The 121896-nt window shown below is 44.6% G+C and overlaps 1 protein-coding gene and 3 long non-coding RNA genes across 5 annotated transcripts in view; 1 reads left to right on the top strand and 3 right to left on the bottom strand.

The window, feature by feature from the left end:
* LOC142600676 (uncharacterized) overlaps positions 1-543 on the bottom strand; it is a 9013-nt gene extending 8470 nt beyond the window's left edge. The window contains exon 1 of the long non-coding RNA XR_012834259.1: positions 1-543. This exon is cut by the window's left edge and continues 11 nt beyond it. This is a non-coding gene — a long non-coding RNA (uncharacterized LOC142600676).
* An 18191-nt stretch (positions 544-18734) lies between these two features.
* On the bottom strand, positions 18735-94161 carry LOC142600777 (uncharacterized). 2 transcript variants are annotated; one of them, XR_012834345.1, is made up of 3 exons: positions 93606-94161; positions 19694-19841; positions 18735-19400 (listed from the first exon to the last, which is right to left on the bottom strand). It is a non-coding gene; the product is annotated as an uncharacterized LOC142600777 (long non-coding RNA). The 2 variants fall into 2 exon arrangements; XR_012834341.1 differs by lacking the exon at positions 93606-94161 and adding an exon at positions 45960-46388.
* Positions 74638-101464, top strand: LOC142600774 (uncharacterized). The gene is made up of 3 exons (XR_012834335.1): positions 74638-74818; positions 74888-79985; positions 98941-101464. It is a non-coding gene; the product is annotated as an uncharacterized LOC142600774 (long non-coding RNA).
* Positions 101465-114880: 13416 nt separating this feature from the next.
* PHLDA1 (pleckstrin homology like domain family A member 1) lies at positions 114881-119598 on the bottom strand. The gene is made up of 2 exons (XM_075747131.1): positions 118738-119598; positions 114881-118549 (listed from the first exon to the last, which is right to left on the bottom strand). Exon 1 carries the CDS (start codon positions 119202-119204, stop codon positions 118743-118745), a length of 462 nt encoding a protein of 153 aa, XP_075603246.1. The 5' UTR covers positions 119205-119598; the 3' UTR covers positions 114881-118549; positions 118738-118742.
* Between the last annotated feature and the right edge of the window lie 2298 nt (positions 119599-121896).

A 121896-nucleotide genomic window follows, 5' to 3' on the forward strand; every position in this document is an offset into this window, starting at 1 on the left:
GATGAGATCACGACATCCTCGACGCTTCTGGAAGCCAGACGTTTCATTACGAGATGACTAATGGAACAAAAGGCTTTTCTTCTTTGCGCATGCAGACAAAATCCACATCCCTGGAGACTACTCTTCCTGCCCTGCCCCTACCCGTCATTTTATACTGGGTTTTGAACTACTGACTCTTAGGGAAAAAAACAGGTCTGGTTTCAAGCAGTGGAAACCAGCCCAGTGCAGCCCCTGGAGGCGATGCTGATAGGAAGCACTGATCTGCTGGGCCACCGATGCTGAGCATGATACAGGAGCAGTCTCCAGAGGTGGACCCAAAGCTCTGCAGCCATGGCGGTGAAGCAGCTGTGCCCTGCACAGCCTAGGGAAGCAGAGCAGGAGGCAGTTGGTGGGCTATTGATCCAACCTGGCAAGAGAAGAAGAAACAGAAGTCCATCTCAAGCCAGGCAGCAGATTTAGGCAGCCTGCATGGCTCTGCACAGCCTGCCCATGGTCTCGCCCCCACCCAGCGCCGAGGGCTGCTCCGTGCAGAGCTGCATGGCACAGCACCTCCATAGCGGTGGCCGACTGTGGGCGGTCTGACAGTCTGTGCCACTGGCAACACTGAGATTAAGGCCATCTCCAGCTGATCCCAAGATGAAGAGGAGACTGAAGTGGCATAAATGCAATTTTCAGTCTTCTCCATGCACACCTGAACCCAAGCAGGGCTTGGCTGGGCTTGACTGTAGCTTCAGCACCCTACAGCTGATGGTGCTGAGGGTCATCTGCAGGGGCTTCCAGAGGACAAGACATCTGCACCTTCCTCACATTTCTGGTTCTGCTTTGTCAGTGTTGTGTCCATGCAGTGACACACAATGGCAGCAACGTTTAAGCCAGGATTCACTGCCGCATGTGTCAGATCCGACAAAAACAGAAGGAAAAAAAAAAAGGAAAAGATGAACTGAACAGGGTGCAGTAGGCCTGGAGTCCTTTATGTAAACCAGGGCTGAACAAAGTGTTTGAGCACACACTACCAGGAAGAGCCCTGGTGAGGATGGAAGAGACCAGTGTGTTGACTGACCTCGTCTGTAACTTTCAAGCACCACTTCTTATGTTTCATATTCTGCACAGAGCTCAGCTAATAAATACACCAGCTCTCCTGATCTTTTTGCCAACCCTATTTAATGCACATGCAGTTCCATCTCTCATCATTTTTGCTGCCGTCCCTATGAATCCAACAATCAAATTATTAATATTTAAAGCAACCCCTATTCTTAAACAGCTGCAAAACTGCATTCTAAAACAGATTCATTCTTATTCAAGCGATACTGATGCAATACTACAAGCCTCTTTCGCCATAAGCTCTGAGATCAATGCCCAGAGAGTTGGGGACAAGAAGGGCTGCTCTGGTTAATGACAGCGTGAAGGATGCCAGGGAGCCACTACTTATTTTTTGCCCTCACAAGGTGAATGCATTGCTCTACCTGTACAGTAGTTTTTAGGTGCTGGCCTGCACATGCCAGGGTCACGGACACTCCTGATAAGTCTCTGTTCAAAACCTGAAAAGGCCAGGAAGAGTTTTAATGTAATTGTTCTCTACCTTTTTAAAAAAAAAAACAAACCCACACAGAAGAAAGCAGGCTGCTTTCTTCCACTCGCTCCTTCCATCTCTACTCAGCTCCTTTCCTTGGCAGAAAAGAGGTTTAACACCCCCCTATCTTAATTAGGGCAGGTTGAACAGCAGGTTGAAACAGATGAAAGCAACTGAAATGTTACCAGAGCTACAGCAATTCTTCATTCTTATATTTTTTTACGTTCTTTTTCCTTTGCCACTGTCCTTTATTAAAAGCCTCTATTGATTTTTGTTATCTGTCCCTCTGCCTGCTCTCCCCTCAGTCGCTCAGATGCTTATGGGAATTTAAACAGACTTTCAGAAATGGTGCTCCCAGTTTTGAAGGTTGTTTAAAAGGACACTGTCAAGACATTTCCTCAGTTTTTATTTTAAAAGCTTGCTATCTTAAAATTTGAAGATATTTTATTTTGACGGGATTGATGTTTAGCCAAGCATAGGTCAGATTCAGATTTCACTTATTACCTGAGCTATAACTGAACTAATATTTTTTCCTTCATCGGAGAACTGCTACCAATATAAACATTCCTCACACTGTAACATAATAAACTCAGGTCTTATGCAGAGAAAACTAAAACAAAAAAAAAAAAAAAAAGGATTGTGGCATTAAATTGCTGTTTTATGTAGTTACAGGAATTGGTGCAGCAGTCTCTTTTTTTTTGATCATTCCTTTGATAGCAAGATGCATGGGGAGAAAGGAAAAATTATCAGCAAAGTCAAGCTTTTGTTTCCTAAACTTACTTAAGCAAATCCACCATTTTTTGTGAATATTTGTTTGGAAATTTTACCATGTAAGTGCCAGCTACCTTCTTCTTTACTGTAGAGTATGAAAATTGTTCTTGGGGAAAAAAGAATTTAAAAATCAAGTTTTATCTTTGGAATAGCCAGTTGAATGATACATCTTTCTCCTTTCTCATTTGTTTTTGTTTTGTTACCAGGGTAATCTTGCCCACAAAGAATGGTTCCTGACCAAGAGAAGCATATGGTAATGAGATAAGAGCCATCAATGGCTGCAGCAGAGTAGAAGGAAATTTAGGAGATAACTAGATGAATAGGTTTTACACAACTGAAAGATGTGTGAAGGAAATGAAATTGGACTACAAAGCTTGCAGTATGTGACCCCATTATTCAAGTTTATCTACAACACACAAGACCAATTCCCCTCTTCTCTATACTCATCATATATTTCCACAGCATCATATTTATTTCCTTGGCAATCCAGTTGCTACTTCACATCTCAGCTCTTCTGCTGGGTCTTAAAAAACCCCAACAAAATAACTGTAGCATAATTTCTTCTCTGTCCTCCTCCTCCTTTTTCTTTCTGAAACTTCTCTCCCCACCATTTCCACAGTGCATTCACCAACCCGGTCTATCAGCATGTAACAGAGATTTTAATACACTGGTCACGGATGTTTTCTGCCTTGTCCCGTGCTCTGCCAGGCGCTGCTAGCGTGATTTGGGAGTATTTAATCCCTTTACTGTTGCCATTCGTACAATGATGGAGTCCCAAGAGCTTGTGCACGCTGCAGAGCTGACCTGCGTCTGCACAGCGACGCTGGCCACTCTCCGCGGGCTCTGGCTCAGCTGTGCAAGGGATTGTGAGGGGCACGAGAGCACTGCCACCACGACCCCCAGGGTGCTGGTGAGGACGGAGGTCCCCAGCACTTCTCCTCCATTCTTGTTTCCACGTAGGAACCGCCAGGCTTCCTCCCGAAGAGCATAAAGCAGCCGACTTGCAGGGGTCTTCCGTGCCTCCTGACTCTCCTGCTCCCCGAGATGGGAGAAAAGAGAGGAAATAATTTTCTCCAAGAGTCCTCTGCCAGCCTTATGCTGGGGCAGCCCTTCCACCATCCAGCTGAGAGGTTTCTTCCTCTTGAGGTGCGGGGTATCAATCACACACATTGTGCTTGATCCCATTCAAAGTAATTTAAATATCTCATTAAGGTAGCAATGGATTTGCACACCAGTCCTACCCTCCTTTCAGCAGAGAGAAGAAAGCACAAGTATCATAAGCATAGGCTTAAGCGAAGCATAAGACAATGGGCTTTGGAGCTAAGCTGTACTTTTCTTTGTGACCTAAAAGACCTAAACAGCAAAAAAAATGTAAAGTCCTCAAGCCTGCTGATGGCAGGCCGTCAATCAGGGTCAGGAAAATTAAGAGTTCTCCTTGTAGACTGCTGACTTGGAATTGCTATGAGAGAAAAAAAATGGTAAAAAATAGGGTTTGAGGTGTCTAGTCATCAGGCTTGTTGATTAAGAAGCTGTTATTAGTTGCACACAGTCACCCCTCCAAAAACACAAAATCCTTCAAAAGGATCTGCTCTGCTGAAGCAGTGAAATGCCGTGCGCATGTATGTCAAAGAGTAGCTTCTCCAGCAGAAACATGCCCTGGGCGGAGAAACCCCACTTTTGCTGTAAACGTGCAACTACAGCAAGTGTCTATGCCTTGGAACCAGCAATTACCCTCTCCACCCCCAAAAGAAATTAACTTAAAGTGCTCACTGCTCAAAATCATTCAGGCATTGTCCCAAAGAACTGGTGTTGATTTGTAATCTTCAGACATGAAATGCTTTCCTCAGACAGAAACAAAAAGTAGAATATATCAAGGGAAAAAAAAAAAAAAAAAAAGCTAATCTAACCTAATAGGGCTGTAAAGAAACCCAGGGGTATTTTGGATGAAGCCACAATTTTGGTCTTGGCCAAGGATCACAAACATGAATTCTGTGGCAAGCAGTTGTAGATGCTCTCAGTTGTCTGTCCTAGAAAAAGAAATCATACTCAAATCAGTAGAAGCAAGTGGGCATGAGAAAAGAAGGAGAGCCACAGCAATTTTAACTTTCACCAGTCGGCAGGTTAGTTTGCTCGTGCAATGCTTCAAAGAGCTACCAAGTGTCCATCTCTGCATTTCTCCCTCCCACTGATGAGTTTATTTAAGGTTTTGTTGCTTTTATGCCTGCTACTAAGTCTTAAGGCACAAAAAGCACCATCAGGATGCTAACATTCAAGCACCATGTTCAAATAACGTGGTGGTTTGGTTTTAAGGACTTCACTTAGACATTGAGTGGGAGATGCTTTCATATAAATACCGGTTCTGCATATAGAAAACTTGTTGATATCTCCTTGCTGCTGCAGTTTGGCACTGAAGCACTGTCATCGCAGAGAACATCTCTGAAGTTATCCTTTTAAAGGGAACTGACTAGGAAGACTAGATGAAACCTGTTCTGCAGAGAAATCAACATGATTGTTACAGCTCTTGCTTTTATAGAGCACAATTATTTCCTTTTTGACTCTAGTCCTTTCGAACTTTACTCCTGAAACAGGCCTTTCTTTCCTCACAGCTTGAAGTAACCACAAAGATAATTTTTAAAATCACTTCTCTGCAGCTGAGAGACACTAAATTTCCTTCTACTGGCTAGAACAACCTTATTCTAAATGCCATGAAATTAAAGCTGATCCAATGTCTCAACAGTGGTATTTTACAACCAACATCTTCTTTTCTCAAGCACTCAGAAATAACAACAAAAAACATATCATGACAAAAGCATTGTTAAGGCAAAATAAAAATTTTATAGACATTTACATTTATGTTAATTTCCATATGTTAGCAAGGTAACGTCTACAGACCTGTGGAGATGAGAGATGTTTAGGACAGTAAGATTCAAGAGAACTGGGTTGCTTCCAGGTCTGACACAGACTTTCTGTTTAAAATGATCTCGTACCATTAAGTCTCATTTTCCCATCTATGAAAAGGAGACTATACTAATTCCTTTGCTGGTCCCAGTCCCAAAGAGTTTATAGCCTTTATTGGGAAAACAATCTCTTATACTATAATCAATGCCAAGTACCAGGGGGTCTTCCAAGACTGGGAACCCGCAAACACTAAGCTAATATAAATAAGAGATTATCATGGCAATGAGTAACTTGCTATTAATTCACTTGAAAGATTACTCAGTCTAGTATAAAGCAGCTATTCTGTTGTCTGTTCCAAAGTATTATGTGGGTTTTAGATGTTAACGGTAACAATTGTCCTAATCTACAGTATGCTTGAGTGACACACGTCTTATTCAGTTCAATTCTTATTAAGCAGTTGAAAGTCAGTTGAGCAAACCTTTTCATTTTCTCATTTACTTTTGAGAGATGTTTTCCTGGAGTTAACTCCAAATTAAGCCAACCAGGGGTTTACAAATGAAAAGATACCACCAAGTGCTGATAGCTTCTAATATACTATGTCTTCCAGAAATACCTTGGAGCTTCATTTCCACCTTAGAGCTGAACAGGCAGCCAGGATTTTAGCCAAAACCAGAGAGGGTCAGAGGCAGATGGAAAATTACAGATTACTTAAAAGGAAACAAAGGCAACATGCAAAATCTTGACATGCCTTAGAAACATAAATGCTCACATAGCTACTGCAGAGCTAGCACTGAAAAGCAGTTCCATTGAGCAGCAGCAAAACCACCCATTCTTCACACCTGTGAAGTAATGTAAAGTAATCCAACAGACATTTTCCTCACTTCTGGAGACGTTATCTCTTATAAGCTTTTGAATTGCAGCAATGTATAAAGTAAAAAATGAGAAAATAGTATGTATTTTTTCACAGTATTGAAACTAAAAACATTCAGAGCTCTTTGAAGAGGGATGACTTCCTTGGGGTTTCAGTCAGTTCCAATGAAGACTCAGGAGGAGGAATTTTCTGTGCCCCTTCTTTGTTCTCCAATGCGAAGCAATACAGGCAGATGATACACCCAGAGATGTGTGCATTTATAATTTTGGAACCACTTGTCATCTTCCTGCTAGGCCATTTACTCCATGTCTGCACCTGCTTCAGTAACTGGAGGTGTGTGCAGCAGCTGACTGCTATAGGCAGAGCAGAGTGGGTCTGAGGGCCAGGATGGGACTTGAGGGACATTCATAGTGAGTGACTTCTAAGAGGATTCTGCCTACTTTTTTTCTACTAAAGGAAATGATGTTTTCTGGAAGACATTTTTATTTCCACAAACTGGCATGCTGTGATCTTAAAAAAAAAAAAAAAAAAGGTAAGCTTTCTCAGAGCTTTTTGTGTAGTTCTAACATCTCTGAATGAATCTGAAATGCAGAGCTTTTAGTTCTAGTACGCAGATATTGTTTTGGCTAGCTCAGGAGACTGTTCTGTAACTTCATCTTTGCTACTGAACTAGATGTTCCCTGAGTGGGAGGAACTGATATCTGAATTTCAAAGCAGTTAATAGTCTTACTTGCACTTTTGCAATATTTGGAAAATTGTAATTAACCAGCTTAGCTAATTTACGTTTTTAATATTTAAATGTTGCTTGTTACACAGAAGCTGATTGCTGTAGCAGCTCCATTCTGAAAGCTCATTAGAACTGCTAAAAGGTTTAAATACACACAGCTGAAGAAATACATGCATTTTTATAAGGCAGGTATTATGGCAATACTTTGAATTTCATTGGCCTGAACAAATACACCAGCCTTCTGCAGGATTTTTTAATCAAGCTCATTTGCATTTGCTTGGAAAGGTACATCGCTATTTTTTCTGAGCTAAATACTTAAATGACATTAGCTAGCAGGATTTTTAGGTTTATGTTTTTCACTGTCATTAACCTTCTATTATGACAGAGACGAGGAAAATCAGACAGGGGCCCTTTTGTACTGTGTATGATTCAGGCAGGATGTAGATAATACATGGACAGAAGGAGCAAGACTGGCATCTGGAATTTTCTTTTAAAACATACCAATATTATTTAAGTATATCATCTCATTACTTAAGGATGTATGCTTCTTTTCCCTAAGCTGGGATGAAAGGAATTCCTGTGGGATAAGAAGACCAAGTATCATGTGCTCATTGGAGAAGGTAATGCAGATGAGAGGATAAGAAGGGCTGACCAGAGAGGATGGATGTGGCAGGGACGTGCTGCTTGGGCTGGGTGGCGTGGCGTGACCTGACACAGGGCATGAGGACAAGACAGAGGTCTGGGACAAAACAGCCTCTCGCTATTTTCAGTCTTGTATTCCAGCCCTGTCCCAGCCAAACCAGGGGGTCAGATCACCTGCTTTGCTTTTTAAACTCTTTTTACCAGCATGTATGATAAATCTGTTATCTACCGTGCATTTTCCTTCTCTTTCTTTCCCTCCTCTGTCATCTTTTCCCCTTTATGTGGTTATTCTTCCTGCTGTAGTAGGTCCCTTTTCCCAAAATGCAACTGATTCCTGTCCATAAATATCACACAAATGTGCAGAGTGTCAGATTATGATTAGGAAACCATCAGAGGGCACATCTGAATGTGTAAATACCCCTTTGTTGTTAGGGCTTTTCTGTCTGCTCAGCTATTTGGGAAGAACACCCCAGAAGCCAAAAGCTATATATATATATATATATATGTACATGCAGAATCCTCCAGTCAGCAGATCTTGTAAATGAACTGGCATTACCCCACCAGCACAAACCGTGGCATGCTTAGTTCAGCACGCTGGAGCACAGGGAAGCCTTGCTCTCCTGGGCTCCTCAGCCTCTCCTCCTTTCCTTGGCACTGCCAAACTCCCCGTGGTGCCCCCTCATCCCTTCCCCACCTCTCCCCAAACCTGACTTCACCTCCTGCCTCTTGCCCTCTTCCCCTCACACCTGAAATTTCTCTGGAGGCCCCGGTGCAGAGCCCGAGCTAATGAAGTGCTTACGAGAGCGGGTTGCACTCTGCTGATAACTGCACACATCAGGTCCCACAGCTGCTCATCTTAGGGTCCTTCAAATGATACAACATGGGACTGAAAGACAGAGCTCTGCTCTTTACTGCATCCCTCAGTCCCATGTCAAGCTCAAAGGGACAGGAGATGCCCTGCCAGTGCTACATCCTTCTGCCCCTCTCCTGCCTTTTTGTCTCATACTAAAGCTTTGGTACTTCTTAATCTGAGCTTTTTTGAGACTAGTAAACTTAATCACCTGAAACCATCAGCTTCACTTTCAGAAGAAAATCCTGGAGCAATAGAACAGGTTACTGCAAGCTCTAAGCACAACAGAGATCCCAAAATGATGGTTCCTCTTTCCAGTTCTCTAGAGAGGCAGCCAGCTGTATCACAGTCCTGTCAAAGAGCATCTTTAAGTGAATGCAAAGGCATATATTTTTTCCTTGCTCCTAATTTACTGTGAGAACCAAGTACCTGATGAAAGCAGGAAGAACCTGGGAGGAATCATCCAGCGCAGAAGCTCTGGTCAGGGGAGAACAGCGATGCTGCATGAGGCGGTGCCGTAGACCCCTGAGACTTCTCACGTGCTGGCCCACAAACCAGAGGTGGGAAATCCCAAACAGGCTGGGAACAGTCAGGGCCCAGGCTAGCAGACTGTCCATCTCAGCAGAGCTGTACTCAAAAGAAAATTGGTTTGCAGAAAGTCTTCAAGGACTGCCGTACTGCCCTCAACCTTGAGAGGATCTAGACGATCCCACTGTTGGGCTGAGAAATGTCCTCCCTAGGTGTGCCCACTGCTGATGTGCCTTACTGGAAAGGGGCTTGAAAACACAGTGCTGGAAGGCAGGAGATGAGGGGGAAAGGACGCTGAAGAAACCTGAGCTACACCATTTTGCAGGCAGGTGCTCTGTTATGGCAGATTTGGTTGGGAGCCTGGCTTTCCTCAGCTTGATGTGGAGGAAAGAGCCCACCATCAGACTCTCGCCTAGAGCCAGAAAGCAGTTGGTGTCTCTTACCTTCCAGTTCCCTGACAAGAAGGACAGACTCCCCAGGGGTCAAGCAGCTTTACCATCCCATTGCTCTTGGCTTCCCTACTTGGGATTCTCCTGTTTCACTGCCCCTTTGGATTAGGAGGAAACAAAAGCTTTCAATCCCTACAGTGAAGCTAAAGGCCCCATTTCTCAGGCTCCTCATGCTTCCTGATTTCCCCTCCCTAGCTGGGAAGGGATGAAAAAGACAACTCTCCGTTTTGTGCAAAGCACAGGGAGGCTCGACACTGCCCTGCTGCTTGTACCCCGGTTAGCCGGGTGACGCCAGGTCAGCCGTAGGTACAAACATCCTAGCTCCGGATGGCAGCCTGCTTGTGGCAGGTGGGTGGGCTGTGATCCCCAGGTCCCCCCAGGTCCCCGGCTCTGTGAGACCATTGCGGAGGGCTTGTTTCAGACCAGGATCCATCTGACAAGGCATCCAAAGGGAAAGAGAGTTACCATTCGTTTTTCTAAATTGCTCGTCACAGCCACTGCAACACTGCTGTTGGGCTTCAGAAAGCCATCCGTCACCCACAGGGGTTGTAAAGCTGAGAGTACTTTCAGGAGAAAGTAGCTCGGGTGAGTTTTCTCTTTCCCAGCCAGCTCCCAAGGGTGCCGTTCAGCACAGGAGTGAAATACCCAGCCCCTGCTCGCTGACCGCGGCACTGTGCAAGCAAAGTCACGGCCGCGTGGGGACCCTCGCAAGCAATTCTGCATGTGTGCATGGAAAGCAGATGCAGTTTCCTTCTCACAGTGCTCAAGTAGCGTGTAATAACTGCTTAAACCAATGGCACTGACTCTCAGTCCCAATGATTCCCTTCCTTCTCTCCTGCTCTGGTCCGAAGAAGATCGAGTTACTCATCAGGGGCTCCCACTACTTCCCATACCGAAACCTTCTTTCCCACGGAACAGCTCTCACATCTAGCCAGAAGCATGCCAATACCTCCCTCCCTTTAAATTTGGGGGGTGGGGGGGTGGGGGTGGGTACCACGCAGGGGGTGAAGCCTGTTGATGGGCTGCTTGGGTGAGAGTCATTTTAATGCAATGGAAATGGGTACCACGGGAGCAGAGAGGCACAAACCTTCACAAAATAAGAAAAACGCAAGAAGTACTGTTGAAAAGCCCAGAGCTGCCAACAGCCAACCTCATACTCTCCAATAGGCAAAAAGATCTAAGGACAAAGCCTTGTCCCTGCTGAAAGAGGGGATTTCCATTGATCTCAAAGGCACCAAGGCTTCAGTTGAAGTTGGGGTTTTTTTGATGCTTACTTACCTAAATTCAGTTTCTAAATATTCTGGAGGCACTCACAGAAGTACAAGACAAACATGAGGAAATCTGTCTCTGCCCCCACTTTGCGACAAAGCATTACAGGAAACGGGGCCTTCATATTAAGTAATGGAAAAAGTCTAACAAAAAGGGGGATTTTTCACCAAAATCCGCACGGTAGCGTGACTACAGCCTAAAGCATGCGAAAATACCAGAATGCAGTAATCAAACCCATGGAGGTCTGGGGGGAAATCTCTTTCAGAGTCTCAGTCTCAGTAACTGAATAAAGAAGAGAATTTAAAAACAGTATTCACTGCATCTGTTCGCAGTCACATGCCCTCCACAAACAGCCTTTTACTAAATTACAGGCATAGTTAATCTATTAAGCATAACAAGAAAGAAACAGTAATAGCATCATATTTTCCTTTCTAGGATACTAATTGCCTGTCATTTTTTTCTCATTATAAAGGTCATTTTATTGTTTGTCTTGATGTTATTGGGAGGGGTGGGGAGGGGGTGGAGGGGAATCCCAAGCCAGAGGCAAGCAAAATGCTCTGCTTTGAGTTTTGCAGAGAGGTACTGACATGTTTTACAGGAGCGGGGGGGTGTGTGTGTGCGCGCGCACACGTCTCTGGGGAACATCACCACTCACATGCAATCTGGTGCAGCTTGGCAAACTGCGAACGCGGTGCCCACACTTCTTCTGTGCAAATGGTGTTAATTCCTGTGGACATCCCTCACCATTAAAAGTGTGGCAGCTGATAAGCAGCAACGTTTATATGAGATAACTCCCAGTAATGCTTTCAAAATAAACTCTAGAAAGCTGGATCCGTACCAAGAGCAGAGTGATTCTGTGCTGGAGGTAGAAAGGAAAAGGTCTAACCCTACAGAAGTAATTATTCGCATGGCTGTTGAATTGCGGCATTCACTGATTTTATTGCTTTTGTGTTTCTTTTCACAAATAGCCTATGGGTTATACATCTGAAAATACAGTCCTGCCAAATGAAGCAGGGGGAACAATAGGAGCAGCTAATGTCTGGCTCAGCTACCTGCCGACACCTGCCAATCCAACCTTAGGCAGGGGTGGTGGTATTTGTTTCTGCTGCTTTCAGCTTTATCTTCACCATTGCCGAGTTAAGTTTGGTTAGGAGAGTGGTATGGCAGGGAAAAAAAAGAGAGAAGGTGAAAGGCAGGGGAAAAGAGGGCAGGAAGGGGCAGGCTGGAGTGATGCTGAGGGGAAAGGAAAGGAGGGAGAGGCTGGGAGCCAAAAGCCATGCAACCCTGAGGATGCTTCCCACCTCCGCGATGAAAGCAGGGCCAGCTTGATTGCGAGGATGTCACTGAGAGGAGGGGGTTTGGGAACATAATTTATGAGTCCTGCTGCTAGAAAGTCCTTTTTGTCATTTGCTTCTCAGTGCAATGTGCGTATCAAATGCTTCCCCCACAAAAGCGGATAAAGTGCTTTAATGCTACGGAGATCGAGATACTGCATCTCCTGTTTCACCCCTGCTGCTTCAAAAAGTAACCTGGAAAGTGCTTGTGTAGCATTTTAATGTCATCCATATTTTAAAATACCATCTAAACAAATCATGTTTATAGGGTAGGAGGGCTTAAAAATCAAAGGGCTTAAAAAAAGTGTATGATTGCTTCTTCTCAATGTACCATATAAAATTATAGTTTCATCAGCTGTAACTACACAAGTCTAAGATATAATTTCACATCTCTAAACAATTTTTCATGTAACATGGTAGTTATAGTCAATTAATAAGTTATTCAATAAATATTTTAATTGATGTTTAATTAACCCACTGTGGAATGCAAGTATATTTATAGCTGCTGCTAAGGGCACATTTCTAAACAGTAAAATAATGGTATTTTACAGAAATCGGGTACATAATAGTAGTGCAATTATACTCCTAGCTGCAATGTGCATAATTTGTGATCTTGTAGGTTAATTCTGCTGGGCTGTACTCCAGTATTCAGCAGTAGCAGGCAATGAGCAGCAGCATCTCCCTGAGACAGTGGCTTCCTCTTGTCTCTATGCCGATTCCTTCAGCCAAGGACACGTACAACAAAACACAGGTATGCCTGAAAGGACGATCTCGAGTTGTTCAGAGGGTGCAACCGTGTGAAAGCAAATGAAAACCCCAGTCATGGCATTCGACTGAAGGCTGCAAGGGAGTTGCAGGCACAGAAGTCCAAGAATGCGATGCCAGATCGCAGCTGCTGCCTAGCGCTGGCGGTGCCAGCATCCCCGAGCACTTGGCTGTTTGTCTTTAAAAAGGAAAGTCCCAGGAACTGCTCCTGTGCTGGGAAACACCAGGGTTGGATGGTGCAAGGCAGCCTGCCTCTCTCCCGACGTGCATGGGTTGAGCTCCCTCCTCTCCCTCGGGAGCAGCAAAACCCCCGTCATGCTTCCCATGTGACTGCCTGGACCTCCATCTTGCCCTGACAGGAGGCATGGAGCACTCTTCTCCTCCCAGTGAAAGCAGGTCACTGGTGTAGGAAGGAGTGATTTGGGGTGCAGGATACAGCAGAGTTTGAGCACAGCCTGTGCTGGGGGCTCAGCAGCAGGTGGGTTGTGGGCTCCCAGGGCCAGCTCAGCCGAATAAAGAGAAGGGTCAGAAAACAACAGTGTTGTAAGGAACTGGATGGAAGGTCTTCCTTTTCTGATATGCTGACACATTGCTTATTTGCAATACTGACATCTTCTGCACTCAACTTTGTGCAGAATTAGTGGTCAATGATATGAAACGCTGATGAAGGTGTGAGAGGGGAAGAAGGGGAGGAGGAGAAGTTGCTCCCTTTGAAGAGGAGGAGAAGGAGAGCGGAGCATGTTCCACCAAGAAGAGTTGGTCCTCAGACAAAAGGAAAGCTCTCAGAACGCTTGGCAATCATTCTCCAGCATTGATATTTATTATGGAGGAGCATGCCTTGCCCTAACTCATATCATCTGGGGATGGCCAATTAAATACTGTAATAAAGACAATTCCCATTTGTTCTATATAATGAGACTGCCCATCTGTGTTGTGAACTCAGTAATAACCTGACCAAAGCTGCATGCCTGAGCAGTGAAGATCATTTCGCATTGCTTGGCTTGGGGAAAATCATGTAGGACTCTGATTTTCAAAGGCAAAATTTTTACAATATTTTATCACGCTTCAGGTAAATGTAAACTGGGAACAAAGCAGGGGCACAACTGTGCTCACAACATCACTGTTTAATTTTTCCCCTGTATTCTCTCTGGAGAATATTCATATTTGCTGTTGGACATTAAAAGCTGTGTTTCTACCTCATTAAAATAATTCTATCTCAGTAGTGACTTGTAATGTAGCTGTCTGCAGTTCCCCACTCTCCCAAGCTGCTGCCAGCTATGAATTCTGAGGTCCACTGTCCATGAACCTGAAAACCCAGAGTTATGGCCTTTTATGATTCCACAGCCGTGAAAGTGGATATTGCATGTCCTGACATCTATTGTGTTCTGCTGCAGGGAAATAAATGAAGGGGGGAAAAAAAAAGAGAAACCTTATTGGCTCCATTAATGTTGAGATTGGTGTTTCAAACAGGAAACAACAAAATCTGATTGAAAGCATTGGCTTGTTTCTTCTGATGGCTCCTGGACACCTGAGTGTCCAGCATTCAAGTACGCGGGTAGGTAACAAAGGAGGCAGAGTGTCTGTGTGATGCAAAATAATGTCAGGCTAAATCGCACATGGTGACAGTGAGCACCATTACAATGACAATATCCGTGTGTTGCAAACTGGGTATCAGGTGGTACCACACCCCTTCAGAAGGATGCAGTACCTCCACTGGAGGTACTGATGGAGCATAGGGACAGGGCTCCAACAGTAGGCCCACAAGGACTTTAGACGTTATTTGGATATGTGCCCATCTGTGTATTCATGTGAACCAAGGCAAGAATCCCACCCCTGGCTGCAGGGTGATTTGTAGCTCTGACAGAGCTCATCTCCTGTGATGAAGCAACCAGAGGACAGGGGGATTCAGCACAGAAAGTGGCACAGATGCTGGTTCAGTCCAAATAAGGGATTTTTTACCCCTCTGTCCCTGTGGGGCACGAACACAGCCTGGCTCTACCCAAATAAGCCCCACAAGGGTGCTGGGTGGTTGCAGAAAATGGTAGGACTTCCCTTCCATGTGCATGAACCTCCAGGAGACATTCAGCACCTCCCAGGTCAAATTGTCCTCAGAGGCAGGTGAGCCCTTGTGGTGCGGGGTACCATGTGGAAAGACGCCATTGGGGGTTCCCAGGAGTGTCCTTCCGCACTGCAGTGGGTGCTGCCTCCTGTGCCACGTCGGGCACAGCTGCTGAGCCGACAGCACGCCCACCGCGGGCTGCTCCACAGGAGTAATCTGGAGGTAAAGACAACTGGCCTTAAATAATAGGCCAAAGAAGAAGAAACTCCATTGACTCCAATGTGTTTAACGCAGGGCTGAATTTCACCCATTGTCCACCATGCTCGAGATACAAACAAGCTTTTCTTGAACATCCATGATTTCTTACACCACTGAATTACAAATATGTTGATTGTGGGCAATAGTAAGAAAACAAGTCTCCATTTATAATCAAATTTCCTGCTATGCCCTCTACTTTAACAACCTAAGGTATTCATGGGCTGGGGCATGTACAGTGCGTGCTTACATCTTTGTTCTCGCCAGGCAGCAGGGCCACGCCACAGCTGGTAGGACTCGTGCTATGTCGTGCCAGTAATTGTGCCTCCCAGGAAAAGCCTCTACCACTGTCCACCAGCAACTGAAAGGACTGAGTACAGCGATTACTTGTCATTTACTTCTCTGTTATAAAGCATTTTAAACAAGAAACTCCTCTCCTGTATTAGAAGGGGGTGGAGAGGCATGATACGCATTCTTTAACAGAGGGGCTACACGTACATGTGGTGAAGATAGAGATATTGAAAGACTGGGAAAGTATAAATGCACTCAGGACTAAAATAAAAAGAAAATATAAATGGGGAACAGGTAGAAGTCTGAATAGAGAGATGAAAACCAGAAGTTACCTTAATTGATGGGAGGACATGGAGATCATCAAGAGAAAAGAAAAATCAAATTTAGTCATATAAGTGCTTTGTCCTTGAGGATAAGAAAAGGGTGCCTACTTTGCACACAGCTTTTTAGCTTTGGATTTATTAGTTTATTTTGCAATTGTATTTTTAACCTACCTAGAGAATATCAAATATAAAATTTAAAGAAAATCACCCAATTCTTTCTGAAAGGCAGCAGACAATACTTTAACCTTGTCTTTGTCAATTTGCTGCTGTGTGTATCTCTAATTAGATTCATAGCTCACATTAATATTGTGGTACCAACTGCTCAGGATCTACATCAATATTCTCAAACTTTCCAGCTGAAAACTATTCATAATTCAGTGTTACATATTGATTTTTTAAGACTGATGACATTTGAGCTGCCAAGAAAATGAATGGGGTTCCTTTGGGGTCACATCCTTAACCCCTGCGTGCAATTGATATCTGGCTTCTGTAGCTCCTTCCCCCCGTCTGAGAGATAAGCAATGTAACTTAGTATTGCATAATTGCTACTGCAGCACAGGGAGCCAGAGAAATAGCACGTATAACTCCATAAAGAAGCTCTTACACATGCATGTTCTCCAAAACCTCAACTTGCATATGTTGCACTGGGAAAAGATAGTGAGTAGGTGGGGAAAGTTCCTGGCGGCGTTACATTTGCTGGATGGATGGAGAAAGCTTGATTGCCGTGCCCCTTGCTCCACACTGGCTACGGTCAAGAAACATAGAGTCACAGCTATGGATTAGTCTGAGCTCCTCTTGCTTCCCAGGGCACTCTGTTCCCGTCAGTGAAGAGACGGCAGGAGAAGGGGGAGCTCCCTGCTCTCAGACACTGTGTGCTCCACGCAGAGGGAAACCAGCTAGGTTTGGACCTGTTACACAGTCATACTGCTTTGCAGATTTTACAGTTACTGGCTAGTGATGGTGGCTTTCAATTTGATGCTGTGGATGGATGCAAGGAAAAAAAGGTTAAAAATAAACCAACCACAAAACAAAAGCACTTGCAAACAAAAAATAGATTTTGGTGGGTTCCTGGGAACAGCTCCAAAACCCACCTTTAGGGAAGAGTGGACATTTCTAAGTCATGGATTCTCCTTTCAGTTCTCTAAACTGTATCTATGATCCCAAATTTGATTTTCAGACATGGGGAGGCCTGCCCAATGCTGTATAAATTTAATCGGAGTAGCAGATAACCTGTAACCATGAAGATCACACACTTATTTTGGTTCCTAATGTAGTTTTCCAAAAACATTATTCTCCTTGAGCGATATGAAAGAGCTCCACTGAACTTCATCTTAACAAATTGCAATTGTGCTCAGCGATTCAAGGCTGGTTGTCCTGAGCTGCTTGTTCCCAGGAACCAGCTACTTCTCCAAGGCCACTTGAAAGACCTTCCTCAGCAGAAGAGTGCCAGGCAAAGCAGACTAGATATACTCTCCCCATGAAAGGCTCTTTTCTTTAAGATCAGACCAGCTAGGGAAAGCCAAATCCTTCTGCTTCTTGCTGTAGTTATTTGGGGGGGGGGGGGGGGGGAGAATAATTTCCTAGCACTCTTAGTCTCTTACTAGGGCTTATTCTCTAAATGTTTGTGCTACCGTAGTCCTAAAGACCCAAATTATGCCAGGAGTACTGTGCCAGAGGCAGTAGGTGTTAAAGGTAGTCACCTGCCTACAAGATTGCAATTTTAGATTAAGCTGAGAAGTCAGAGGTGGGAAAACACGACTGACACAAAGGAAGAAGCAGAGCGAGGCTGGCGTGGTTTCCATGGGCTGGCTGTGTACATGCTTTTAAGTACCTTTAAGAGTACCTAAACAAATACTTAATTGCACATTTCCTCAGTTCAACAAGAAGGGTGAGAAATCTGATTTAACTGTGTAAATACTCAGTCAGATTCTGTGTCTAGAGAAGCAAGTGACTTCTGATGAAAGCATTCGTACACAGTTTTCGGTAATGACAGATTTTCCTGTTATGTAAATCTCATCCTCTAGGTAGTACTCTCTGGTAGTGTGATTAAATTTAATGTCAAAACTTAAATGTATTCTCAAAGCTTCTGGTTAGATAGCTACTTACACGGTGATTTATTATGCTTATGAAGGCATGACTACTAGCGTTCTGCTGGTTGCTTTCAATGTTCTGGCTATGGAGAAAATTAATATTTCTGCATTGCTAAAATGCTTTATAAATCATACTTCCAGGGAGTAGCAAGCAGATAAAATCAAAAAGAATAGATGTGGTAGACTCATGCTAATAAAGAACAATACAGTTTTCATCTTTTGAATTTTGTCCCATGGTATTTACAAACTGTTCAAAATGAGACAACATGAGCTCCCCGTGCTGGTCTTCTGCACCCTGCTGAGAAGACCTTGGTGGTCAGGACGAATAAACCCATGTAGTATTAGGAAGTCTGCATTCAGCGCCCTGACACCTACACAGAAACAGTAAGCTCATTTTGCTAAACTATGTCCCAGGTCTTGCAAATTTTACACATATGAAAGAGGTGAGCAAACGCATGACTTCTAGCAAAACTGGTGACTCAGCAAAATCAAAAGGGTTAAAAGGGCAGAGCTGAGAGACCTACTTTTTTGCAATAGTAAATGAGTTTTCAAAGCATTTGTTATTGGTGAAAAGTATAAAAAGGTTTCAAAAATAGCACAAAAAGAAAAACTATGATGACAAATGGCAAGTGTATTAGGAAGTAATCTGAAGTATTTGTACTCAATGAAAAAGCTCCCTCTGCACTACGGGTTATGTCCTTGTTTTCCTTCTAGTCATGACAGTCATGACCATCGTCAACATACCTGGTGCGGCTACCTGGGAACAGGAAGAGCAAGTGGGTACGTTTCAGTCTCGTAGCTTAGCATAAAGAGCTAGGATGACCTCTAGCTTTGAAAGCAAACATCAATTAGAATGTGTCTCTGGAAATATTCATCAGGAAAGGTGCAATTTTAACCCCGTTGGACACAGCACATGTTTACGTGGTCAAAATATTCTTCAAAGAGAAATTTTCTGAACAACCACCAACTTCTGTAAAGGACAAGAGCTGTGACTGTATCCACCCGTTACTCCCGACACCGTCTGAGTTGCACAAATCCCTCTCAGCAGTGCGATGGTGCGGCATAAGCTCTGTGCTCCTGGGGAGGCTTATGCTCAAAGTCCTGTGTGCAGGGAGGTGCTTTGGGTTCTGCGAGTTTTGAATTTCCTAAGTATTTGAACAAATAAAATGTTCCCTTAATATCAAATCAAAGTCAAATCAGGAGATGCTTTTCTTTTCTAATACCAAAAACGAAGTTCAGGGTTCTTCAGGGCTCTAGGCTTATGCATGTTATTAAGGTGTATTCCCTCCAGCCTCATTGTAGGATTGAATTATTCATGAAAATATACCTTCTACATCTGCAGATATGGAAGATGACACATTTTCAAATGAAAAGTCTGCTTTGTAATGCAAACACAGTTTGTGGCAGAGAGAATGAATAAGCAGTCAGGGTGCTGGTTGGCACAGGTAACAAAATCTGTTCCAGAGACCGCGACTAGCCTGATAGAGAGATTTTGCATGTCAGGCTAGAAGACCATTGGAAGAGCAGTAAAAAATGAGAAAGGTTTATTAGAGTTGCCCTAAACTGTTGCTGGCTCACCACTCAAGGTAAGTCATTTAATTATTACACATGAGCAGTAAAACATGAAGCAGTAGCACAGGTATTGATCTGTGCTAGTAGAGCTTCTGTTTAGCTTCTCAAGTGGGCTGTATTTGAGATCAAGAATGTACTGTAAAACACAGATAATATAAAGCAAATTGTAAACAAAGATCAATGGGGTCTTGACCCTGCAGTGTCCTTCCCGTCTCCACTGCCCAGTTCTTAACATCCCACCCAGGAGCCAGCAAGGCCACAGCTGTCCAGATGTTGAGCTGTGGAAATTCTCATTTCAAGTCCCCCTGGGCTGAAGGTCACCTAGACACCAGGTCTCTGCCCTCAGAGGTGTTTGGCCACCAGCCTGCTTTGCAATGCATCAACACCACAGTTATGCCCAATTAAACATATGGTTAGGGTCAGACCTACCATTTCGGGCTTCTCCAGGAACTCTGTGGACAGCAGGCAGGGTTGTCCGTCCCCGCGGGTGCTGGGAGTGTGAGCTCCATCCCCATCTCCCTGCAGCCCTCAGGGTGCACCTGGCAGTTTGTAATGTGTGTGGTCTAGGTGGAGCCTGCTGATTTGGGGAGAGAGAATGAAAAGCAGAGATGGGACCACTCAGCCAGAGCCTCCCAGGGAAAGAAGGCTGCATGCCTGCTGGAATTAGCCCCTGCAATTAGAAGGGGGTATTTAATCACAGACACTGACTGCCAGACATGCCCGGCTGATGTGAATTCATCTGAAAACTGTGACTTTTTGTATTTCAGTTTTACACACATACACAAACACATATAGATAAAATTAAAAGCTGTACTAAGAATAAATTTGTACCAGGGCAAAGGTAGCTTTGGGCTACGTTTGGGAGTCTTCAAATGACTCCAGCCTGCAAAGCAATAGGAAGCCCTGTGCTGTGCATGCAGAAGTGAGCATATGAAGGATGAAGAAGTCACAAAGCCACATAGAAGTTATAGTAGTTGTAATTGCAGGAGTCTGATGGGATGCTGTGGGCATCGTTCAGCTCTGCCGTAGCTGAACATGAGCCTGAGGACATTAACCTGGCATGAAGGTCCTGGCGGAGAGAGGGGCATAGTACAACCCCATGGATGCAGCACTTCATCTCCCTTAATTGCATTCCCTCCACACTTTGACCTCCTACCTCTGCTCTTCCTTTAGTACATTTTAAGCAATTTGAGGCAGAAGATGCATAAATTACCATCAACTGGATGCATCTTTCAGGCATTATCAGTTTGAAAACATTCTTAATTCTCTCTCAAACGCCTCCCTATATCTTATTACATATAGTGAGGGGGGTTGCTCTCTCACCCAGGAGCCTGCCGGTGCATGGAGAGCAAACTGTACCTTAATATGTTATGAAATACCTATCTCTGCAGTAGAAGGACCACTGCCTTCATGAAATATTCATTTACCTGGCTCTGAAATCATGCTTTCCCCCAGGCTTCCCCGAGCTGCCCCGCAGAGCCCCTCCGTGTTCGGTCTGTCCTTAGCTCAGGCACCCACCCTTTGTGAATCCTTTAGTCTCCCTGTCTCTCCTCCTTTCTCACACACATGCACACTGGGGGGAAAAAAAAAAAAAAAAGCTGAAAGAAGCAATGCAAAGGCACTACAAATGATTTATGCCAGTCTGGGTGCATCAGAAGAACTCACTGAAGCAAAAAGGCTCTGGATCGGGAAGAGGTCAGCCCACAATTTCAAGCGCTGTCATTGCTCCCAGGGACACATTATGGCTGGTGACACCAACGAAGCGCGCTCATGCGTGTACTGTTTTATGCAACAGAACCGGAGGCAGCAAGGCCCCTAATTCCACCTAAGCCGTGATGGGATTTGGGCACCTAACCCTCTTAAATCCTTTTGTAAACCCCAGTGTAAATGTCTTTGATGCAAAGTAAGAAAAATCTCTCCTGTCAATAGAGCACATCTGTACTGGTTCTTAGACTGTGCCAATACTGTGAAATATAACAAATCTAATTAACACCGAATGCCTCCTCCCTCAGACCCCAGAGTGCGGTATGTCTGTCTCTGTGTATGTGAGAGAAAGGAAGGCTGAGTGAAAGCATGTCTTGAATTCTGTCCTAGTCGTGCAAAAATGTGAGGAGAGAATTTTTTTCATCACTAGCATTTAGAAACCCACTATAAAAAATAAGAATACAGAACTGAGGGTATACTAAGTCCAACAGAGTAAGATATTTTGCTACTGGATGCATCATCCATCTTCTCCTTTCGTTATGGTTTTCTGTACGTATGACACAGAGACAATATTACTTTATACTTCTGGAATAAATTTAAGGACCCAAAGCAATTTTACAAGTATTAGTCTGATAGTGGCTCTGAATATAGGGCAATGATCAAGCAGGGAACTGGTGACAAGGCTAAGAAAAGACTCCTCTTTCCCCTGGAAGTGAGACTGCCCTGGAACACTACGCCTTTTCCCATGTCCCAAAAATCAGGTTTTTGCATGTTATTTTGAGCTGCTACCCCTTATTAAATCACCCTGGAAGAATACAGACAGCTCCATGGTCGTATGAAGTCACAGGTTTATTTTGTTCTGCTCCATCATAAGACACAGTCATCACCTGGAAAAGCCAGAAAATAATCTTGATAGAACAAAGGACGAAAAGCAAATATTTCTCTCGGTGACCTGAAAGCCAGCAGCTAGTGAACTGTGAGCCCCGCAGCAGATGAACGAGTACAGCAGCGATAGCACTCTTGTAGGTGCCTTGATCTGCCGGAGCTACAGCAGTCACCATTAGCAACCGCTGCAGTGAAGGCTGTATATCACCAGTGACAGAGGAAAATAAGGGAGGAAATGCATGCTGATTTAAAGTAGCTAAAGCCAGTGGAATACAGAACCCAATAGAGATCATATTGTTGCTGTCCTTCAAGTTCTTTTAATATAGGTACTCTATTGCTAGAAAATAGGAGCTAATGCTTTGTGTGCGCTGAGAAAGAGGGATTTCAGATCTTCCCTGGTAGCGTAAGGGCTGTGTGTTCCTAACCCTCATGGCTCGCAGCACAGCAGACCTCCGACCCATCACCAGACTGTCCTACTCTTCTGCTATTCAGGTAAAATCCTATATTTTGCAGAGCCAACATGGCAAGGGGTTTGACCCAACCGTCAGGGGCTCCCAGTCACCAAGGTAAATCAGACTCCTGAAGGAGAGAAGCTGCTGAATGAGCTCAACCCCTCTCCTCTGGCTTTACCTTACTTTATAAACGGTGCATTTATACCTCTGACAACAAGCCCTGGTACCAGGGAAGCGATGGACTTCCTTACATACAGCAGCGAGTAACAGCCACGGCTCTAGCCAAGAAAGTTGATTTAATGATGGAGCCTGGAAAATATTTCTCCTGGAGATTCTCATTCCTTTTCTCAGATCTAGGAAAGTCTGATAAATATTCAGACTTCTGGATGTTTATATTGACTAACAAAAGCTATTGGCTAACTTAATGTACACACACCCATTTTTATTTTTTTCTTTTATTCTAAAAGACATAATGAGAATGCCAAAGGATAGAATATTCCCCTGAAAGGAATATTCCTTTAAAAGAATAAATTATATTAATGTAGAATATAAAAATATTTCTCCTTAATGACTATCATAGAAAATTTTACATTTTTGCCCAGCCTCAGACACATCAGACACATATCTTTTAACGTATACACTTCTTTTTCTTTCTCAGTGGAGAATGCTGTTTAGCTTTGAGAAGAAACTGAGATATTGATTGTTTTTTACTTCAAAAGCTTTACTAAATATATAAGCTGGTCACTTTGACACATTTGGAAATAAACTGACAAAAAGACCCAGCAGGGGTCCTAGATTTTTTCTAGTTACTCACACTTTTTTCGTCGTAGTACCAGGTTAATTTCCACTGTGAATCTGCCTTAGCTTATTCTACTAGTCATTTAAGATTCTTTTCTATCTTCCTATTCTTCTGAGGTTCAAGAGATTCTTCTTTTCCAGAGGTCCTCACTTTTAGTTTATGCGAATACCAGCAGCACTAGTGGCAGTAGCAGATTCTGTGCTCTGTCCCATCACCCGGAGGAGGAGACGTTCAGCTGTTTAGATGGCGTGCACGTACTGCTCTGCATTGCCTTGGAGATCGCTAGTGCTATGTGACCACATCTTCAAAATCCTGTTCTGTTTAGTGGAAATGACATTACCTGCATAAAATGGATTATTAGATTTGAGTGTTAAAGCCCTTATTTTGTTGCTTTAAAAATACCAGAATAGATGTGCCTTGCCTTGCCTTGCCTTGCCTTGCCTTGCCTTGCCTTCCCTTCCCTTCCCTTCCTGTCTTTTCTCTTTTTCCCTTTTCCTCCCTCCCTTCCCTCCTTTCTTTCTAAAACTGAGCTGTACCTGTTGTTGGAAACTTGATTTCCCCACTTATTTAAGGGCAATTTCTTCTGCAAATCAAACAACCGAGTAGTGGTAGGGGACAAAGGGAACCACAGCACACACAAGTGCAAAGCTAAACAAGGCAGTCACTGCTGCTGCTTGGTGTGTTCCAGTTGGATAAGGAGAAATAAGATTGTCAGCATAGATCCTGCTACTGCCCATTCTCTAACAGGCACCAAAAGTGGAGTGAACACCAGTGCCTATGTTCTTCCAGGCTGAAAAAGAAGTCAAAGCCCCTGAAGCAGGCATTTTTTGTTTGTAAGCCATTGAAGTCAATGGGATTTGATTACGTGAAAGCCACTTCTTTGGTTCAAAATATCTAGTGACATGGCAGCCCAGACTGGCTTCATGAACAAGGTTTAATGTCAGACTACACTGAAAAATAACTGCAAGGACCTGCTGCTTGTTACAGAAAAATTCCACCGATTTGGACGTGGCTCTTGCCTGAATAAGCTCTGCAAAGTAGATGTGCTGGCTGTCAGTGAGGTGTGTTTGGTCTGTGCAATTTTTGCAATAGTGCTTTCTGCCCTCACATTTTCTAAATGTGCCCTCCCTCAGAGCCTGGCGTTTTTTGTTATCTTGTGAGAGAAACAAGACATGCAGAGATGTGTACTTTTTTCCCCTTTATCAGCGGAGACCTTATTTAAAGCACCTTGCTACCAGCTAAGCTGATTGCAAAGTTAGAGGAACATAAGGAAAGGAGTCATTTGTCTAAAAAAGTGAAACTTCCCTCTAGGGCGAGTGTCAGGTAACCAGGTAAAATCACAGCATCACAGGCCACTGGAGGCCATCTGGTCCTCAAGCCCCCTGCTCAAGCAGGAACAGCCAGAGCAGTTTGCTCAGGGATATGTCCAGTTGGGTTTTGAATTTCTCCAAGGATGGAGACTCCACAAGCTCTATGGGCAACCTGTGCCAGTGTTTGACCACCCTCACAGTAAGAAAGTGTTTTCTTGTGTTCACATGGAATTTCATGTGTAATTTGTGCCCATGGCCTCTTGTCCTGTCACTGGGCACTGCTGAGAGGAGTCTGGCTCCCTCTTCTTCGTTCTCTCCCTTCAGGTATTTATACAGATTGATGAGATCCCCCTGAGCCTTCCTTCTCCAGGCTGAACAGTCCCAGCTCTCACAGCCTCTCCTTATAGGAGAGATGTTCCAGTCTGTTAATCACCTTAGTGGTACTGTTCTGGACTCAATCCAGTAGCTCCATGTCTCTCTTGTACTGGGGAGTCCAGAACTGGACCCAGCACTCCAGGTGTGGCCTTACCAGCACTGAGCAGAGGGGAAGGATCACCTCCCTCAACCTGCTGGTAATGCTTTTCCTAATGCAGCCCAGGGTACCATTGGCCTTTTTTTTGCCATGAGGGCATGTTGATGGTTCATGTTGTCCACCAGGACCTCAAGGTCCTTCTCAGCAAAGCTGCTTTCCAGCTGATCGGCTCCCAGCACATATCAGTGCATGGAGTTGTTCCTCCCCAGGTGCAGGACTTGGCATTTTCCCTTGAAGAAGTAACTTTTGCATACAGTCCCCCAGTTGTTTACCAATATGCACAAGGGATCTACTTTAATTATGTTTCTAGAGTATTTTTCACGTGTCATTGTCATCAGCAAAGTGTCATTTTCCACGGCAATAACCTGAATCATATGTTGGGCTGGAATTATTTTTGCCTCTCCCAAGCCTGCATTTGGCTCTTCATAGCTCCTCCTCATGATGAATGCAAACAACACATACCTCTGCATTGGCAATAGCTGCCTTCTTGAGAGGGTGGTAAATAGTATCACTGTACCTCCAAAAGGAGATTAAAAACAAAACAGGGAGATTAGAAAACAGCTGTTGGGGGAGTGGTGATGATGGGGCGGAAGGAGGACACTCCCAAGGCAAATATCCTTCTGCATCATGGTTTGAACCAAAATAAACCAAACTAAAAATAGAAAGAACTAAAGCGATAGTCACTGGATATAAAAAGTGAGTCAGAACTGAAGAACAGGACAGGTGGTGCAGCACATTGGACAAGAGGCTGTTTACCTTGTGCAGAGAGGAGCTGTGAGGGCTCTGATGGACCCCAGAAGAGCTTCCCCCCACGTTCTTGAAAAGCACCTCCACCTGTCACCTCAGGGTGCGGCAGGGTCTCGGAGGCATGGTGTCCAGCCCTGCTCACTTTTTTTTCTGCACCCTGGAAGTTGCTCTCTCCAGATCACAAAGAGACTCCAGAAACACCTGCAATATGAACCTCCTCCATGCTCTCCTTTTGATCTGCTGCCCAGCCATGCCGACACAGCCCCTTCCTCCCCACCACTGCCCAGCAGGGCCTCAGCCCCTCGCCTGCCCGCTGCTGGCTTTTCTGTTTTCTGGGGGCTCCCAGCCACAGGGCAGCGGGCAGAGATGAGTTAACTGGAAGGGTCATCACCGACACCGGGGAGTCACGCTCAGCCCGGTCCAGTCACTGCAGTGCCCATCACGGCAAGAAATCTGTGCTTTTGGCTACAGGTGAGGTGAGGAGAGAGATGAACCACTGGGATGAGTGACACCTAAGAAGAACCTGTCACAAGGCATGACTTGCTCATAGAGGAGAGCACTGAAAATAGGAAGCATCTGTAAAAATGGGCTCACTGTAACTAGAATCAATCCCTATAAAAGCAATGGTGAAGCAGAAGAGAAACAGTTGTCTCAATTGCTTATACCATCAATGAACAACACCTACAGCTGAGCACCCCCCCCCTTCCCTAGGCAGAAGAAATGAATGACCTTGTCCTCTGGAGGTAATTCTGGAGGAATTACCCTCAGCAGTCTGTCTCCCAGTTCCAGAGATCAACCACTGACTGCCATGGGAGAGCTCACGGGTCCCGAGTCTCTGAGCAGGAGGAATACAGACCCATCGCTTTGCCTTTGTCTAATGAAGGGACACCTTTGTTAAGTGCGCATGTGGATATGTATTACATGCAGATAGGTTCCCAGAAATAAACACCAAGTCATTAGTTTCTGGATTAAAAAGTAACATTATTCAAAAGTTACTAAAAACGTTGATTCTCTGCTGAGGAAAGCTTGTATTTTTACATAGAAAGGGAGAAATCGGAACAAAAATATACAACAGACTGTCAAAGTGGAATTTCTGAATGTTGAAAGCAACATGGGATGGTCATAAACTGGGCACCATCCCTCCACCTGGGTCTAAGGAAACTGGTGCAAATGCTGCATTGCTCAGGGCATTTCGTGCCAATGGTTCTTCTCTGTGAGTGGGCTCAGGACACCCACCCTATGGGCTGTCGCTGCCGGTGGGCTTGCACTGAAAGGAAGCTGGCTCCACCTTAAACCCTCTGAAGACAAATTAATACAACCCCATTGCTTCTAGTGTTAACTTCATGATTTGGTTTCATTACATGCTTGATGAATTTACTGGCTGGATAATTTGATGTATAGATTCTGGCTTAATTATAACCTTAACGTTATCATTGCATTGTTCCATTTTTAATTAGCTCACTAAAACTGCAGAAAGTGAGTCCAACAGTCAAGTTTATCTGTTTATTTGTCTGTTTGTACTTAGTAAAAAAATGCAGAAAAAATGTGTGCTAATAGCTATTTAGAATCCCAAACACTGGGAAGGAAAACCATAACAGATGCTAGATGTGTTTGGCTTTTTTCCCCATAGTAATTCACACGAGGCAGAAGATATCACCTCTCCCGCACAGATACTGAGCCACACTGACCAAAGGATCAAGTGACAAATTATTGAGAAACCATGACAACTTCATACTGTATCAAAGGGGCACTGATTTTCCCAGCTTAAGAAACAAAAAACGAGGAAGGTGAAGAAGAAGAATCATCAGAAGAAAATATTCTGAGGCAAAAAGCGCACAAATCAGTGCACTTTCAAAGAAGTACTATTTAAAGAAAAAAAGAAAGGACAGCAGTTATTGAGACTTTTCAGGGATTTTTCTTTGCTTCAAGTCTTGACAAAGGAGGATCTGGACAAAGAAAGGGAGAGGAGCACAAGGCAAGTGACTATAGCAAAACTATTTTAGATGCGCGGCTGGGTTGTAAGAGGCCCCTGCACAGCGATCGGCGCTCTCCCACATCAGGGAGAGTGTTCCCATTTTGCTGACAATGCACAGGAGGCCATATCCTCTGACCTTATTCCTCTGTGTCATTTATTGCTGGCTGCTTTTGTTTACTACAGCACCAGCGACAGCCGCTTGAGCTTACTCTGCTGCTGTTTGTGCAGGTCTCTGTGCAGAGAGGAGGCTGGTGCCCTCCTCCAGCTGTTGTCACAGGGATGAAATATCGAAAAGTGAATGCCTTATATACTGCACAAACCAGGGAAGTTCATGGCACTGCTTTGATCTTTTCATTATTCCACAGAGTCATTGCCTGACTATTCAACCCCTGCTTGACAGCTTGGAACGTTAGAAAGAGGGACATTAATGCATTTAATGTATATACACGATCAGAATGCTGACTGTTGACAAGGTCAAAGAAAAATAATGAAATGCCGTAATTAACAAAATATATTGGCTATTAAAATATGATGCCTCATTCTCTTGACAGAGACACTAACAAGAAAAAATGACCTTATTAAAAGTCTTCATGTTCCTGTAAATCAGAGGCATGGTTTTTGTGGTGCTGCTGGCCACAGGTTCCAACCAGCAAAGCCTCCAGGAGATGCTCCCTGCAGAGCTCCGCAGCCCCACAAAGCGCCAGGCAGGAGTGTCACACTGAATTAGAGCTGGGGAACATCGCTGAGAAGTATGTTCCAGCAGTCATCCTTGCTTTAAACCCACACCAATTTGCAACCCTCTGAATTAAAGTACCGCAGCATGGTTAAAATGAGCCCTGCATGTGTGTTGCAGCAATGAACAATGGCAGGAACTGAATGTAGCTGAAGCAAAAGATGCATCAGCTAAAAGTAGCCAATAGTAAGCAGCATCACCCAGTAGATCCCAGGGCAAAAGGTTTGGGTTTCTCTATCTTAATTTACAGCAGTCTGTTTCCAGTCTTAATCCTTCCATTATTCATTCTTCCTAAGTGTAGAAGAGGGAATTCACTGCTCATTTCTAGCACCATTTGAATTCTGGAGAGGGGCGATGCTATGCAATCTGTTATTCTTATTGGCAGTTGGTGGCTTCTGGTATTTTGGCCTAAAAATGGAAAGTCCATTAGATGATGTATCAACACCGCAGCTACAAATAAATCTTTAAGGTTTGAAAAATATTTCTTCAGTTGCAGCAAAAAACAAGCTGCTGTAACATTAGGAGGAGGTTTAACTAATTGGAACTGCTTAATGCATGCTCAGCAACAGCTGGAATAACAGAAAGCTGTGTCTGACTAGGAATAGCAGATGTTATGAATTTCATCTGGTCAGATCTGATGGCTGATGGGGAGGTCCTGCTCCACATCTGTGAAATAGTCACCAGATTCCACATACCAACTTTCTGAAGCAGATAGGTTTAGAAATAGAGCAGCACATTTTCTCCAGAACTGTTGACAATGAAACACGCCACTCTCAGGCAGCCTTCGGAGTAGGACGAAAACAACGAGTGTGTAGAAACACTTTATAAATGCCAATGCGGAACACAAATATGTCTAAAAATCATGATTTGTGCACCAAATGTCATAATAAGCAATTTTAAAGTCAGAGATTAGGCAATATTAAAATTAGAAACTAGTATTGAATTTTTATTACAGTAATTGTGCCACTGCAGTTGCTTGCGTGGATGACATTAATTATACTCTGTAAAAATGTCTTCTACATCTTACGCATTCATAAAAGACAAAGCTAGGTGAGCATAAGCCCACCAACGTGATCAAAGCCATGCGGATCATAAGGACTGGATCCAAAGAGCACGGGCATGTAGGTTAGGTGGGTTACAGGTATCTAAATATTAGAGCAGCCTGTGTAACCTCCCAACAAGCGTCTGTGCCCAAGATGCTAGAAGTGTTTCTGGTTTTTCTCCAATCGAGCGATGGGCAGAAGGGCTCCTGGTCAAGTTTTGCACAGCTTCCTGCTGGCAGGGGATTTGGGCAGGATGCAGAAAGCCTGAATTTAGGTTCTCCCACGTGCTGATGTGCACCTCCCCAGTGCCAAAGCCGGATGCATGCCGCCTCCGGACCCCAGCAGCGCTGGGCTGCCGAGCAGAGGAAATACAGACGGACAGGAGTGACTGCGAGGGTGGAAGGGGGAGAAGGGGACTCTTGCCCCTGCAGCCACATGCTGCAGAGGGGAATGGGGAAGGCCTGGCTCCAAAGGCTTTTTATGCATATCGTGTAGGAGGGAAAGCTTTGTTCTTTATTTCTGTCCATGCACTGATTAAATTACCTTCCACGCATTCTCATTGACTGTGACCAACCATATCCAGCTGACATTCATGCACAACAGCTTGGGTGGGGTTTCTGATAGATCTTCCCCCAATCTGCTGTTCTTGCAGCTTCAGAGATGGTTTTGTTGCTGCAGGAGGAGGGGGAGGAGGTGAGAGAGATGCAGCCGGGAGCAGAGAGCTGACGTAAGCCAGGCTTCTGTGATCTGGTCTAAGCAACAATAAGAACTCCGCTCTTCCATTGTTCGCCAGTTTGTTGCAATCATGTTCATTCATTCCTGCCTTCAGCTTTATTTCTGTGAGGACCATTGGCTCCAGTTTCAGATCTAATGGCACAAGACTGCATATCAGCCCTGTGCTCTCTTCACACAGGGAAACTGCAAGGAAAGCTTCTTTCAAACAATTTTATAATGAAAAAGTAAATAAAATTTGGCAAGCCAGACCTTTTGCTCCATTTTTATTTGGTGACACACATGTAGAAGCAACAATTTTCTCATTCCCAAGTTGTTCAGAATCAGATCTTGATTTTGAACAGACTACCTTTCATGTTTTCCAGATATTCCTCTTCTGTTCCCACTTTTCCATTCTTACTGGCTGCACATGGGGAAAGAAACTGCACCTGCCAAGAAGCATAAAAGCAGCTTCTTTCAGCAAGAATGTCATCTTATACCAGGTTAAAGTGCTCAGTGAATTTCAGCTTTAGTAACCCTAAGCAAAAACTACTGGGAAGCACCTCATGGACATTTAAGATGAGCTGGAGTTGGTGTTGGTTCCAATCATCTTCTGCTTTTATGACTTTTCATGCCTCTTCCTTTGCTTTGGCTCCAGGACTGGCTTGCTGCAATTAACTTGCTGGGTCTCCTGCCCTTTTTCTCCTTCATAACAGCAGCAAACCTGGTATATAAGTGCCAAAACATCCTTTAGGCTTGCAAGAAGACAAGAAAGTTACTGGTGTTAACACCAAAGAAAACCCCTGAACAAACAGCAAACCTTTTACATGTATCTCATAATATGTGTGTGAAGCCTTCAGAGCCTTGAGTATACTCAAAGCTGGTGTTCTGCAGGCTCCACACCCCTCTTCTTATCCCAGCTATCTTGTGCTTTAATACTCCCCTGTTCTTCTCCTTCCAAGCTGAAAAACCAGTGAAACACAACTGACTTGCTTAAATAAAGATGCTGACATATAAAGAATAGTTAAGCAAGCCTCACATGCATGGCTTTGTGTTTCTTGTTAAATAGTCTTAATTTCCTTTTTCTTTTTTTTTTTTTGCTGGCCATTTAATCAACCTTCCCCCTCACAATCAAGAGTGACTTTTTCACACATTAGAAGACGCATTGCTGCAATCACTTATCCTTCGTGTATTTCTTATCCTGACTCTTCATTGCCTTTTTTCCCCCTGACCCGTCTCCATCATGTCTGGCTGGCAGGCCTGTTTGTTCACTCATTTATACTCAGCCTTTTAGCATAAACTCAATCCTTTTTATGTCAAATGTTCAGTTGTCTGAAGTTTGAGTGGATTCCAATCACTTGGAAAAAGAAAAAAGTACAAACATTGCAGTTGGGGCACGAGTGAAAAACGGAAGAGGGAATGGGTTTGTGAGGTGCCTGGCTGTCAAACACAGCTCTGCATAGCATCAGTCAAAATACCATGGTAAATAAATAGAAACACATGAGAATTGTCCACAGATATTAAAACAGCACATAAAGCCATCTACTTGCTAAAGAAACATACTGCATACCACAAGTGGCTGGCATGCTTGCACCTGCTAAATATTTTTTGGCACTGATGCTGCCTGCCAGCTTGAGGTTAGTTTGACAAATGTATTTATGGAGCCACATCTCTGCCTTTGTGGATCATTTCTCATGCCCACGCTGTAATTACAGTGAAGCAGCGGAATTTGACAGGTTCATGGTTTGTTGACATAATGTGAAAAGAGAAAAAACCCCTTTCTTAGGAGAATGGAAATTGGGCACCGATCCTCTGAACTGATTAAATGAGTCCAACCCCAACACTCAAGTGATTCTCTGAAACTGTTGCTGTAGATGAAAATGTCTACAACACCAAGCGAAGGCTTAGCAGATAGCTGTGTCCACTACATTGCCAAGAAATCATTCTGGATCAATCAGAAGGAAATGTTTTATCTGTCTGAATTCAGGTCTTCTATGAACTTGGAAGGAGGTGACAGCATCTCTTAGAGCTGGAGAGACCCAGGACATTGAGGATGCAGCGGGGATTGGACCTGACACAGTCTGTAAGCTTCTTGTATGGATTAGCCCCAATTTCTGCTCCACTTAGTTACTTCAGCTGGAGTTCTGGGTGCTAAACACCTCCTAAAATTGTCGCTAGGTCCCAAATTGGCAAAGTTTGTGGAAACGCCAGCCTAAATGGCAAATATAAGCAAGGACCTAGAGTAAAGGGAAAATGCAGGCTGAGACAGTTTGGCATTAAGAGACCTAAGAAAAATCAAAAGCAACCCACCCATGCTTGGCAAAATGAGAATCCAAAACAAAATGTCTTGTCTTCTGAAACAGAATTCCTACATCAACATAGGAGTGCACAGAGTGAGCTGCGTTAGTGCATGTGAATAGCAGGATGGTTGTCCGGAGGCTCCCATGGACCGACCAGGTGCGTATGTACTGAAGGGGGAGGGAGTGAAGGTGGTTGGATTCTCCCCTTCTCGCATTAGCATCACTACTGCAGCCTGCACAGCCCCCCTCGGCTGCACCGTTCAGTCACACAGCTCACCCCTGTTCCTCCATTCCACCGGCACGGCTGGATCTGTCCCTGATGAGGAGAATCACATTCCTTCCGTCTGATACGGATGTTTAATGTTGAATAACAAAATTATTTTGTTAGGCGAATAAAATACAGACAGATTCACTGATAACCAAAATCTCCCTGTTGCTGTCAGTGCACTTGAAAATGTCTGCACTGCAATGGGAAGATGCACTTTACTTAGACTGAATCCACGGCCTAAAAGGAAACAGTAAGCTTTCAAATTAGTGCTGTTCTTTAAAAGCTTCTTTTCGGTAGTGTTAGAAAAAAACTTCTTCCATAAAAGGAAATTTTCTAAATTAATTCTCCAGCTGGTAGTACTTCGCTGTCCTCATAAAGATGCTGCTTACATTGAGGAAAGAGAGATTAGCACAACCTCCCCTCAGCCCCACCCCCTGAACTGCTTTTATTCCGCTTGAAGAGATGATGAAATGATCCTGGAGCAGTTGAGCCCCGTGATGGAGATGGTCTGCACTGCCCAACGAGCGCTCTGCCAAAAAGTCTCCGAGTCCCGCGTGTGCGCGCGGACCGCACGAGCAGCTGTTTAACCGCTTTAAGCTAAAATACAGGCTGCGAGCTGGGGCGAATTCACTTTTTCTGGCAACCAGGGAAGAATGTGGGAGTGGGGCGGATAGGGATATAAGTTCTGGCAAAGATTGGAGCAACCAGCAAGAAGAGCTGCCATTGCTGAAAAATTGCTGTTTTCTGACAATTATTCCAGGCACTTGGTCATGTGCGCTGGTTCACCATAAAGTGGCTGAGATCACAGATTCCTAGAATATACAGTTGAAAAGGCCTTATTATTAAAAATTGCCAGTGATTAAAGCTCCTCAGTCTCTTGAAGTATTCTACTGCTCTGCTGCCCTTGCAGCCCAAGCTTCCATGCTGTATTATTTCCTCTACTGTAATCTCATCTTCTTGCTCCTTGTTCACCTAAGGCAGAATATGGGGGGGGGGAGAAAATCAACTGCTACCCTCTTTATGATGATCTTTTTTGTATTTGAAGACTGCAGCCTACATTTCCTTCAGATTTTCCTTCTCTGGACTATGCAGTCCCAGTTCTTTCAAAAAATTTATGAGTTATATTTTCTAGGGTATCTTTGTTGCTTTTCTTTAGCTTCCTCCATCTCTCTTCAAGGGTGGTGTATGGCACAGTACTCCAGTGAAGTGGAACAACTGTATTAGCTGTTTTACATTAAAAAATCTCCCATTTAAGCATCTTCACTTGATGATTGCTTTTTTCTCATCAGTATAGCACTTATTTCAGTTTGTGATGCATTATCAACCCCTCTCACATGTTTTTCAGTAGAGTTGATACTTACATATTCATTTCCTATCCTGCAACAGTTTGTTCCTAAGCCTATGTCCTCGCTGAACTCCATATGGGCCATTTAAGACTATTCCTCCAATTTTTCACAATCCCTTGAAATTGCACTCATCTCACCAGTGTGGTTACAGTCCCTTCCAGGCTCTCATCACCTGAAGACTGAATAAATATACAGTCTATTCCATCATCCAGATCACTAGGGTGGACTTTTGCCAAATCTCACACAGACAGTAAACTATTGGTGACTACCATCTGAATTCCCCTTTCCAAGTTATTCTGGTTCCCATCTTACCATAGCTTCATCTGAACAATATTTCAGGGGTCTGTGATGTCAGATCATGTCAAAAGCCTTACTAACACCAAGACCATGATTAAAATTTTGTGGCGTTGCTTTTGATGTGCGGGATAAAAATGTTTTCTTGGAAGTACCTCAACACTATGCAAAGGCTACTAAAGGAACCAAGTGCTAACAAATGACATAACAAGGGTACATTATGTCCTTTGAGAGTGCTCCAGCTACAGCTCTTAACCCTACTACAGTGAAAATGGAAGCAAGACTGGGACTCACTCTCACTTAAATTTATCCACCTAAAAATTAGGCACCTGTTCTATGCCAGCCAAGCAGGGTTTCTTCCCCTGTCAATGGAGAGGCACAAACGCTGGTCTTCAACTTTGGTCTAAAATTCAGATATATCACCATCAAAAAATGTTCTTTGATTGGCCAAACTAGGTAGCTCATATGAGGTAATCCCCTTGTCTGTATGCTTCAGTTTCTTACCTCTGCAGAATTTCATTAATACAAAATATTAATGCTGTCAACTTGAAGCTCTTCACAAGAGAGATGGGTTTCCACTATGTACTTGTGTGGTGGCTTTTGTCAGCTGAGGTCTTTGAATACCATTGTAATATCAAGAATAAAGAGAAAATGTTGGGTTTGGTTCTCCCCACTACACCACAGTGATTTGAATTTATTGTGTTTGAAGATATTCAGGCCATTTCTCTTCTCTAGGCCCATCCCTCAAGGCCCAGAGAAAGGCCCAACAAAAGCAAGTCTCGGATTGCAATTTCAAAGAATGGACTGGACATCTGTTATGTTTCTATTTAATAGAAAAACTCTTTCTAAAACACACAGAATTTCTCCAAAGCTCATCCATCAGGCCCAGATTTTAGCTCATAACCCAGCAATTAGACCAAGGAAAAGAAATACCATTGCTCAGGTGGGTGAACCGGAGCACCCTCTTCTGCTTCTGCAGGAGAACTTCATTCCTGGTTTCAGGTTGACCCACAAGCAATGGCAGATGAAGCAAGGACACCAAGAGTATCCCTGAAGATTTCAGCAGAAAGAGATGAAAGGGATGTGAATCAGCTCCTAAGCAGCTGCAGTTTACAGCATGGCTTAACAGCGTGACCCCAGGTCGATGGCAGTTTCCCATAACATGCTGGGCTGTGGGCTCTGGTGGTTTAGGAACTGACTCACGAGCCTTCCCGTCACCCCTGCTTTGGGGACATGACTCCCTGAAGAAAGGCAAGGCAAACAGCTACGGCAATCAATCTTAACCTGCCGCCATGGTGTGTCAACACCTCTGAATCATCCAGCGAGCTGCACTTGTACTCCCCGAACACTTCTGCACCAGGAGGATGACTTTATCCACACATTTTCCAGGGACAGGGCATTCTGCACCCTTCAGGAGTCGTCCAGCCAACGCCCTGGTGTGCATTTCTGGTGGGAGGACCGGTGGGGACCATGGGGCACCGGCTTGACCGAGGCAGCTGAGGTTGGCCGTTCTGCAGCCCTGGTGAAAAGCTGCCTGGGCTCTGTCTTGAATTAGACAAAATTCTCCAGGAGTTTATATAACCATGCTCACACTGCCCAGTGATGTGCGTAATGGCATGCAGTACAAATATCCATGTTCAAGACTTTATTAAACAGGCAATGCTTTCCTCTCCTGGGTCACGGCCGCAGAACTTACACCTGCCAAATCTCCAGGCAGTGGGATGCCACAAGTGTAAAAGCGCAGTCTAGCATTCAATTTTAAAAAAGCAACATGCTTAGCCCCACTAACTGTGAGTCGGAAGCCAAAACCTCTTTCTATAAATTGCTACAAAAGCACAGATAAGCCAGGGGGATCGTCCAACGTCCTGGCGCCTGCAGTCTTCTTTTTTGATCTCCATCCCTTTCCTTGTTTGCTGCTGCAGTCACTTTTGCAGGGTGGAAAGGGAAGACTGAAACGATTATCCTGAGGTATAGAGTTCAGTCTGTCCCAGCCACCATTCAAAAAAGGTTCACAATACAGGTATGGCTTCAAAAACACATGGCAGTGTACAAAAAAAAAATTAATTCAAAAGGTCCAAACACCAGGGTTTCCCAGAAAGAGCAGGAGTGAGTAATGCTCCAGCTCCTGTGGGACTCATCCAATAATCTCCCTGTATAGCCAGCCGAATGAGGAGCGCTAACCAAAAACTGTCTAGGAAACTAGTGCCTTTAAAGGCAGCCACTTGATATCTGAGCTCCTGCAGCACACGATTACTCCAGCCAGAGGGATGAGTGCCCAGCTATTTGCCGCTTCCCAGTCTCAGACCTTTTATGTGAAGAACAGTTTTCATCAAGTCAATACCATTAAGGCTTCCTCACACTGGGAGGATGGAGCAGGGGGATAAAGGGAGGAAAGAGGGAAAGGAGAGCAAAGATTTACTGAGTCATCTTAGTTCCAGATTGTGGCAAAAGGCTGCCCTGAATCTAAGAGGGGGCTAAGGTGAGGAAGGCAATTCTCATTTTAACCATATTATATTTGGATCCTTATCTGGTCCTCTTTTTTTTTTTTTTTTTTTTTTCTTAATATCTCCCATAGAAGCAGGAATTTGTCTACTATTACTACTGTCATTATTATTGTGTGGGATAATGGATTTTCAGACAGTGCCAGGAGGATTTGGTCATCTTTTCCAGTGTTTAAGACAGTGATTTGGGTGCAAGTCTACAGAATAACGATGCTACAGAATAAAGACTGAGACTAATTTTCCATTTCCTTGCTTCTCACTCAGGATTGTATTAATCAGAATAATTACATGTGTTAAGAAGTATAGCTTTGTTACGGAAGAAAGGGATGCTGTAAACCTCTGGAATAGGTTTTGTGCGACTTCCATGCATGGGGAGGTAATGCGTGCCATATCCAGCTCAACCCAGCACTTAGCACAGGTCCAATTACAGACCTCTATGTTATCATCTTACATTTGTAGGCTTTTGTGACATGAAATAATGAAGGAAAATCAGTCAAAAACTGAATAGCTACCATCTTCTTTGCATAAAACCAGGTGGGAAAATGTAAATCTATTCTCTCACATAGTATAACTTAGCTAAGATTACAAAGAAATGAAAAGCAATGTATCCAGTGTCCAGAGTGAGCCTTTTCAGGAGGACGCCTTTCATTAGTAATCCCTCTCCCCATACAAACTGCCCTTCTTCTCCTTTACGTGCTCTCTGTCTCCTCACACCTGTTATTTTCAAGGTTAGGATAATGGAGTGCACATCCCCAAGGAACCAGCAAAATGGGTACCGAGTATTTTTCTTGCCAGGAAGAATGAGCTCAGCTCAGACGGATTGTTTACACGGACAGACCTCCCAAAACACTCGTAGTCTGCAATAGGTTTACTCGTAGTCTACAGGTTTATCTGATCATACAAGTGATTTCATGTTACTGTAATACATCAGCTTAATGGGACACATCCTTTGCAGATCCTTTCTAAGAGTGTGCACCAGTGCTCCACAAAAAACACCAGTAACAATGTTGGTGATGGTCAGCAAGGCAGGCATTTGCATTCTGCCCAAGTTTTAAGTAACAGAGGCCTATTTTCAAGATGAGTCAACTCATTTTATGCCAAGAACAGTTGGCAGCAGTGCTAGTAAAGCATGTATGTTGCCACATTGTGTTCAGTCATTTTAGTTTTGCAATCAGAGAGCTGAACAACAGGATGTGAGTTCATGCACCTTTGATTAAAGCTCAGGCTAGTGTTCGCTATTAATGAGCATCAGAGTGACTTGGAAAGAGAGTTCAGATAATTTTGGCAAAAATATCCGACAAAGACAATCAGTCCTTCTAGAAACTTTCTGCAGAATTCAATAGCGATGGTGTGGCTAAAGGGGTGGAAATAGTAGCTTATTCCCTTCCCTGAAACAACCTCATACTTGCGTTATACCTGAGCACAGATTAAGTATCTAAGCTAAGGACAATAACAAAACAGTATAGGTTTATTATAACAGTATAAAACAGTGGTAGGACCTGGCACTCTTCATCTCAAAAGGTGTCTGTGTACATTGAGCCCTGAACTGCCTCCTCACTGAAGCTGGGAGATTTGCTGGAAAAAGCAGTGAGGGAGGGATCATGAGCTAAATTATTTTAACAACAAAGTTGCAACAGGAGCAAATGTGGCTGTTAAGAAATGATGGTTCAAATGGTTTGTAATGCCCTTTTTTTTGGCGGGGGGGGGGGGGGGTGGTAATGGACAGGGAAAAAATCATTTATCCAGTTGCTTATGCATCTTCCTAGGCGTCTGGACCTGGCTATTGTTGGAGGCAGAATGGGGCTAGATGGACCCTTGGTAGGGAATTGTTGTGCCTTCTTATGGTAGGACTGGTCCACAGTGGCTTCCCTCGTGTCCCTCACTGCTAAATCATAGTGCCAATCAGAATAGTTGGCCATTATTGACTGAGAAAAAGGTTGCTCTCAATAACAACAGGGCTTTTTCTGGGCAGGCATGATACTATTGCACACATAGACATAAACCTGTAGTTCTCCTCTCAAGGGGCTGTTCACTTTCTGCACGCAGAAATGCACACAGGGTCATTTCACCTGGCTGAAACCTTGCTGGAACTGAGGCTGATTATCTTCAGCAGATAAAAAATTCACTTCTGTAAAGAAGCTGCAGCCAGTGCTTTGACGTAGTCTGTACCACTTTAATTTAATGAGCTAAATAAAAGTTTCCTAAATTTGACCTTGTTTTGCTTTTATGAGTCTAGGAGACTCATAAAAGTCTAGGAGAAACAGTTTTGCTTCCCTATCTAAAAATGGCTTGAGTCACAGCCTTAACTTTGCCTTGACACAACTTCTATCTATGTACTTGTCTAAGTATAGGCAGAGTGGTCAGAAGTTGCTGTGATTCAGCTTTGGTTAGTCCCTGCTATAAATTGGATGCTCAAGGACATACTTAACATGTAGGGGAGGAGAGGGCCTTCTGGCAGCTCTTTGATTTTGAGGGCAGTTGGATTTTTGTTTGATTTTTTTTTGGGGGGGGGTGTGGGAGGGTGGTTTTTGGTGGTGGTTTTTGTGGTGTTTTTTTAACTCCTGTTTACATTTATTTCTCCTCCATTTTCCCCAGGACGGTACTGCAGGGAAAGGTGAAAACTAGGCACCTGTTTGCCATTGAGTCAGCCAAACAAAAACTGGGGAATTATCTCTGGTAAAGGTGCTCTTTACTCTAGGGGAACTCAAATGCTGCCTCTGCAGCAGTCCCAGCTAATGCCAACCTGACAGCAATAGGTGAAATATAGAGCACCCTCAGCGCCACACATCATGTTGGTGCAGGAATGCCATTAAGCAGCCTGGTGTGAGTTACATTTCATCGATAATGAAATCAGCCTGATAAATTTCCTCTGAGAATGAAGCAGCAATAAGCAGAAGAAGCCCTTCTTCTGCCCAAAATTCACTGAAATTATGCAAAGAAGTCATTGCTTTGAAATATGAAAGAAACTCCATGTCCTTTTCACAGGACAAACTCAATTAGACAGAAAAAATGGAACAGCTGCTTTTTCAAAGAGACAGATGACCTTATGGTGTAATTTTCACACTCAGCTGATCAAAGCTTGTGGTGTGATTCATTGACCATGAGAATGAAACTAAACAAGAGACATTGTTAAAAGGTCATTCCCTCCTATGGATACAAGAGGCTCAAGTGAAATATTACAAGAACACATGCCCCTCCTTCAAGAGATGTTGACCACACCTTCACCTGCGGTCAAACAAGAGAAGCAAACATTGTGAAATAATGCCTAATACCGTGACAAACACTAATGTTTTGCCCATGCCCCTGTGGTCAGTGATGGAGCTTTCCTACCGCCGAGATTTTGCTAGGGACATTGGACCTGGCCAATGAAGCCAATGAGAATTTTTGTGTTGATTACAATGGACAGGCCCATTGCAAAGGAATATGGAGAACAGCTGAACAGAGATGACAGCTACAGCTTACAAGAGCAGGTGTTGGGATTTAGCTTCAACTGTTACCATTTGCCTCATTTAAGCCAATATTCCCAAGCTTAGGGGCCTATAAATACAATAAAGTAATTAAAATCCCTATGGATGAACGCACAAATACAAGCCAGAAAGATTTTAACTGTATATCAATGCTTTTTTGCTTCTGCGTTGCACACAGCATGGGTAGGACCAGAGCAGCCCATTCTCCTACAGCTTTGGCTTTGGGTCCAGGAGGGGAATTTCATCTCTCCTGAGCAGAAAGCACAAGGAGGCAGTGTTTTTAGAGACCATCTCCAAAGGGGAAAATGATCCCAGTCATACCTTCTCACCAGTTAAGACAATGCTGTGACCAGCAGGCCACCATTTGCCACTAGAAGAAATGACTTGAGAAAGGGGACCTCCTTAGAAACGATGCTGGGAAGAGAGGATTGATCTGAGACAATGACCTGAAGAGCAGAAGGAACCGTCCACCATGCACTGTGCACATACATGGAGGGACCCATGGCCTGGAGCTGAGAGACTACAAGGAGGGATGGAGGAACATTTCACACAGGAATGTGGGGCACCGCTGATGGCAGTGACCCTTTTTTGAGAGGAGTCCAACGCTGCACCCTGGCAGCATGATGTTAGCATGCAGTTAGATGTTGGCCACATTTCTGGTTATCTAATCAATGCTGAAAAGCTGGCTGCCCTCTGCAGTGCTGAGTAAATAGGTGGCTAGCTCTAAACAGAGCTGCTTAGCTCTTTCATTCACCTACAGGAAACGGATGGGCCAAAAGATCCTAATCCTCAGCTCTATTGTTGCCGCTTGTTTGCATCTTTCTCCAGCCCATGTTGGGTCACTGCTCTCAATGGGCTGTTGAGAAACCTCCCACCACAGTCTCGGCCCTGTGCCCTATAAGTCCCTTTCAAAACTTCCAGCCAGGCATGCAACACCCCTTCTATTGATAAACCATCTGCTGGGCTGGAGAGAGATTTTGACTGAAACATTTTCTATGTACAAAACCCACTAGTCTGGCTACACACATACACTTAATGATTTTTATTTCATCAAATATTATTTCAGTTTAGAAAAGTAAAATCATGATACAGTTGCCCCTCTAAATGCTCCTCAACTCCTACTATTTTTACATATTAAAAAAAGTTAGAATCATAGAAATCATAGAATCATTAAGTTTGGAAAAGACCTTTAAGATTATCAAGTCCATCTGTCAACCCAACACCACCATGCCTACTAAATTATGTCCCGAAGTGCCACATCTACACGTTTTTTGAACACCTCCAGGGACGGTGACTCCACCACTTCCCTGGGCAGCCTCTTCCAATGCCTGACCACTCTTTCAGTGAAGAAATTTCTCCTAATATCCAATCTAAACGTCTCCTGATGCAACTTGAGGCCATTTCCTCTTGTCCTATCACTTGTTACTTGGGAGAAGAGACCAACATCCACTTGGCTACAACCTCCTTTCAGGTAGTTGTAGAGAGCAATAAGGTCTCCCCTCAGCCTCCTTTTCTCCAGGCTAAACAACCCCAGTTCCCTCAGCTGCTCCTCATCAGACTTGTGCTCTCTAGACCCTTCACCAGCTTCGTTGCCCTTCTTTGGACACGCTCCAGCACCTCAATGTCCTTCTTGTAGTGAGGGGCCCAAAACTGAGCACAGCACTCGAGGTGCAGCCTCACCAGAGCCAAGTACAGGGGCACAATCACATCCCTACTGCTGGCCACTCTGTTTCTAATAGAAGCCAGGATGCTGCTGGTCTTCTTGGCCACCTGGGCACACTGCTGGCTCATATTGAGTTGGCTGTCAACCAGCACTCCCAGGTCCTTTTCCATCGGGCAGCTTTCCAGGCACTCTTCCCCAAGCCTGTAGTGTTGCCTGGGGTTGTTGTGACCCAAGAGCAGGACGCGGCACTTGGCCTTGTTGAACCTCGTACAGTTGGCCTTGGCCCATGGATCCAGCCTGTCCAGATCCCTCTGTGCAGCCTTTCTGCTCTCAAGCAGATCGACACTTCCACCCAATTTGGTGTCATCTGCAAACTTACTGAGGGCGCACTTGATCCCCTCTCCCAGATCATTGATAAAGATATTAAACAAGACTGGCCCCAAGACTAAGCCCTGGGGAACACTGCTTGTGACCAGCTGCCAACTGGATTTAACTCCATTCACCACAACTCTCTGGGCTCAGCCATCCAGCCAGTTTTTTTACCCAGCAAAGAGTGCACCTGTCTAAGCCATGAGCCACCAGCTTCTCGAGGAGAATGCTGTGGGAGACAGTGTCAAAGGCTTTACTGAACTCCAGGTGGATAACATCCACAGCCTTTCCCTCATCCACTAAGTGGGTCACCTGGTCCTGATTGTTTTACTGTTTGGATTAAAATGGAATTTCATTAACAAATGTATAGTTAAAAATACAAAAAATATACTTCAAAACAAAAAATAACCAGGGTTCCTTTCCAGCTTGCTGGAACTGTTTCCCAGCCGTACTGGTTATCTGTGCAGCTCTTCCTCCCCTTGCTCTGAACTGCCTCTGCAAGTCCAGTGCACAATGCATGCAACCAGGAAGGCAGACAGACCGTTTCCCCAGCCACAATACTCATATATTACCCTTGTTTGATTCATCTGGAATTACCCTTGTTTGACTCTCCTACAAGTCTGTTGACTTTGACTGAATAGAGATTTACATAATTTCCTCATGGGAATTTTGAAAGCTGATAACACATTGCTCTGAGAGTGTTATTTCCCTATTTTACTTCCACAGCAGAATAAATCTGGATATGCTACTGTATATTGCAGTACCTGATGTGTTTTTTCCTATTCGTTTTTGAATCAGGCAAAAATCACATAATAAAAGATGTATCTACAATTGTTACTTGGCCATGGTAAAAAAAGAGAGAACACCTGGATCCTCATCTCTTTTTCTAATCTCCCTCAAAGATGAAAGAAATATTAATCAAGCTATTTGACAAGATCTTCCCACTCTATACAGTGCCAGGAAAACGCAAGTGAGCGTGTATGTGGCTAGACACAGAGGCACAGCTATGACAGGCTGCAGTCTTAGTACATGACTCATAACATTAATGCTCGTCTCTGCTCCCGATTGACCTAATGCTCTGCATTATACATGGTGCTTGTTATAGCCCATACGAATGCCAGAAGTTGGGATCAGCAGCCTCATGAGAGGACAAAGATGCAAAAAGATTAAATCATAGAATCATAGAATTGTAGAATCATAGAATTATTTGGGTTGGAAAAGACCTTTAAGATCAGCAAGTCCAACTGTTAACCTAACACTGCCAAGTCCACCACTAAACCATGTCCCAAAGTACCACATCTACACATCTTTTAAATACCTCCAGGGATGGTGACTCAACCACTTCCCTGGGCAGCCTGTTCCAGTGCTTGACAGCCCTTTCAGGGAAGGATTTTTTCCTAATATCCAATCTAAACCTCTCCTGATGCAACTTGAGGCCATTCCCCCTTGTCCTATTCCTTGTTCCTTGGGAGAAGAGACCAACCCCCACCTGGCTACAACCTCCTTTCAGGTAGTTGTAGAGAGCGATAAGGTCTCCCCTCAGCCTCCTGATTTCTTGTTTGGTAAAGCCAGATAACAGAGTAGCTATGGACCTGATGAATCTGGTGAATGATCTCCAGTCATGACTTATGTGGCCTTAGGCAAAGAAAGTGAGGTTTCTGTTTTTGAAAATCTTGTTTAAAGTCCTTTTGAAGTGTCTCCATTTAAGTAAATAACAACATAGAGCAGGAAGCACTTCTGTAAGTGTACAAACATGAGGGAAGGAGCTTTACCATTAGGCATCTGTGTTTTTCAGCTCTTGTTTTTCTCATCTGTACACCAGGAACAGAAGACTTTAACTCACAGCCAGGGTGCAAAGACGCCTTGTGCAAGAATAAGGAAGATCCAGTGCTGCACTAGGTGTTGTGGGGGCTTACAGACCTGAAGGTGGTCATAGAATTTGGGCCAATAAGTGACAAGGTAAATTTCTTTTCTATGTCTCTCTCTGTTGTCTTTAAAGCCTGTGTCATTGCCAGCTTGTAAACATGGCAGTTTTCCTCCTGTGACAAATCTTGTCCTATATTTGACATTTCACACCATGGGTTCTGGCTTTTTGCTCATGCCTTAAGGAAATTAACTGGTAGGAGTTTGGCATATATTTTCATGGGAGAAAAGGTTACCACATTCATGAAGCACTGTTTTACACTGCTACTGTGGGAGGCAAGCCCTAGCAACCAAAGCCCAGCATTTTTATAGCACAGTGGTCATCATTAAGATCCACAGAACATGCACAATTGTACCTTTTCCTACCCTTTTCCACAAAAAGCTCAGTGGATTGTCATAGTGCCAGTATCACGGTTCATTTATTTTCCAATGCACCCTGCTTTTGGTGGAACCTAAGATATGTAAAATGCTGTACTAGCAATTTCAATATTTTCTTAATTGATACATTCCCTTAGAGTCATTCTGCACCACTGGAGCAGATCAAAGAAGATTGGCTTTCACTCTCAATGCTGCGGCAGAAGCAGAGGCATCCTAATTCCAAGCAACACAGAAAGATTTCTTAAACACCATCATTTGCATTTTCCTGAGTGCTCAGCTATCAGTACACACTGTTCCCTTCACTCTCTCTTTTCCCCATTCCCTCATGAACAGTTCCATTGTCCTTTTGCTTCATCTGTTCTATTCCACCTGTTAATAGTTGTCTTTGTATTTTTTAAAAAAATTATTTTTCACATTGTGCTGTTGCTTCATTTTCTCTTCTTCCTGCACGCAAATCCCTTTTTTTTCTGTTTGCTGTTCTTACTCCAGGATGTTCTTTCATAACCTCTACCTCCTTTCAGCGTACCTCTCCCTTTTATACCCTCCTGCTCTTCCCATTTTCATTGTCAATCCCTGTTATTCTTTCCAATTGAGCATGGAAAAGGAGGATTATTATGAAAACTCTGTAGCCTTGCACCAACACCTAAAAGCCCAGTGAAAACTGGAGCCCCTTTGTGCCGCAGCCTTGCAAACATATTGGTACCCAGTCCCTGCCCAGGGCATTTGCAGTCCTTTCCCCAGGGAAGGGTTCCAAAGACCGAAAGGGGACTTAAACACTTGCCTTGCACCAACTGTTCTCTTGAAAATCGCAGGCTAAACACACAAAGGGCTGGACGGGTGATCTCACTTGCTCAGAGACACAGGCTACAGTTGTGGAACAAGGGACAGGAATTAATTGCTCATCTCCCAGTCTGGTACATTAATGGTATGACAGGAAAGAGAGAGCAACTGCATAATTTTTTTCCCCCCTTATGAAAAATGAACCAAGAAAATGAAGCAGCAATTGCAATTAGCTTCACAATATGTGCCAAAGTGTGGATATTTAAATAACAAAACAGCCAACATTTCCCCACTCTTTTCATCTGGTGGTTTAACTTCAGGCAATCCTAAAATGAAATACCTCTGAGGCTGATGAGAGACTTTGAAATGGCCTGCAGTATCCTATCTTCCCCTTATGAGAGAATGCTTTGGTCTGACTGCCTATTGCCCTAGAGATTTTAGTCTTTATAATTAATTTTGCCCCGAAGCAACCATATCTCTAAGACCCCAGCCACAGCATATCAGCTCCTAAATACCTGTGTCCCAGAGGCAGGCAGCACCAGGGGGTTTTCTGTGCCATTTTCCAGACACTTGGGTTTTTAGTTGTGGCTTTTTCGTGCAGGTGCTGGATGTGGCCAAAAGATGCCATGGACAATTAAGAGCCATTCCTGCAAACTCTGCAGAAGCTTGCAGAAAATGGTGTCATGTCACACAGGGGCCAAAGCTGCCCAGGGAGCAGCCCCTGAGTACCTGTCCTCATGCTCTTTGTGGCATGAAGATCTGAGCAGCAATTAATACTTGTCCTCTAGCATATTTTTATTGTTAATGAGCCATTTTGGTTTCTGGTGCAGCTCCCTAAAAAAATAAAATATTTGGACTGACTGTGTCCAGCTACAAGGTTGTGACTCTTGATCTCTCAAAGCATGTTTTCAGCACAGCGGGGTTGCCTTTGAATTCCCTTCTGGTTCTCCCTTCTGCTAACACAAATGGTGAGGAAGCAGACCTGCGTGGCTGAATCATATTTTGTGTATTTTCCCAGGCAGCTCCTGAATCCTGGAGCCTGCTCAGACCAGAAATGTCAGGCGCAGCGGGACTTAGTCTGGCATGTGGGTGGGTTTACTCAGGCATGGAAATCAAATCTGAGCCCAGGAAACAACGCTTGATGGTAACGGGACGGGACTCAGCCTGCAGCTGGAGCTGCAGTCCAACCTGCTGGGGTGGCACAGCACTGATGGTAAGGCATGGTACTCCCTTTCCTGATTTTTTTTTTTTTTTAACTATGCTGCACTGGGTATCCTGATGAGTTCACTTTAAAGCTTCACAAAAATTAAAGAGGGAGAAAATAACAACTGAATTCACATCAAAATACTTTGAAAAGATGCAAAATGAGTGAATTTCTCGTAATTTCTTTTTACTCCCTTCAAAGTGGGAAGAAATCACATTTGTATATTTGAATTTTGAAATGTAAACAGGCAGTCTGGCCCTTGGTGTTTCGCTGCTATTTATTTTTAATAATGAAAGTAAATGAGAAAAGGAAAGCATCTGTCAAGCATGCAAGCACCTTTTGAACATGCTCCATACACCTGCAAGAAGACCAGCAGCTTCTCCCAGTCCGCAAGCCCAGAAGGGAAATACACTCTGGAGAAGGTTAAATCTGAACAGCCCACACTGTGTTCCTATCCTCACACTTCTCTCTCTGCCCAGAGAGAGGAAAAGGCACATACGTGGGCTTTAGAATTTAGCAAGAAGTTGTTATTACACAAACACTATTTCCCCAAATAGATAAATAAAAGGAAAGAAGCAAAAGGGTACGTTGCCGAGGAGAGAGAAAACTCAGGACCGTCAGTACCAGCCCCTTCCCACCGGGTCTCCAGCTAGAGCAGTTCTGCCAAAACTTGCAAAAGTTTCTTCAGGGACTTCACAAGCAAATGTGATGTGCACTTTCTAAAAATAAGCCAGCAAAAAACTTACTGGTTTGTATAAAGATCTACCTCTGCTTCTTCCTTGTTTGTCGGCACATCTCTGTGCATCATTTCATGTCAAATCTAATCTGACAAAACTCTTCTGGACTGATGCTGTGCCTTTGTGCTCCTCTTAATGGACCATGACTAGCTATGGCTCTTACTTGCAAGAGTTTCAATAACAAAGATTGCTGTGGACATCATAGATTATGTAAGGATATAAAACTTCCTGATTAGGGTTTCATATGGCTTCACACATTAAGATGAGTCCACCTTTAGGCAAGTGTTGTATAGGCAAACGTTGGCAAAACACTAAAAGGCAAACAACAGCACTATGAATCAGCAGCAGCCATTTTATAGACTATAGCATGGATAGATAAAATTGTTCCTAGACATTACCTACTCCCACCTGAATGAATTACTGTGTACACCATTGATAATATCTTGGAACACAGCAAAGGCAACGCTGACTTTATACCATTAGCTGGTAAACACAGCAACAGGGGAAAAAGTCTCATAAGTCAAAAACTAAAGGTCATTTGGTAGCCTGCTTCCCTTCCCTCTGATGTCAGCAGTGGCCCCACAAAAAGACTTCATGGAAAGCTACCATTTGATTTGGATGTGTTCCCTTCTTCCCAGGTCTCTCAGAGCATCCTTACAAGCAAGTGAACCATTGCCAGCTTCCTGCAGCTTTCCTGAGCTGTGTTACCAGGTCCATGCCCTCAGTGCCCGACCCTGCTGTCCACAAGAGCCTTGGCGTACAAGAGTGAGCAACGCTGTGTCAGCTCTTTGGATTTCAGCAGTGTCCGTTCTGCATGTGATTCAGAACCACAGTCTACCCACATACATCATCTATATAACCAAGCAATCCTGTTTTTGTTATCCCTGCCATTCCTCCCACCTTCCTTCCTATTGCTTGTGTCATTAGCTTATTGTACCTCAGCCACAAGTAGACTATAAATTCTTCAGGACTTCTTATGCTTCAGTATCTTCTTGCCTAATGGGAACTACTAGAACACAAATAGTCATTACAAAACAAACATAGACCTCAACAGCTGGGACAAATAAGATGCATACATGTAATTTCAGCCCCTAAGGTCTGTTTGACCTAGAAACCCATATTCACTTCAAGCAATTCCTCTTGTGCTTTCTGCTTTAGGTCAGAGATGAAGCTGAATCAAACTGTAAGGAAATGCAATAAATAAACATGATCATTTAATGATCTGAAAGTCTGGTATGTTTACATTCAGTTTCCTCATCACTTGACAGTTGGATAAAATCCAAGAATTGGAGAAAAAAAAAAGAAAGAAGAAAAATTAAAGAAAAAAATCTCTACCAGTAGAGCTCCCTGAAAGAAAAGTAATTCATATATCAGTGCTTCTTGTAACACAGTCTTCCACAGACTGAGAAAACTACTAGCTGCAGCTTATTTCATATTTTCAGGTTTACATAAGATATGTACAAAAAAGAATAGGAGGTGAGATGCCAAGAACCAAGAACACATGCGGTGTCCTCCAGCATTGGCATTGCAACACAAAAGATTGAGTGCTTAGTCAGAGGAGAATGATCCAAGAAAATGGAGGTAGGTGTGTCTACATGGTAGGTGAGACTGGAGTCTGTGACCAGAGCTCCAAGCACGCACCTAATAGGTTGGGTTAAGGACATGTGTATGGAGCTGTGCACACCCACACCAACACAAGCCATCCTATCTATTCCAGCCTCTTACCAAACACAGCACACCACCACACAACACAACGCTGCTCCTCTGCATGAGCTGCAGCCTGTTTCCCTGGTGTGGCCCTACACTAGTGTAGAGGGCACTATGAGACCAATGGCAGAGGACTTAGATCAGACATGTGCCAAAATCCGTAACCCTACCACCTATGCGGTACAGAGGAAGTTGTTTGCCCCACATTAAATAGTACAACACTAAGGTAAAAAAGAACATTAAATAGTAGAAAACAAGTTTGCTGGAATGCCACCCTGACCTGGCCCTGGGTTCCCCACTCACTGCATGGAAGTTTCCGTGCCTAAAAAGTCCCCTGCAAAGATCTCCCTGAAGCCAGGGTTATTGAAGATGGTGCTCCGCCTGAACACCTAGCACTGTCTGTACAACTCAAGGCAGCTGAGGTCCAACTCGTGGCTCAGCCTCCTGATGGGATGTGCATTTCCAAATGGGATGACAGTTGTGTTGGCAGCAACATCACAGTCAGAGAGGCTTGGGAGCTGGGGTCACCTTAGCTGATGGGTGCGCAATCTCACACCTCTTCCTTCCCAAAAGGGTACCCTAGTCATCAGGCCACAGGTGGATTTTGGAGAAATCTCACACATATGTCAGAAAAAAAAACCCAACACCGGTGCTCAAGGATCAACAGGATGAGGAACTTATTATCAAGTATATTGGAGCTTGCAATCTGCAGATCTAATTGAACATGGTCTGAAATTGAGTCTGGACATTAAGAAAGCACAACACCATAACAGGCCTTTGTCTAAATTTCAGCATGGGAATGAGGTATCAAAGCCAGTATGTCTTTGGCATGGATTTCTTTTCTTCTTTGTTCAACATTTTTTCGTCTGCTCAACATACTTACCCAACCAGCTGCAAACCTCCCCAGAGTCATAAACGTAGTGATGAGTCAGTCTAACGCAGTCTCCAGCTCTTTGCCTGGAAATCTGGCAGGCTTGCTGATGTTACAGCATCAAATCAGTTTCTGCTATCCTTCTTTGGCTTCCTTTTGCCCACGTTGCCAGGGCTTGATTTTGCTCTGATTTACACTCAGAAATTATTGCTCGTAAATGATTTGCAATAGTGGAAATGACAGAAAAGGATTGTAGTAGGAGGTCAAGGAAGCAAAATAAATGGAAAAGTCCAAACCCACCCTGTGCTGACTGGTCAGCTTTAATACACAGAGGAGGTTTGCAAGCGCTGCAACCCATGGGCAGCTACAGCTGCCTGGCTGCCGGTGCCGGCTGTCTGCTCCAGCCCTGCCACGGCCGCCTGAGCTGCTCACCCGGCAGCTGCCCGACTGCCACAGCTTAGAGAGCGGCACTTCGCAGTCAGTAATACCTCAGCATCGCGTCCAGCTGTCCGTACACCAGGAGCAGGGCGGACAGCTGGGGCAGCAGCGCTGCCAGCCCCCTGTGCTCCCGCATCATGGGCCATGGCCCTGCAGTGGGTTACCCAGAGCAGCCTCTGGCTCAGTTCCTCCTGCCAGCTGAACAGGGTAACCAACCAAAGCTCCCAGTTTGCCGTGGAAATCAGTAGCACAGGGAGGGCAGGATCTGCACCAGGAGCTGTTCTGCACATAGGTGTCTACTACAGGCAGAAATAAAACCTGCTGTAAATTGATCTCCAGCAAGGTTATCTTGAGCAGCACCAGCCACACTCTGAACTGAATGAGGAGACCCAGTTGCATATGTCATGCATATGTCAAAATAAACCTGTGCTAAAGAGTCAATAGGATGAGGAAACTCATTATCGAGAGAGATGACACCAGCATTTATAATATTATTTGCTACATGGCTTGCATTAACATATGTTCAAGAAGAGCATCAGTGATCTGCTTTACCATCGTCATATTTTAAAGAGCAGACATTTTTTCCCCCAGTGTGCTTGTGTAATGCACAACCATATTGGAGCTTGCAGCAATCTACAGATTTAACTGAACGTGGTCTGGACGCGACAGATCCTGTGAGCACCCCGGTCCATGGGCAAGGCAGGTGCAACAGTGGGGAAAACGAGGGGGACAGCACCCACCAGTCTCACCAGCTGTGCTGAGTTGGACATGTCGCAGCTTTTTGTCCTTCCACTCTCATGGGATGAGAAGAGCTCTGAAGGGGAGATTTCAGCTGCAGACCCAAAGACAAGAAGTCTGCAGCTTTCACTCTGAAGGCATCTATGGTCCACAAATACCTTGTGCTGGCTTTCAGCACAGGGTGAACTTCAACCCTTTAGGAAAGAAAAACTTTCAATGGAGGTAAACAAGCTCTTACTGGTGTTAAGCTTCCAAGAGTTACACTCACAAATATGCCTCATTTTTTCATTTTTTTTCTGACTCAGCCCACAAAGTCCAACACTTACTGTGGAGGAAGGAGAGCTGTGCATTGCTCTTTCACCGCCCACTCCAGCACTGACGATGCCACGCTGCCTGTAATGTTGCAGTACTGCACATGCCCACCCAAGCAGGGCTACTGCTGCCATATTATATATTAAAGCATGTGTTTAACATTTATAGGTCATTTTGTCCTCACCTGCATTATAATTTTGTTGCATGTCATAAATGCAAAATGAGTTTCGCTTCTTCTCCCTATGCCTTTGGTTTACTGCATTTACATAAAGCTGTCAAACATTTATGAGGATTTTTATAACTTTATTAAATGAATTCCTTCAACCACCAAGGAGAAGACATTTCAGCAGTAATACCGTTATTTCCCAAACCCTATTTTCTGCTATCTTTGGCCTCACTGAAGTGGCACATTTTTCATTAAACTTAGCAGTACATAAAGTCATTAAGGTGACAGTAGTGTGCCATTACAGCTGTTGTAGCAATGCTGGTAGTGACTTCACCCTTGGGTCATCTGAAGCAATTATTAAGTAAAGTGTGAAGAGAGATTGAATGACTTACTTAGAAAACTTAGAATTGCCTTGCCGTAAGTACCTCTTCTACGCAGACAACCCCACAACCTGACCTTCGTAGCTCAACTCATCTGGAAAAAGAGAAGGAGCTATCGAACACTGCAACAAACACAGCCAAAAATATTAAGACATCCTTTCCTTCCTCTCTAGTATTCTTTGTAAGCCAAATCTTTTTTTACTCCCGGCAACATGTTTTCATTCTGATTTTCATCTGCTTTGGTGATTAAACTTGGCTGCTAACCCTGAGGGCTCTGCTGATCTTCCTGCATGTCACAACCTGTCATCAGAGTCACAGTTGCTCTTGTCCAGTGGGGGAAAACTGGATGCAGAAGCAACAAATAAACTTACGGACTGGGAAGCAGTGCTAACGATATAAAGCCTGCCTATTTCCTTCCCTGTACAGCATTTAAAACTTATTGGATGATTCAAAACCTTCTAAAGAGATATGACTTTTATCCCTGAACCAGTGAGCTCTGGATCTGGGTATTTTTCAGACAAAGGTCCAAAACCACTTTGAAAGTGAGGGAGAAATAATTTTAAATTTGCTGCCCAAAGTCCCTGAACAAGCCTGGAGCAATACACAGCTACTCTCTTAATACTGTCTGAATTGGCCACATAAATTACATTAATGGAGAGCAGGCCAAGCCTTCTAGCAATGCATCTCAAGGAGGACATTTCACCTTGGCTTAAAAGGATGCTAATTTATATCATGTTGGGAAAATAACATTCTACCGCCACTTTGCACAAGTGGTACAAGCACAACAAATACCTGGCATGTAAAATGTACATGAAGTAAGCCTGTAGTTTTGGTTACGATGAACTTTTAAAAACTGTTACAGTCAAAATAACTTAAGATTTTCAGGGCCCGGTCTTAAAATTTACAAGGGTTCATTACGAGTATATTTTTAATAGTGACATTCCTGAATCATTTATTATTTCTTGCATTTTGGAGTTGCTGATGAACTCCATTTTTGGGCATCACTTACATGCTAAGAAGTCCCAAGCACTTCATTGTGACAAGTACAAAACGCAGCTGAGACTGTAAACTCTGCAGGGCAGGAATTGTACACGCTGTACAATAAGTAAATGAGTTTAGGCAGGATCCTGTAATTCATCATTTTAGGTAGGGCTGATGGAAGGCTTCTGTATTCTATTATACAACTTAACATAAAACCCCCCAAATCCTCTATAACAGTAGAGGTAGAAATCTTATATTCTGGAAGAGAAGGGGAAGTACTACCTCCAGCTGAAATTCAGTGGAATATTGCAGCCAAATGGTTCGGCCATTTCCAAAGAGCAGCATTAGGATCGGCACGCTCTCCTCTTGCCTGCTTGTGTTAGCATTTCCAGAAATGGTTTGTTTGAACAGCTGCAGCATCTCCCTGCTGTGCCGCAGGGACTTGAAATGTGACTGGTGATAGAGGGGGGAGGCGATAGCCTTGGTTTTTTGGGGCTAAAGCTGTGAAAGCACATTCAAGTTCGGCCACATTATGAATCTTGCAGGTGATTTTAAGTGTGTGCGAATGGAGAAATAGGAAAAATTTGCTATGCTGATGTTCAGCACCATTACACCTGTGCCAGCTCAATCACCCAATCCCTCCCTCCACCCACTCTGAACTCAATGGGGCAATTGCCCGTATTCCATCTGCGGGCCACTGCTGACCTTGCTGCGGCCAGGCTAGAATAGCTGCATGTAGGCATGCACTCAGATTTGGGAGAAGAGGGGCTGCTGAGGGAAACAGCCATCTGAGTGCAAAGCATCTGGAGAAAGAAAGAAAGAAAGAAAGAAAGAAAGAAAGAAAGAAAGAAAGAAAGAAAGAAAGAAAGAAAGAAAGAAAGAAAGAAAGAAAGAAAGAAAGAAAGAAAGAAAGAAAGAAAGAAAGAAAGAAAGAAAGAAAGAAAGAAAGAAAGAAAGAAAGAAAGAAAGAAAGAAAGAAAGAAAGAAAGAAAGAAAGAAAGAAAGAAAGAAAGAAAGAAAGAAAGATCATATTCTGCCTATTGGCTCGCTTCTGCTTGGCCAGAGAGAAGGAAGGAGGCACCTTGCCAGCTGATCCAGTGTTGGCAGCAGTAAAACATCCACAGTTACCTGCCGTGACTGGCAGCACAATGAAACAATATGTCCCATGAAGATGTGCACCCAGGCAAGGAGGTGCATCCAGCCACGGAAACATGCTCCAGAGCTCCTGCGAAGGTGGAGCACATTGAGTCATGCAAGAAGAGTCAAATACAACCTGCCCGTGTCCATTCCCTGAGGGAGGGTGTGCTGGGAGCTTTATGGACAGCTGGTGTCACGTCCTGTGCCATGCAGGTGTCACCTCCCCTGTAAGTCAACAGCACTGATTGCACCTTTGCCTCTTTTCCCCATCACTCGGCACTGCCTTTGGGGTGCAGGAAGCCACGTGCTGTTACCACGGGGAGCTGCAGTGCCACGGTTTGGGGACCATGGTGAGTCATGGATCTGCACTGCCGCTTTGCATAATCAAAATCTTGGGTTTCATGTTTATGACTTTTAACAGAGACCAGACACAGCCGCCATGGCTCAGGAAAGGCTGTCCTCCAATGGTCCAGTGGCATACCTGCTATGATTAATGTAAGAGCTGACTCTTTCTGGAAGAAAAAAGAGGAGACTGGAAGGGGCTGTGTGTCTCACAGGGCAAAACAGATTTCCCCAAGTGTCTCTTCTGCTCTCCTCCAATCTGAGACGTGTCGAAGTGCCAGGGGATGCTGCTTCATGTACAAGAGTAGGCTACAGTGGTGTGGATGTCTAGGGAGGCAGGCTTCTCCAGGGGTGCTGCCAGGCCATGGGGAAAAAATGTGGTGCCTGATGGTGATATAAGTAACGTGTGGAAGACCTGGCCTGTTCCCGAGACCATCCAAAGAAGCAGACACACAACTGTGCTTAGCATAAGAGTGAGTCACTTAAACTGGTTTTGGTTTTGCTGGCTGTAAAATGATGGTTAAAAATTTCACTCGAAGAAACATTCAAAATTTGTGAAGGTGGGGGTTGTTAACATATTTGTCACTACAAATGTAAAATAGATTTTTCAGCTCCATGCTTAAAAAAATGGTCGTTCCCTTTCTCTCCTGTGAGCCATTTTGTCAGTTGTTTCTTCCCCTTCCACTGAAGCTCTTGCTGCCTCACAGCGTGACTGTGCTGTTCATCAGGCTATTTTATCCCATGCATGCACAGCTATATGTGTGCACATCTATACATGCTATTTATACATCTATATATAGCACACAGCTATATGTGTGCATATCTATAGATAGAGGAGGCAAGGACACAGACTTTTGCCTCCTACATGCTGGCAATGTTTCTGGTGGTTCCTGTGCTGTTATCTGTTTGGACATCTTACACGTCCTTCATGTAAGCTGGGTTGCCATCATAACTGCTCCCTTCAGATGGCTTAAGCACCAGACATGTTGCTAGCGCTTGTAGTTTTTAATCAGAAGCTTCACATTTTTTTGATGACTTTTCTGAAGCCTCAGCTCTGGAGACCAGGGTTTACAGGAGAAACTTTGCTTTATCCTTTTTTTTGCTCCTTTCCCTCCTTTCCCCCCCTCTCCTCCCTTTTCCCCCTTTTCCTTTCCTTCCCTTCTGTAAAGTAAGCTTCAAGCCTTTTGGCTACAAAAACATGGGCTATACAAAAGACCTCAGATACCAGAAAGCAATTGAAGTTCTTATTATATTTGTAAGATCTCATGGGCTTCGATCACCCAATTCACCATTTTTCAATGCTTCAGAATAAAAGTGTGTTATTTTATTGGCAGTTCTCTGTTTAGAGAACTTTGTTTACTATCTACCAATTACTTGGTAATTTCTTCTGCATTCTTCATTAGCGATAATAAAGGCCCATTATGCTGCCTGTTTGGCTAGGCTGGTTTAACTCATTTCTTTGGGCCATTACTTTTACTGGTAACAACTTGTCTGCCCTTGTATATTTTTTAATTCAAGCTTTTTATTTGGTATATCATTATTGATGTGGTCGGAAATGAGTAGTTTTTAAAGGTGTTAATTAATCTAAGAGCCTCTCTGTCACCACTTCACCTCAGATCTTTTGTCTTGAATATTTCCTACCTTTACCAATTTTCTGTACGTATTTTAAGTGGAACATAGCCTCTTCCATCGGCATCAAGCCTTTTATTTTTTTAAACGTGCCCATTCTTTCAAAGAGCAGTCACCTAAAAGAGAAGACTTACTCTGATTGATAGAGTGCAATCTAACTCCTATTGCTGAGATTAGTCCCTCTAATTTATTGCTTCTTGTTTACAGTCTGAAAAAGAAAAAGATCTTTTCCCATCAATCTTCTCAGGAGTCTCTAAAATGCACTATTTATTGCTTTTAAATTTCTGGTTAAATAATATTCAGTCATCTCGGAAGCAATTTCAAATGGAGAATGTTACTGAGGACAGCTAAGAGTCAGCAATGCCTTTTCATTGTATGGGATGACATAAATGACAAATGACAAGTGAAGACACCATTAAGCTTTATAATTTCTTTAGATGAGTTTGCCTGACACCTGTTTAAATTGAAGACCAGAACATTTGCAGAGTGAATACTAATTCTCCCTACAAGCCCTCATAAGGATTTTACAGGCAGAAGAGTACTTTGATTGCACAATTAAAAAATTCCAGAAGAAAAAGGCAAGTTAGTACTATGCATAAACTGTGAGCAGTCGTTGCATGAAACCAGCCTTAAATGCTCTGAAAATATGCGATCAGGATAACCAAGGCAGAGTACAAGCAGCTACGGGGGATTTCAGTGTACCCCGGACACAACCTGCAGATGTTGGTACACCACATGGTGAACAGGGAGATATTTCAGGTCAAAGCCACACTGACCTCATCTGTTCGCAAACAGGCTGGCTCCCCTCTCAGATTAAGAGGTCTTTAATTACCTTTAGCTCGTTAGCGTGCAGCAGAAGTGCTAATTCAGTTACTGGACAGATGTCCTTTCCCAGGTCCAGCTGTGCTGGCGGAAGAGGTTGCCTTTCCCAGCCTGGCCCAGGTGGTCACTGTTGCCCTCTTGCCCCAGGTCACCAGTCCCTCAGTGTCACCAGTGCAAGGGCTCCTAACCCAATTCAGTCAAAACAAGCCAAGTTCACAGAAACCAGCAGTTTAAACTGTGCACTTGAAGAATATTTGCAATTAGCAAGAGAAGCAAGAAAATATAATTTCAAATATACTTTACAGCCGTAAACTTGCCCACGTTTTTCAGCATTCCACACTTCATACAAGGCTCCAAAGAGCCACGCGGCCAAATCAGACCCCCACCCAAAGGTCAAGGTCATCTAACAGATTGCTATCACAATTTAATTGGGTCTGATGTCTCAAATATTTATGCTAATTTTAGACACCCCTCACATTGCTCACATGGACACGTCCATTTAGAGAACTCCCTGATTCAACAGCCCATCTCACTTAGGTTTCAGGGTCCTCAATGGCAATACAGTCACAGGGATGTACATGTGAGCATAATTTGGCCTTCGAAATCCTTATTTTGTGAGAAAAGGAGAAAAAAAGCAAAACTAGAGGCTGAATTTTCAGAGTGGACTCCAAAAGAAAACTTGACTCTTCTAACTCCATCATGAGTTAGCAGGACATTATAGATAACAAAATCCACACACGCTGCCCCATGCTGTCCCTTGCGATCAGTGCAATTAATTAAAGCATTTTCTAAAGATGTGCAGCTGGGTAAGCACATACTGGTTGCCTCTGCAGTGTGTATAACAACACCAAGCCAAATCTCACGCGCCTTCCATGTGCCGAACTCCTACCCTGGGTAGAGGCTCCTTGCCCAAAGAACAGTGGGCTTAAAAATGTGAGATAAAACCCTCAAATTCAGTGATGGTGGTCACACCTGTGACCAGTGCCATCCTTAGACGTCCTGTTGGATATCAGTCTTAATGCTTAAAATATGGAAGTGACTCACTTTTGTAACAAAACCCACTTGAAGGGGTCCCATTTGTTTAAAGTATTTTCTATCTTCAAATGTCCTAGAAGGTGAAATGTGCGTCACTGCTAGGACAGCCCTTCCTCTACTTTTTTACCCATATGTGGCTTTGTTCAAACTGCATTTACATGCAAAGGGGTCTCCTTGAAGAAGTTTCTGATCTCTGTTGCTTCAGCAAAGTCAGAAAATTTCTCCCTGCTGGATTTCCCCACTGCAAATGTGTTCCAGATCTATCTCTCAGGAGCCAAGATTCAACAAAAATGAGTTGCCAGCTACATGAAAGTTTTACATGTTTAGCAAGAAAAGCAATGGAATGAGGGTAACAGTTTATTTGTAGAAGTTGAAGCAAGCAGTCTAAATAAATGAAGCAACTGATAATTGCTTAGACATTCAGAGATTTTGTAAACATTTCATTAAATTGATGGGATCTAATGCATCCTTCCAACTTTGTACAACATAAAAATTTATGTATGTAGGCCCTTTAGCACATCGCTCTTCAGCATTTTGTTTCCATGCTGGCTGTGGCACTGAGACATCTAGTTCTCAATTAGCCAACAGGTCCATGATCTCTGTGAACATCAGTTTTTGAAATTCCTAACCAGGGAATCCAAAGCACCTCACAGCTATGCCTAGACAATTTATGTGCTTGTAAAACTTATGCTGCATAGAACTGTAATCACTTATTGTTTGTCAGTGGAGAGCCTAACCTAGAGGAAACCATAAGGATCACAAGTCATTGTCAAGTATTTTTTATTTTTCTAAGGAAAAAAATGAACCTCAACATTGTAAGCTGGTACCTACTTAGAAATAGGAAGAGTGGCTAGATCCAAAGCAAACCAAAGTTAAGGGTTGGAGACCTACTGTCTTCAACTGTTTTTGCATTTAAGTGCCTGGTGATCCCAAATGCAACATTTATCACCATCATGCAGGGGAAGATCAGATCAAATGAAGTCAAGACCATCTACAGCAATGCAAAGCCCACATAATCTCAGACATTCCCCGTCCATCTCCACTTTTCTCTGATAACAACTTTTGGGGTGATTTCTTAAGACCGCTGCCCACAATATTGGCAAAAGTTTGACTATGTTGGTGGCACTGAACAGCCAGCAGAAAACAGCAATTAATTCTCTTTAGCTAAGAAAATTGATCCTGAGTAGAGCTGGTTTTGGTTTATCCAGCAAAGTTGGAAAAAAGAGAAAAATGCATCCTCTAATCATCTGGCTGGTGTTGCTAGCACAGCTCAGGTGATCAAGGCCAGTAATGTGAGTTTCTGTGAAAATAAAGCCAATCCTCAGAAAAGGATCTGTATGTTCTTCTGCCTCTGCCTTGGTTAGGTTCACATCCTGTGTCCTTGCTGCCTGTGCTCGCTCTAGAAACATGCACAATTCAGAAGTGAAGCAAGTGCTGACTGGGTATATCCCAATATTTGTATAGTGCTGAGTGGTTCCTTGTTTCCATTATGTTCTGGTTTCAGCTGGGGAACCAAAGATACCACCGAGCTAATGGGGTGCAAGTTCCTTTGCTCTAAATTCAGGGAAAGGAGCTAGGTGAGCGAGACCTCACCATCCTCTTCGTATTCAACCTGTGGTTCAACCTTTGTGCTCTTGGGATCACCTGAGGTCTGAAATGGTTTCTTTATTTTACTCCTTATTTTTTCTGTTTGAGGTATTAGAAAACCATGGAAAAGATCAAGAAGTCCTTATAAAGACCATACTTTCTGTTAAAATGCGAAGTCACTGGAAGATAAAAAGGTGGTTTATTTTCACATTTTTATGTGCAAATAAAAAGTGCAAACAGTAAGTTGGATTGTGGGAAAAAAACCCATGAAACAAATCTAAAAAGGTACCTTTTCCCTCACTTGTTCAACTTAATTGCATTGTTTTTAAGTTAGTGAACTCAGAGCAATGTTTTTCCAGAAAGACCAGTCTGCCAATACTTAACACCCCAGAAGGTTCCTCTTTTTGTCAAATGACAAAAGAAATGACATAATTATGACAAAACTTCCCTGTAAGTCAAGAATGTATAAAAGCATACTGACTGCATACTGCTATAGAGTGTAACCAAAGCAGATGTAGAGATGACACATGCATTACTACCAAAGGCTGAAGACAAGACGGAAAAGGTGGCAGGGCATGTTTGTAGTGTTTCTCTGAAGGGGTAGAAAGAAGATAACACAGGGTAAAACAGGATTCTTGGACTGTAAGAGTCATTCTTCTGTTAAGCAACACTATCAAATGTCTAATTATTGAAATACGTGAGGAACAAAGTGCAGTATCAAAACAGCCATTACCAGCCTGCTCTTTCAGCAGACTCGTAAATCTAAAATCAAGCAAAGAAACTGTTGCAGGAAGCTGAGGTCAATATCAGAGCTCGGTCATTTGTTTAAAGATGCACCTACAAAGGAGTATGAGGAAGTTACCAACACTAGCCTCATCCATTCACTAATAAAAGACAGCAATATTGAAAGGAAGCGAGGATTGCACAGAGGATGGTGGAGTTTTATAATTTCCAGTATGGGCTATACCTTAATGTCACATAATGTGGTGATAGCATCTCAACTGTCCATCCTTGCACTAGATAAGGGCTATACCTGCCTCTCTACTGCCCAGCCAGAAAACCTTCTAAATGCATGCTAAAATAGCCATTTATAGCCACTTTATGGCCAGGGCCAACAAATTCCCAGCAGTTATACAATACACGAAAAGCCCCAAAGCAACATTTCTGCAGCAATATTTCTGTAGCCTTGTTTGTTCTGTAGTACACACAGCACAAAACACAGGAGATTAGACTTTTAACACACAATTTCTAATAGCTGACAAATAATAATCTTTGGCTTTCAAAGCTTTGGCAGGGAGCCATTTAAGAATTATAGGCTGAGCTGTGAAAGAAAAATGTGTTTTGAAATCCCATCTTTATTAGTTAAGCTATCATTATTACTATTCAATTATTGTACAAATGTGCAGCTTTCGTAATGCAAAATACCATTTCAAAGTCTTTCAACAGGATTAGATGCAATGTGCCTCTATTCAGGCCCAGTTCTTCAAGATACCAAAATGCCCCAAAATCCTCCCTGAAACCTACTGACAAGGCAACATGGAGGGGGTGAGACATCTAAGAACAGCACAAAGGATCAGACAGGCCTTCCTTCTAATTAACAGTGGCAATAATTAATAATAGTCAAAAATATCATCTCCGCTGGGCTGTTCCTTGGAAAAAGATGAGCCAACAGGACAGACTCACCCTTTTACAGGAATAAGAAAGAACAACAGTTAGAAAAGAGTAATCCCTGATAAAAAATGCTGAGGAGGAGAAGAGGTGGGATGAGCAATGAGAAGGAGCCCTCTGTTTCAGTAATACTGCCTTGTTGATCTTCCCTCCCTCCACCATGTGGTTTCTATTTTCTTGTATTAATCCGTGCTTCCCCTCCCAACATTTTTTCATGTGGTTGCCAGTTTGAGGTCAACGAGTACTAAGAATGGACTGAAAAGAATTTCCAGGATGTTTTTTAAGACTATTAATAACTTCAGCAGCTATTCAAGCAAACAGCGCTCCGTGTTCATCATACTCCAGGGTGTAAGCTCATCACTTGAGGAGGCTGGTTCAAAGTTTCCTCATGTTACAGGTTGTACAGATGGTCAGGTATGGTATGGGGCTTTGGAGACAAGATGTCATTTCCAGTGGGATGCTGAAAAAGAAGGAGCTAATACTGTACCCATCAATGGGAACATTTTTCAAAGGCAATAGGACTCACAGGGGATTTTTAAGTGTTGCCACTTCCTGCACCACACTTCCTAATTTCAAGGCACCCCACTGCATGGCAGGCATCCTAATCTGTGAGGTACTCCTCAAAAACGTGCTGCAATACTGAAGTACTTATAAGTGAGATCTGCAGAAGACAGCCAAGGCAGGCAGGCTGCCAGAGGCCATGAGGAGAGGTGGCACTTCTGGAAATATGTTATTAGGCTCCATCAGTGCTTTACAGTGAAAGCCCTGAGCAGCATCCCTTACCGTAGTGATGCAGGGGAATTCGACTGGGACTTGAAGGAGGGAGGTAGCATCAAGCCCACGATAAAGTGAATCATTAAAATAACAGAGATCTGATCAGTGATGTTCAGAACAACACACGTCAAAATTACACCAAAACTTTGTGTAGGGCAGACTGCCAACAGGATGATGACCTGTGCTTCAAACAGGGCAGAATACCTTTGCTTCACATGTCCCAGTACACTGATTTAACCAATATAATGGGCAAAGTGGGAAGACACAGGCCTGACCTGGCAGATATGGTCTGAGAACGCCTTTAAAAAAAAAGAAAAAGAAAAAAAAAATCAAGCCTGGAACATGAGAAAGGCCATGGAGGAGATGATCTGAGAACCCCACAGAGGTCCAGGCATGAGGCAGCCTGAAGATGCCAGATGTGGCTGCTCACACATGAACAGATGTCTCCGCTCATGTGTAATCCCCTCTCCTTCCAAGGAGATTGAACATCTGACCTTGAAATGCCTAAAAACAGGGCCCGAAGTCTATTTTAAAGCTGATTTTTATAAATCAGAAGATGATGTTTATAAAAGAAGAGACTAAAACTTGCACAGGAAGAAAAGAAATACTATGCCAAATTTCAGAGTGATGTACAAGGGCATAAATCACATGTCAGAAGGGGAATATCAGGGAGTTAAGTGATGAGTTCAAACCCAGAAGAACATCTGCTTGATAAAATGCGCTATCTTGGACTCCTCCCACAGACAGCAGCTTTTGGGCAGCCAGGGCTTTCCAGCATCCTAAGAAATGATGCAAATTAATTTTTTTTTTCCAAATTGATTTTGTATTTCAGAGAGAAAATGAAAAAAAAGCAAAGGAATACTTAGAAGGGATGTTCATTTTCTTTCTTGCCTCCCCCCAAAATGAGACAGGTGAGCAGAATAAGATTACAGACATTTATGGATTTATTTCTGCGATGCAAAGTTAGGTCTGACTTTTATATAAGCACCAACAGACCGAACCTGACTTTTAGAAGTTTCCAACACTCATTCACAAGGGTAACCAGAGCCAAGGAGAGACCCAAACCTTCAGCTGATGTGGCTAGAGCTGAAGGGCAGTGAAGTGTGGCTCCCGCAGAGAGAAGAACAATGTTCCAATAAATTATGCATCTAAAGATACAACTGAAATGTTCTTCCTCTACAGGAACTGCAGCCCTTTCTCTTTTCCAGCTGCAGCTCTGAAGAAGCATCTCAGACCTGTATACATTATGCCAACTTACCCTGGCTGAGAGCCTGGCCCAAGCAAAAGAGAAACAACAGAAGAATTTGTCAGGTTGGTGGCTGTAGAAGACAGCCATGCCACAATATACTTCGGTGTCATGGGGCAGCTGCTTACTCTTTTTTTTAATAAGCATTACAGCTAAGTTTAGTGCCCATTTCCTCAACAACTCAAGCTTACTAGACACTGTTAATCTCAAGAGTACTTTCCCAGGTAAATGAGTGCTAAACACATTGAATAAACAGACTTGGTTCGCTCCCTTTACCCACTCCCTCTGCAGCATCAGACCTGCTCGTTGAGCTTCCAGGGCTGGAGCACCGTGCCCTGGCAGAGGTGCAGAGCACACACATCCTGGCAGAATGGAAAGAGCTACAGCGATGAGTTGGGCTGTGGGTTTTGGTTGCTGGGCTTTCCTCCAGGCTTATTTGCTACCTTGAGCAAGTTATTTAACCTGTGTCCTGGGGGTCCAACCTAACAGCAAAGTGGTGGTAATTCTTCACACCAACTGTGTTTCTCCTGGCTTTTCTAAATGTCCCCCAGGCCGGCAATTTTTTCTCACTAGAGCTTATTCCAGCCATGACCCAAATGGGGAACTGAACGCCTGTATGGCTCTTCTCTACCATACCGGGCAGCACGTTCCCACGCAGAGAAGTGCCCATTCCCCTCTTCTGGTTAACTCTCCCTTATGTCCCACTGCCATCTATGCAATGACTGCTCCAGCACATTTGCATTTCAGCTGGCCTGACACTCCCAACGTTATTTACTCATGTCATTGGAAATCTAATGGCATTTTTTTCTAGTGCGCAGACATGTTTTCATTAACTGTGGTTAAATTCCAGCTAAAGCTGTTACACGATCCCTACCTTCACTGGCAATTGCAGGGGAGTTCACTTCCTGCCTTTAAAAAGGAGACAACTGTATTGTTTCAAATTGCCCTGTGCATAGCACATTCCCTTCATAGTTTTGCAAAACCCAGGAAAACTTGTGAGATATGCTACAGGTCAACAGAAATATATTCCCCATGGGATATTGCTAGAACAGTGTCTCCATTGAAATATTTGCGGTGAAGCTTTGGACTCTGGTGTGTACGTGAGTGTGAGTGTTCAGAGGAAGGCTGGCAAGAGCCATCACATTTTGGGAGGATGAAAGGGAAAAAGCACTGGTGCTGTTGAAAGTGAATCTGGAATAAGTAGACAGGAACAGATTTTGTGTCCTCTGAGCTAAAAAAGTAAGAGGAGTCTTGGAGGACACTGCACACAAATTTTGCTTACCTCTAAAAAGCCAAATGTCACTGCAGAGCCAGATATAGCTGTAAGCCTGGACACAGGGATGGTATGCTGTTCTGAGAGCTATAGAGAGGCAACAGCCTCTATACCTACCCCTTAGCACAAAGGGGCTACACCTCTACACCTACCCCTCAGCAACACCACACTCCTCTTGGAGGCACCCCCTGCCCAGTGCCTCCCTCCAGGCTAGATCTCTCCAAAAGCTCTGCCCCCACAGCCTCCACCTGCCTTCAGTGGTGAAGGTCCTACTTTGGGAGTCTTGGGGAGCAGAAAGGCCAAAGTGTGAAGTTCTCCTCCAGCAGTCCTTTACACAGCCCGTCCATCCCCACCAGAGCCCAGAGTGCATGCAGTATACAGGGATTATGGGGTGCAACCCCCTCATTCTCCCCCCCAGTAAATTCACTCCTGGTTATTACAAATAAATTTTGTGGGAGCTCATAAAGAGTGGAACAAACTTTGGTCAAGTGCATCACATTTTCAGATCAAAAGCATGCAGTAGATTAGATTAGGATTCAAGTGGATGTGGATCTGCAGTTCACGATGCCTTTTCCTGTTGTTTTTTTTTTTTTCCAGGGCAGAAGCTGAACACATGTGGTAGATGGTGAGTTTCCTGAAGGCATGCTATAACCTTTCCCATATAGACAATGGAGTCGAGATGCCTAACAGCAGAGCCAGAATGGTGCTTCGTTTCTGTCATCATGATGGCTAATCACTTCTGAGGCTCATGGATTTAGCTAGGTACCATTCACTGAGCTGTTCTGATTTACAACTGCAGTTAATTTTATTTTAGGCAGGTGATTGCTCATTCTGTTTCACTGACTTCCCATTCCCATATTTTGGAAGACCACAATGGCTTTTTATGCTAATTGGACTCTGCTTCCTCAGATTCTCACACAAACATTTAGCACAAAGCACAGACTGCTCTTTCCTCAGCCATCTGGCAGAGAAGCTGAAACCAACAATTTTCCATGTCAAAAATCAGACATCTGAAAATAATGTTAATGTATTCTAACCCCTTTATGTATACTGAACAAGTCAACAGGCAAGTTGGAATATGAAGAACGGGCTGTAGGAAGGGCACACCATTCATCTTGCCCTTCAGCATACCCAAACAATCAGACTAAGGCTGCAAGATTAGGAACTCAAACCCACCCTCCCCGAGAAAGGCAATACTGCCTGCAGCCCAGTGTCTGCTACACCAAAGATCAGGTGAGGGAACTGGGGTTTTTTTAATGGATTTATGCTGACAAGCAGAAATGAACATGTATATTTAAATATACACATGCATACTCAAACTTCTATGCCCAGGATGTGGATCGTTGTTTGCTGTCACCACATTACATCCTACTTGCCTTGGTAACAAAGCCTTTCTAGCTAAAATTGTTTGTAAAAGTCGCGTAGTCTACACCTTTATCAGTCAGGGTTGGAGAGCCTGTCTTGCTAGTGTGACAGACTCCAGCTTCCTGGAAGACAGAGGGCTTAGATAAAGCTGGCAGGAAGGAGAATGATAAGACAAATTACTGACTCGTGAAATTATTGTTTCTTCTGTGTGACAGAACTAACATAGGAAGCAGAGAACCTGATTTCAGCTTCCTGGAGTCCCTAGCCATCCCAATGCACAGTGACGATGGGAGGAGGAAGCCACCACTGTGTTTAACACCAGTGACACTCCAAGAGGGAAACAAAACTGCACTCTGCATTCATGGCACACAACTCAAAAGGATGAATACGATATGCATGTGATAAGCCTGCATTGTAAACATATTTGTGCTTTTCATATTTACCTGTGTAGTTTAATATAGTCCCCATACAGTCCACGGATGTCAAATGTGTGTCCATCAGGAATTCTGCTTTCGCAGGACTTTTCCAAAGAGCAATAGCCGTATAAAACAGTTAATGGGACTATCACAGTAGTATTGAATGATGAGGACTAAGAAACTGCCCAGGAGCAAGAGATTTAACATTTGCAGAATCTTTTTATCCCAGATCAGTCTCTAAATGAAAGACCACCTTCACACAGAGGATCACTGGAATGGAAGAATATGTAAATTCTATCTGATCATCTCTCCAGCAAGGAGATTTTTTTATTATTATTTAAAAAAATACTTTTCAAAAAAGTTTTCATAGCTTAGTTTTTCTAAAACATCTACTGCAAGATCGGTGCTTGATACTGTCTTTCTCAATATGTGGCACTTTTCCCCATACCTCCCACGTGCCAGCAAAAAAAACCCTACACAGAGCAGCAAGTACTTTACAGCAGGAAGAAACCCAGTCTATTCCACAATACCTATATGCTTATCCCACAGTTTCTGTATGTGGCCATCCACAAGGGTAATGAACAACTACAGCCAGTAGCTTCTGCATTTCCAACTTCCATTCCCCGTTCTCTGTGAATGTGTCAAAGCATCACCACAGCATGCTGGCAGGAGTACACAATCTCCCAAGTAAATCTGAAAGATTAAATTCCCACTGAAGATGGTGGGCGTTTCAGTGTGCTGGGGACCTACTGGTACCTCTCCATTATCATTATACCCCTTCTTCAATAACAATAAGACAGCTATTGAAAGGAAACAACACCCTCTTTGTCAACATGATATTGCTGTTAGAACGGTTTTCATAGCTGAAAAAAAGCTGGGCAAAATTGATCTCAGAGGAGGATATCATCTCTGTCCGGCCGGCGAGGATAGATTACCACCAGCTTTCAAAAGCAGCAGTGTATCTTTTCCAGCCCTGTGAGCCAAGCAGATGGATGCCTGGATGGACGGTGTGGGGGTAGCCATAGTAACCATCATCCTGTGAAGCTCCCGCTCACATCTCTCTTTCTATCACAGCTGGGGAGAAAAGCCAACAGCTCGCCGCCGGGGACCAGATATCCGGTCAGACCTTCGCCTCTCAGCTCCAGCTGGGGTTTCCATTCCTCTTCTGCAATTTTCTAATCTCACCTTGCTTGTCTACCCTTTATGGATCGTGAGCAAAACTCAGTCCCAGGGGATGATCCCTCGAGCGAGTAGTTTCCCAGCTGCTGCCACCCATGTCGTGGGTGGATGTGTGCTGGCTGCTTTCTTCCCCTGCCAGAAGTGGGAACCCCTCAGCCTCCCCCGAGCCAGGCAAACACCTCCACCTCACTTGAACTCACCTGGAGTGCTGCATGGCATGTGGAGAGAGGTCAGGGTCGACCCAGTTCCAAGCCTGCCTGCAGCCAGTGTTCATCGGGAAGCACAGGGCTACAAGCAGATTTGTGCAGTCCCCGTCCCCATGGGAGCTGGCTGGAGGCTGCTCTCATGCAGATACCACCCTGTCTTTTCAGAGGGGATAAGCTCAGGGTGCTGCAGCCTGAAAGGCAGCTGCTAGGCTTGGATGCAGGAGAAGGTTTCTCTGCCAATGACTGATGATGTTATCCACCCTCATCTTTCACTTAAGGGTTTATCATCATTTTCATCAAGGACAAAAGTCTCTTCTCAAAGCAAACTTTAGTGGCGCTTGAGGGAACTCCTCTAACTACCCTGGATGCACTCAGAAAGATACTTTAAATTTTAAAATGTGCCTGTTGAAAAGCAAATACAATCATTTCTATTAAGCTGGGTGACCAAAGCCCGCACCTATTTCAGAACCACGGAACAGTTGAGTCTGGAAGTGGTCTCTGGAGACCGTCTAGTCCCATCCCCTCCTCGCTGTCCTTATATGTAACCTGTACTTCATCAATTTGTCTAGGAAGATATTATGTCAGACAGTGTTGAAAGCCTTCCTAAAGTCAAGATGAACAACACACTGTTCTCTGCTCATCCACCAAGCCAGTCAGTTCACTGGGATGGTCAGGCATGATCTTCCCTTTGTAAATCCATGCTCACTACTTCCAATCACCTTCTTGTCCTCCACACATTTGGAAATGATTTCCAGAAGGATTTTCTCCATCCCCTTCCCAGGGATCAAGGTGAAGCTGAATGGACTGTAGTTCCCTTCATCTTCCTTCTTGCCCTTCGTGAAGAAGGCAGGACATTTGCTTTCTTCCAGTCCTCAGAAACCTGCCCCAGTTGCCATGACCCATCAAAGATGATTGAGAGTGGCCTTGCAATGACATTAGCAGCTCTCTCAGCGCTCATGGCTGCATTGGTCAGGTCCCATAGACTTCTGTGTGTCCAGTGATTTAAAAGTTTCCTAACCTCATCCTCCTCCACTAAGGGTAAGCCATTCTTGCTCTAGACTTTCCCCTTGGTTTCAGGGACCTGATTTCCTGAAGGCAAATCTCATCTATGAAGACCAAGTGAGTGTCTGCAGCCTCATGCTGCAAACTCGTTTGAATCAACATGTGTTTGCTTTGTTTGAAGAAACCAGACCTAAGTCATAATCATATTAAGCGATTGCCAGCTACTGCTGGTGACCTGATCTACCTTCAGGAGCTTAATCTGCACAGCAGTCACCTGGAGTCAGTCAGTTCTGCTCTCTGCAGCTCCACCCTTCAAACAGTTCTTGGACCTCAGCCAAAACAAAATTAAAACACTTCCAATTCAATTTTGTGAACTGCAAGAACTTGTTAATTTTAAAGCTCAATGACAATGAGTGGATTAGGTTAAACAGCCTGTTTTGAATAGCCTAATCCAAGTGTTCCCAGTGCACAACTTCAAATACCATTGACTTTTTTAGCATGCACTGCAAGAGCAGCCATAAATTACTGAATGTATTACAGTTGTCACCTCCTTCCTTCTCACCCTTGTGAAGATCGGGAATTGGCTACAACGTGCCAGGTTTATGAGTGGGAAGAGAGCAGGTAAAGGCAGTTGGAAACCACCCATCATCACCCCACGGAGCGGCAGGCACCCCAGCCGAGGGGGAGGGCAGGGGCCGCACAGCCCTGCTCACCCATCAGCGCCACGGTCGCATGCAACCCTCCTGCTGCCAGCACGTGCACCCCGGTGCATGCTGTCCCCCACAGACTTACGATTAGATGAACAGCTAAACGTTTAGATTTATTTGTATATTTACTTTGCGAGGCACGCATCTGAAATCAAGTGGAATGGTGCTTTTTTGCCTTATTCTTTGTTTCTCCTCTCCCCGCTTCACCTGAGTCTGGCAAAATTACATTTGTGAAGCACAGAGGTATTAAGCAAGGAGCACTGTGAAAATAAAAGCTTACAAAGAAATGAATAATTCTGTATTCATAGCAGGGCTTGAATAATGTCCCTAGAACCACATGCTGTGAAAGGAGGAGAAAACCAAATATTGAACAGCTGCTCATTAGAAAAGCACCAGCCATCCTGAGCCCTGAAAGACAGAGGAGTCCTGTGGGGGGAAAACACTGCGTGACCATGTAATTAAAGGCTCTATCAAAGTGTCCCAGGGGACTGCAGCACAGCTACCCAGGCTTTGCAAATCTGGCACTCTTAAAATGCAACCTCTTGTCATTTTCTGGGGTCAAAAAACAGGAAACCAGCCCCCCCCAGGCCACAAATTGTGCTGTGCATGGTTCCAGGGACACCTTCCAGGGGGAAGTTGAGAGCTCAAATGAAGAGACCTCTGCCACTTGAGCCGACAGGAGAGCTGGCAGCAGCGTGTTTGACACCTTCTTGCTTGTACGCAGGGCCAGGGGTGAGACACTTTGTGCTGGCACATATCTGGGTTTCTCCAGCGTTTGCCAGCAGTAAAAAGACCCTAAAGTGCCAGACGCTGGTGTGGGTCTCTGGGTACGTTGGCGAGGCCGGTGGTGGGTCTCTGCATGCCTTACCTGCATAAGTAAACAATTCTGCCGGGATGTTTTAAGATGGGAAAAATAATACGTTCCTCTCTGGCTCCATTCTTGAAAACAGTGGAACTACTTTGGCAGCAATTTAAAAATGAAAAATCACCTTCAGACAGACACTTAACATGAAAAATTTCATGTCTGATGGGTATATCTGGCACAGCCATCAGCAGTTTACAACAGAGGTTTATAAGAGAAGCACTGAGCAAATACATTACCAGCCCTGCCCTAAAATCCTAATGTTCAGATTGTCAAGCAGTGATTTTACTGTTGTTTTTGTGGAATACAGGTGCTGAGAGGGCATGCCTGATCTCCAGATATGCTGGAAAAGGAAGAGCAATTGATGATGGATTGTAATCACTCCCAAAGATTTCCGCAGAGAAACACCAGAAAAGAAGGCATTTTTGTAGGTTACTGAGATATAAGAAAACCACAAATGTGGACCAGAAGAACTGACTTTCTGAGCCTGTAGTTATCCCGCAACAATTTTGACTCAGGTAAATGGAAAATTAGCTTTAAAAGCTCATGAAGTCTGTGCTGGTTGTTGCTGACTGGGGCAAAACCATGACAAGTCAAAATGCAAAAGGATCCACTGGAAAATTGCTAGGAATTTAAAAACCCATGAAACTCCTGCTGTTATTTTCTGTGTTTACTTTTACGTGATGAAGATCTATGCTGCGCTTTTCAAGCTATATAAACCATTGACACCTCTGTCATAACTAATCCTGTCTTCTGTGGGTTTAGTGGTAGCTTTTAGCCTACAGCCCGAGTTCGGGAAGGTGCAAAGGCACCTTTCTGCAGGGGTGAGTAGGAGAAAAAACATTCCTCAAAAATTCCCCCTCTCTAACATGTGAGATTTATTTCCTGCTTCCCCAGGCTCCCCCCCGCCGCTCCGAGGCGGCGATGGCCCCGATGGCTCCAGAGGAGCCATTTCTTGCTGTAATGCTGCACTCATTTTGCCTCTGGACATTTCCAGTCCAGTCCCGCCTGTCTCAGCTTGGCTATCCACTCTCAGCCAAAGCCTTGTCTTCTGCGTCTCTCCTCTGAGTCACCCTCGCAGCTCCGGCGCCTTTTGTTGAAGGCAACAAATTTCATGCAGAAATTTCTGGGGTGGGTTTTTTTTTTTCCTCCCTTTTGATTTCTCTCTTTGTTTCCTTTATCAGTGTGAGTTATGAACCTGCAGAGATGTTCTGCGCCTATGGATTTCCTGTGTGACTAGCTTTAATGTAAGGGCGTAAATACTGCAGGTCTGTCTATTAGTATGAATAAGTAGAAGTGTGTATATATATATACACCTATGCACTAATATAATTATATGTGTATATACAGAGAGAGAGCAATATGAGTACACATAATTACAAGTGCATAAATATAATGGAAAATGGTGAATCTAGTGGAAAATTTCTTTTCAAAAAAATATTAAGCTTGTAGATTTCGCTAATGCATTGAGCATCTGGAAAAACAGCCAAAATGCTCATTTTAATACCAACATTAAAAACCACAGACTTCCCGTTTGATTCAAATAACTGTGTGAAACAGAGTTTCCCCGAGATAAGGTTATTTGGGTTTGGGAACAAAAGCCTTGAACACGAGTGCCGACACTGCCTCCTGGGCAGCTGATGCCGCAGCCCCAGCGGAAGCAGATGTCAGCCGGCGCTCCCCAGGACAGCTTTCATCTGCACCGACTGGTCCCTCTGAAATCGCTCTGCACCAGAGGCCGTCACTTCTGCGTGGAGTGAGGATATTCTCAAATCCCACCGGAGACCAGAGTGCTTTCACAACCCTACCTACACCCCCTGAGAGCCCAGTGTCTGTCTTCACCAGGGTGCAGGGGGATACATTAGCAGATGAAGGGTGCTGCTGGGGTGAGAGCCTTCCAGAGAGACGAGTTATTTCATAGGCACCTTGCAAATATTGGGTGCTACCACGCATTTATCTTCTGCATTAATGCACGGCTTACCTTAGCCATGCAACATGCCGGTGAGATACAGCTCCAGTAGAGCTAGCTAACTAACGCAGCACAAACCATGCTAAAGACACAGTGCCTGTCTCAGGAACAGACTCCAGTGGGCCAAGGTGCCCACTAGTTTGCATCAGTTCAGCTCTAGGAGGCACAAGGCTGCAGTATTTACAACAGGTGAGAGTCAGATGCAATAATTAGGAGTAAGCCTTCAATGAAAATCAAACAAACAAAAAAAATAATTACATGGGTCAAGGCCTTGAATAAATTACTTCTCAGTATGTATACCTGTGGGAAATAAACATACTTTGGAGTTTTTTCTAGAGTCCTCAAGAAAGAGAATATCCATGTTATGGTACAAACCAAACCAAACCATCATTATCCAACTCTTAACTTTTGGGGCCCAAAATCCAAGCTGTGTATCCCTTTTGAAAGTGCAAGACCGCTTTAGGTACCCACTGCCTCACAGGCATCTACACCTGTATTTTTCTTCCCCTTAAGACATGTATAAGGCATATACCAAGAAAAGGAATATACAAAGACATCTCTCCTTCAAACTACACACTACTGTCAGAATTGCAGGTGATGCTGGCCTCATTTCGTTGTTATTGCTGCTTTGTACCACCAAGGCAGCTGGATGCGGAGTTAGGTGGGTATATTTAATTACTCTTTAAATAAAAAGCACGATCACATTTGACTGGAACATTTTGCTCCAGTCTCATGTTTGGGTCCCTTTGAGGTGTAAGCTGGCTTCCAGGGAGTTGTATCTACTCGTATCAGGGCTCCGTTTTGTCCTTTAGAGAACAAGAAGGTGCAGTTATGAACTGGGAGTATTGAGAGGATGAAAACATTGCCAGGCTTCCTCGGAAGGGGCCAGGAGGGAAAATTCAACCAGCTAGAAGTTGCTGATATGCCTTCCCCTCCACCCCTGTATGCATACTGACTCCTTGTGAGCACCAGTAAGTAGTACTTAAGAGGCTATTACTGTCTCACCTCCACCGCACCACTGCACCCACACACCCCTTGTACACTGGATAAAATGGCAAGTCCAGGATGGGGAGGACTCTGTGGTCACCCATGTCACCATCTTCACATCTTCTTGGGAGAAAGAGAGGTTTTCTGTGAATTGCAGCTGTATTTGACTGTGTGTAACTTAGACACAATAATGTCCCTCAATTTCTCCTTTGCTGCCTTCGCAAACAAACAAACAAAAAAAAGCACCATTTTCAACCCAGCTGCAAACACGAATGTAGCCTATTTGCATCACCTGTTTTTCAGGTGAGAAAACAAATTTCTTGTTATCTGTCCAATTGCAGCCTCGCTGAAGTTGACTGCAGACCTTGTCAGCCCAAAGCCTGGCCCTGCTGCAGTCCCCAGCATAATTCCCACTGACTTCAAACAAGTCCCAGGTCTGGCACAATGACTCCCGCGGGCTTGGCACCAGGCTTTAAATCACTGTACAAAGTCACTCAAGAAGCTGTCGGCAGTCAGAAATGAGTCATTAGTATGCTGCCAACACAGTATTCAGTGACAAAACCCAGCTGCCACTGTAGTCAAGAATGCAGTTTCTTTAGCACTACTGTAAGTCTTATTAGCATAGAAATCAAGTGTATGTATGTAATTGAATTTCTTTGTCGCATCCTAGTATGAGATTTTCCATCAATCCTGATTGTTACTAAATTTGAACTAACAGCCCATATTTGCACTTAAGCAACATCTGAAAGAGGGCTACACAAAGAAAGACTTTCCTAAGTCAACACATCCTAGAAAACAGCAGCTGCGCAAAGGCAGAGGCAAGCAATATTTCATTTTCCTCCCCATAGCACCCTATCTTTTGGCAGCTCTGCTTTAAAACTGGGTTCTGCTGGCAGCCTTGCGTTTTCTCCCAAAGAGCTGCGATGCAGCCCATGCAGGAGCAGGGGCTGTCCCCAGCCTGTCTGTCAGGATGTTGCGGTGCTGGTTACTGTTGATTAGGAAGTGAGATAATACCGTAGGTACAGTTCATTTTAGGCCAATGATAAAACTGAACTCCTGGAAAAGAAAGAAGTAATAAAACCAAGAGGGGAATACCAAAAGTGTTTAGGAGCATAACTTCAGGATTAACTTCAATGACACAGGAATGACTGTTCAGAAGCAAAATGAGTCTCAGAAACAGAGATACAGGGGTTGTCTCTGTGGGTTTGGGATGTGCTGGGGGTGGGCGAGGACTGACTAACTTAGCCTGGGCTGAGAAGGCAGATGCCATCACCGTGAGTGCCTTTTCAGGGCTGATTTCTCAAGGGAATATATTAATCCAGATGAACCTCATAGCCATATTTTCCAAGCATAACTGTGGTCAAAACCACAGACACCTGACAAGGTGGAAAAAGATGGTAAGCGAGGATATCAAATATCCCCTCCCTGTACAGATGGTCATCGCAGACCTTGATTGGGTTGTGTTGTTAACGACCGCACTGTGAACACAACCCTTTAGTAGCTCTGCTACTAAAACAATGCTTCACCAGCATCACTGTCCAAGCAATCTACAAAACCATCAGCCTTTACCCATGAAGCTGAGGAACCAAGTCTTATAACCAGAGAGAGACAGGAGACAGATCCAAGGATCCAAGGTACAGAGTCACTCTGTAAAATTTCACAATTCAATCGCAAGATCCTGGCATGAACCAGTTTCCTCGCAGATGGCCACAGTTTCAGGAAACATGACAGTTACTCCTACAACACTCAGGACTTTTGCAAAGCAGGATTTTGCTCCTGGATTTTTATTTTTTTTTTCTGTAGTGGTAAGTGCAACTAAATAGAGGCAACGAGGGCAGAATAACTGCTAGCGTTGGATGCTCTGTAAGTAGCACATCATAGATTTTTCCCAGTACATCACAATGCCATGTAATACTGTTATTGTGAAACGGATATCATCACCCACTGCCGGGAGTGGGCAGACACAGAGTTCACTTCAGGGTCCAAAAGTTCCCACTGAATTTTTTCTTCTTCAAGCAATAGCCCCCAGATCAGGACTCTTCTGAATCAGTCGGAAAGAAAGAGTGAGCTCCTTCCTCCCCTGCCACAGTGCAACAGTACAACGGAAACCAAGAAACATCCAGGAGCAGCTAATTCCCACCACGAGCCATGGCCCCCAGCCCCAGCTTCCACTGTGCAACCCTGGGAGGAGGGCAGGCTGGACTTTCCCTTTTGGGGAATCACAGGGAAAGGAGTGAGTGGGTAGGCCATGTGTGGGTGTCATTAGCTTTTCACTGGAGTTTCCATCCATGCTGCTGACTAATTGCATCACCTTGGTCAAATCGTGTAACTGTGTCTCCCTTTGGACTGCTATAAAACTGACTTTTGTTCCAGGCTTGATTTATCATTATTTCTTTTTTCACTTCTCCTGGGCTTTTCTTTTGCTACCTTGAGTTCAGTTATTGTAAGCTCAGCTCCTTTAAATTTTATGCAAAATCTCATGTGTATGAGGTAATAAGTTAGGAAAACATAATGATCTCAGAGAAAGGAAACCCTGATCTGATGGTTACTGCAGGGCACCATCAGCCAGGGCTGGGAGACCTCCCACACTACCCTGTGACTTCCTTTGCCTCCCTGGCTCAACAATGCCAAGCATCTACCAGCCTACCCTCTGCAACGTTGGGTGGATCAAGCAATGCTTTTTGGAGCATGACTAACTTCAGTTAAGCATTTGTAGACTGCTCTACAGCGACTCTGCAACAAGACCTTACCAGGTGTTTCTGCAGGACCGTGATCCTAGCTCTGTCCCTGAGTTGGTGTTTTTGGTAGTAAGTGATATAAACTGGGGTACCTCTGATGTCAGCATTGCATTTGTCAGATCCTGTTGCAGATACTAATTATCCCCAAGGACGTGTGAGTGCATTTGCTCCAGCAAAACACTTAGCATGAGCTGATATCACTGCCAGTCTGTCTCTCTTGGGGACTTTTTCTTTTTTTTTGGCTAGTTTGCTTATTTAGTAAATATTTAGAAATCCATGTTTCTATAAAACTGCAACACTGGATACCATTCCCTTTTGTTCAAGATTGTTTACATAAATTATATTAAGATTCCTAGTTAATACTCACTGGGTTAAAGGCAAGAGATCCTAAGAGATCCTTTTACAAAAGCGGTGGGGAGAAAAGAGGGAATTTGTTACAGTAAAGTTCAATAATGCCTTGAAGCCCTCATAGCTGAAGCTCTAACAGAAAACCTGTTTCTAAACAGAAAATAGAAAGAGTTCAAAAATAAGGCAGTGAAAATGAATGCCCAAGACAGAATATCCAATTCTAACCCTTCAAAAGGCGACAGATGGGACAAGGTTTCTGCTAGCACATGGCACAGAAAGCCAGGTAGTGCATGGAAAATGTCTGCAGGGACACATCTCCCAGGGAAAGGATGCTTTGTGCGCTGGCAGGTGCTTCTGCTGAGCCCCCTGGGCTGCCTGCCTGCCACTGCTCCCCCAGCACGCTCTTGTGCCCTCCAGTCTTTCCCCTGCCTGCAAAGGGCCAATGCCCCTGCCCAAAGTGTTCATATCCGAGGCAGTCAGCAAACCATGAGAGCAGTCATCCAGCAGGGCAGAGGTCTCCAAACCAGAGCAAATACGTCTGTCGACACCAGACAGCCCAGTTGCAAAGTCCAGGCTTTTTCAAGAGGAAACATCCAATTCCCACAAATCTTTGGCAGGCCTGAAGATTAAAGAGAGGTCAGAATGCAACCCAAAATGTTGGCAAGGAACCGTGGTGCCCTCGAGGAAACAAAAGGCGCCTTTTGACAACACTCAGCTTAGCTTTGGACTACCTAGCCCAGGGACTTCCCGGTGGCCACAGTTGCATGGATCTTCTCTGCTCTCCCAGGAAGGCTTCCCAATCCCTGCTGCTGTGGCCATGCTGCAAGCAGCACCCACGGTGGATGGTTAAAAATCGGGTCAGCTGTCTCCATAGGAGTTGTAGCCACCTCTGCCTCTGCAGTGAACAATCTTGGAGCAGCTACACTCTCACTGACAGCAGCTTGCACCACTTTTCTTTCTGTATTAAAGATATACATTACCATTTAACCAACCTCTGCAACTAGCTGAAGCAAAAGAGATAGGGGATGATGCAGAAACAGCCCTGCTTGGCGGGATCTGGTCAGGAAGGTTTGCCTGGTGCAGAGATATTGCAGTGGGACAGCACAAATTCATACTGCCTTAGGCAGCAGATGGGTTTGCATGCTCCAGCATGGAGAGACAGCTCCAATTATTCAGCCAGCCCGCAAGCAGGCAATTCCACCCTCAAGTGTCCAGACTGAGGTCAGTAACCGTACACCCTGAAATTTCTTTAATTATGGGACAATCACTTTCCAGTGTATTGAATAGCCAACTATTTTAGACAAGACCAACCCTAGGGACTCAGTTCCACTTTAAAAGGAAAGCTAATCAGCATGGTTTACAAAGCGTACACATGGCTTCTTTGAACCAGCTTATCAAGATGTTTCTTTATGGGAACGTAATTTACCTTTTCACAATGTGGGTCGAAGCATGAGGCTCTCAATGGAGAGACTTCCTCCCGGATGACAGGCTGGGGAGGCAGTCTTCTTGCTGACTTTGATAAGCATACAAAGCAGAGAGTTAGGAATTCACATTACAGTGTATTAAGTCACCCTTTCACCTGCCACCGCAACCAGCCAGGGAAGAACAAAGAGCCATTTTCAAAGGGCTGGAGGCACAGTGCTTCTGCGCAGTGTGCCACCACATCCCCAACGCAAGTGGTCCCAGGGAACCCCTAGTACAAATCCACTGCAGCTCTCTGAAGAATAAGAAATAAATATCTTCTCTTCTGTCAAGGTACATGAGACAATCCATGGGATCTGGCATTCCGTGGATGTATTTGTGGATGCTGAAGTTAGTCCCCAACACTACTCAGGAGTCTGCTCTTCTTCATGGTGCAAAAATCTCCAAATATGAAAGGAGCTCTCCTGGCTAAAAACACCCCCGCCTATGCTTCTGCCCCTTAATATTTCCCGTCTGGTTTCAAATCTTTGCATTCCTCCTCTCTTGAAAAATGTAGTATAGTAGGATTCAAACTTTTCCACCCCAGTGGGCTAGGTGTCTCCTTTGCAGGGGGCTGGAGGGGGCAGAGAAAGGGTGCTCTGGGATGCACTGCATGTCTTTAGCTCCTCTGACATGTGAAAATAAAGCATGACAGACCCCTGGCACACACCACCAGACTTCTGACCCCACACTCTGTATCTGAAAGAAGCAGCAGGTATTCTGTGATCAAGAGTGTAATTTATGTGAGCCCCAGCACACCACCTCAATGTACATTACCATGTGTGCATCAAAATAACGTGGAGGGTTGAAATGTATTAGGACAGAGTCTGTACCTGAATCTGCTGATTCAACTCTCAAAGCTGCATTAGGCAGCTGTAGTCTTCAAGCCCTGCAGATGTCTATTTTAATCATCTGTCTTAAAATATCAGCTGGTTTTATGCCCTATTCTGAAGCTTACCATCCCTCACAGAGGCCGGCTCGTTTTCTCTAAGCACTGCCATCCAATCAAAATGGGAAACAGGCAGGGAAAAGAGAAAATAAGAACAAGTTACATTTGTTCGTACTTATTCCCACACATCTTGCACAGCTTGTAGCTGAAACACCTTGGGTGGGTGTAGCTGCAGAACCTGAGCCTGCCATCCAGATGAGAGCAGCGAGACACTTTTATTGGAGATCTGAAGCATGGCCAGCTAAGGTATGAACCTCATCAAAAGCAGAGATTCGAGCTGGCAGAGATGGCCCTTCTCCAAGCCTTCCTCCTTCTCTTCTGACTTGCTGAATGAGAAACATGCCCTTGTACAGCGGAGAAGCTGTTTCTTTCCGTGGTAAAACATCCTGCCACAAAACAAGCTTGAGGGCCCTTCCTAAGCCACGCTCACAGCATCAGCTTACTGATTTCTCCACTGCCCTTTTAGATTATTTTTTAGCAAAAACTAACAATTTTTATTTTTTTTCAGTAATATTGTTCCTCTCTGGAAGGCTCTCCTCCCTCTCTCTGCTCTGCCGCTTCAAGCTCTGACCTTCCAAGGTGTGCTGCGCTCATGCGATCTAAGTATTTTAGCTATGCCCAAGGTACTTGCAATTTGCGCAGACACAGAGCCTAAGATCACCTGTAATCTTGTTAATTATGATAATTATGGTCATTAAGGACATATTATAGAGTTCACTGTTAATAGGAGCTTCAATGGATGCTTGCAGCCAAAACAGCCAAGGCCAGGTCTCCATTCACTACTCTTCATGACTCCCAAAGGAGTATGACCGTGAAGCGTGTGATCTCGTGGCCTTGCCCTGCACTCTCAAGCAGGGAGCTCTGCTCACCCATGGCCCGTGTCTGTTACTCATCATTACAAAGCCGAGGCCCTTAGCAGGTCTCCTTCTCGTGGGTAGGATAAGAAGACAACATCCAGCTGAGAAAATTGGAGAAAAATAATTTAACTCTTTACTTGTTCTTGGACCTCCCCCACAACCTAGATGATAAACTAATTAAGCTAAAATATTTAACCACCTCACACTTGCGTTACAATGCTTTTCTGCTTTGAGCGAATGGGAGAACATTGGCACAGTAAGACTTGGGTTTTGCCTCATGAGATAACTGCTGGCAGTCCCCGGTTTGAAGGAACCTGACGCATCTGGCTCAGGCACGCAGCAGCACGCTCGCTTTCCCTCCGGTGACTCATTTAACAGCTCCTCAAGGAAAAATGACTACTACTGGAACAGCAAAAACAGCCTCCTAGGCACTGCGCACGAGGAGCTGGTGAGTATGGAGAGGTAAAAAATGCTGCCTGTGAGGGTGGGTCAGAGCCCAGCAGCTGCAGGGCAGGGACCAGTACTGCTGGGGTGGGAAGTGTCAATGGTCCATGGGCTGGTGGCCTGTTGCCGTGAGAGAAGCTGCTCTTTGACCTCTGCCGTGAGCTGGTTTCGCACTCGCCCTGGCCAGAGCCGATGACTATCTTTCACATTGCACGAGCGGGTGAGGTGGCTCCAACCCTTGTGCCAGGGTCTGCCCGAGGGAGGCAGTGGGCCTCGCTGCCCAGGGCAGTGACCTCAGGTTGAGGCCAGGTGAGTCATCTGCTCGACTCACAGCGATCCTCCTTACTACGCTTACGCCCTTCAGGCTGGGGTTTAGTCTCTTCCTCTGGTCAGCCAGGCCTTCCAGATGGCAAGCCAGCCCTTTGCAAGAAACTTGTGTTTAGATGGAGGGGAAGAGGCTTGCCCTCGGGAGACAGCAGCCTCTCCTTGCAGCAAAACAGCTCAAGTGAGTTATGCTTTCTCATGCGGTGGCATGCAAAATTGTCAGGCTCTTGGCACATGAGTGACTGTCCATACATCTCAGAGACAACTTACAAACAGATTCTGAGGGCTTTTATGCTAATAGAGCTTTGCTTGTGCTGCCGTTAGCTCAGAAATCTTTATTTTAGCTTTTGTTTTCAGTTTTCAAAGCCTGCTTTGTCAGTGAAAACCTGTGTCCTCCTAACTGTGGCATGGAAAACACTGCTGATGATTATTCTGCAGTTACAACACATCGCATTAGGTGGTCCTATCTCAATGCAGTAGACAGCTGATGGGTGGGGAGGGGAAACTGATATAGCCTAACCATGAGGTCTTGCTGCCTGCCTGGGAAATAAAGGACACCGAAATATAACTGCGTGGGAAGGACTTCCAAGAAGAATTTGTCCCAAACCATTTCTGGAAACAGATGATAACATTATTTACCCAAATACAGGAAGCTGGAGATTGCAATGAATGACGAAAGGCAAGAACTAAGGGTGAGAGGGAGAAATATGTCCTTCCCCCCTCCCCTTTCCCAAAAGATAGAAAGAAAAATTCCACCAGCAAACCCCCGGTTTAGGCTGTGCACTCACAAGCTGATAAATCCCTCTGTGTTTGTGCATGTGCATCTCACACCCACACACTCCTGCCCGGCCCCCTTTGGATCCTAATGCCGGGGGCTCTTTCCAAAGCAAGGCACGGTATCCTGCGGAGAAGAGTCCAGCTGTTGGGATCCTTCCCAGAAATCAAACACTGCGGCATTCAAGCCTTTCTGGCCTTTCAGGAGTTAATCTGGGGATACCCAGAAACCTGAAAACAACACAAACCCCTCCAATGAGAAGGGCTGGGAAGCGATGGGGTGTGCTTCAAAGCTTTCATATTTATTTATTTATTTGTGTTCATGTTTATGTAAATTTTGCATAAATCTGGATTGAACTCTGGGAGCCCGAGCTCTCGAATACAGAATCCAGCTGTTTGAAATCATGAGGAATGTACATTCCCACCAGCAGCGTAAATCCAAAATATAAAAAGGCAAAGAGCCCAGCTAGCTGAAGGAGGGGCTAAGGGGGGATAGCTCTCACAGAATGGCATCCTATCTTCTTGTGTATTTTTTTTAATGTTGCTGCCTGCTCTGTAGTTAAAAAAAAAAAAAAAAAGATGCTGGTTATTTTGGAATCCACAGCAATGCGAAGTGTCCCCCAGCATCTGCTCACAGCGGTTCCCAGCCATGGCCTCTGCTGCGCTCTAACCAAGTGAAAGCAGCACAGACCCAAGGTGTTTTATTGTGGTGACAGCCCGACTGGTCTGGATTCAGCAGCATTTTATTTATCTCGGCAGTGCTAATCAGCCCAGCCACTGTGAATCTGCTGGAAGACCAAGGGGTCCCCCCTCATCACTGGCCATGGCTCAATGTCCCCAAGGCCAACTCAACTCTTCTGGGTCTTAGGAAAGCTGCAGACCACAGTCACTCTGGTCTTGGCTTCATGGTGCACTGACAGCTTTCCCGGTCTGCTTGTGGGATGCCAAGCACCAAGTCAATACAAACTCACCATTTTGATTTGTCTGTCCTCAAAAAGATTCATCTTATTAGTATTAGCTGTGGTCCCCTCCGCCAGCACCAAGCCACATCCTCAGCATATGCTCCATATCATGTGCTTTGTAAAATCTAACAGCAATGTTAGTACAAGCACATGCACACACCTGAGCTGAACATGCTCATACGGCGGGGCACTCCAGTGCTGAGCAGCTGCAGTACTGGTGACTTCTGGGGCTCAGGCTGCCACCCATGGACTTTAGGGTCAGTTAGATCTGTCCCTTAGATGCGGAGACGTATACAGGATCTCTGCAGAAGACATTAAAGTGCCTGCTACAGAGATCAGCCCTCCCTTCCCAGCTGTGACTTTATAAAAGGGGGAGAAGTTAACCTTCTGAGCCTTTATTTAAGCCCTAAATAAATTATCCGTTTTTCAACACTGTTCTTTTAGTGAAATCTGTGAACATTATAGTTGTTATTATTATAATAAAGATTATAATAAAGATTTTGACAGTCTGCTTTGACACCTAAATGTGGAATTGGGATTATAATGCAAAAATCTCAAGTGGGGAAAAAAGTTAATGCATCCTTAGGACAAACATATACTTAGCCTTACACTCTGAGCTATGCACTAAGTACAAATACATGGATTAGCAGGTCCCCATTTTCTACAGGTAGACATTTCTATACAGGCACAAAAATTCATTGGTGGAAAGGAATAAACACAGGTGAAGTTGGCAATTCAAAGGTTAATCACTATCATTAAGAAAAAAATCCCACTTCAGGCACATCAGCTTTAAAGCTAGTTGGAAGTGGCCCTCTAAGAGGTGGAAGCAGCAGACAGCCATAAATAGAAGCTCTTCAGTCTATGATATAATAAGTGTGATGTGATACAAAGTCTGTGATAAAATTTCACTGTAAAAGCACCTTATGAAACAAGAGAAGGGGCAAATCAGTTCAATGACCTCTGAGAGCCCCAAAACCCGACAGGATCTCTCACTGATACCTAAGGTATTTTATCCCTTGGCCTGGTGCAGGTCTGAGGCTGTGACCAGCTGGCCTGATTTACACCAGGACTCCAGTCAGTAGAAATAGGTGAGTGCTTGTCCCTGCAACATCGGGACCCTGCAGCTACAGAAAAGCATGTACAGACCCTCTGCAGCTTGAGGGCTGATGCCATCCACTTGCCTAACCCAGTTTTCTCTCCTCCTGTTTTCCAGGCAGGAGCTGAAAGGGAACGATGCTCCTCCAAAGCTCCCCTGGTGGCTTTTCATGCTTTCAGCATTCAACACCACATTTCCTAGTCCTCAGGCTGGTCTTTGCTCGTCCTTGTTAGGTGGATAGCTGTGACTGAGCAGAGGTAGGGATAGCGCTTGTTGGCAGATATACCATGGGGACAATGCTGAGACTTCAGATGTCATATGCAATAGCCTCCTGGTGACTCTGATGTGTTTCAATGTCAGACATCACATATTAGTGTTTAGGTGACAGCTTTTTTTCCAGTAACAATGACTGTGTTACAATGACACCCCTCCAGAGCCCACAGGTGACTGAGGGCTGGTAATTAAAATGACTCAGATCATCCTTAAGCAGACTATTTATGCATTTGTTTTACCCTGCCTTTTCCAGTGAAACTGTCTTGATGACACTTTCCTTACATGCCACTGCAGAGAATCACTAAGGAATGAATTACAGCCATGATTAACTTTCAGCTAAATAGAAAAGAAAATACTTGAACTAAAACCCATCACCTGTTTTGATGCAGATTAAAACCATTGGCTTTTTCACTAAGGCAAAGTTCCAAACACTGCAGCATCCTAAATTCATGCAGATGTTATTTAATCACAGCTATCTGCTATTACTTTTTCCTCATCTAAACAACAGTGCAGTTAGCAGAAGTCATGTGAAAGGGGCTGACGTTAGACAGAGAATGTCGTTAATGTTATGGTTCCAAAGAAAAGTGAGATTTCTTTTATATTCGTTCATGACTGCGGCTGATAATTGCTTCCTGTCTTACACCTACACAAAATCCATGAATGTAATTACAGCAGTGCAATGCAGAGTTCAATCAGAAGGGAGTATTGATTTGTGTATAAATCAAAAGCCATCTTCCTCCGGTTCTATTTACATGAAAAAAATAATAAGACTTCTCTGAAAAAGCTGCATAATCAAGAAAGGGTAGTGTTCTGCAGAAAACCTCATTCAGAGATTATATGGCCGGAAGGGAATAATATGATCACCTAAATATGTCTGTATATGCAAGCCACAGGATTTTCCAAATTAATTAAGCTTTGATCTACAAAGTATTTTTTGAAGAAAAAAAAAATCACTTATTTTGGTAGATTTTTAAGTGCATAATTTCATTTATATGCACATAAATTATTACCATGTTCTCCTGTGCAGCAGAGCCTGTTGCCTGGAACAGAAGTAGGTGCTTCTGTTCTTGGGGTGCACATCCAGGTGACTACCATTCACCAGCAACGATGGGGATGCAGTTAGCACTGGGGTTGCTAACAGCAGTGGGGAGGAAAAGCTCAAATTTTTTAGCTCCCTCACCTGCTTCCCCTGGTAAATCCTCATCAAGACTGGGAGAGGCATCATGAACTTTGCAGTAAAGGCAACATCTGAATGAGGGGATGTTTCTTTTCTTGATAGGTAGTGGGGAATCCTGTCTTTAGGGCTGTGAAATCAAAGGTGAGAAAGCATAGGAAAGGCTGAATTTGGCATTGTGGAGCCAGACCCAAAGGCTGGAAGAGCGCATCCCTTGCACAGGCTGGGGTCCAGCTGGGAAAGGACCCTGTTCAACACACAGTACCTGCAGAAAAACAGCAGCCTGGCTTTTTGCACCTGAAGCTAACTGGGGCGGGGGGGGGGGGGCACAAATGTATTTTCAGCTAGATCTGCCCTGCGGAGAGCTCCTTCCTACACATCAGTCTTTATTAAAGGTTGATCTGTTCTGCGCTCTGTTCATGAACAAATGGCAACCTCCATGGTAAATGCTAACCTTGCCCCAGAGACAAGGGTAGCATGCTCCTCCTTCCCCATCACCCAGGCTTCATAATGATAACTTGCTCGCCTATATAAATCTCTGCAGTTTGTCTGAAGTGAGCCTTTAGGATGGAAAGACTGAACAGAGACATTTCTATAGCTTCCTTGTTATTTGAGCTGCCAGCACGGGGTTCAGGAAGGATGCAGAACCGCAAGGTCTCGTCTCTGCACAGGGGTTGCGCTGGGTAGTAACAAAGAACTAGAAAGGAGCAGAGGCACATGCTGTTGTGAAAGCATTTACACAGCTCAGGTTTTGCCAGGGAAATGGAAAAGGGTGTGTAAGAGAAAGACCATTTCAACCAGTAGAGCTTCTTTAGGAGGTACAATAACATCCATAAAAACCTTCCTTTTCACTCTCTCTAGCTACACCAGCACAAAATGAGACCACATCAGTACCTTTGCTAAAGATCCATCAGCTCAAATTGACTGTGTTGGGAACTCTTGGAGTGTCCTGACTTTGCCTGGGGCTACTAGCAATTAAAGTTCATTTTTGTCAGCTGAGAAGGAATCAATCAGAACCGATGACTGTATTAATATTATTCATCACCCTCTGAATATTTATTTCTAGCGAGCCACCTAAATAATTGATATTAAAATGGATTTTGTGAAGTGTTCTCAGATGTTGTAATAAATGTATACTAACAGTTTATTTACAAGGCCACAGTGCAGAAGGATTAAAACCTGATCAATTATGACATGGCTTCATTTTTGAATAGGAGCCTGTTTGAAGAAACACAATCTATGCAGAGTATAATTACATGTATTAAATTACACCACAATCTGTTCTGCCGCTGACTGACTAGTGTTTGTTAGATTAAAAACACTGCTAGGAAATGGCTAACTAATTAATCAAACTGGCTCATTTCCAACAGCTTTCATTTGATCAATTGTGCCTCAGATCTATTTTTATAGAAACAGTCAACTGAAGAGAAAAAGTTACTGCAATGGAAAGACAAGAGCAATGCTTAAAGAAATCACAGTAAAGAGTGCATATATTTTTTTCATGGCTCTAACATGAGTCAGAAATTAAAAAAAAAAAAAAAAAGTCTAAATACCTGCTTTCCAAGTACCAAGGAAAGATGATGGCTGAGGAGGACTTCCAAAGCACACCCTATATATGTATATATATACCAGCTATCCCGTTTGCCAAGTACCATCCTCCATAGATACAAAAGCAGCATGAAATACTTCAAGTCTTGTTAAGACTTAGGAAGCTGCCTTGTATTAAGCACTTGTGTCACTGAGCTCTGAGAAGATATACAGCTGAATAAAGCTGTCCTTGGACCTGAGGAATAACTATAGCTAGGTAATTAAGGAATTAAAGCTATGGAAAAGCCTTGTGGGATTTTCCATGAAATTTCATTGTTAGCAAGACTCCTGCCAGACTCCCAAAGACCTTAATGTGATATTCCTGTGCCTAGCAAGGAAATGACCAGCTCTGCAGGGGGAGTCCGCAGACTAAGGTTAAGAGCAAATGCTCACACATAACCTAGGAGTTTAGCACTTCAAAATGAGATCCTAAGCAAACACTGTGTAGCTACCTGAGAAGATGCTAAAAGGCAAGGGACAGCTCCTGCTGCTTTCTCAGATGTAGCACCCCGTGAGCCGCTGAGCCACAGCAACAACCCCCTTCTGAGGATGAAGCTGTTGTCCCATGGGACATGGAGAGTTGTGTCTCCATTATCTCTGAAAACAGAGAGCACATTAGCAATCTTGTTGAACCCAGGGTGATCTAAAGGATGTTTGTTGGAAGGATAAAGGGGAGGATAACTTAATAACGTTAGCAAATTTTCAGCCATGTTTCTATCACAGAGTCTCTATGACATATTTTCTCTGTTAATAAAAGAATATCTCATGAAATTAAATGTATGATCAAGCAGCTAATAAAAAATGCTGCCTCAGAAAGCGACATCAAAAGATATGGTAACCCCTGGCTTTTGGCCTCAAAGGTAGAACACTCATAGTGAGACCCTGAGGAAAACACTTCCTCCCATCTCTTCCTGTGAAGCAAGAGCACTGGCCAAACTGGGCTGGGAAGGTGATGAGGCAAGGCAGAAACTAAGCAAGAAAATAACTTGATAATGTAAAGTGAAAAGCACTGTGTATAGACCATAAAGAAGACAGTGCCCTTGTGAAGACTGTCACAGATACACAAGTCCTTTATGAACATATGATTATTCTCCTACTAAATCCCAGAGGATTTAGACAGTGAGACTACCAAGGTGCTTTGGAAACTCACCCAATAGCATATGTGCATATTGACTTGTTTACCAGCTTGAGAAATTGGACCCTGACTGTTCACAGCATGACAGCCTAAGTTGCAAGAAGGTGACGCTGTCTTCTGCGTACAGAATTAGTTAATCCCCATCTGCTGGTGTGCCTACAATTCTAGTCATCTCCTGAAAAGAGATTAAAAGCCAGGCAGATAATTAAAACACAAAATGTTTAACTCAGGCTAGCAGCTGAATTAATTTTTGCTGTTACCTCTTCTTCGTTTTCTCTTCCCCAAACATTTGGTGAATTTGCTTTCTGACAGGGATGTTCACTAGACATTCATGTTTTATGAAACTCTTAAAGAATATTTATAAAAAGCAGATCTCAAATATGTCACCACCAATGTTTGCGTTACGCAGCCTACACCTTGCCAGTCAGAAGTCAACTGCATGTCACACATACTCACTGATGAAGCAGAACACAGCTGAGAATTTCAGGGATAAAGACAAACATCAACAATTTAAATAGGCACAGTAAGTTTTACAGAAAGACCAATATATTCCATAATTTGAAGATGTCTATTTGACCAGGCAACACCATAAGTCTAATCAAAAAGCAGGATCTTTAATGAATACATAGGTACAGAAGTATCTAGGATGAACATCAGTAGGATGAACATCGATAGGATGAACATCGGTAAAGGCAGCTCAGGACAGTACAAGCTAGACTCCCCATTCAGACCATGGTCCAACAATGGGCAGCTCTTCACCCCATCCCTTCCAGGGCCAACACCAGCTGTTTTTACTCAAGGACATGAGAAGCCTGAGTGGATCCAACACAGGATCCTACTAGTATGGCTGGGCAGGTCATAGGTCAGAGCTGGCTTGGGACATGCCACTGCTGGCACATATCCATGCAGGCACTCCATTGAGGACCTTGCAATTTTAGGCACCTCTAAGATGAATTATCATTTTAGCAAGGGTTTTGAAGATTGCATTTCTCAGCTGATGATCCTGCAGTGGTACTGAGGTGGCTCCTGTTCATTTGTCTGCCTAAATCCCAATTATTTGAGAAAATGTTCCTAGCAAAATTACCAGGAGTGAGCTTTATTCTTTGTGCACTTAACACATGGCTAAATTTTGATAAACCCCTTCCAAACTCCACAGTCCTTAAAGGTCTTGGAATCTGAACCATCATACAACTAATTAGTTAGTATCTGTGGCCAAATTTGAAGTAATTATGTGTGCTGGTGTTGGCTGAGATGATAGAGTTAATTTTCTTCATAATAGCTGGTATGGGGCTGTGTTTTGGATTTGTGCTGAAAACAGTGTTGATGATAATATAGAGATGTTTTTGTTATATAGAGATGTTTTTGTTGTTGTTGAGCAGTGTTTACACAAGGTCAAGGCCTTTTCTGCTTCTCACCCCACTCCACCAGCCAGGAGGCTGGGGATGCACAAGAAGTTGGGAGGGGACACAGCCGGGACAGCTGACCTCAACTGACCAAAGGGATATTCCATACCATACGGTGTCATGCTCAGCACATAAAACTGGGGAAAGGAGGAGAAGGGGGGACATTTGGAGTCATGACGTTTGTCTTCCCAAGTAACCGTCAGGTGTGATGGAGCCCTGCTTTCCTGGGGATGGCTGAACACCTGCCTGTGATGGGAAGTGGGGAATGAATTCCTTGTTTTGCTTTGCTTGTGTGCGCGGCTTTTGCTTTACCTATTAAACTGTCTTTATCTCAACCCACGAGTTTTCTCACTTTTACTCTTCCAATTCTCTCCCCAATCCCGACGGGGCGGGAGGAAGCGGGGAGCCAGCGGCTGTGTGGGGCGTAGCTGCCAACCTGGGCAAAACCACAACATTATGGTAGTTTCACCTTCATTTACTTAAATTAGAGTTTATTCTGAGTACAGGCTATGCAAAACGTGAGAGACTTAAAAGATTAACTGGGTTACAAATGATCCCTGCATAATTAATTTTTGTTCAAATGCTTACTGAATTACACTTGTATGCTCCATAATAAATTCTGTAATTTCAGAAATTTCATCTCCGTGGTAAAAGCGTCCTGACATAAGGACAGTTCAGGTTCCCCAAATGCATCCATTTGTTCACAGAAGAGATCTCCAGTTACAGCCTCCCTCTGAGATGCTCCTCTAGCACAGGACAGTTAAAAATCTGTTCATTTCCTAGTGAGAAAGTTTTGTGACAAGGAAATCTGGAGAAAAAGGAAAAGCTCTTATATTATTTTTTTTTTTTCCCCTGTGAAATCTAATAGTAGAAGTCACTACATAGTAACTGTTGTCTGAGCATCAAGAAATGGAAACAGTGTTCTTTTGTCCCTCTTTTTTACAGGGCTTCTTTCCCACATGAGACTGATGTATGCTCTTACGCGTGTCTGTACAGACAACCATTCACAGTGTCCACAGGAAACTTGTTACGTGATGAGGACATCAGAGTGAATGAGACAAGTCACCTATTAACACTACAACCCCGCTTTAAACAAAACATCCCAAAATATGAACCTAGACATCTCAAAATATGAGTGTAGGCTTGACTCCAGTTGTGTTGAGGGCGAAGTCTCTTTACCTCTCTCTGTCTCTGCATTTCTGTCACTCTGGGTCTCACAACATCACTAAGGTCCAGCCTTTTCCTTCTGGCATCATCAGTGAGAGTAGGACAAAGCTCTTTATTGAGACACTCATTTGGCATCTGACTACCCTGTGATGAGCTACCTGAAGTACAATGGAGGGTTAATCTCCAAATCTGGAGGATCTTGGTTCAGAGGAACCCCCATTCCTTCACCCTCCCTGCCATCACTTCCTCACCCATGGCCATGGAGATCAAAGTGCACATGGGCACAGTCCCTCATGAAGAGGTTCAAAATGCAGACGTAGGCAGGCCAGGGAACCAGCTCTCACAAGTTCCTGGCAATACTGGTGCAATCTGCAGGAAGCTTAATGGACCCGTGGAAGGAGAGTGGGAATCAGAAAGCTCCTTGCCTACAAGACAGGCAACCTGGAGGCTCCACAGGAGTGGGGGTAACACACAGGTGGGAACGTGGTGAGAGGATATGGATGGGTTTTGTGAAACTGTGCTTGTACCCACTGTTATCCAACACACGTGAGGCTGTGGGGATGCCCTGCTATTCAACTACCACTGCCGTGTGTTTTAAACATCTTTAAACTGTAAGCTGTGTCTACCAAAGGTCACCTGAGGGTAGCTCTCCGGTTTCCCTTGTAACACCAATCTGCTATCAAGACAAGGAAAACAAATAAACCAAACCTTACAATTAAGCAGGTAACAGCTTCTCCAGCCTGTTGTTCAAGTGCGAAAACCAGATAAGAGACTTGTTGGTTGTCCCAAGCGGATGCTCCAGGCTGGACCGGGTTTTCCTCTTGATGCTGCGGGGTAGGGCTGGTGCCCAGCAGCGTGTCCCCTGCAGGAGAGGGGCATGTCCTGGCCTCCTGACCCGCGAGGGGGTGAGCCTCCAGGGCAGCCAGGTTTCGGCATTCAAACATGTGCGGAGGAGCACAAAGCAGCCCTTTATACCACTGCAATTGCAACATTAGATTTCAGTTTTATTCCCAAACATGAGCTGAGCTCTCAGTCATAGACAGGCTTTTTAATCAGCCCTGGCAAAGATGAAAAGCCTGAGAAAGAGAGGCAGTGTCTGTGCAAGAAGTACTCATTTACATTAAATAATTATCCTGAAGGAGAGAAACAGCAAGGGAGTGATTTTTTAATTATAAAGAAATAATTGCAGTCTGGAGGAGTACATAGAGTCCTAGCTTTGTTCCCCGTAAGTCACCTATTTGCAGTAAAACCCAAACAGTAGGTTTGAGAGGTAAGAAATATCTGTTTGTTATTATTTTCAAAACAGAGTATCATATGAGAAGGAGGGCAGGGAAATACTTCTGCACTCCCAAAAGGCTGTTGCTTTTATAATACCTCCTCAGCACAGCGGGACATAAAATCAGTATCGCAAACATAAATGCTAAAAATACAAGAGCTGACATACAAACACATTCTGTAATAGGTTAGGAATGACTCCGTCAATGAATGTGTGTGTGTGTATGCAAGAGACACACACTGTGCTGTCGTACAAGCTTATCTGTCTGCTACACAGCCTGCTTGTGCAACCTGGTACATGCTTTCTTTTCTTTGATATTGCTTATTTAGTAAAAAATAGAAAGGATTTGACTCTGACTTTTCCCCATAAAAATGGACTTTGAGCTGAGATGAAGAATAATAGTACCAAGTCCCCAAACTAGGAACTCATTTTAAATTCCGAGGAATTTACAGTAGGAGCTGCAATCTCTGCTGTGCTTTTGGGATTGATTCCCCGGACAGAGCTGAAGTCCTGAGCCTCTTGGCGCCTAGCACAAGAGCCCGGTTTTTGGGAACGTGAGCACTCCATAACTGCAGGTTCTATGGCTTCTGCCAAGGGAAAGACCAAGATCTGGGAAATCCTGCACGTTCCTGCTGCAGAATCAGGGCAGTGCTCAGCAACTCACAACTCGTCCTCTACACAGGGCAGCAAACACACTTCAGCTTTACACAGGGTAGCTCATCAGCCGACCACGCTGGGAGATTACTAGCAATACATATAGTACCCACGTGAAGACAGGCGGTAGGGGAGAGGGAGCTCCTGTGCTCCCTGCTGACCTGAGAAGTCCCTCTGCAGCGCATCGCTGGGCATGGCACGTCCCTCAGGGCCACCAACGGGAACGTATGGGCAGAGCAGCCTGCAGCACCCCGCACTGCCCTGTTCCCCAAGTCTGGGTCCTGTCCCTGGGCTGTAAGAGTTACAAGAGTGCTATATTTCTGCTCTGAATGGGTGTACCTCCAGCTTTCATCCACTGCATCTTACTGTGCTTCTCTCCCTTGATTAAAGACCTGCTTGGTAATTACCTCCAGCTTAAAATTTGGGAAAAATATATTTCACTTTGAAAAAAGAGGAGAGTGGCAGGGATAGGAAGATCCAGCAGAAGAGGGTAGAGAGAAAAGAAATGGCAGTGGTCACTGGTGTTGGGATACAGCAGTGAAAGGCTCCCACACTCAGGAGAAGGGGCAAAGAAACAAGGCTGGATTTCCACCTGAGAGCACACGGCAGCTGCTGCCTTGCACCTCAGCTTTGCCTTGTCACCAAAACCAAGTGACAGCATGGTTTATCAGTACACATAAGCCTTACTTAATTTTTACACTGGTAAAAACTCTGAAATACTGGTTTCTCTCCGTAAGTGAAAGCAGGCTGTGAGCTGACGGTTAGATATCATCTCCCTGTGATGATCAAAATGGCTGCTGCTGATTCACAGCAAACACAATCAGTACGTAGCTTTTGTATTGCACACAATAGCAGAAGAATATATAGACACAGCTATACAAATATATTGCCTTATATATATTTATATACAGAATAAAATGAACTACATGAATTCCTTCATAAGCCTATTCTAAATTTTTCTTGTTTTCTTAAATTCCCAGTAAACCTCCTTTTCAGGCCCTGCAAACTGCTGCATTAGAAGACTTAAAGGCTTACAATAGCAGATATACAAATCAGATTGTAGCATCCATCTATACAAATATCACTGGAACGTGACCACCAGGAACACTGATTTACATTTACAGCTCTAGAAATAGGATTTGGTGTCATGGACTGTGTCAAGTACCCAGGACAGCATAGGAAAAGTTAATGCACATATAACGCATTAAGCTAATGGGATTCAGTCAAGGATGAATATGTCTCTTTGGGCTAAGAAAGCACCAAGTCTGCCCGTGTTTTCTGAATACTCTGCAGCCTGCCAAGTGCTTCTGCTATGGGCATGAATATGAAACCTGAGCAGGAGAGGAAAAGAGACAAGGTGTATCTGAGAGAACAGGGGTGAAAAGACATCAGGGAACACTAAAAATGACCAATTCTCTTTAGCTGGGAAAAACAAAAGAAAAAGTTTCTTTCATATGCCTATTTTGAATCAAATCCAGCCTTAAAAGGCTGACCTCTCTGCCCTATCAGAAGAATATGGTCAGAATGGCATTGTTTGAGGTGAAGTGGATTTAAAACAGCAAACTTACTGTTTATAAACAAGGGTGAAAAAAATACTTCTCTCAACTTTTTTATACAGATAACTCCCTCCCACTTCCACCTCACTGTGGAAGTTAATAGGGAAGTATGTCCAAAGAAAAGACTGAAAATGAAATCTGAAGAGTAAAGATAAATACCATTGATTTAATTGATTACATTTCGACCTGAATTCATAGTACTTCCACAGATTAATATAAACAGAAGCACCCTCACCGCCCCACCTTAGCCAGGACTTCCAGCAGGTTGTTCCTTGGCTTTGTCCCCTTCCTGTAAGGAAGGGAGGGGCGGAATTTACTTAAAGACGGCAGATGAGGCAGGTTCCCAAACACACAAACTCTCCTGCAAACTCTCTGCTTCCAAGGACTGAATTGGCACTCATCCTCAGACATGCACACGTGATTTCTGAGGTCAGCTCTTAAGACTACAGCTTTTCAGCTGTTTCGGTTGCTAATATAGAACTAGGTTTCCTGTGTGGTTTGGCCAACAACATTTTTAATGGTAATGCATTTTATTGCAAGACTTCAGCATTTTCTATCATTCTCAAATAATTTGAATTTGAAAAGCTGAGGAAATTCTTCTTCATAAGGTGTGAGATAAAATATGGGTAAAATTTCCAGCAGAGTATGCTCATGTAAGTATTAGTAGGCCCCTGTATATGTCTGTGTTTGTATGCAGGGGTCTAAGCTCACTGTGTCTTCTGATCCAACTCCTTGCATTCATATTCTTCCTTCTGGATATCTACTGTTTGCCTTGTCCACATCCCACCAGCCCACTCAGGTCTGCCTCTGCTTCCTCTCCTTTGGCTGGCAGGCTGACCTCAGGTACTTGTAACTCCCCTGTGCCATCATAACGGTGATGCTGGAGCCTTTCAGGAAAGGTTTTGTCACACAGTGCCATCACAGACATGTAGGATACATGGGGCCGGAGGGGCCACGTTTGCACCCCTGCTACGAGAGTATGTGAGTTTTCTGTACAGGCATTCTCTAAGGTTGGTGAGCTTTTCTCCTTTGAATATGGACTTTCATCAACACATTTTGGAAGGAAGACAAGTTTAAATGTATACGTGGATGAACACAACAATGGTGATGCCCTAAATATATCAAAGTAGCTAATATTACAAAATGCTGGTATGCTTTGAGTCTTTTTAGCCTGACTGCATAATATGGATGGGCTTGTTTCTTCCAGCCTTCCTTTAGCACTGTATTTCTCCAGCTATCTCAGGACTTACAGTGTGCACAATGTGTGCAGGTAAATATATGCACAATGATAGAAAAGCAAAATTAAAAGTTGAGGCATTCGGACGTGTTGCCACCCCATTTCCTCTGTGCAGAAAGCAGGTCACCAGCCCTCGGGTCAGTGCTGCTGAGGCAGAAGCCCCCTTCCCACTCACCAGAGGAAGAAGGAACATCAAGAGATTCTCTCACAGACCATGTCAAATACTATGATAACCTAAGCCATAGCAGATTCACTTTTAAATGAGGCTCACAATTACTCAACACTACGGAAACCGTACAGTATTTCCCAATGGATAGAGATGTTTAGTTGGTTAATAGTGTTAACCAACTAAACCACAATAAATTCAGATTGATCACAACTGTAAGCTAAACAGTAACTGGTCATCAGCCTGCAACACAGATGTAATGTGCTTAAATATTGGTCTAAAATGGCAGAAAACTGTTTGTCTCTGGAAGATGCATCAGACGTAATCAGTGATCTCTTCAAGAACTCAGGAGAAAGCTTAAATATGATAGATCCAGCTTTGCAATCTAGCAGCCAAATTCTCGCCACATTTTAAGAGAAGGTGGAGATATCAGGACAGAGACAAGCTACAAAATATTCAGAATACTTGGAGGGTTGGAGCAGTAAAGCTTCCTTGTCAGCAAAAGATATTAAATCATCAAGGCCCAGATTATGCTGCACTGAGTTGTGCCCTGGAAGTAGATCCACAGAAATAAATAAAATGGAAGTAACAGGACTAGTCAAAGGCTTCATTATTTTTCACCAGAAGGATGTCAAAATCTGGTGTCAAATAAAGTAGGGTCTGTTCCTTTCCCTTATTAATCTTATGATATTATTTGCAAAGCTATGATCACACGGGCCAGTGTTTAATTAAAACTCAAGTATTGTTCTTGGATGTGAATGGCACCAAGATCTGAAATAAGAAAAGAAATGAACTGTGGTGAGTTAGATCATCCTCCGAATAAAACCTAGGCAGAAATGTTAACCCCCCATGAAGGCTGGGTGCAGGAGAGAGCGCACAAACATGTCGGCAGGGCAGACTAAGCTCTTGCCACCAAACGCGGGTGAGCAGCTCTGCGTTCAGAGACTGGCTGCCAACTGGCTTCATTCAATCCCTACTGAATCCCTGAACTGAATTCTATCCCTGTAATGGGTGGTCGTGCACCAATAAAACCCAGCTGAAAGACACCAAGTAGCAGAAGATCTTTCCTAGAAACAACTAATATACTATTTTAGTGGGTTATTGTTGAGACTAATGCCTGATGTACAAGGAAACGAGCGTGAGATAACGTTTTCAAAATAGACCATGACACTTTTGCTGCATCGGGCCCGTGGTATTCTGATGAGTAATGTCCGTCCTTATCAATGTGCCGTGTGATTCATGCCCAGGAGCTGCGCAGCCGTCAGCGGGGTCCAAATGTCAGCCAACGCCACCGCGCCCGCCCCATTACGTGGAGCAGCCATCGTTAGTGGATATAAACCTAAATTTACTCCCTCAAGAACAGAAAAAATTGTTTGCCTTGTTTTTCACAGCTCCCCCTGAACAAGGTGCCCTGGGCAAGAGGGTTTTGGGGTACAAACATCTTCCTGGGGTGCCACCAGCCGAGCCACGGGGCCAGAGTGGCACTGGTGGCCCTTCACAGCTCCGCCAGCACCAGATCTGTGCCCCCCTCCACAGGGCTGTACCCTCACAGCACAGCTACTGCTGGCACCAGCATGGAACCCAGGAGGGCATTTCAGTGCTAAATTAAAACTCTCTTACTCTGGAGACATGTCATCTCTTCCACATTGCCAGGATGGCCAAGCACGTGGTATGAATTGCTGCAGGGAAAGAAGTCAGAGACAAGAGGCACATGGAGAAGGGGAGCACAACTGGAAGGGTGAAAGCCATGTCCAATGGGATTTTGTTGTCCGTGTCCTGAAAGGTCTGGCACTAAACCCAGCCAGCCTCCTGTGAAATGCATCTCCACAGAAGGCAGAGTGATGCTGAAGTACTTGTAACAGCCCACATCCCATGCCATGAGTGGAAAGAAAATAATTCAAGGCATGAAAAAATTCATGACATCTTCTGAGTATAAAGACGTGACCCATGTTCTCAGTGCCATAGTATGCATGTTCTTATGGTCAACGTTTACAGTAGCAATATAAATGTTTTTGTCACACAAAAATAATAGTTTACATCAAAAAAAGTTATTTCTTTTCTTATTCATTTATCTGGATATTCCTTCGTATTAATTTCTCTGGATAGATAGTACATATCAGGCAAAACCTCTAAATCATATAATTTTTTTCCCCAAAAAAATACTTTTTTTTTTTATCCTAGCCTTTTCTTCTGCCATTTCCTCCTCATTACACTACCCTCATAATTAAAAATGTAATGTGGAAAATAAGGAAAATCAGATTATGTATCTAAATAGATGCAGAACTCCTCAGATCCTTTCACAGCCCAGCCAGGATTTTGGAACAGAGTGAAGGGGGAGGGAAGCAGCTCAGTCCAGGTCACCTGTGTCTCTTTATACTCAGGAATTACTTCTTCTTACTTGAAATAAGTTCCTAGGTAAAAGGAATTTCAGAGTATACCAACAGTCTTTCCAACCAGATACTCTCCTTCATGAATCATTTCCTCTGAAGTTAAGGAGATGAGGTACACAATCGTATCATTGCACACACTTGTATAAAAGGTACAAAAGGCCTTTTCTTTTAAAGTTAATAGCAGGAGAATGAAATAATCTCTTCTTTTTTACAAGAGAATAGTTTCATTGTTCTGCCCACATACTTTATTTGTTGAACTGACATCTGTAATAGTGAAATGGAAGAGGAAAGGGAAGCGGATGAAAGAAATAAGTGAATTAAAATATTTGGGATAAGCTTTTGGAGAACACTATATGACTAAGTTTAAGTAAACTTGACATAATATCTAAGCAATAGCACAAATAATCAAACACTGAAGGAAAAAGTCCACTCTGATCTGGTTGCAAATGTTGACCTCTCTCATACATCACCCTTCCTACAGTGTTATTCTAAATTTCTTGTAAGGCTGTTGTTCCCTGAAGGCCCAATTCCCCTTTGTGCGTAGACAAAATTTCCACTGCGGGCTCAGAGAGTTCTTTTTTACTATAACGTGTTTGTTTCTGACAGCAGCTCTCTGCGCTGGGTTAACTCTTTCAACTTCAATTTGATTCCCTGGTTTTCACTGCCCCATGGGGTTCACACCATACTGCTATGGACAGTCATGAAAATATCTACTCCTCAGCAGGGCTAAGCAGTCTTGTCCTTATCTCCAACCCAGAGTCCCAGTGAGGTGGCAGCCCCATGGCCTTGCAAGGTATGAACCAACATGCAGGTAAAGAGAGCCTTTACGTCCTGCTTCTGCCAGAGAGGACCAAGACATGCCCAACACCAGCATCCCCAAAGCCACCATTGCTGGGGATGAGGTCCTGCCATCATGAGCACCCTCGTTGGGGCGATAACTCATGTAGAATGGGGCTGTCTGGAGGGCTAGAAGATGTCTGGCTTGGTGGTTCTGCTCCTGCCACCAGACGCTGGCATTTGTGGTGGAGAGAAGGAGGAGGAGGCTGAACTGCAGTGGAAGAAAAATATCCCAAGTTTTGCAAAGTTCTGCTGATGAAGGCAACAGTCCTTGCTTTCCTTCCTTGTGCCAAGGACCTGGCTGAACCAACAAGACTGAGAACCTTGCACAGCAAGTTAGAAGAATTTGGCGCTGTGCAAGGAAGCCCCCCCCCCCCCGCCCAATTTTGCCAGTATTCCTCAGCAACGTCCCTGCTTGTTAAACATTCTCCGGGTGTAATGCGAGGGATAGGTTAATTAGCACGTACATTTTTATGTGGACCAGCTGTCTACTCTGTCCGTTGTCAGAAATGCAAAGTCCCCTGGGAATCCCGATGAGAAAACACACTTTGTCTTCTAGGAACAGAATAGTTTTCTTTTAATATCCACTTCAACTGTAACTCATTTAGCTTATAAATCTTGACAACAGATTCTGGCCACTGATGTATTGTTTTCTTATGTTAAGCCTTTTTTTTTTCTCTCCTTCCTCCTCGGATACCTTATACTCTGTGTTTAAATGTGAGACACAGCTGTCTCTGCCAGCAGGACTTCACATTATAAAAATCACCAAGATTTACGCAACAGGTGTTCTACCAAGCCACTGCGCTAACATTTTCTCCATGCAATGAAACAATATACTGGGCTGGGATAAAAAATAAATCAAATTTAAAGAAGAAAACATTTGTTGGCTGGAGATTAGACTTGGCGCAACTTCAGCTTAAGAGCTGAGTCTTTATTTTTCTCTTACAGGAAATCTAAATAGCTTCCATAGAAGTGGATGGGTGAAATTGGTCAGCGAGACTATACCTAAAGGAGTGACAACCCTGGGGCAAGGCTTAGTAGAAGGAGGACAATTGGGAAGAATCGTCTTTTAAAGTATATGCCTACCAGTTGTCCTGATGCCACTTCATTGAACAGTTCAGGGAGACCTACAAAGCCACAGAAACAAGGCCACAGACTAACGTGTTTCAACCTCTTGCAACTTTCAGTCCTGTAAGATTTTTCCAGTCCATGATGTGCAGAGCCCTGGGTAGTGATTTTTAAGCCTACTGGCTTTTGTTTTTTTCTTGTAGCTCCTTTTTGAAGACCCTCCAATTACCCACAGACTATGAGTTTAAAACCGTTGCTCCAGCCAAACAAGCTTCATCGCTGATGAGAGCTCCTCGCATCCCCCAAAAGCTGAAAACACCTACTAATAGTTTTAAAATATATGCTGTGTGTATACAGTATACTCATATATACAGAGTCTATACATAATGTAGAATGTTATTGTATTTAGACACGTGGTACATAATATTATAGCAAAAATGCCCCTGCTGCCAGGCAGCTGCAGAGAGAACACTTTAAGTGTTTTATTCGGTGCAGTAAAGCAACATTCAAAATCGCATACAGTATATACATAAGAGACACACTGACACTCTGTACTCAAGCTTTCGACTGGATCCGATTAACTGTCCCTCAGGAGGCAGGGTTACGAGCTCAGGAAATGCTTGAGCACTTATCTGCATGCTTTCTTCTGACAATGTGTTGGGAGGCAGAAAGTGGGGACAGCAAGAAACACAGCCATTCCACGGGGGAAATGCACGGTACAGAAAATGGCACCTGAATTCTGAGACTGGGCTCCTGCCCTTCACACTTAAAAGAAAGCTGGATTTGAAGGCTCAAAACCCTTTGCAAAAAGGATTTCCACCCTGGGCACATCTCCCCATTTCCTGCCTCCCCCCACGGCCAAGGCCGAGTGCTTGAATTGGCTTAATTCATGCTCAGGAGTAGGACCACACTCCCCCAAGAGCTGTGTGGTTTTAAAGACAGGTGGAGCGTTTCACCCTGCCTTCTCCAAAGAGATTTATAACAAGAAATTTCAAGGAAAGAAAGAAGACAAGCAGAAAAGGAAAGCTGAAAAAAATCATCATTGGCTTACACACAAGATGGTTGATCCAAAGAGCGATCATATAGAAAAGACGAGCCAGTGCTGACTATGACCATACATATGCATGTCCTAAATGCTATTAATATATTTAAAGTACAAAGTCTTGAACATTGTATCCAAATCAGAGGATTTGCTATCAAGCCATGTAAAGAAAAACATGCCAAATAGCTGTGACTAGGGAAAAAAAATTAAAATGTGAAATTATTTTTGAAGTACATTTACTTCATGTTACTGACTTGTGTGTACCCAGCAGAAAATTGGAGCATTGTCAAGAAACTCGGCATGATCCAACCTGGAAAAGCATTGTGCGACTTCAAAATTATCTTATATCCCTTCCTCAATTATTGCTGATTGGCTCAGTAAGATAAATCCACTGCCTTTCAGTAGGCACAAAGGAAGCAGAACCTCCACGACTTACTATGTACTTGAACAACAGTATCGATGAGCTCCTGAGGGAAATAAAAATAAGTGTCTCCAGCCAAGTGTCGGCTGTGAGGATTTAAAACTCTGATGAAACATGTGTTTCACATTCAAGCTTTTCCTGTGAATTGCAATTAGCTGTTCTGAGGATAACTGAACATATATGAGAAAGTCTTAAAGTCCTAAACTGAACTGAGGGATTACATTCATTAATATTGTGCCATAGAGCTTGAAATCCCTCAGGATGAACAATACTTTCCCGCATATGTGACAATTACCGATGCGATTTGGGGTGCCTCCTTGCTAATTGCGATGCAGCCGTCAGCACTGAAAGCATCCCGCACAGGACGTTACATTATTAAGACAACCATTGCCTTTCTGTGGTGATCGGAGGTGGCTATGGATTGCTTTCAGAGGAAGCGATCTGGCCTTCAGATGTGTGAAATGCTGAGACTTTGTGCTGCCGGTTATTTTAAAAACAAGGAAGTGTCAGTCACCGTCAGCAGGGCGGCAGCGAGACCCGCTCTGCTGAGGGAGCCGCACTTGCATCGCCCACCGCGCTCGCAGGAGGCCACAGGTGGGTAGTTTGTTTTGTGCTTTCCATTCTCAAACAAAGCCTCTTCTCCCTGCTGCGCGGTCGGCCTCTCCAGTTACAACCACAGGCAGGATCGCACCACCGGCTGTGCATCAGCCAGCCGGAGCCTGCCAGCATCCAAGCTCCCTCCGCGGCCGCGCTGCGATGGTGAGCACCGTCCCTGCGCAGGGAGATGCTGCAGAAGATGCTCCTGCTTTGAGCCCAGTAAAGCCCTGCTGCAGCGGGAAGGCCGTAAGGCACAAGCACAACGCTTTCCGGGGCAGCCCCCTGCATCGCCGGCTGCCAAGGCAATGCATCCTGTCGATAGCAGTGCAGACCCTCTGCTGCCAGGGTCTCTTCCCCCTGGCTGGCACTCCCCAGGGTCACTGCAAGTGGAATCGCGTTGGCCGAAGATCAGTTATTCCTACAGGGTGTAATGCAGCGCAATGGCTCAGGGGCAGCCAGGGGTGCATTTTACCAGCAGCAGAGCACGGTTCGGTCTATCGCTGCCTCTGCCACAGAGGGAGGGCTGCCGCTGCTCCCCGTGCCCACTGCAGCAAGCACAGCACGCTTGGAAGCAGTCTTGGCAGGAGGTCTGAGCCTCCCAGCCCTCCTGCACCTCGGAGCGAGCCCTCTCCTTGCCTGCCTTTCCTGCCTGCTGAAAGTGAACGCACCATATGTTATCCCCTTGTAGATCATCTCTCTTTTAATTAGATTTCCTGTCTTACACTGACAATTACCGCTGTAGGGCCATGGCCTCGTGACGGTGGCACAAAAGGCTAAGCAGAAAGCCCTGTGTGGCTCCAGGACGATGCTCAGATGGATGTCCTGTCATGGAAACAACTGGGAATATTATTTGGAAGTGGCTCACCCAGGAACCACCATCAACCGACATGCTCGCCTTCTACTTTTAGCCCCTCAAACCTCTGCCCTCTGTCTCAACAAGTGGGGAGATATATGACTCCGGCTTTGGTGGGAGTGCTCCCACACTGGGGAGGGGATGGGATGGGCGCGCTTCCCCCGCAGATGTCTGACAGCTGAGAGGGACCAGGCATCCACAGCACGGGCAGCGCCGGGGCCAGTCAGGCTCTGCTCCACCAAATGTGGCTGCACCCTGCCGAGCACCCGAGAAAGCCCAGCCCGGCTCTCCCCACCTGTCCCGGTGATGCCAGCCGTACGCGTGCCGGGACGAAAGGGTGCGACGGAAACCTCGGAGGGGTCCGGCGAAGAAGGAGCCTGACTCACCACCACAGCTCCTAATAGTTCTAATGGCAGCAACAGAAAGCACGGGAGAAACAGAGCAGCAAAAATAAATAGCTCTGCTCTGGAGGAAGTTTTGAACATTTTAGAGCTTGCAGCTGGGCAGCTCTTCTGGAAAACATTTTAATACAGGGAATTAAATGTTTTCCCTGAAAGCCTGCACTAAAACTGGATCTCTTGAGTGAGAGGATGCATCCTTTGGATGGTAATTTGCTGATGCTATTTCAAATGTGTTAAGGTGGGTCACGTACAACCTCTCTCAGCATCTCAGTCCTTTCAGTTTTTATTCGCTGCACTGTGGGGATGGGCTTACTCCATGTTTTTGCAGCTCATACCATATTGGCTTCTTGATGTCAATACTTCTGCATTCGCATGGCAGTTTCATTCCAAGGGGTAATCAGTCCATCCTCAAGCACTCTGTTTTATCAGATTACTGCCCTTAGGAGAATCTTTCCTTTTCCATAACAAACAGGCATTTCAAACACAAGCTCATCTTCCTAACAGAGGAAAGCATGCTAGGCTTCCCTCCGCCTTTTCGCTGTGCGATACTCGATTTGCCATCCAGGCAGTCATACATGCAAGTCCTTGCAATACTTCCAGGAGAAGCACGGGTTCTTGTATACTTGGTTTACTATACCTACAGAACCTACAGTTTTAAGTAAATAAAGGTCTTTGTGACCCGGGATGTGAAATGACGATGGTAACTTGGCAGCAGAGTTCAAGGGTCACTTATGACCTGAAGGTCTTTTGCTTGGAGATAGTCGCCACTCTGAGCTGCTCTTCCGTGACTCACTCCACAAACCAACCTCATTGCCACAGCCAGGAGGAAATGATTCATAAATACTGACCTTTCCCCTTGCCACCCCTGCAAAATGAGGTCTGTGTATAAGCACTCGCAGAACTGGAGCCATGGGAATTACAACTAGATAAACCATCCACCGACAACAACATCACGCAACTGCTTCCCTGCCTGTGCTAAGAGTGGAGAGGTTTGCTGGGAGCTGGGCACACTCACAGAACAGATTTGGTGCAAACCAGAACAATTAGGAAAGGAGAAGGCGAGTCACAACAGGGGAGGTCGAGAGGGAAGCATCAGAGCTGGATGAAATCCCTTGGTCTCCTCTTTGCAGATACTATGAAGTCAAAGTCTAGTAGAAAAATAGACACGCTTAGAGTTAATAAAACCCACATCCTTCATGCCACACTCAGTCCATGGGATTCACAGCGGCAGATCAGCAGTCATTAAAGAATAATATTGCTTTGTTATTATTTGCAACATGCTGAGGACGTAGGATGTCCAATCCCGGGTGACCAGCCTGCCGCCAATGTGCTGCACAGACACGAGGTGATGAGGAGTTTTGACCCAAAGTGCTCTCAGCCCTCCCTCCTGTCTCCAGCTATAACCAGAAACCTCCTCTCCTCATACAGCTATAACCAGAACCAGCTAATTAAACTGGCAGGAATATCACCAGGACTTGGCAAATGAGACTTGCTCCTTAGTTTTAAGTCCATACTTCTATGAGCAGCTGGCACAGAGGAAGACTGTAATAGCAAATTTTTTGCTCTCCTTTAGTGAGAGTTGCCTCTAACGATGAGGTGTCCAGGTGTATGTCGCTCTTCACGTACCAGAAGAAATGGACCCTCCACCTTTGGACACAGTGATTGCGGATGGAGGCTATTACAGCCAACCTGTGCTCTTAGGGAAAGCATCAGTCTTTAGAGGTGGGAATTTTCTTCAAGTCAAAATGTTAGGGCTGGCCCCAGCTCCAGCATGTGGCTGTGGCTAGCCTGCAGCTGGGCAGGCACCGCTGTGCCGGGGCACAGCATCACCCTGGCACAACCCTAGGCAGCCAGGTCCCCGACCGACCAGCCCCACAGCAGCCAGCGTGGGGATAGGGACACGGGCGAGGGCAGCTGCCTGGCAGAGCATTCCCGGGGCAGCCGTGTGGGGGTACGTTGCCGCCTCCTCCATGGCCCCGCTCACCGGGGAGCAGCTGCCCCGCACAGGTCTCCTCGCAGGCTGCGTGGGATGGCGTGTCAGGGCTTGCAGGCAGCCCCAGGGACGGGCAGCATAAACACGGCCCTGGGAGCAGGGGCTGGTTCAGAGGCAGGGTGAGCAACAGGGGAGAAGACAGCTCGGTAATTATTTATACTGCACAAAGACATGCTAGGCGGCTGTTGGCAAGCAGGCAGAGGTACCCAGATGAGCCAGGCTTTGCGGTTCAAGAGCGGCTGTGGGGAACCAGTGACTAAGAGCAGCATTTCAGCCACTTGGTTCCACACAGCACCCGGCTCTGCCAGCATGACAGAGATGTCCCTTCCCCTCCGCTCCCCTTGAGAAGCGTGTTCCCAACTGCAGCATCCTGCTGGCGGAGGGGGGCCACGGCCCCATCGATGCCTGCCGGGTGAGGGAGGCCAGTGGAACTGGGGTGCCAGCAGCCTGGGAAGCCCAGGCTGGGACAAACGTGGCCCCTGGGGCATGGCGCTGAGGGCAGCCATCAGTGCCTCCCCCACGGGGCTCAGGAGGGCAACCCTGGTGGGCTTCACATCGGCACGCATGCTGCTGCGTGGCAGCTTTGCAACAAGAAAGGAAACAGGCTGGAGCAGGGAGAAAGCTCCTGACACAGTCAGGAGGCTGGGGAGCCCATTCCCACCCTGGGGGCAAATTTTGAGCAAGGACTGACAAATCAGGATTAGCACAGGTTTCACTTAAGGAGCAGCAGTCTGGGTCTGCTTTGGTACATGCTCTCTCCGAGGATGCTATCTAATGCTGCCACACTCTTTTTCTCACATTTTTATTATCAGTAGCATGAGAAAGAACTCATAAAATCCTGTCATTTCTGTAGTATTGTTGAGAAGAGGCCAATAGCTATTTCTCCTGCAGAGGAATGCAAGTAATGAGAAAGATGACAGAATTTAATCATTAATGAGCAACACCTATTTTGTTACCACTGACAGATTTTGAATTCCCAAAGACAATCAGGAAAGTGGAACTGTGTTGAAATGGCTACTACAGACTTGGGCACAGGCCAGATGTCCCTTCAAACGTACACAAGGGGGGACCGCGTGTCAAACAAGCTCTTTCTTCAACATCTAAACAAGCACTGGAGCTTCTTCTGGAACCTACAAGACTCGATTGTCAGAAATCACCCTGTCAGAGGATGAATACCTGAATACCTGATGCTTTTTCCTTTTTGGTGCCTGCCTCTCTGTCTCCCAATAACTGAGCAGCTAAAACAAATAATGACAAATGCAACTGAATTACTTTTAAATGTCTTTTTGATATTGGCAATTGAATAGGATCCCAAACTTCCTATTTTGATCCCAGACTTTCTAAAGGGACAAGTCCTTCAGGGAAGTCAATGAAATTTTGCAATAGATTTCAGTGGTGCCAAATTTTTACCCCTAGAGCTTTACACTTTATTGTCTTGAATGCCCCACTGAATTTAGCTGTTCCTTCTAAATTTTTGAAAAGGTTTAATTAGTGCTGTTACCATGGCAAAGGTAGCTGCACCAGAAGCCCCAGAAACATGGTCGCTCTAGGTGGAGGGGTTCTTTGCAAGTTCGGGTGGTGCTCAGCTGACGAAAGCCAGGTCTGGTCTTTGCTAAAGCCTTCACCAGCATGTTTTGAAGTCTATTAGAAAGTTTGCCTCAGATATGGGTACAGTATCCGATTACTAGGCCAGGGAGGGGCAGGGAGAGGCCCTGGTATCCCTTATCCTCAAGACCTTTACATGGAGCCATTGCTTTTGAGGTCACCGTGCTTCTTTAAGCCAATGTGTCGCTCCCACTGTGGGAGCGAGGTTTTCCATATGCCGCTGGGTAACGCTCAGGCTGAAGGGCAAACGTTAGCGTATGGCATGCCCTTCCCTCTGGGGCAGCCTGCATGATTAGGAGGCCACACAGTTAATCAGAGGAAGGGGTGTGAATTATGCAGCCTCCTCCACTGTTCGGTTTCCATCAACGTGCGTAACGACCACCAGCTGCAAATCCATTCCCCGCAGAAAAGCCTTGCAGGGTGCCAGGGGAGCACAGAAGAGGAATCTCAGCTACTTCTGGGGGCCCCAGTACAGGAGAGACATGGAGCTGTTGGAGCGAGTCCAGAGGAGGGCCACAAAGTTGATGAGAGGGCTGGAGCACCTCTCCTATGAGGACAGGCTGAGAGAGTTGGGGTTGTTCAGCCTAGAGAAAAGGTGGCTCTGGGGAGATCTAATTGTGGCTTACCAGTACCTGAAGGGGCCTACAGGGAAGATGGTGAGGGACTGTTTATCAGGGAGTGTAGTGACAGGACAAGGGGTAACGGGTTTAAGCTGAAGGAGGGTCGATTTAGATTAGATGTTAGAAAGAAATTCTTTACTGTTAGAGTGGTGAGGCACTGGAACAGGTTGCCCAGAGAGGTTGTGGAGGCCCCATCCCTGGAAGTGTTCAAGGCCAGGTTGGACGGGACTTTGGGCAACGTGGTCTAGTGGAGGGTGTCCCTGCCTGCAGCAGGGGGGTTGGAACTAGGTGATCTTTAAGGTCCCTTCCAACCCAAACCATTCTATGATTCTTGATATCTCCCTCAGGGACTCACCTCCTTTGTGGACACCTGGACTCTGGTACCTGCCAGGGAGCCCTCCATGCCCCACCACTCCCATGACCTGCCCTGGGGGTACACACATTTCCACTTCTGTGCACACCTCCTCCATGCACACAGACCTACAGGCTTTAACTTTGCAAGCAGAACAGACCCTAGAGCTTTGCAATCTTCAAATATGAAAAATTCTGGTAACAAATGCTCCTCATGTCCTGAGATGCAGTATGTAGGAAGACGACAGCCTCTCAAGGGACAGCAGTTATCAAACATCTCTGGCTGCTCAACAGACTACTTTTTCCTCATTCTTCTTCAATTGTGCACGTGTCTGAGAACGCTAAGGATTTGAACACCCTGAGCAGGTGGCATGCAAACCTGGGGGCTGGAGATCTCTTTGAAGCTGCTGACAAACTTAAAAACAAAGTTTCTCAGAGGAGGGAAGGGAAGTATACAAAAATTGAGTTTTCCTCTTGAAAAAGCCATTAAAGGATGTGAAGGAAGAACAGCGACAGGATTCTTAAAAGCTGAGGATTTTTGTGGGCTGGGAGTGGGAAGCAATTAAAATAGCTGACTGCCGTTCTGAGCTATTTAGCCCACTGACATCGTAGCATCTATAACAACACCGTTAAATAGACCAACAGCAGTAAAAGGCAGATAGAGCTTTCTGGTGTCATGTAGTCAACATCAGGAGCTGCAAACAGCTGTGCTGCATGCACAGGAACAGGGATGTGACTCATGGGGGCCCCTAAATCTGGGCTAACCCTGGCAGCTCCAGAGACAGCCATGCTGTTAGCAGTTAGGCACCTGCATAAGTATCACGCTGAATGAGGTCCTGGCCCTCTGACATGCATTCCTCCATGAGCTGGGAATTCTTTAGGTTATAAAAGCATGTTTCTTTTTGGAATGGTACATACAAGCCTTGCCACCCTGAGCCTGCCTCTCCCAGGCTGTGGGTCAGGGAGCTACTGGATTTTACAGCAGCTGCATAAAGTCAAGGTTAAAGAAGGGCCACAAGGCACAAGATTGGAAGACCCATTAGGAGCATCGTATAAATAAACTGTGCTTTTAGATCCATCCTTGCTTTCAGTGCCCCTTAACTCACTCTTGCCTGCAGCAGAAAGACAGCAACGACAGCTGCAAAGGCAAACCAGATTTTACCTTAATCTATTGCGTGCGGGAAGCAACCTTAGCAGCCGTGAGGGGGAAGCACAATCCCATCTCTTCAACATCTGTGAATACTTTTCTGTGACTGCAACAGAGGTATGGTAATAAAATAAGACGCCCCTGAAGGACATCGGTGCAGGATTACTATGGCAGGGCTTTGCCTACCAGGTACCCGTGGGCCAGTTCAGGGCAGGCTGTGACAGCTGAATTAAGAGCAAGCCCCCGCTACGCCAGAGTTTCATTTTACGAGGTCTAACCTGATAGATGACGGCTGCGCCCAGACTGAGCAGAGGACATACCTGTGGCTGGCTCCAGGGCTACCGTAGCTTTACAAGGCACTAGCCTCATCAGCGAGGCACACAAAATGGATGGCGGAACAGCTGCCGGCATCGCAGTTCGCAAACCTCTCCCACTAAATGCTGTGCGCTAAACTCAGAGATGAGGACGGGAAAAGAGGGCTGGAGAAAGACTAAGCATATCCAGAGCTCAGCAAAACTAAATTACTTCTCCCGAATTCTGCTTGATTTAAGGTTTCGACTTCATTTTGCGTTTGAATGCATTGGGAAAAAAAAAATCCTTAAGTGAATGCTCTGAAAATTAACCATTAAATCCACTCAGAGTCAGTTAAATTAAAACATTAGGAAATCAAAGCCAGCAAAATGATCTTTGTAGCCATGCCAGCTTCGCAGATATATATAATCTTTTCTTTTATGCAAGCTTTGCATTGTGTTAGAGCCCTGCCATTGCCCAGAACAACAATTAAATGCTACATAAGGCTACCTGCGTAAGCACTTACTCTTTCTCACTCAGTTTCAGCAGCAAAAGAGATTGCTGCAGATTTTCAGCTAACAGGAAAATTACCAAATTTTTTAGAATTACCTTTGGGAAAAGAAAATATCTTTTGTTAGGTGGCTCTGTGGCTGAAACACAGAACATTAGAGAAAATCTAGGAAGAAAAAGACCCCAACACTGCGAAGAACGATGCTAAGCATGGGTGCTGCACTCCCGCATCTAGGCCGGCTAGCAGGGCACCGGGCAAGGGAAACTCTGTTCTCGAGATACAACCAAAGTGTTTATGTCACACGCTCGGCTCAGAGCACCTTCCCCCCAGCCCCAGTTCAAGACAGCTCAGCAGAGCTGATTCGGAGGTTATTAGCAGCAGAACTGCAGGGCTGAAGGTGTTTTGGAGACTCCTGTTAAGCTTTCTGGAGAAGCCCTTGTTCAGGCGCTCGTTCTCCATGCTAGCACTTGCGCAACCGCGGTGAGGAACAGCAGCGCTGGTGAAGTCAGCAGATCCTGGCAGGCTAGCGAGCACCTTCAAGACCTTTTGCAACAAACCCTGTTCCTCTTCCCTGTGCACAGAGCCTTCAGAGCAGGAGTCTCCCAGGAAGGCGTCTCCGCTCGGACGTAAGCAGCCACAGCAGGACGACGGAGGCGAACCCCGAGCCCTCTCGGCTGCCGGGGCCCCGAGTCACCCCCGGAGGCACCCCCGCCCCGCAGCCTCCCTCCCAGATGACTAAGGACGATGGGGAGGACAGCAGGGAGCTGATCGCCCCGCGGCTGCAGTTTCACAACGCGAGACGTCTGCGGGCCATGACTGCGAGCTGCCTAAGCCCTCAGGAAAACACAGGGGAACAATTTCCAAATTGTTTGGGAGTGATTGTAGCAGCTTCCCTGGGGCAGCAGCTAAGTGTTCCTTTGCAGCTGCTGCTCTCAACTCTCCCTGGGCTGATTCTTAAACACAGGAGCGGGCCCATGGATTAGCTGTAGAAATGTTCTCAGTTTCATCCCAGACGTATCCACTCAGTGAGCCGTCATCCTCCCTTTTATGCAAGCTACTATCTTTTCTCTAACAATGAGAACAGGGAGAAAAAATGGCTTATTATTTATAATTATCGTCATTTTATAATGTCTTACTGCCCTCTCAGCTGTCGGATACTCCGCTCTCTTCGCACCCGAGCACTCAGCTTGTGCCTGCAGAATCACCGCAGTCACTTTGGGCTCTGCAGCTTCATAGGTCTGACTCCACCTCTGCTCAAATAGAGATCTGCCGACCATCCCTCTCCATCTTCCTCAGCTCTGGAAGGACAGTCGGTCTATTTTAGAGCTCTCCTCCCCCTACCCTGCAAAAAAGCAGCCTTTTCCCAGGCGGGCTGGGTGCCCTGGTGAGGAATGCTGACAATCTGCCATCCGGGAGCGGAGCTGTCAGCGTTACTTCCCTACTGCTGAGCCCTCAGTCATCACTTGCGTGAAGGATAAGTATGCAGCCCACTGCCTTGTGACAAGAGCCGTGACTTTGTTTAGGAGCCAAGCACTAGGAATGAGTACCAGGGAAACGTGGCTTAGTGGAACAGGAAATATTAACAATCCGTGATAAAAATGAAAAAAGCGGCCAGTACACATCTAACTCAGCTGGAGGCACCACTCTATGACTGGCTAAGAGTAGTGACAACTCCCAAAAAAGCCAATAAAGAAATAGCTTCAAGGTTGATTTTTAAAAGAAGAGAGTAGTTTTTCCCATGTTCATCTGCATACAAGAAGAGTCCCTAAGCAAAGTCATCTGCATATTGCAGTAACTGCTGGCACAGGAAAGGGCACGGAGGAGTTTTCCGCTCCACAGGCGATTTAAGGGGCTGTTGTAAAGGCCCACGAAGATAGAGTCACACAGCTCCATCACCCTCCAGCAGCAGGTTAGGATTAGCTGGTTGAACTACTACAGCTCTGTGCCTCAACTGATATTTTTTTCTGGTAGAAAAACATGTGATTGAGATGTTTCTGGCTAAAAGGATTTCTCTCAAGACTCCTTATTTCTGAGTGAAATGGTCAAATGATAGCAGAATGGTATAGAGAAGAAAATTATTCCCCCTTGTTTTTTTTTTGTTTTCCTCCTTTATGTGTTTTAGTTAAGGCAGTTAGCAGGCTGGAAAAGCTGCATTAACACTGGATTCATATCTATACAGTCCTTTCAAGTTATTACGGGGCTGATAACCTCTCTTTGTCCTTGTAATCCACAGTAAATAGAGGAGCTTAATCGCTCCGGAAATGGGTGACAGCTCCTCAGATCCCCTCGCTCCTAGTACACTGAAGCACAACGCCTAGTGCTGGGAATAACCAGCAGCTGATTTAATGACCTGAAGTCATCCAAAGACTCTGCTAAATCCCACGTGAAACCTACGTGGTTTGTCTTGCTCTTATCTCCACTGGGCAAGTAGCTGCACCGTGATGATTTTTTAAGGCTGGAACTTACCTGGCAGGGCAGTCACTCATTTGGGTCTCCATCCAAGGACCTGTGGCAGCGGCGGGGGGCTTAGACACTGCGCTTGCAGTTGGCTTTAAGGAAGGTCCCTACCAAGCGCAGAAAATGAAGCAGCCTCTGCTGCGAGAGGCAGCGTTTCTCACGCGGGGACAGGGACCCTGCCTAGGGATGGAATGATGCGCTCTGTCTCCCAAGGCACGACCTTGGGCATGCGGCACGGGCTCTCCAGTCCCGAGTTTCCTCTTCTCCAAAACAGAGATATGATATACAAGTGCGCTGAGAGCCTTGCAGAGAGGTGCTATCGCCGGTACAGGGAGTTATCGTCCCCAGGCCCAGGTCCAAAGCACACAGCAACATGAAGGAGAGCCGTTCCCTCAAAGGACCCTGGCTCTGGCACCCAAGCTAAGAACAGGATGGGTTTGTTCTCTGAGGGAGTCGCAGGTTCACTGTTGTTCCTACACACCGTACTTTTACCTTTGTAAACGGCAGTAGGTGCAAGAGATCCTGAACACTGAGTGAAAACAACAACAACAAAATCACAGTTAATGAAATAATCCCCTCTAAACAGTATATGACCCAATTCTTGAGCCTCCTGCAAGTTATAATCAAAACCATGTGTACAGTCATAAATATCAGAAATATTTACAAAACACTGACAAGATCTTAATAACAAAAGCAGTGATTTCCTCATCTCACTGGAAGCCTTACAAAACACAGGGTAGACTGTCTTGTTTAAAATATTCTGCTGACCACAGAGCACTGTACGCTTCATTGTAACAGTTAGTCATTCTACACGTATTTACTAGTTTGGTTAATCTACTATGGCTGGTTACAAACTATTGCAAGGCAAAGATTATGAAGTAGGCTCAATAAAAAATTGTTTATGCGAAATCCACTGTTGCCATAACACCATTTTACACAAAAGGTAAATGAAACCCCCATCCAAACAACCATTTTCCCTGTGCTGGCAGCTGGCATCACTAGAGACATCTAGCAGAATGACTTGGAAGGGCTGTAAAATTGGCCAATTTAACATGGCTGTGATTAGTCTATGCTGGGGTAAATATCTTTCCTTTGATGTTTTTCTAAAAACTTCAACCAAGCCAAAAAAAAAAATCCCAAGCACTTAAGAACAGAAGCCTCGCCTCTGGCTTTGCCTACAAAGTATCCTAAGGAAAACTTCTAGGTGCTGCAATCAAACCAGGCTGTTGACGCAGAGCACGAGCTTCACGTGGGTGCCAGCTAGCGACACGACCTCATTTCCCAGCGCCTCACCCAGGAGCTGATGACCCTTTCCTTGTAAATTCAGTACGTAGCATTAGGCCAAGACCCCACAAGTAACTGAGCCCCATCGTGAGGTCCCAGGCAGCTCCCAGGTCATCTGGGTGTCAGGACACATTGAAGGTATTCAGCTCTTAGCAGGACCAAAGTCACCATCTTCTGCTCTGCCCATCTTCAGCACGGAAGGCACAAAGCAGCGTGTAACAGCTGTGAGGCGTTTCCAGGGTCCTTACTTCACACAGCAAAAATCCCCCAGTGGAAAGAGAGAAAAAACATTATCAAACACCCATAATACTGTTTATAACTTTATAAATTCAGAATAAACTTTTTTTTTTTTTTAAAGACTTAAGTTGATAGTCTTCACAACAGTTGACTTAAAAATATGAGTAGGTGAGGGAAGTCATGTAGGCACTTTCTGGGAAGGACTGAGAGGTTCCTGCTCAGAAACAGGCAGTCAAAGCAGTAAAGGTTTTGGTTTAGTTCTGAATTGGGTTCAGTTACACAGAAAATTGTTCCATTTCAGCTGTGCTGTGAATTCAATGAAATCGCAAGAAACTTCTCTGGTCTAGATTTCATTTCAGATGGGAAAGACCACCTTTAGATTGATCATCTTTCATATTTTATTTTGCTCAGAAAACATAGGCATTATTCCATCTTCTTATTACTCCCCGCCTCGTTTCACTGACAAAAATGAAAGACCAGAATGTCAGCGTTGTCCTAGTCACACACCATCGCTACCGGCACAGATTATGGGCAGAGGTCCTACTTCTGGAAAATGAACTACCTTGGTTTTCTAAACAGAAAAAGACAAGCAGCCATTATTTTTACAAAAGGTCAAAGTCTGGTTTAGTCTGAAAAAAAAATCTGTTGATTTGAATGGATTTTGAATCAGCCCCAGATTTTACCGCTGTACCTCACCCTGGTCCTCAACTTTCAGCATTCTTCCTATCCTGCTTTGGATCAGAGAAAACTTTTGAGAAAACCCTATTAAGATAAGATTACCCACTAGGAAAACAATGGCCCAGTTTCTAGGACCATTTCATAGGTACCATGAATATGTGAGCAGCCTTATTTTATATCCTCTTAGTCAAAACTTAGAGCAGAGAAATATATTTTCAATGCACCTTTATAAAGATATTGCCATTGATGCCAGAGCAGAAACAACAACAAATTATTGAATTCTTGGTTTACTACATTTATGCCCTTACAGAGATAGTTATTTATCACTGTTATTAAAAGCTCGTAAGGGACATCTCTAAAAGCTGTAACGAACAGTGGGGCCTTGAATAGACAATAAATCCACAGATGCTTAATTGGCTTTTCAAAGCCGCCGAGCACCAGCGCTTGGGAGAGGTCAGCTCTTTAAGCCATCATTTGTGTACCAAATATTAAGTTCCAATGCCTGCATTTCGGATGTTTACTATTGAAAAGAGAACTTGGACTTGTTACAGCAATAGCCTCCTTACAGAAGAGGTTACCGACATCTCTCCAGCAAAGGCAAACAGCACCGGTAAGTCCAGGTCAATACACACACTGTGCCACTAAATTCAACACACTTTTTGAAGGTGCTTAAAAAAATGAGGACCTTCTGTGACAGAAATACACCTCAGGGGAGCTCAAGTCATCTGGATGGCTGCAGTTCTGTGGAGACCTCAAAGCAGCAGAAGTCATCACACATTTTTCTTTTCATACTTCACTTCTTTTCACGCAAAGCGAGAAGGGAACGGATCGGTGGATACACCGAATGGTGGAAGTGTTCTTTCTGGACTACTTTCAGGTTACTGGAAATTCAATCACAGTGCTTCAGATACATATAAAAAAAAAAAAAAAAAAAGAGTAACAAGGCACATTTAATGCGTCGGTTTAGATTCCTAATGCCACACAGAGCGAGGCATTCAGGGCTGAAGATTATAAGCCTGAAGTCTCTGTCCCAAAGATCTGTTGTGTGTGGACTGTGATGCCAAGCAGAGTGTTACTGAAATTAGTAGGACTGCGTGTGGGCACACACGTCATGCACAGCAAGGAGCAAGACTGAGGAGTCCGAGTCTCGTAATTGTGCTATGTATAAAGATTAATTGGAGCATCTAAGTGGGTCTTTCCTTTAGAAGGGGCCTACGCAGGTTCAAAGTGTTCCTCTTAGGCCCTTAGATTAAGCTTAAGACATCAAAAAAAGCTTAGATCAGGCTTTAATCATAACAGCCCACCAAACAACCATTCCTGCAACATATTGAGAATTCTTTCAATAGATACCTCTTTATTTGAAATGGAATGCATCTTGAAAAATATGAAAAATAAATCACATCTCTCAGAAATCATTTATGAGTCATATTTACACACAATTTTTTTGACGACACTGATATTTCTGCTCACAATAGGATATGCTAGAAAACATTTGGTACATCACTGCAGCTATAATTCAGAAGCTGGCATTTGCATATCATGAACCTTAAAGAAGAGAAATTACTTCAGGATGTCACAGAGACAACATCCACTTGATCTTCCTTTTCCCCCAATTTCTAAATTTTCTTGGTCACCACAGCTTGAATTTTCTTGCTGAATCTGCCTCTTAATTAAAAAAAAAAGTGATTAAGACATACAATTTTGACCTCTTTATAAGCTGACTGTCCACACTTTTGCTATCTGTACCAAGCATTTGCCTGTGTGTGTTTTACTGGCATTTGTTGTTTATTCTCTAATTAATTTACTTTAGACATATGCCATTGGCCTTTTTTTTTTTTTCTTTTTGTACAGGGAAAGACAACCTGATTTCTTTACTTGCAGAGGTCCAATAAGATGGAGCATGATCTGCTGGACCTATTCACATAGCCATTGCCTACAAGGCAGCCACAAACAGTATTTAACCAAGTAGCTCCAACAAAGACTCTGCAGTAGCAGAGAGGGAAGCCAAAAAAAGCCCAGAACTACCTCATTTATAACATCAAACGATTTCTTGGTCTAAAAATTACTATCGGTCAAAAAATACCCCATGGAATTTGGAGCGTGAGAAAGTTGTCGGATAGTCCACGTCAGACAATTTAGCCTTATTTACACTGACATGGCATGAGCCACACGGCCCGACTGTCCCCAGGGGACCCCAGACAATTTGTTCCCAATTCAGTTTCCAAGAGACAGCCCGGAGGCACAAAAGGAAAGTTTGACCCTTACACCCATCCCACCAACTCAGGCTGCAAGCACAGGAACGGCTCAAGGTGGATTTTGTGACATGACCATCTCTCACACGAAGAGTTCGGCTGACACCAGCGTTTTTAAAAAGGTAACACACAGCAGGCAACGACAACAGACAAAAGTTTGTTGGTGAACTACATTAGCCCAAATGGTTTTGAGAGCATTCTTCAGACCAACTTAAACCAAGAAACGTAACGTTGACCTGGAACCGGTGAAAAAGAGCAGCAAATTCAAAATAAAAGCTGTTTTCTCAAACCTTAATATCAATTATATCATTAAAATTGTCATCTTTTGTTTTCAAAGTACCAATACTTCCAGAAGAGCAGTAAAATTTCAGCTTTAGACCAGATCCATAGATTTTTGTGGCACTCAGGGACTTACATTCTCTGAGGACAGGAATATCTGCCTCTCCTAAAGAAATACGTGTCTCCCCGATCACACAGGAATTAATTTTCATCAATTACATTTATCCTTCAGTAGGCTAAAACATATTTTAGTAGGTGAGATATCAGCGATATGTCTGTATATCTGAAAAGGTGGATTAGTTACTCAGTAAACTGTAATTAACGACTCTAAAGAGAGGAGCCAAATTACAAATTACAGTCCATTTTGTGAGTCTTTGACTAGCTCATTAGAGAATCCCCTTGCAGCTCTAACATCCAAGCATTAGCAGAATGAAAATGGCAGATGTACAGAGATGTGGAAATTGGCTATTATGATTGCCAAGACAGCGAATCTAATCCTAGAAGATGCAGGGCACCTTCGATTTCAATTAGTCTCAAAGTAATAACTTTGTTAGGACAGCTGTAATCTACCAGCCCAAGCTCATCACGCAACCTTGTCGAGGGCCAGATCGGAAAGAAGTGCTCGGGAGCAACCGCAGAGGACCGGGCTTTAATTCTGCACCATGATGTGTCTTGCACGTCTAGGTATGTGACCCCAACACCTGGGACCAAGGAGTAAAAGAAGAGGGTTAAAAATGATCTCTCCTTACAGGACCGAGCTTAAGCTTAGGGTGCAGAGTAAGCGAAAAAGGGACTGTCATGAGCAGCAGCTGATTCTGCGATTTTCCTTTGAGTATCACATCGATTTTTTGCTTTAAACAGAAACAGCTTGAACCAAGAACGTGGGGCTTTTACAGTCAAGCTACGCCTCAGTTACACAAACAGAAAAGTCCTGGATGTGTGGCTTTAAAAGATTTTGTTTACATTCGTGGAACTCATAAAAGGGGCCAAAAGTCGTTTTGCTCACCACGCTAGTTAAAATAAATAGCTCCGTGGCGGCAACATTTTACCTTGAAACGGAGATAACGGGCCACATCGCTCCGTCCCGCTTACAACCTCCCCACTCCATTCAAAGGGGAGAACCCGGGCGGTAGCAGCGCACAACGTGAGATCACCCGTCGCCCAAAGGGCCCTGCCCCAGCCAGCGCACCGGCCCGCGCCCGGCTCCCTCCTCTGCGCCGGGCAAACGGCTCCAACCAGCTCTCACCAGCACCCTCAGCCAAACTCCCACTGGCTTTTAAGAGGCAGAGGAAGACACACCAGCTGTGCAATTAGCCCTTTGTTTTCCAACTTCATGGCTTCGTCAACGTTTTTAGAGGCGAGATCGTACGCCTCTCTCAACATCTGACAGTGCTAAACACCAAAATTAATCTAGTTTATCTCAGCTAGAGAGCAACTTTCAGCTTATGAAAACTGTGACCAAAATAATCTGTTTGCACACTAAGACGTAGATAAGATGGCTTTTAAACTAGGGGCTACTTTAATGTAAGACATTTAAGAACCGTCATGAAAATTCAACACCGGTCGAGAGCCCAGACCGCTTAGAAACCAACCGTGCAGAGGGAGCCCTGAACTCGGACACTAAGAAGCGTTCAGAAGTGCTTCTCAGCTCCGGCCCTCCAGCCTAGAAGGAACAAGCATGTCAAATGGGTAACTGGAACCCAACTGCGACTCCCGCATCACGGAAGTTGGTAAGATTCCCCTCCGCTCATCCATTAAACAGATGTGTTTTAATCTCAGAATGACAATCAACCTTACTTTTTTGAATAACCAAGCGTGAATCAATTTTATCATTTTCCCCCACACGTAATATTTTAAAAGAATAGCATTTAAAACCCAGATTATAATTATTATTCTCATTAGAGAGAACAGTTTTCGTACGCAGTATGGATTTCAGCCAAATTCCAAACCACGCATCACGCTTTCCGTGTTAGTGTAATACAGCGTATTTTGAGATTAAAAACTCTTTTGTCAAATTGCACACGGCTGAACAACCCAGAACTTTTTAGTTCCTTTAGGGAGCTAACGTACACGTTGTTTTTTCCTTTGCTTTTTGGATACGGCCTACATTCAGAAATGTCTTGCAAATGAGCCTTTAAAAAAAAAAAAAAGAACAAAACAAAAACCCAAAACAAACAGCCCTAATAAATAAAATAAAATACATTAAAATAAAGTTACAGTACATCATGACTCCTAGAAGTCCCATCACACCAAAGGATCCTTTCCAAGGTTCATAAATAATAGATTTGAAATGCTTCTCGGCACCGAGGGCGGCAAAGCAGCAGCAGGAGCTAGCTGGGGTTCAGGTTGTTGAGCCGCTTCTCTCCAGTCTACCTGCATCTCTGGCGTTTGCCCAGTTTTTGATCATCTGAAGTACGTCCGCAACGAATGCGCTCAGTCCCGCTTCCCCGAAGCGCTTCGTTAACTTAACCTGCAATAAGACAGCACAGCACAAAGGGGCAACCCGTGAGCCGAAGAAGCGGCGCCCGGAGCAGGTTCTCCGCGCCGGGAGCCGCGCTGCGGGACCGGACCGCCGCCAGCCCAGGGCACCCACAGGGCTCGGCCGCGCCGGGGGCAGGAGCGGGTCCCGGGGGCAGGAGCGGGTCCCGGGGGCCCTACCTGCGCTAGGCGGAGTTGGAGGCGCTGCGGAGGCGGGGGCCGTGGGGCTGCGCCAGGTGCTGCTGCTTCTGGCGGGTGGAGCGGACGGCCAGGATGGCCTGGCGGTTCTTGTACTGCACCATCTGCAGCGTGATCGCCGCGTTCCAGCCCTGCTCCTGCGCGCACCGAAAGTCGATCTCCTTCCCCTCGGCCATCACCACCGTGAAGTACACGTACTTGCCCTTCCGCTCCACGCAGTCCACCGTCTTCATGTTGGAGAAGTGCAGCTCCTTGATCTTGGCCGCCGGCTCGGCCGGCAGCGACGGCGGCTGCTGCTGCTGCTGCGGCGGCGGCTGCTGCTTGGGGGGGATGAGGAGCAGCCCCTCCTCGGTGAGGATGCAGCGCTTCTTCTTCCAGAGCTGCAGGAGCCCGTCGCTCCTCTTCTCCAGCACTCCCTCCTTCACCGCCTTGCAGCCGCTCTCCAGCATCCTTCTCGCATGGGCCGGCGGGGCCAGGAGCCTCCGCCCGCAGGGGCTGGGGTCGGGGGGCAGCCGGCACCAGCCGATGACTCGCCGCCCCGCGCCGGCTCCGAGGCGGAGGGCCGGGAGCGCCCCGACCCGCAGGAAGCGGAGCGGCTGCCGCCCGTACCGCGGCGTGGCGGGCGGCGGGCGTGCTGCCGGTGCGGGCGGCTGTGGGCTTTTCCCTCCCCTCGGCTTTTGAACGCGCCTTTCCCACCCCAGAGTGACACCCAGCGGAAAAGGCGGCTCCGCCCGCCGGCAGCGGGGAAGCCCAGCGCCGACGGTGGCGCGGCAGCGGTGAGGTGCGGGGCGGTTGCCCCGCCCGGCCCGGCCCGCCCCGCCCGTGGAGCAGGGGCCTGCGCTCCCCGGCGGCAGCTCGCCCGGCGCGGCCCGGCCGTCCCCCCCTCCCCGCTCGGCAGCGGGCAGCAGGGGCAGCACCGCCGGCCTCCTGCCCCCCACCCCTCCTCCTGAAGCGCGACGGCAAAGACAGAGCACGAAGAGGGTGCGGGAAGGGCTTCCCCGCTGTATTGAACTACCGGGAGGCTAATACAGGGATTAAGGTAACAATTCAAATGCTCGTTTGCGCTCCTTCGCTTTCACAGGGCTATTCCACCAGTATTTGTTTGGAACAAATTTCCTCCGCCTTTCCCCGTGGGGAACAACAGCAAAGGGCTCCCGTCTGTGTGGTTTTAGCTCAAGTCCAATAAAACCGGTGCCAATTTTCAGCAACACCCTGATATTTAAACGATCATCACTCCATTAAACAAAGGGAACAGCCTGACACACAAGCTAGTACCACAGCTTTATCCCTACGCTTCAGCATTGCTCTTGACTGTGCTGGGGAGAAGCAGCTTCTACTGTGTGTAAAATACATCTTTACTGTATGCAGCAGTTTTGATTAACATCTAAAGAAAGCAAGTATCCTTATCACTTTCCCCAAGGAAACACTAGAACCTCAGTACCTGGAAATCCAACAGCTAGGACCATTTTTCTTGTTACTCTGCTTTGTTGCCACATATTTGCTTATTGTTTGAATTCTCCCCCCGAGGTTAAGCTTTTGAATTCATTTATATGAGTAGAAAAGTGACCTAAGGTTAATATTAAACTATTTATTTTAAAGTTCTTTGATGTATTAGCTGTAAATCAAAAGCCCACATTAACTGAATTTGGCTGACAATGCCAGTATCAGCTAATGCTGGAAATTTCATATTATGTTTGAGAGCACTGGGGTTTTTTTAAACATGTATTTAACATGGCCATAAAAAACTCTCCTCACAGTAATCTTGGCAGCTGGGAAGCAGGTCATACTACAGCTAGGTCAGCAGGAACACATTAGGAAAAAAAAAATCAGATAAACTACATTAAAGCTAACATCAATACTCTGATAACATTTGAAAAAGCATTACTTATAATGTTTTACTCTCAAAGTTCAAAGTTAATTTTGATAAATTGTTGAGGTGTCAACAATTAGGGTAATAAAGGCAATTAAAATTATTTAGCTGATTTACCTTTCCTGAAGTAATTGGAAGCCACTCAAATCAGTAACAAAGGCAACTTGCTAGCAACAAACTGAACAAAAAAAGGAAATTAGTATCTTAAACATCCATTTATCTAAGGAATAGTCCCTTCTCCTTAGAGCTTAATATATATACTGTAAGATACATCTCATTCTTACAACCATCTTATACCAATTTTAAGAGAGGCATACACTAGTTTCCAAGAAATGTGACTGTCTCCATCTCCAGGTCATTGCTATTTAAACGAGTCTTAGACATAGGAAGGAGTCCCATGTTATTCTTTAACAAGTATGCACGAATGTCCCTGTTGTCATCCCCCCCGCACCCCAAAACACTGCACTGTAACACTTAAGGACATTAACACATAATCTATATATCAATGTGAGCTTTTTTGATTGTTCTCAGTGCTAACAGCAATTTATAATTAATCAAAGCAATAAGCGAGACGTGTGTGGAAGGCAAAAGATTTTCATCAAATCTAAATTCATTCTACTTCAGCTTTCCATGGCATAAAGTTCTCTGAAGTGTTCAATGTCAGATTTTTAACCCGACTATACATTAGCAGAGTATGTCCACTGGTATTTAGAGACTCACAACAACAGCTGTTTATTGCCAGTGAAATTCACCTAAGCATGTGATCAGAAGTAAACATGCAAAAGATCCATTTAAACTTGTACTCTGTAAGCCAACAAATATTAACAGCCATTTACAATACACCACATTTGACCAAAACCACCAGATCAGTCAAAACCTAGGAGACTAGAATAAGATGAAGTACCAACAGTTTCATGGTAAAAGAGCACGATATCCCAATTTGATTGTGCAGAATTTGGCAGTAAAGGATAACAAGCTTCATTTTCCTAGATTGAAGTAAAAACTGAACTTCCAGAAGTGGAATGCATTAGTATTTTGAAAAAACACATTCACCACAGTGAAGCACACTACATATCCCACTGAGGTTTTACTCTCCTTTATGTATTTAAACCATTGCAATTATATTAAATGTTCCATGTACACTACCTTTATTGAAGTTTCACTAAATACTATGCAGGTTCTGCAATCTGTTCCTCCTGAAATATCTGATGTGCAGATGCCTCCTACTGTCAAACTGGAAATACTGCAACCTGAAAAAAACACTAAATCTG

This window comes from Balearica regulorum, chromosome 1 (genome assembly GCF_011004875.1).
Source record: "Balearica regulorum gibbericeps isolate bBalReg1 chromosome 1, bBalReg1.pri, whole genome shotgun sequence".
NCBI classification, from domain to species: Eukaryota; Metazoa; Chordata; class Aves; order Gruiformes; family Gruidae; genus Balearica; species Balearica regulorum.

Coding starts and splice junctions, on each gene's coding strand:
- PHLDA1 (XM_075747131.1), bottom strand. CDS start 119,204: ATGCTGGAGAGCGGCTGCAAGGCGGTGAAGGAGGGAGTGCTGGAGAAG.